This window comes from Mobula hypostoma, chromosome 8, assembly GCF_963921235.1.
Source record: "Mobula hypostoma chromosome 8, sMobHyp1.1, whole genome shotgun sequence".
Taxonomy (NCBI): Eukaryota; Metazoa; Chordata; class Chondrichthyes; order Myliobatiformes; family Myliobatidae; genus Mobula; species Mobula hypostoma.
Window position 1 is genome coordinate 109,448,261 of NC_086104.1, and position 142,074 is coordinate 109,590,334.

Consider the following 142,074-nt stretch of genomic DNA (forward strand, 5'->3'; position numbering starts at 1 on the left):
AGTGATTGTAGAGGAGAGCTTGTCCCCTGTTTTTACAGCCTGGGTCCTGTCTGTGAGGAAGTTGAAGATCCAGCTGCAGATCTGAGTGCTAAGGCCCAGGTTCCGGAGCTTAGGAATCAGTTTATTTGGAATGATGGTATTAAAGGCAGAGCTGTAGTCGATGAAAAGGAGCATTACATATGCGTCTTTATTCTCCGGGTGTTCTAAGGAGGAATGTAGGGCCGGAGAGATGGCATCTGCCGTTGACCTGCTGCTCCCGTAGGCGAATTGCAAAGCATCGAGGTTGACGGTCGGCTGTGGTTGATGTGTGCCATAACCAATCTCTCGAAGCACTTCATAGCAATTGATGTCAGAGCCACAGGTCGATAGTCATTCAGGCATACCACCTTGCTCTTCTTCGACACTGGGATTATCGTTGCCTTCTTAAAACACAAGGGGATCTTAGACTGAAGCAAGGAGCAGTTGAAGATGTCAGCAAACACTCCAGCTAGCTCGCTTGCACAGGCCTGGAGAACCCGTCCTGGGATGCCATCTGGGCCCGTCGCCTTCCTTAGATTTATCTTCGGGAAGGCCCTTCTAACGTCCTCCTCGGTGATGATGAATCTCGATGCCACCAGGTCCGGTTCATCCTGTGCCACCCCCGACTGTGCCATCCGACCAGAGGGATCCTCAATCCATCAGATGGACCACACGGTGACTTTGGGCAAGATGAGGGGAGGTGGTGTCTGCCTACTGATCAACACTGTGTGGTGCTCGGACACAGTGGCACTGACAAGCTCCTGCAGCCCGGCCCTGGAACACCCATCGGTGAAGTGTCGCCCCCTACTACCTGCCTCAGGAATTCACCTCCGTCATACTGACAGCGGTCTACATTCCCCCCAGGTGGACGTGGAGTGTGCTCTGAACATACTGTATGCCAACATCAGTGAACTTGAGACCAGGTATCTGGAGGCTTTGCTCATTACGGCTGGGGACTTTAACCAGGCCAACCTCAGAAAGGCACTAATAATAGTTTGGCATGGACTAAATGGGTCAAAGGGCCTGTTTCTATTCAGTCATAATCTATGACTCTATGTTCCAATAGGTCAGGCAGCATCTGCAAAGAGATAAACATGAGTTAATGTTTCATTTTTATGACCTTTTACCAAAAAACAGTCTATTCTGACCAGGGAACAGATTCGGAAAGGAAGCACATTCCTTTACAAACAGAGATGAAGAGGAATTTCTTTAGCCAGAGGGTGGTGAATCTGTGGAATTCATTGCTGTGGAGGCCAAGTCAGTGGTTATGTTTAAAGTGGGGGTTGATAAGTTCTTTAACAAGTGAATCAAAGGTTTTGGATAGATGTCAGGAGAATGGGATTGGGAGGGATAATAAATCTACCATGATGGAATGGCAGAGCAGACTTGATCAACTGAATGGCCTAATTCTGCTCCTATGTCTTATGGTCTATGGTCTAACTGAGGCAAGTATTCATAATGCATCACTGTACACTACTGATGGAGGGAGTAAATATTAACTACTGGATGGTCTGCCAGGCAGGAAGGCTGCATTTACCTGGATGGTGTCACACAGGAGCATTGTTTCACCACCATTCATCTATGCAGATGATGAATATCCCTTCACCCTCCAAGTTGTAGATGGTGGAAAGACTTTGGATATTAGGAGCTGAGAAGATATCCAAACTGACCTGCTCCAGAGGACATAATATTTTTGTGAGTTGAGCTTCTGTTCAATGGTGATCTCTAGAATATAGATGGTGAGGGACCAATAACACTGAATGTCAAGAGTAGGTGTGTAGACACTCTTCTCGGAAGTAGCCATTGCCTGACCTTTCTGTGATGCATATGTTACCTGCCATTTGTCAGCCTAGTCCTGATTGTTCTCTACATCTTCCTGTGCATTGGCATGGACTGCTTTATTAGCTGAGGAGTTGCAAATAGAATTGAATATTGTGTAGTCATCAGCTTACATCTCCATCTTATGACAGAAGAAACACCATTGATCAAGTTAGCTGAAGACCGTTGGACTTAGCATACTGCCCGATCAGTATAACTGAACTGGATCCTTAACTAGTGACAGTAGAGTAATGAATGTTGTTGGAGTTTTATGTTAAAACTTCTAGACTGTTATGGCAGTATTGGATAATTACAATCAATGCTTACTCCTAAAGTATAATCAACTTTCCATAAACAAAGTGATGGAATATACAAAGAAGAGAAAATCTGCCATTGCTGGAAATCAAAGTGTAATGCTCAGCTATGTCAGCTCATATTTATCCGGGGAAACCCCGTCCGCCGCCCAACCGTGTCTCCCGGTTGCGTCGGATGCTGTGCACTGCCACCTGGTTTGACCTCAAACATCTATCATCAGACCGCACACAATGTACACTTTACAGATTACACTTTGTAAATCTTACTGGGACTATGAGATTAATAGAGGTACAATATAAAAGAAAAAGAAAAAGGCTCCAGACTTATCAAAGTTCAACTTCTTGGTGCACACACAGTTGGAGCTCAAATACCCGGGGTCTTCTCTCTTCACTCTGCCATCCACTCCGACCTCGACTCGCAGCTCAGAACCACCCAAGGTGATCCACCAGAGCGCTTCCAGCACGACTGTCTTACTCCCGGTCTCTCCTCCCAAAAGCCCGCCAAACACACTGGTTCCCAGCCATATGAGACAGACTATCACCCCAAAAAAGAATAACATGGACACCCATTGGTTCGTTCTCTCCTTATCATTAGTGATAACCCAAACAAGCTGCTAGCTGCTAGAAAAAGAATCACTGTCTCAGCAGTTAACATCACAGAGAAACTATTTTAATTATAACTTAACAAAGAAACCATGTTGATTAACATACGCAGTAACATAAAAGAAGAAACCCCTTATAAAAGTAATAGACACAAAATGCTGGAGGAACTCAGCAGGCAAGGCTGCATCTATGGAAAAGAGTAAACAGTCGACATTTTGGCAGAGAACCTTTATCAGGACTCACGAACAGGTCCTAATGAAGGGTCTCAGCCTGAAACGTTCACTGTTTATTCTTTTCCATAGATGCTATCTGGCCTTCTGAGTTCCTCCAGCAGCTTGTGCGATGGAATATATCAATGGTTATCTGAGCAACACACATCAAAGTTGCTGGTGAACGCAGCAGGCCAGGCAGCATCTCTAGGAAGAGGTGCAGTCGACGTTTCAGGCCGAGACCCTTCGTCAGGACTAACTGAAAGAAGAGTTAGTAAGAGATTTGAAAGTGGGAGGGGGAGGGGGAGATCCAAAATGGTAGGAGAAGACAGGAGGGGGAGGGATGGAGCCAAGAGCTGGACAGATGATTGGCAAAAGGGATACAAGAGGATCATGGGACAGGAGGCCCAGGGAGAAGGAAAAGGGGGAGGGGGGGAAAAAACATCCCATTCCCATTCTGATATGTCTATCCACGGCCTCCTCTACTGTAAAGATGAAACCACACTCAGGTTGGAGGAACAACACCTTATATTCTGTCTGGGTAGCCTCCACCTGATGGCATGAACATTGACTTCTCAAACTTCCGCTAATGCCCCACCTCCCCCTTGTATCCCATCCGTTATTTATTTATATATACACATTCTTTCTCTCTCTGTCCTTTTTCTCCCTCTGTCCCTCTGACTATACCCCTTGCCCATCCTCTGGGTTTTCCCCCCTCCCCCTTTTCTTTCTCCCTGGGCCTCCTGTCCCATGATCCTCTCATATCCCTTTTGCCAATCACCTGTCCAGCTCTTGGCTCCATCCCTCCCCCTCCTGTCTTCTCCTATCATTTTGGATCTCCCCCTCCCCCTCCTGCTTTCAAATCTCTTAGTAACTCTTCTTTCAGTTAGTCCTGACGAAGGGTCTCGGTCTGAAACGTCGACTGTACCTTTTCCTAGAGATACTGCCTGGCCTGCTGCGTTCACCAGCAACTTTGATGTGTGTTGCTTGAATTTCCAGCATCTGCAGAATCCCTCGTGAATGGTTATCTGACCCGTTTTCTGATATCCACTTATGTTTTTCCAGAACCACTCAGCACCACACTTCATTCCAGCTTTCGCACCCCATGGCAGTCTCTGTAATTCCCTTCCTCCACTGTAACACTGATACATATGACTCTTGGAAGGCATTGATCATAATATGATAGAATTCACCCTGCAATTTGAAAGGGAGAGGATAAAGTGAGATGTATCAGTATACAGTCGAGTAAAAGGAATGACAGAGGCATGAGTGAGGAGCAGATCAGTGTGTATTGGAAGGCAACACTAGCAGGGATGACAGCAGAACAGCAAAGGCATAAGTTTCTGAGGGCAATTCAGAAGACAAGGACAAATATGTTCCAAAGATGAAGTAGTATTCTAATGGGAGTGTGAGGCAACCATGGCTGACAAGGGAAGTCAAAGACAGCGTAAAAGCAAAAGAGGGGGCATATAGTATAGCAAAACTTAGTGGAAAGTTAGAGGATTGGGAAGCTTTTAAAAACCAACAGAAGGCAACTAAAAAAAATTCAGGAGAGAAAAGATAAAAATGAAGGTAAACAAATGAATAATAGCAAAGAAAATACCAATTTTTAAAACAGTAAAAGAGAGGCAATAGTGGACATTGAACCACTGGAAAATGACACTGGAGACGTAGTAATGGGGAACAAGGAAATGGCAGAGGAACTTAAGTATTTTGTGCCAGTCTTCACTGTGGACTACACTAGCAGTGTGCCAGAAATTTGAGTGTCAGTCGGTAGAAGTGAGTGTAGTTGCTATTGCTGTTGCTAAGGAGAAGGTGCTTGGAGGCTGAAATGTCCAAAGATAGATCAGTCACCTGGACCAGATAGACTGCACCACAAGGTTCTGAAAGAGGAAGCTGAAGAGATTGTGGAGGCATTAGTAATGATCTTTCGAGAATCACTAGATTCTGGAATGGTTCTGGAGAAATGGAAAATTGCAAATATCACTCCAATCTTTAAGAAGGGAGGGAGGCAGAAGAGAGGAAATTATTGGCCAATTAACTGGACTTCAGCGGTTGGAAGATGTTGGAGTCCATCATTAAGGCTGAAGTTTTGGGGGACTTGGAGGCACACGATAAACTAGGCCAAAGTTAGCATGGTTTCCTTAAGGGGAAATATTTCCTGCAAAATCTGTTGGAATTCTTTGAAAAATAACAGGTAGGATAGACAGAGGAGAGTAAGTGGATGTTGCTTACTTGGATTTTCTAAAGGCCTTTGCCAAGGTGTCACACATGAGGCTGCTTAACAAGATAAGAGCCCTTGGTATTACTGGAAAGATACTAACATGGATAGAAGATTAGCAAACTGTCAGGAGGTGAAAAGTAGGAATAAAGGAGGCCTATTTTGGTTGGCTGCCAGTGACTAGTAATATTCTGCAGGAGTTGGTATTGGGGCTGCTTCTTTCTGTGTTATATGTCAATGATTTGGATGATGGAATAGATGGCTTTGTGGTCAAGTTTGCAGATGATGCATTGCAAAGGCATCACAGAGGTATCGGTGGCAGCAGAAAGCAGATGGAGTACTACCATATGTGGTGAGTTCTTCCTCCTTGTGTGTTTTTTTTCTTATTTTTTTAAACCATAAAAGAGAGATAGGATCTGGCAGAGTGGCCATCATTAGTCCAGCCATTGTCAGAGTGGCGGCTAGAGTCAGAATGGAAACTTAGAGGCTTTAACTCAAAAGGCTGAGGTCAAGGAAACAGTTAAGAAGGATAAGTTGTTCCTTTTGTTATTGGTTTGATTTGGCCTTGGTCGTCCATTGTACAGTGCAGACAGGATGGCGGATATGGAAGTGGAATGTGGGAATTTATGGAACCTGATGGTCTCTCTGATGATCACACCTGCAGGAAGTTCATACAACTCCAACTCCTGAAAGACCACATTAAGGAGCTGGAGCTGGAGCTGGATGAACTAAGGGTCATCTGGAAAGCAGAGTAATTGATAGATAAGACTTTTGAGCAGATGGCTACACCCCGAGTGCAGAATTCAGGGAGTAGATGGGTGAACACTAAGAAAGAAGTCAGAGCAGAATCCCCCTGTGGCCATTCCACTCAGCAACAGGTATATTGCTTTGGATTCTGCTGAGGGGGATGATCTATTTTGGCAAGGCAGCAGCAGCCAAACCAATGGCATTGTGGTCGGCTCTGAGCCTCAGAAGGGTAGGGTGAAGTCAGGCGGAGCAATAATAATAGGGAACTTGATAGATAAGGGGACAGATTAGAGATTCTGTGGCAGCAAAGGAGATGCCAGGATAGTGTGTTGTCTCTTGGGTGCTAAGGTCCAGGATGACTTTGAGCAGTTGCAGAATATGCTTGAAGGGGAGGGTGAGCAGCCGGAGGTTGTGGTACCTATTGGTACCAGTGACATTGGCAGGAGAAGAGTAAAGGCCCTGTGCAGTTAGTTTAGGGAGTTAGGAAGGAGTCTGAAGAGCGGGGGCTCCAAGGTGGTAATCTCCAGATTACTCCCAGTGCCACGAGCTAGTGAAGGTCACAACAGGAAGTTAGTGCAGATGAATGAGAGGCTGAGGAGATGGTGCAGGGGACAGGGCTTCAAGTTCTTCGATTATTGGAACCTTTTCTGGGGAAGGGGTGACCTCTACAAGTGGGACAGGTTGCACCTGAACTGGAGGGGAACCATTATCCTGGGAGAGAGATTTGCTAATGCCGTTGGGGAAGGTTTAAACTGGATTTGCAGAGGTTTGGGAACCAAAATGAAGAGGCAGATGATGGGCAGTTGGTGCTCAAGTAGAGACAGCTTGCAGGGAGTTTGTGAGGAAGGACAAGCAGATGATAGAGCAAAGATGCATTCAACTAGATGGTATGAGATGTGTCTATTTTAATGCATGGAGTATCATAAACAAGGCGGATGAACTTAGAGCGGGGATCAGTACATAGAACTACAATGTAGTAGCCATTACAGGGACTCAGATGTCTCAGGGGCAGGAATGGCTGCTGAGTGTGCTGGGCTTTAGATGTTTCAAAAAGGACGGGGAGGGAGGCAAAAAGAGGTGGGGTTGTGGCATTGCTAATCAGGGATAGTGTCAGGGCTGCAGAAAAGGATCGTTTACTGAGTCATTGTGGGTGGAAGTCAGAAACAAGAAGGGAGCAATAACTCTACTGGGTGTTTTTACAGACCCTCCAACAGTAACAGAGACATCAAGGAGCAGATAGGGAGGCAGATTCTGGAATGGTGCAATAATAATAGGGTTGTTGTGATTGGTGATTATAAATTTCCTAACATTGACTGGCATCTCCTTAGAGCAAGGGGCTTGGATGAGGTGGAGTTTGTTAGGTGTGTTCAAGAAGGCTTCCTGATGCAATATGTAGATAAGCCAACTAGAGAGAGGCTGTGCTTGATCTGGTATTGGGGAATGAACCCGGTCAGATGTCAGATCTCTCAGTGGGAGAGCATTTTGGAGGTAGTGATCACAACTCTATCTCTTTTACCAGAGCTCGGGAGAGGGATAGGAGCAGACAATTTGGGAAAACTTTTAATTGGGGTAGGGGATAAAATGATGCTATTAAGCAGGAACTTGGGAGAATAAACTGGGAGCAGATGTTCTTAGAGAAACATACGGCAGAAATGTGGCAAATGTTCAGGGAACATTTGCATGGCGTACTGCATAGATATGTTCCATTGAGACATGGAAAGGATGGTAGGGTACTGGAACAATGGTGGACAAAGGATGTAGAAAATCTAGTTAAGAAGAAAAGAAAAGCTTATGAAAGGTTCAAGAAACTAGGTACTGATAGAGCTCTAGAAAATTACAACGTTACCAGGAAGGAGCTTAAGAATTAAATTAGGAGAACTAGAAGGGGCCATGAGAAGGCCCTGGTGAGCAGGATTAAGGAAAACCCTTAGTTTCTACAAGTATGCGGAGAGCAAGAGGATGAGCCATCTGCGATTAGACCAATCAGGTGTGATAGTGGAAATGTGTGCATGGAGTCAGACGAGGTAGTGGAGGTACTTAATAAATACTTTGCTTCAATATTCACCAGGGAAAAAGACATTGGCAGTTGTGGGGATGACTTGCAGTAGACTGAAATGCTTGAGCAGATAGACATTGAGAAAGAGGATGTGCTGGAGCTTTTGAAAAGCATTAAGTTAGATAAGTCTCCGGGTCCAGATGAGATATACCACAATCTACTGTGGGAAGTGAAGGAGGAGATTGCTGAGCCTTTGGCAATGATTTTTGCATCAATAGGGACAGGAGAAGTACCAGAGGATTGAAGGGTTGCAAATGTAGATCCCTTGTTCAAGAAAGGGTGTAGAGATAACCCAAGGAAATTATAGATCAGTGAGTCTTACTTCGCTGGTGGGTAAGTTGTTGGAGAAGATGATAAGAGGCAGGATTTATGAGCATTTGGAGAGACAATCTGATTAGGGATTGTCAGGATGGCTTTGTCAAGGGCAGGTTGTGCCTTACCGGGCTAATTGAATTCTTTGAGGATGTAACAAATCACATTGATGAAGGTAGAGCAGTGGATGTAGTGTATATGGAATTCATTTAATAAGGTTTCCCATGCAAGTCTCACTCAGAAAGTAAGGAAGGCATGGGATCCAAGGAGACCTTGCTTTGTGGATTGAGAACTGGCTTGACCACAGAAGGCAAAGGGTGGCTGTAGATGGTTCATATTCTGCATGGAGGTCAGTAACCAGTGGTGTTCTGGGATCCTTCCTCTTTGTGATGTTTATAAATGATCTGGATGAGGAAGTAGAATGGTAAGTTTGTTGATGACACAAAAGTTGAGGGTGTTGTGGATAGTCTGGATGGTTATCAGAGGTTACAATGGGACATAGATAGGGTGTAGAACTGGGCTGAGAAGTGGTAGTTAGAGTTCAACCCAGATAAATGTGAAGTGGTTCATTTCGGTAGGTCAAATTTGAAGACAGAATATAATATTAATAGTAAGATTGTTCGTAGTATGGAGGATCAGAGAGAAAATGGGTTGTATACTCAGGACACTCAAAGCTGCTGCGCAGGTTGACAGTGTTGTTGAGAAGGTGTATTGTGTGTTGGCCTTCATCAACCGTGGGATTGAGTTCATGAGCCGTGAGGTAATGTTACAGCTATCTAAGACCTTAGTTAGACCCCACTTGGAGTACTGTGTTCAGTTCTGGTCACCTCACTACAGGAAGGATGTGGATATTATAGAGAGGAGATTTACAAGGCTGTTTCCTGGATTGGAGAGCATGCTATAGGTTGAGTGAACTTGGTCTTTTCTCCTTGGAGCGATGGAGGATGAAATGTGACCTGACAGGTGTTTAAGATGATGAGAGGCATTGATCGATAGTCAGAGGCTTTTTCCCAGGGCTGAAATGGCTAACATGAGGGTCCATAGTTTTAAGGTGCTTAGAAGGAGATATAGAGGGGATGTCAGAGGTAAGCTTTTCACACAGAGAGTGGTGGGTGCACGGAATGCACTGTCAGTGGTGGTAGAGGTGGATACAACAGGGTTTTTTTAAGAGATTCTTAGATAGGTACATGGAGCTTAGAAAAATAGAGGGCTATGCGGTAGGGAAATTCTGGGCAGTTTCTAGAGTAGGTTATATGGTGAGCACAGCATTGTGGGCTAAAGGGCCTGTAATGTGTTGTAGATTTCTGTGATCTATGTTCTATGTTTTATGATACAAAGATACATGGAGGGGTAGGTAGTGTTGGGGAAGAAGGAAGTCTGCAGAAGAACTTGAACAGATAGGGAAAATAGGCAAAGAAGAGGCAGGTGAATTATAGTGTAGGGAAGTGTATGGTCATGCACATTAGTAGAAGGAATAAAGACTTAGACTATTTCCTACCTGCGGAGAGGCGCAAAGGGACTTGGTAGTGCATGTACAGGATTTCCTTGCAGGTTGGGTTGGTGGTGAGGAAGGTAAATGCAACGTCAGCACTCATTTTCAGAGGACTGAAATATAAGAACAAGGATGTGATGTTGAGGCTTTATAAGGCATTGGTGAGGGTCCAGAGGAGGTTCATGAGAATGATTCAGGGAATGAAAGGGTTAACATATGAAGAGCATTGGATGGCTTGGGGCCAGTATTTGCTGGGGTTTAGAAGAATGTGAGGGAATCTCATTGAAATCCATTGAATATTGAAAGGAATATAGCATGTATATACTGTAGCTGAGACTTGATGTAGATTGGGAGACCACTTCGCAGAGCACCTACACTCCATCAGCCAGTGGCTTCTTCTATTGCCACAATGAAGCCACTCTCAGGTTAGAGAAACAACACTCTATATTCCGTCTGGGTATCCTCCAACATGATAGCATGAACATCGATTTCTTGAACTTGAAAGGCAACCCCCCCCCCACCTTTCACCATTCCCCATTCCTATTTCCCTCTCTCACCACGTCTCCTTACCTGTGCATCACTTCCCTCTATCGCTCCTCCCCATTTCTTTCTTCCAAAGCCTTCTGTCCTCTCCCATCAGATTCCCCCTTCTCCAGCCCTTTATTTGCTTCACCAATCAACTTCCCAGCTCTTTACTTCACACCTCCCCCTCCCCCAGTTTCACCTATCACCTACTACCTTGTATTTCTTCCTCCCCCTTCCTCCGTAGAGATTGTTAAGAGCATCAAATTTCTTGGTGTTCACTTGGCAGAGAATCTCACCTGGTCCCTCAACACCAGCTCCATAGCAAAGAAAGCCCAGCAGCGTCTCTACTTTCTGCGAAGGCTGAGAAAAGTCCATCTCCCACCCCCCCATCCTCACCACATTCTACATAATTTTAAGGTGATTGGAAGAAAAGATGGGGAGGATGTCAGAGTTAAGTTATTTTAACACTGAGAGCAGTGAGTATGTGGAACGTGCTTGCCGGGTTGGTGCTGGAGGCCGATAAATTAGGGATATTTAAGAAACTCTTAGTTAGGCACATGGGTGATAACAAATAGTGGGGTGTGTAGAGGGAAGGGTTAGATTGATCTTAGGGTAGGTTAAAATGTCAGCACAACATCGTGGGCAGAATGGCTTGTACTGTGCAGTAATGTTTTATATCTTGTTGCCATTGAATCTTTGTTACTATTGAGCACAAAACTCTGAGTCAGTCATGCTACTGAGTCAGTATATAGCTAATATATTAATGCATTTGAAGGTACTTAGAAACATAAAAACATAGAAAACCTACAGCACAATACAGGCCCTTCGGCCCACAAAGTTGTGCTGAACATGTCCTTATCTTAGAAATTACTAGGCTTACCTTTAGCCCTTTGTTTTTCTAAGCTCCATGTGCCTATCCAAAAGTCTCTTGAAAGACCCTATCATATCTGCCTCCACCACCATTGCCGGCAGCCCATTCCATGCGCTCACCACTCTCTAAGTAAAAAACTTACCCCTGACATCTCCTCTGTACCTACTCCCCAACACCTTAAATCCATGTCCTCTTGTGGCAACCATTTCAGCCCTGGGAAAAAGCCTCTGACTATCCACACGATCAATGCCTCTCATCATCTTATACACCTCTATCAGGTCACCTCTCATCCTCCGTCGCTCCAAGGAGAAAAGGCCGAGTTCAATCTCGTAAGGCATGCTCCCCAATCCAAGCAACATCCTTGTAAATCTCTTCTGCACCCTTTCTATGGCTTCCACATCCTTCCTGTAGTGAGGCAACCAGAACTGAACACAGTACTCCAAGTGGGGTCTGACCAGGGTCCTACATAGCTGCAACATTACCTCTTGGGTTCTAAACTCAATCCCATGACTGATGAAGGCCAATACACCATACACCTTCTTAACCACAGATTCAACCTGCGCAGCTACTTTGAGTGTCCCAGGACTCGGAACCCAAGATCCCTCTGATCCTCCACACTGCCAAGAGTCTTACCATTAATACTATATTCTGCCATCATATTTGACCTACCAAAATGAACCACTTCACACTTACCTGGGTTTAACTCCATCTGCCACTTCTCAGCTCAGTTTTGCATCCCATCAATGTCCCGCTGTAACCTCTGACAGCCCTCCACACTATCCACAACACCTTTGTATCATCAGCAAACTTACTAACCCATCCCTCCACTTCCTCATCCAGGTCATTTATAAAAATCACGAAGAGTAAGGGTCCGAGAACAGATCCCTGAGGCACTCCACCGGTGACTGACCTCCAGCAGAATATGAGCCATCTACAACTGCTCTTTGCCTTCTGTGGGCAAGCCAGTTCTGGATCCACAAAGCAATGTCCCCTTGGATTCCATGCCTCCTTACTTTCACAATCAGCCTTGCATGGGGTACCTTATCAAATGCCTTGCTGAAATCAATATACACTACACCTACTGCTCTGCCTTCATCAATGTGTTTAGTCACATCCTCAAAAAATTCAATCAGGCTCGTAAGGCACGACTGGCCTTTGACAAAGCCATGCTGACTTTTCCTAATCATATTATACCTCTACAAATGTTCATAAATCCTGCCTCTCAGGATCTTCTCCATCAACTTACCAACCACTGAAGTAAGACTCACTGGTCTATAATTTCCTGGGCTATCTCTACTCCCTTTCTTGAATAAAGGAACAGCATCTGCAACCCTCCAATCATCCGGAACCTCTCTCATCCCCATTGATGATGCAAAGATCATTGCCAGAGGCTGAGCAATCTCCTCCCTTGCCTTCCACAGTAGCCTGGGGTACATCCCATCCGGTCCCGGCGACTTATCCGGTTGATGCTTTCCAAAACTCCAGCACATCCTCTTTCTTAATATCGACATGCTCCATCTTTTCAGTCTGCTGCAAGTCATCACTACAATCACCAAGTTCCTTTTCCATAGTGAATTCTGAAGTGAAGTATTCATTCAGTACCTCTGCTGTTTCCTCCAGTTCCATACGCACTTTCCCACTGTCTCACTTGATAGGTCCTATTCTTTCATATCTTATCCTCTTGCTCTTCACATACCTGTAAAATGCCTTGGGGTTTTCCTTAATCCTGTCTGCCAAGGCCTTCTCATGGCCCCTTCTGGCTCTCCTAATTTCCTTCTTAAGCTCCTTCCTATTAGACTTATAATCTTCTAGATCTCTAACATTACCTATCTCTCTGAACCTTTTGTAAGCTTTTCTTTTCTTCTTGACTAGATTTATTACAGCCTTTGTACACCACAGTTCCTGTACCCTACCATAACTTCCCTGTCTCATTGGAACGTACCTATGCAGAACTCCACACAAATATCCCCTGAACATTTGCCACATTTCTTCCGTACTTTTTCCTGAGAATATCTGTTTCCAATTTAAGCTTCCAATTTCCTGCCTGATAGCCTCATAATTCCCCTTACTCCAATTAAACGCTTTGCTAACTTGTCTGTTCCTATCTCTCTCCAATGCTATTGTAAGGGAGATAGAATTATGATTACTATCTCCAAAATGCTCTCCCACTGAGAGATCTGACACCTGACCAGGTTCATTTCCCAATACCAAATCAAGTACAGCCTCTCCTCTTGTAGGCTTATCTACATATTGCATCAAGAAACCTTCCTGAACACACCTAACAAACTCCACCCCATCTAAACCCCTTGCTGTACGGAGATGCCCATCGATATTTGGGAAATTAAAATCTCCCATCACGACAACTCTCTTATTATTACACCTTTCCAGGATCTGTTTCCCTATCTGCTCCTCGATATCCCTGTTACTATTGGGTGGCCTATAAAATACACCCAGTAAAGTTATTGACCCCTTCCTGTTCCTAACCTCCACCCACAGAGACTCTGTAGACAATCCCTCCATGGCGTCCACCTTTTCTGCAGCCGTGACACTATCTCTGATCAACAGTGCCATGCCCCCACCTCTTTTGTCTCTCTCCCTGTCCTTTCTGAAACATCTAAAACCCAGCACTTGGAGTAACTATTCCTGTCCCTGAGCCATCCAAGTCTCTGTAATGGCCACCACATCATATCCCCACGTACTGATCCACGCTCTAAACTCATCCGCTTTGTTCACAACACTCCTTGCGTTAAAATAGATGCATCTCAAACCTTCAGTCTGAGCGCGTCTCTTCTCTATCACCTGCCTATCCTCCCTCTCGCACTGTCTACAAGCTTTCTCTATTTGTTAGCCAACCTCCTCTTCCCCAGTCTCTTCAGTGCGGTTCCCACCCCCCAACAATTCTAGTTTGAACTCTCCCCAGTAGCCTTAGCAAACCTCCCCATCAGGATGTTGGTCCCCCTGGAATTCAAGTGCAACCTTGTCCTTTTTGTACAGGTCACACCTGCCCCAAAAGAGGTCCCAATGATCCAGAAATCTGAATCCCTGCCCCCTGCTCCAATCCCTCAGCCACGCATTTATCCTCCACCTCATTCTATTCCTATTCTTACTGTCATGTGTCCCGAGATTACTACCTTTGCGGTCCTGCTTCTCAACTTCCTTCCTAACTCCCTGTAGTCTGTTTTCTGGACCTCCTCCCTTTCCCTACCTATGTCATTGGTACCAATATTTTCCATGACCTCTGACTGTTCTCCCTCCCACTGCAGGGTATCTCGGATGCCATCTGAAACATCCTGGGAGGCAAACTTGACGGTTTTATGTACTGACAGAATTAAATTGGCCTTCTATAGAATGTTCTGCAAAGCTGCAATTTTGATAACATGGAATGCTACTGAGTAGTGTTTCTACTTTGAACAACAGGGACAGACTCAGTGGGCTACAGCGTTAACATTTCTGTTGATGTTGATACGCAAACGTTCCTAAGATGTTGAAACCAAATATAATTATTCACAATGCTTAAGGTATTAACATAGTTTATTTATCAGCAGTTAAATTAGGGAAGATAATGTTAAAGTGTATATCTAATTTACAGTTAGAATTCCAATTGTCTTAAAGGTTTTGGGTTGCGTCACTTGAAGTAAACCAACAGAAACAGGTAAGGGACAAAGAGAACTTATTGTGCTTGTGATTGGAAGCATTTTCCCATATTTCTGTTTTGGGTAGATAGCTTGGCATGTTCAGATTAATATCAGATTAGGTATACAGTAAACAGAAGACTGACAGGTAAACCAGAAAGACAATGAATAAAAATATTATTATGGTCCCTCTACAGAGTACAATGGAATATTATAATTCTCAACGGTAACTACAAATACAGTACTGTAAATTGCATCCAATTCATTATAATCTTAGCATACATGATTCATATAGTGTCCGTGTCAAGCAGTTGAATAGAAAGCGACCTATGAAGGAAGTCCAGTGAGACCCTTTAACGTACATAAGCATCCTGCAAAACAGTGAATGAACTACACAGTTTTAAAAAGTCAACAATTCATATGAAAAGTGATTCCATAATACAGGCATTTTGAATATGAACATGAATTTTATTCAGTGATTACATTAATTTTTCACTATTTGCTGCAGTTGTGGAAAAGTAAAATGTATTAAACACAAATTAAATGCATATCTTTTATTAAAGTCAATTAATCACTCAGAGTCAGTGCTGAGGCAAGTGATCTGTCAAAGTTACATAACACAGTGAAAAAGATTTTAAAAGTTCATTATTTAAAGTTTCCTCCAGCATAGGATTTCAAGTACACTATAAAAAAATGTCCACAAACTATGTTGCATCATAACTCTGTAAAACAGCTGGTTTTATTAAGGTCACATCACTTCCTGGCCACGTGACTGCTATGCAGAACATAGTCTATTGTGCAAATGCAATCATTTCTTTGTTCCAATCACTGGCGAAAAATACTGCTGGAAGTGAAGTGAGTTTTGAATTGCTTGACAGTTGGCTCAAATAAATCAGACCAATAAATATTTATTTTCCATTTTTAAAAAAGACATAGGAAAATCTCCAAACTATAATCTATTTTTATTTGTACAGATGATGCATAGGATGCATAGGCACATCCTGGTATGTATCTCAGTATCCTAGAATTGACTCAACTAGAATAATGCATATGTTCAAATATTTAGTTTTCTGAGAAGTATTCACTGAGCAATGGAGGATTGCGTGGCCCCCACAACAAAGGGTCAAAGTACTCTCTTCTATTAAAGAAGTTTTCGGGATGGGGTTCAGACTTTTTTTTTGTAGTCTTTGTTTCCCTGAACATCTGTCTCTTCAGCAACTTCTGCAGTTCCTGTATTATTACCCTCATGTTTAAGGGATTCTGAGATGCCTTCAGAGTCACTTCATTAAATGGGAATGTCAAGATGAAGTCACCTATACGAGTTATGGGCTTCTTGTCATAATCTGAAATGCTGTACTGTGGGAAAGATGACAAATCATACTTCAACGTAAGGGTAGGGAGCCGTGGACTCATTTTAGGAAAATTCTGCTCAGTCAGTGCATTATGTGCTTCCAGCAGCCTTGTCCTGTCAATAGTATTTTGTGTACAAAGTGGGAAATTCAAACTTTTATTCAAATTTTCTCTCAACTGTGAGGTCAAGGTCTTCTTTGGCAGTTGTCTGGTGAACTTTCTGCTTTCCCTGGTTTCTGAACAATGGACAGATCCTCCACCCCTGGGACCATGCACCTTTTTGATGCATTCTTCAGAAGAGCGGTGCAGTTTGCTGCTCCGGGGGGATTTGTTTTCCACTTCTGGTTTTGTAGAGTCCATTAATGGGTCTTCACTGGCAGAACTTTCGTTGCACACAACAGACTGGCTACAACTTTTGCAGCAGAGTAGCAGTGAATGGTTGTGCATGCTGGAAGACCAAGTTTCTTTCAAAGGCCCTTTTCTTCTTTCAGACATGCTGGAATGAAGATTTCTGTGAGAGTTAATTATGCAAAAGGAAGGATAGCTACGAGACAAGGTATTATATTGCCATGATCTTGGGTAACCTCTCTGGCGCAATGTGTCTATCTCTTTGTAGTTCAGCAAATCAATGAGGTCGTATAATAGTTCCTTCTTCACTACCACATCAGCATTGCACTCTATCATTAGTGCTGGGCTATAATTTACTTCTAAAAGCCATGGCTTTATGTTATCGTCTATCAGGATATCAAAACCAAACAGTTCAAGACAGTTAGGAGGGGATGGAATCGAAGGACTAATTGTAAGCAATGTCATTGTTACAATATTGCTTATCCTCTGCCACATTAGTGGTTCATTTATATTCAGACTGTGTAAAAAAGCACGGAATTGGCTCATTGTCCATTTACAACCTGAACCAACACGTTCTTTATCCATTGTATAAGAGGGTCCAAATCTATTGATGCTAGTATTTGTTAAATGAGCATATATGTTGTCAAGCGATGAGAGATTATATTTTTCTGTCCCAAACCTCACCAAACCTTCTTGGTAAATATAAACTGTCAATGGCGAGAAACTGGTGACACAAACATAGATTCGCAAATCAAATTTATAACCAGAGATGAGAAGGGGATTCGTGATGTATTTCTGCACTATAACAGAACCACTGTATGTCAGGTCTTTGATATCTTGAAATATAAATATTCCTCTGCCACGCGAGAGATCCACAGGCTTGCAGATCCAGTATCCTGGCTTTCCTCCATTAGCCTTTTTGTCTTTTGTATATTCAGCAACAAATTTGGTGTAGTTATTGGGAAGGATGAAAGCTACAGGGCTGAAGTTATATATATTAGGTCCATAAATCCCTAACATACGCTTCAAATTACGAGCAAGGTTGTCCTTTCGAGTAATGCCCATGCTGTTAGGGTAGTGGACCAGTCTTTGCCAAGGCATGATGTTCTCATATTCGGCATTGGAAAAACCAGATCGCCAATATAGATTCCAGTCATCTTTATCTTGTACTTTTTCATCGAATTCCACCCAACCACGCTCAAGGAGGACATCCCGGATGATTTCAGGAGTGCCTTCATGCAGACGAAAAACTAATGACTTACTTAGATCTTCAGGTTCAGACCAATTTGCCATGGTTTCACAAAATCTTTGTCACACCTTAAGGAAGAGAGAAGAGTCAGAGCCAGACAGTATCAAAACAAGCAACCTACACCTTGAGGTTAACAGTTCTATCTTTCAGAGATAATCCACTGAGATTAAGTACATTTATATATAAGTAAATGTAAGGATTTTAGTCTTGCAATAAATAAATGACGTGATATGATAAGAATTCACCTAGCAATTTGAGAAAGAGATGCTAAAGTCAGATGTATCAGTACTACAATGGAATAAAGGGAATTACAGAGGCATGAGAGAGGAGCTGGCTAAAATTGATTAGAAAGGGACACTAGCAAGGATGATGGTAGAACAGCAATGGCTAGAACTTCTGAGAGCAATTCGGAAGGTGCAGGATAGATACATCCCAAAGAAGAAGTATTCTAAAGGCAGGATGATGCAACCATGGCTGATAAGAGAAATGATAACCAACATAAAAGCTAAGAAGAGGGCATATAATAGAGCAAAATTTAGTGGGAAGTTGGAGGATTGAGAAGCTTTTAACAACCAACAGAGGGCAACTAAGAAGTCATGAAGAAGCAAAAGATGGAATACGAAGGTAAGCTAGCCAATAATATTAAAGAGGATACCAAAAGTTTCTTCAGATATATAAAGTGTAAAAGAGAAGCAGGAGTAGATTTCGGACCAATGGAAATGGATGCTGGAGAGGTAGTAATGCGAGACAAGGAAATGGTGGACAAACTAAGTACAGGTTTCCTCCGCCATCCGAAGGTAGAGCGTTCCTATGAAACGGTTCGTAAGCCGAAATGTCGTAAAGCAAAGAAGCAATTACCATTTATTTATATGGGAAAATTTTGTGAGCGTTCGCAGACCCAAAAATAACCTACCAAATTATGCCAAATAACACATAAAACCTAAAATAACAGCAACACATAGTAAAAACAGGAATGATATGATAAATACACAGCATATATAAAGTAGAAATACTTTTCCACAATCATTACTGCACTGCTGTCCGTAGCGAAAATCTCACGCAAGTGCTGTTGGCAAAAACACGGCGCAAGCGCTCTCCAGTATCCTTTAAGCTATGAAGCTGCCAAATCATACCAAATAACACGTAAAAATACACAGCCGATATAAAGTAGAAATAATGTATGTACAGTGTAGTATCACTTACTGGAATTGGGAAGACAGCACCGAACACACGGATGATGGTGTGTTAGACTGAGTCGTCGCAGGTTGGGTGGTGCAATGACCCCCACCCTCCAGGCCGCTGAGCGATACATTGCCGCGAGGCATGCAGGGGTCCAGCGGTAGCCGGGAGGCATAGCACATCTTTAAGAAAAAAGCCGAAATAAACATGCTAATTAATTAGGTGCCGCCCGACACGTAATTGTCGGCCCAGATCAGTGCTGATTGCCGATTGCATCGCTTCTGATCTGGGCCAACATTTACGTGTGGGGTGGCACCTAATTAGTTAGCATGTTTATTTCAGCTTTTTTCTTAAAGATGTGCAGTGTGCCTCCTGGCTACTGCTGCATTCTCTGCGAATCGGTACAGTATCTGTCCGCGGCCTGGGTGTTGGGGTAGTGGGACACTGGGGTGTCATCTCATCGTCTGTTTCCATTACAGCAGGCAGCTCATCTTCTCCTATGACTGCCTGCCTCAATGACGAAGGTTGAGGTTCGTCACCTGCTATGGCTGATGTGGAAGGCTTGCTTGATTCCTGAGCCTCGTGCATTTTTCTATCATACAGTTCTTTGTAAGCACTCAAATCATCTTGCAAATATCCCCTAAACCTACGTACCCTTTCAAAATTAAAGTCATACTTTATCATTGCAGTGAAAATCTCACGTAGTTGCTTCACTTCCGCTACCGCATTCGGTTTCGATTGTTATCTTTTCCTCTTCCAATTGCATCAGCTCTTCATCTATCAGTTCTTGGTCATGGGATGCCAAAACCTCTTCAACATCATGTTCGTCAGCTTCCACAAGCCAAACTCACTTTGTCCTTGCTTCGTTCACCATGATCGAAACGCTTAATTATGTCTAGTTTTACGCTAAGTGTAACACCCTTACAAGCTTTTTCAGGCTTTTCCAATACCTTAGAACTCATCTTGCAAACAGCTGCTCACAGACATGTGTTTAAGCAATGCCGGCGAGAATGCAGTTCCGGATCCAGGGGAGAGCAGCTGCTTGGGGCGCGCGCTGAATTTTTTATTGTGCGTTGCTTTTTTTCATAATAGTGAAAACACCTTCTGAAAGCGAAAACAGGGTACTAATGTAGGTCTTTCATAACAGTGAGGTTTTGTAAAGCGAACATTCGAAAAGCGGGGGACACCTGTATTTTGCATCAATCTTTACTGTGGAAGACACTAGCAATTTGGTGGAAGTTCCAGGAGTCGGGGTCATAAGGTGTGTGAAGATACAGTACACTTACTAGAGAGAAAATTCTTGTAAACTGAAAGGTCTTTAGATAGATAAGTCACCTGATCAGAAGGTATAGATGCCGGGGTTCTGAAAGAGGTGGCTGAAGAGATTGTGGAGGCATCAGTAATGATCTTTCAATAATCACTAGATTCTGGAATGGTTCCAGAAGACTAGAAAATTGCAAATGTCACTCCACTCTTCAAGAAGGGAGAGAAAGTAAACTATAGGTTAACTAGTCTGGTCTCAGTGTTGATATTGGAGTTGATTGTTAAGGATGTGTATTTGGGGTACTTGGAGGCACATGATAAAATAGGCCATAGTTAGCAAGGTTTCCTAAAGTGAAAATCTTATCTCACAAATCTGTTGGAATTCTTTGAAGAAATAACACTCAGGATAGACAAAGGAGAATCAGTGGATGTTGTGTCCTTGCATTTTTAAAAGGTCATTGACGAGCTGCCACACAAGTTAAGAGCACATGGTATTACAGGAATGATACTGGCATGGATAGAGCTCTGGCTGATTAGCAGGTGGCAAAGAGTGGGAATAAAGGGAGCTTTTTCTCGTTGGTTGCCAATGACTAATGATGTTCCACAAGGGTCTGTGTTGGGACTGCTTCTCAATGATTTGGATAATGGAATTGATGGCTTTGTGGCCAATAGTAAAATAAGTGGAGGGCCAGATAGTGTTGAGGAAGCAGAGAGGCTACAGAAGGACTTAGACAAATTAGGAGAATGGGCAAAGTAGCAGATGGAATACACTGTGGGAAGTGTATGATCATGCACTTTGGTAGAAGAAATAAAAGTGTAGACTATTTTCTAAATGGAGAGAAAACTAAAACATCTTAGGTGGAAAGGGACTTGGGAGTCCTAAAGGTTAATTTGTAAGTTGAGTCAGTGGTGAGGAAGGCAAATGCAATGTTAGCATTCATTTCAAGGGGACTAGAATATCAGAATCAGAATCAGGTTTATTATCACCAGCATCTGACGTGAAATTTGTGATGTGAATATAAAAGCAAGGATGTAATGTTGATGCTTTATAAGGCACTGATGAAGCTTCACTTGGAGGTTTGTGAGTAGTTTTGGGACCCTTATCAAAGAAAGCATGTGCTGACATTTGAGAGGGTTCAAAGAAGGTTCATTAAAGTCTTATCATATGAGGTGCATTTGATGGCTCTGAGCCTGTATGCACTAGAAGTCAGGTTTCAATGAAGACACCCCTAATTCTTCTATCGAATTTTGAAAGGCCTCAATAGAGTGGATGTGGAGAGGATGTCTCCTATGGTGAGGGAGTCTAGGACCAGAGGACACAGCCACAGAGGGACATCCATTTAGAATGGAATAGAGGAGGAATTTCCTTAGCTGGAGAGTGGTGAATCTGTGGAATTTGTTGCCAAAGGTGGCTGTGGAGGCCAAGCCATTGGGTATATTTAAGGCAGAGGTTGATAGATTCTAGAGTAGTCAGGGCATGAAGGGATATGGGGACAATGGAGGAGATTGAGGCTGAGAGGCAAAGTGGATCAGCCATGATGAAATGGCAGAGCAGACTCAATGGGTGAAATGGCCTAATACCGTTCCTATACTTGATCATCTTAATGCTGATGCAACCAAAATAATTAATTTATCCAATAATCTAATCAATTCAGTTACACTGGAATGAGCTCTTAATTGTAATTGTTGAAATCCCATCTCAGAATCAGAACATGTAGGCATCAAACCCACTCCAGAATTTTCCATAGAACTGACTCCAAGCTCACCTCATAAGATCCTGGATATCTGCTGACTAGCTAACCTACCGGAATAGCACTGAATAGCCTAGAACAATTGTGTAGGCACACAAATTTGAATTTCACGTTGGCAGCTGGGGAATTAAACCAAAAAATTAATCTGTAATAATTAACAGTAATTAATGGACCAAGAAGTTACATGAAACTACTGGTGAAGGAATCTGTTCCCTATGTGATTCTAGACCCATCAAGATGGCTTACTAATTTTTTTCCCTTTTTCAGTAATCTAGGCATTGTCAGTGATGTCAACAGGATGTAAAATAATCTTTTAAGAATCATTACTGTCACAGTTGGTCAATCTTTCAATAAGCTGATGGAAAATTTCTCCTGCTACACACCATTCTCCAAGCACAGAAAATATGTAGTCTGAAAGGAAACCATATGGCCATTGTACTTTTAGAGTTACAAAAAAATGTCTCAGTTCTTTGAGTACATATCCAAGTCCTCTTTAAATGTTATGAGGGTTTCCATGTCTCCCATCAATTCAGACAGAGTCCCAGACCCATCTCTCTCTAGCATAAGAGTTTATCAAAACTCTTCCCCGTACATTTTGACCTCTCGCTCAACAGAAATGTAGTCTTCCTATTTACTCTGTCCAAGCCAATCATAACGCCTCAATTCAATTTTCCCTCAGACTTCATTGTTCTAAAGAAAATAATCCTACCTTACCCGCTCTTTCCTCACAGCTACAATTTTACTGTCCTGGTAAAATTGGTACCATCCTCTTTAATCACATCTGCACCCTCTCCAGTGTAATCACACCTTTCCATAATGTACAGACATCACATTAGCAAAGTGATAAGACCAAGCCTCAATGTCCAACCTTCATCTAATACTTTAATCTTACAACAGAAAAGAGACAGCCCTCTTGACATTGTGTTCTCTTCAATTTGAATTCTGTTCTAGCTGTGGAATAGTGCCACCACCAGATTAATAGGTGCAAACTCATTCAATCGTCATGGTTTCCCTATAAAGCAGTACATATCTGTAAATGTCCACGCCATTCATAGAGCACTAGATAGATAGACAGATATTTTATTGATCTCAAAGAAGTTAACAGTAGCAATACAAGTGCACAGATATACAAATACTAGAAGCAAAGTAGGATTTTTTTAAAAAAAAGTTACCTCAAACTGGCTAACAGGAGGGGGTCATCACTTCTCTGGCTATAGGTTGACTCATAACTGCCGAGGGTAAGAATGACTTCCTGTAGTGCTTTTTGGAGCAGCACTGTTGTCTTAGTCTACTATTAAAAGGGCTCCTCTGTTCAGCCAAGGTGGGATGCAGAAGGTGAGAAACATTGTCCAGAACAGCATAGAAGCAGGCCCTTTGGCCCATCTAGTCTGTGCCAAACTATTATTCTGCCTACACCCATTGATCTGCTCCTGGACCACACCCCTCCCATCCATGTACTTATCCAGGCTTCTCTTAAATGTTGAAATTGAAACGGCATCCACCACTTCGACTGGCAGTTCATGTTCTCTTTCCTTGCACATCCATTACAGGAACTGGGATCAAAGAGTAAGATGATCATGATATTGAGTGAAGAAAAGGGTGGGAGGAATAAGAGAGAAGATACTAGCTCCTCCTTACTGTTGGGCAGTACAGTGACCCAACAGTTTGTAGCTGCTGCTGCAGAACTCGCGTGAAGGGGTTCAATCTTGACCTTGAGTACATTTGCAATGAGCTTGTTTGTTCTCCGTGTGACCTCCCACATCCCAATGGCATGCTGATAAGTTAACTGGTCACAATTGCCCGGGGGTGGGGGGTGGGTAGATGTGTGCCCAGAGAGCTGGGAGTTGATCGATATGTTGAAAGGAATTGGTTACAGGGAAATGTGGGGGAAAGGGACTGATAGGACAGCTCTGAGAACCCATGTAGAAAGTTGTCTTTTTGCCCATCAAGACTATCTCCTAAGGAAATGAAAAGTTCAAGTATCATGGACTCTGGTTAACACAAACAACATGTTGGAGGAACTCAGCATCTATGGAAAAGAGTACTGTCGACATTTCAGGCTGAAACCCTTTGGCAAGACTGGAGAAAAACAGCAGAGAAGTAGGTTTAAAAGGTGGGGGAGGGGAGGGGATGGGAGAGAGAAACAAGGCGAGAGGTGAAACCTGAGGGGGGAGGGGTGAAGTAAAGAGCTGGGAAGTTGATAGGTGAAAGACACAGAAGACCATGGAAGAAAGAAAAGCGGAGAGCAGCACCAGAGGAAGTCGATGGGCAGGCAAGGAGATAGGCTGAGAGAGGGAAGAAGGGATGGGAAATGGTGAAGGCCAGGGGAGGTGGGGGGTCATTACCGGAAGCTCGAGAAATCAATGTTCATGCCATCAGGTTGGAGGTTACCAAAAAGGAATACAAGGTGTTGTTCCTCCAACCTAAGTGGCCTCATCATGACAGTGGAGACATATCAAAATGGGAATGGGAAGTGGAATTAAATTGGTTTGCCACTGGGAGATCCCACTTTTTCAGGCAGACAGAGCGTAGGTGAAGTAGTCTCCCATCTACGTTGGGTCTCCTCCACTGTCGTTATGAGGCTACACTTAGTTTGGAGGAACAACACCTTGTATTCCATTTGGGTAGCCTCCAACCTGATACATGAACATTGATTTCTCAAACCTCTGGTACTGCCTCCCCCCACCCCTGCTCCCTCTCCTTCACCATTTCCCTCTCTCAGCCTATCTCCTTGCCCACCTATTGCCTCCCTCTGGTACTCCTCCCTACTTTTCTTTCTTCCATGGTCTTCTGTCTTTTCACCAATCAACTTCCCAGCTCTTTACTTCACCCCTCCCCTTTCAGAGTTCACCTATCACCTGGTGTTTCTCTCTCCCCTACCCCCATCTTTTAAATCTACTCCTCAGTTTTTTTTATTCCTGTCTTGCTGAAGGATTTTGGCCCAAAATGTTGGTAATACTCTTTTCCATAGATGCTGCCTGATCTGCTGAGTTCCTCCAGCATTTTATGTGTGTTGCTTGAATTTTCAGCATCTGCAGACTTACTCCTGTTTGTGAATGGATTCTGGTTAACTGGGCCATCTGTTAATTGCGACAGCTGCTTATTTGGGATAACTCATAAAGAACAAAAAATGATTGAAAAAATTGCCAGATTCCATTTGTTTATTTGGGACACGTTGCCACTTAATTGGGACAGGAGTCTGTTGCCGAACAGTTTCTAACTAGTGTCAGTTGCGAGCAATTGTCTGGCCAATAGACACTACACCATGCTACAGTAAGCAGTAAGACAATTCAGAACTGTTTTGCTCACTGTAGTTTCAAGCATTCAGGCTTGGAGTTGCCAGAAATGGCCAGGAATGAAAATGCAACAATTACGCTACTTCAGCAAGTTATGAACAATGAAAATGAACATTTGGAGATGTAATTATCAAAAGGATTGTATAACGGCTGTTAATAATCTGCCGTAGGTGCTTGCATTGATTTTGTTCACTTGTAGTCAAAAGAACACGACAGTGTACACTGGATGAATTTCTCCATTAATGACTATTAAGAACTAATACACAGTTTTATGTACTGTAGTAATATTGGTAGTAATCTAATTTGTTCTGTATTTCATTTAAGTACATATTTTTTACTCCATTAAACAGTAGTTTATCTTTTTTAGACCTTTTTAACTATTTCTATGAAACTTCGGCTTATTGGGGCAGCTGCTTAATTGGGCCAAAATGTATTGGTCCCGATGTGTCCCAATTAACTAGAATCTGCTGTACTTGCTTTGCCGATCTAATCTTTAATGCATGCTCTGGAATAGAACCTATTGATGCATTCTCTGCTATCTGATACTATTTTGACGCCTTATGCTGCTTGTTGGTCCCTGTTCAGCCTTCTTTTCAGGTTTCCTTGCCATTATATAATCATCCCTGCTGACCTGGTTTTGAACATGTGCTCCCCTCAATGTTCTTGATTCAGTTACAGGTAGTTATGTTACGACGCTTGTTTCCATAACACAAATTGAATATAACACAACTGACGGATTAGGAAACATCATTTGTATTACATGGGCTGTATTGTTTATAGCACAATTGTGATCAGGTAAACCTGTTTAAATCTGAGCTTTAAAGGTAATTACAGCTTATTATTCTATAACAAGAAGTCCTATAATACGAGGTTTCTTAGGAACATACCATCACATTACCAGAACTTATCTGTACAGTAACATTCTGATATTCTGCTATTCAAATGCTTGGAATCCGAAATTTCCATCTTTGGTTTTGAATACATCCATCGGTTTGAATCGTCCTAAGATACTTACAGCCTCCCAGAAATCTGTTTTTACTATTATGGCCTCTTGAGCATCAACTGTCTACTGCTTCAATTCTGGATAATCCTCCCTAACATCTTCATAGCTCTCATTCTTCTTCTAAGATATTCTTTGAAACATATCTCCATATCCTGGCCTTTGGTCACTTGGCAACAGGTCTGACTGTGCTGCTGTGAAGAAGTATCCTAATAACATCAAAGTCCCACAGATGTAGTTACGTTTTTATTGTTGCAAGTTCTTTTTTATGGATTCTAAGGATACTTAATGCTAGGGAGGAGAACACATGGAACCCTTGTATATGACCCTGTCTCCTTGGTCTCACCATTGTGCTTCTTTCTATTTGACATTGAATTACATTGTATTCATAGTTAGGGATCATGCAAAAGGTTTCTGACCAAGTCACTTTCCCATCATATGCTTCAATTTCCTCTCAAAAAGTCTATCAATTACAATATTGAAGATATTCAGAGGTGGAGAATTCCAAAGATTCAGTCTTCTAAGTAGAGAAATTTCTTTTCCTAAATGGATGGACTTTACCTCTGTGATATTGCTCCCCGACTCTGTAAACTCCAGCCGAGGAAAGTGCCTCTCAGCATCTACTTTCTCAGAATTTAATGTGTTTCAGTGATATAAATCTTTTCTAATAGAAGAACCTCTGCATACCAAGAATAAGTCTAATGCTTTCTGGTTGCACCATTCCCAAGGTACATATATCCTTTATTAAAAGCAAAACTCTAATGGTATAATAAAAAAAAATGCTGGAAATACTAAGTAAGGCATGTGACATCTGACAAAAGGTTATTGATCAAAATGTTAACTCTGTTTCTGTCTACATAGATATCTCCTGACTTGCTGAGTATTCACAAAATTTCCCATATCCTTTCTTAGAGAAGAAACTAAAACTGTATATAATCTGTAAACACGAGGAATTCTGCAGATGCTGGAAATTCAAGCAACACTGTATATAGTCCCCCCAGTGTGGTTTCAAAAAAACTCGCACAGCTGCACTTCGTAATTCCTGCTTTGTACTCTACCCCTCTTGTAATAAAGGCATCATCTCATTTACCTGTTTAATTCCTTGCTGTATACAGCTATTTGTTTGCCATGAGCTAGAACACCATACCATGCATTTACTCTTTTCTGACCATCTACAAGATATTCACAATTCACCACACTCAAGATTTTCTATGGTTTCCCATGCCCTTGTCAGCCATTAATATAAGTAGCCAAGAACATAGTCAAGAATACAGTCACATCTACCAGTAACAACTCCAACTCTATTTATTATCTACTGAGATCAATTCCTATATATTATATAAACATATATAGTTATTTATATTTACTACAATATTTTGTGTTTCTCACACTCAATACCTGTTGTTTATTATGACTTTCACATTGACGGCACACAAATTAATTGCTAACATTTCTGCTGGTTTCTCATTCCCCACTATAATCCATTGTCTCTGCCTCAAAGGGGTATACATTGTCTTTTTTTTATCTTCCTTTTACATTCTTTTGCAGGATATTTCTTTTGTTTTTTCCTGGTTTACTCTCACCTGCTACTACCTGCATGCTCATCACTGATCATCCATTCCAACTTTAAACTTCAACTAAATTAATCCTCAGTCTTCATCCTCTTCTTAGCAACATGCAAATTCTTTCAGTATCATATACTATGTTTACCTCTTGAGTTAGACACTTTTCCAAGTTTTTCTACTAATGCTGCTAATAAATTAATTAATTTTAACCTTAGTGTAGGCATATCAGCTGGTTTCACATATCAATATCCCATAGATGACAATCATCTCATAACCCTACATTTAATGATTAAACATTGTAAAGATTAAAAGAAAAGCCACAGAAATTGATAAAGGATTTAAGCTTTTGGTGCAGTATTAAAGGCCCATGCCCAACAACAGACTCCTCAAACATTCTACTTCTAGCCATTGCAGGAAGAGATGACAGGTCGACAGAGGGAAACAGTCAAAGTTGTTTTAAAACTCCCTGAAAATATGCAGTATCTACCTGTCCCATGATCAATCAAAAATGGAGGGTAAAGAATGATGCCGAGGACTTTGAATCCATACAGAAGCCCTGTGTGTATGAAAGGAGCACACCAGCTCTCAAACAATCCATCCTGACAAGTACCTACTGCCCATCTGTGGATGAGTATCCAGTTACCACATTGGCCTTAGTCACTTTTGAACCCACAAAATCAGAGAGGCAGCATATTAGCCTAAATTTCAAGGATTTCTCAGGATGCTATCAAATGTATTCACATTTAAGCCTGAGCAAATGTTAGGAAAGTGTTTTAAGATGGAATGTACTACGCCTAATGCATTTCCATTTTCATCAGGTCCTTTTAGGCTTTCCACTGAAGTTTCTGTAATAATCAGGATCAGGCATGGATCCCAGAGGTGAACTAGCTAAGATCAATTAACCTTTGCAGTCTCAGGACTCAGTCAGAACCTGACGGCATTCAACCTGATGGCATGAACATCAAATTCTCTAACTTTCGGTTATTTCTCCCCCATCCCCCTCCTCTCTTACTCCATTTCCCATTCAGGCCCCCTTATCCTTTCTCAGAACTAGATTCAAGTTTAATATCACTGTCAAATATTGTGAAATTTGTTATTTTGCAGCAGTAGTACATTGCATTACATAGTAATAAAGAAAAACAAATTACAATAAGAAATGTATAACAAATTAATTAAATCAGTGCAAAAAGGAAGCAAAAAAAGAAGGAAAAAAGGTGAGGTAGTGTACATGGGTTCATTGTCCATTCTGAAATCTGATGGAGGAGACTATAGTCAGTGTGGATTGGAAATAACACCTTCTTCTTCTTCTTCGTCTTGTTTTATGGCAGTTGGCACCCAGTTTAATGGTGCATTACCGCCACCTTCTGCTCCGGAGTGTTCAATAGACTTACGTTCTAAATCCCTTCACACAATCCCACACACACACACACACCCTAACCTACACTTTATCCTCCCATCTTTGGCCATCCTAATACCCTATTCCTGCTTATCCATCATATCCTATAAAAAACCCCTGTACCCCTTAAGAAAGCTAAAAATACCCGGACTTGTGCTCTCTCACCCATGCCCAGCAACCCTTTTAATGTGAATTCTTGCACCCCCAGTTCCCTTAGATTAATTCTCACCATCTCTCTCTGTATCCCATACTTCCTGCAACACAAAACTACATGTTCTACTGACTCCTCTTCCTGACATTCCTCACACAATCCTGTCTGGTGTTTCCCTATTATTTTCAATGTTTTGTTTAATGCACAATGCCCCAGCCTTAACCTAGTCCACACAATTTCCTCTCTTCTGTATCCACTACCTACCCTAGTACCTGCAACACTTTTTTGTACTTGATATAAATGCCTCCCTTTCCCCTCCCTGTCCCATCTTTCTTGCCACATTTGGTTGATTTTTTTCCCAGATTACACACTTAACCTCTGCTTTATTGATACTAATGTGCATTTCTATATTTTCTTTCTTTAACATCCTCTTTGCCAACTCATCCACCCTCTCATTCCCCTTCACCCCTACATGTGCTGGAACCCATAGAAATTTTACTTGACCTCCCTGATTTGCAATTCTTGTGACTGACTGAAGGACTTCATAAAGTACATCTTGCCGACTGTTTGAGTGAAAAGACCTTAAACTTGCTAGAACTGAGGATGAATATCAACACTTTGACTTGTCTAGCTTTCTCCACCCATCGCAACGCAACCAACACTGCCAGCATCTCCACTGTATACACCCCGAACTTATTAGATGTTTTTCTGCTGATTCCAATGTCTTTTGCTGGTATAGCCACCCCAACCAAATAACACCTTCTTGCTGACAATTAACACTTCTCCTTACCTGCCTGTCACCTTCTTCTGATGCCTCTCCACCTTCCCTTTCTCCTACAGTCCTCCCTCGTCTCCTATCAGATTCCTTATTATTCTTTTGCCCTTTACCTTTTCCATCTGTCACCTCCCTCACCTGGTTTCACATACCATCTTCTAACCTGTACGCCTTCCCTTTCCCCCACCTTCTTATTCTGACCTCTTCCCCCTTCCTTTCCAGATCCAATGAAGGCGCTCGGCCCAAAACACTGGCAATTTATTCCTTTCTGTATATGCTGCCTGCTCCACTGAGTTCCTCTAGCATTTTGTATGTGTTACTCTAAATCAGAACCTTCCAGTCTGCTCACCCTTTTAATGGGAATTCCTGCACCCCCAGTTCCCTTAGGTTAATTCTCACCATCTTTGTCTGTATCCCATACTTCCTGCAACTCAGAACTACATGTTCTACTGACTCCTCTTCTGTTGAGTTATCATTGGTACAGGAGAGACAAACAGAAACAGAAGGCAAAATAGGGATTTATTTTTAAGCCAGAGTTTTGTTCTGCAATTAAAATCAATTAACCCATTTGAAGCTTCAACTGAAACAAAATGTGGCCGTTTTGCGTTGTGGTCCCAAATTGCGGTCATCTTACACCTCTTAACATTGAACAACCCAAAATGAACTTTGCTGTTTGCATTTGGATGAAATCCGACTAAATCCAACTTGTTGTTTGTGATGTTTAAAATAGAATCGCGAAAGAGTAATCGGTAACAAAAAACAACTGTCAGTGGTTAGAGTCGGGTGCTGAGAATGTTTGTGATTGGTCAACCGTAAAAGTGTGTTCAATTTCCACAATAAAGTTCCTCTGACTTTGCGGCTCTAACAAAACGCCGAACTTCGGCGCAGGCAGCAGAGAGGCTGCGAAGTGTCTATGCCGCATTCTTTAGCGGCTTTTCCCGGTTCCTGCCCCCTTCCACAGTATAATGCCACAGACAGCTGGCAGCGGTCCGGAGGCGAACCCCGCCGGCCTCGGCATACCGGCCGGGGGACGGCGACACGGTGAGATAAAGCACTCACCCTCCAGAATGCCAGACCGTAGGACCGACTCGCTGTAACGACACGTTCAAACACAATTGATTCAACCGGTTAACCATGGCGGTCTCGGCAAGCACGACCGCACCACGTAGCCCGGCGAAGGCCCGCGGGACCCGACCAGAGGCCTCGTCCGGTGCCATGGCATCACTAGAGTACCATGGTAACGCGTGGATGTCATAACAAATGTCCGGTCCGGTCACTAGGCGACGAGGCCATGCCCAGTGACGCCATGCTGCAGCTTGCGGTCACCTCTTCCGGGCGGGCCGGTGTTCGGTTGGGGATGGGCGCTCGGCCCGTCGTTTGGGTTTTGGCCGACGGGCGGGTAAGGCGACCGGACGATGGTGGGACGCAGAGGGACAGGCCGTCTTTGAATGGCGGTGCAAATCCCAAAGACCGATTGACATCCCGCTAGTCCTAATTCAAATAAGTAAAACCAAAAGCTGCTGGAAACACTCAGTGGATCGGGCAACATCGGCGGAAGATGAAACAGTAAATTATTAAGGTTGGAAACCGTTCTTTTTTTGTTGCGGAACAGGGAAAGAAGGAAAGTAGTGCCATGGCAGCCAATGACCAAAGGTATTGAAGATGTCCTTAACACGGCATCTCCCACCACAAATGCTGCCTGACCTGCTAAGCCTTCCTAACTTGCAGGTTGATCAACGACTTGGCAAAGATCCTTGACAATAGAAGCCAAGCAGACTTGATCATACTCGACTTCAGTAAGGCATTTGACACGGTCCCCCATCAGTGATTGCTACGTAAGCTTGAACATGTGGGCATTAACAACAGCCTTCTACATTGGTTAAACGTGTTCCTTACTAACAGACAGCAACATGTGCTTCTTGAGGGGGCAGAGTCCCCTGAATCTTCGGTAACATCCGGAGTGCCCCAGGGGACCGTTTTGGGACCCTTACTTTTTCTCATTTACATCAACGACTTGCCAAATATAGTCAAGTCCAAAGTCAGACTTTTTGCAGATGACTGCATAATCTACCGTGAGATAAAAAATGACCAAGATGCTCAGCTGCTGCAAAATGATATTGATTTATTATGTCAATGGGAGTCTCAATGGCAAATGTCCTTCAACTCCTCCAAATGTTATGCTATGCATGGCAGTCACAAAGTTAAACCAATCAACACGACATATAACATGAATGGACAGATTCTTGAAACAGTCACCCACCACCCATATCTTGGTGTTGAAGTTAGCAAGGATCTTAACTGGGCATGCCACATCAATCAGATTACAGCCAAAGCAAATAAAACGCTGGGTATCCTGAGAAGAAACCTCCACTCGTAGTAAATCCATCAAGGACATGGCATACCAGACACTCGTCCGTCCAAAGCTTGAGTATTGCGAGGCCATATGAGATCCCCATCAAGCTAACAATAAGAAGTCCATTGAAAAAATCCAACGCCGTGCTGCTCGCTTTGTGTTAAACGATTACAGCTGGAAATCCAGTGTCACCAACATGCTCTCTAACCTTCAGTGGGAACCACTTGAAAACTGACGTATTAAACTACGGTTAATTTTCATTTTCAAAGAAGTTCACAACATCACTCCATCAAACATCCAAATTCGTCACATGGTCAGTTCAACTCGACAGCAAACTGGACCTCACATATTGGAAACTCATTCATTCAATAAGATTTGCTACCAGTACTCCCTTTACCCAAGATCAACAAGAGAGTGGAATCTTCTGCCGCCAGACCTGCGCTGTATTTCTGAAATTAATACTTTTAAAGATAGTCTCAATCAAATCGATTTAGGGGATCTAGTCAAAAAAGCTTACTTTACAATTGAACTCCCACGCCGTTCACACCGACTGCGCGTTCTAACAGCCGTCCGGCAGTGCTTGTGCAGTACCAAGCAGAAGCTGAAACACTGTCTGGTTTTGTGTCTAACTTTATAGCATCTTAGAATCAGAGTCAGGCTTATTATCACTGGCTGGCATGTGTCGTCAAATTTGTTAACTTAGCAGCAGTTCATTGCAATACATAATATAGAAGAAAAAACTAAATCATTTACAGTATACATATATTGAATACATTAAAAATCATGCAAAAAAACAGAAATAAAATATACTTAAAAAGTGAGGTAGTGTCCAAGGGTTCAACGTCCATTTAGGAATCAGATGGCAGAGGGGAAGAAGCTGTTCCTGAATCGCTGAGTGTGTGCCTTCAGGCTTCTGTATCTCCTACCTGATGGTAACACCTGTATAGTTTTTTTGTTGATGTACAATCAGTCACAATTTTATCTTCATCTCATCTGCTGACTATTTTCGCCAGGGTGAGGGTTAAAACTGAGTCTGTAGTTTCTATGTGGAAAACCAAGTCCAGGAAAATTAGCTGACATTTTTAGAAGGTGGTCTGCTGTGGAGCATTCATCACCAATAGGGTGTTATCAAATAGACCCAGTTGTGGCCATATGCTTAGTTTCAACTTGAGGAATATGAGTATGGTAGGTTATATTGGTCCCCCCCCCCCCCCGGCCTGCTTTGCCCTTCAATTTGATTGTGGCTGAACTTCTACCTCAACATTACTTTCCTGCCTAATCCCTCCATCAATTGATTCTTATTGACCTCTGTTTTAAATGGGATTAATGCCAGAGTCACCACAGACCTCCAGAAATAAGAATTTTAAAGATTCACCGCCCTTTGAGTGAAGGAAATTCTCCCCATTTCAGTCTTAACTAGCCTTGTATTGAATTAGAGCTGTGCTTATATTAGGACCTCTGCTTCTAGATGTCTCCGTGTACCATGGTGAACCTTTTAGAATTATTGTGTGAGGTCACCTCCATTCTCTGAAGAATCGAGTCTTTCTTGGTGCAAAAGATCTATCATCCTAGGAATTGTTGAATTCTCTTTAAAGGAAATATATCTGTGTAAGTAAAAGGTATATTGTTCACAATGGTTCAGATTACTCCGGGGTAATTTCACTGTATAATTGTAATAAGTCATATTTACTCATACCCTCTTGCCAACATATCACATACCTTCCAAAATGCCTGGGGTACTTGCATGTTAGTTTCTAGTGAGTTGTGAACATAAATAATTCTAAATATCTTGCCGTTTTAGAAAAGATACTTGCATTCAGCTTTTTCTCTGGTACAGTGACAATCCTCACATTTTTTCCACCTTGTACTCCACTGTGGAGGGCAGCACAGTTGTGGTGCAGCTGTCTCTCTGCTCTGTTCCACTCTACCCTTGAGGAGGGTCTATGTGCAGGTTGCACATTCTTCCTACAATTGCATGGATTTCTCCTGGGTGCTCCTGTTTCCTCCTACATCCCAAAGATGTGTAGCTTTTGTTGGGGTTGACTACTGTAAATTCGCCCCTAGGGTAGATGTTTGTTGAATCGGTGAGGTGTAATTGAGAGATTAGTAACAGAGTGATCACTTGAGTCGAGGATAATGTTCTCCTAAGGCTTTATTCCCTTAATGGAGAACACCTGTGTGTAACTTTGTTTGATGTGGGAAGGGTGATGCACGGGCAGCCATCTCATGGCCCTTGACCTATCGGGGTCAGGGTTCATTGGCATGGAGTGCAAGACGACTGAGGGCCCTTCACTGCGGCAGCCTTCCTCCGCCTTCACTGCCGTTGTGATGCGTCATCATCTTCCGCCAACTCCTACGTTGAGGTTTAGATTGGATGGCCCTTTGTCTTGAACCTCCCCCTTGACCTTACCACCACAGGTGACCTTACCAGGTGCTAAGCACCAGGTGGCATTGCTTTTGGGATCTCAGGAACTCACAAGCCTCTCCACCATGACAAGGTGACAATTGTCGGAGAAGACAGAGAGGGTAGCTTGGAGGAAAATAAGTGGCAGAATGCTATTGCTAAGAGAGCCAGTGTAGACTCAATCAGCTGACTGGCCTCCCATTTCATAACAAAATATGATATGAAATCTGTTGTTCCGAACTTCATCGAAACTCTTCAGAAAATCCAAATGCACTTTATACACTGGTTAAACTCTATAAGTTATATCCTTAATGTTGTTAGTGGGACAGACAAACGTCATAAATCCATGTTGACTCTGTGCCATAATTAAATTATGAGGACACGCAGTCCTCTTTTATTGTCATTTAATAATGCATGCATTAAGAAATGATACAATGTTTCTCCAGAATGATATCACTGAAACACATGACAAATCGACTGAAAAACTGACAAAAACCACATAATTATAACATATAGTTACAACAGTGCAAAGCAATACCGTAATTTGATAAAGAACAGATCATGGCATGGTAAAAAGTCTCAAAGTCTCTCGAAAGTCCCATCATCTCACGCAGACGGTGAACCTCCAGCGCCGCCAAACTTGCTGATGCAGTATCCTGGAAGCATCGTCCGAAAATTCCGAGCCTCCGACCAGCTCTCCAACACCGAGCACCGAGCACCATCTCTGCCAAGCGCTTCAACCCCAGCCCTGGCAACAGGCGATAGGCAAAGCTGAGGATCTGGGGCCTTCGCCTCCGGAGATTCTCGATCGCACAGTAGCAGCAGCAGCGAAGCGGGCATTTCAGAAGTTTCCCCAGATGTTCCTCAGTGCTTCTCACGGCTGTCTCCATCAAATCAGGATTGTGCACGACCCCTAGTTAACACATACAATATGATTTGGAACGGCCGAGTGCGCTGCGTCGCGCCGCCATCTCCTCCTCCCTCCACAGGAGAAATACTATTACTATGTATAGTACCACTATAGATTCCAAGCACTTTTCCTACTATCAATGTCAAGCTACCAGTTCTGTGGTTCCCTTGTTTTATGTCTTTCCGCTTTCTTGGGTAGTGGGACACCACTTGCCACCTTCCATTTTGCAAGAACCTATCCACAACCTGTAGAATTCTGAAAACTGATAACCTATATTTCGGTAGTTACCTCCTTCAAAACTCTGCTGTATGAATAATTTGATGTTGGAAGTTTAGAAGTTTTGTTTTCTAGTTATTTTTAAGAACTGCCTCATTTGCAATAGACTCTGATTCTTCGGTATTTTGGGGAGCTTTTTGTGCTACCTGCTGTGAAAACAGACAAGTATTTATTTAAATCTTCTACCATTTCCTTATTTCCTATTTTAAATTCTCCTGTCACATTTGCCTCTTATCCTTTTCACATTTCTATAAAAGCCCTTCCATTTTAAGAAAGGCAATTGGATAATTGGATTCTATAAAGGAAATTATAGGATGGTGAGTCTCATGTCAGTGGTAGGGAGGCTTTTGGTGAGGATTCTTTGGGGCAAAATTTCTGCACATTGTAGTAAGGCATTTGACATGGGTTTAGAGTGAAAGATGAAATGTTTAAGGGGAACATGAGGGGGAACTTCTTCACTCAGAGGGTGGTAAGAGTGTGGAACGAGCTGCCAGAGGAAGTGGTGGATGCAGGTTTTATTTCAACATCTAAGAGAAATTTGAGTAAGTCCAGGTCCAGGTTGATTGGACTTGGCAAAATAATAGTTCAGCACAGAGTAGAAGGGCCAAATGGCCTTTTCTGTGACGTAGTGCGCTATGACTCTATGATCCTACAGTTGGCTGATCTAGAAGATTAAGATACATGGCCTACATGGGATTGGATTCAAAATTGGTTTGAACATAGAGGGCAGAGAGTAGTGATTGGGGGGGTTGTGGGGTGAGTATTATTCTGACTGGAGGTCTCTGATGGAAGGCAGAGAGTAGTGATTTGGGGGGTGTTACGTACCTCCTAACTGGGTTGCCAAACCAGCAGAAATGGACCACTTAGTTGGAGTTTGGTTTAACAGAAACTAAGAAAGTTTTATTAAAGAAATAAGTAACACAGTACTCTAATCGTAGGGATATAAATGCAACAGGTTAGCAATAATAAAACACACATCTACACAGAACTAGGGTAATAGGAATCAACCAAGCTCTATCGCAGTCTAGGGGTAAAATGATCAGTCTCAAGTGACGCAGAGTTCAGTTCAGCTTAGTACAGTTCGCAGTAATCGCTGTTGTGCCCTTAGAGAGAGAGAGAGAGAGAGAGAGAGAGAGAGAGAGAATGCAAATTTTGATTCAAACAGACCTTTAGTGTTCTTGCAGTTAGCTTTCGGGCAGACCCTTTTTTATGTCTTCTGTGGTCACCGACTGTGACCCCTCCGTTCCGGATACAACCGTTCTTCCATGGTGAACCTGGCACCCAGGCAAGGGCAGACACACACACCAGGTTCCCACTGATCGTACCCTTTTCACCCTGTGCGTCTATGGTCGGTTCCCATGACCAGACTTCCAAACTTCCACCAACTTGTGGGGGCACACCGCTCTTCCAGGGTCTCGTTATCTCGTGGTCTCGTGGTGTGTCTGTCGTGCCTTAGCGAACCTGTTCTTTTTATCCCCCTGCTGGGGTATCGCCTGTCCATCAAACTTCAAACAGTTCAGGTTCAAAGCAATCGGTCTGTCAATATCTGAAATGTGTTTCTTTCTCGTTAATCTCTCTCTTCTCTCTTATTAGCTTTTTGAATGTTTCTCCATTGTCTCCCTTATCTCTCTCATCAGCATCAATCTTCTGATAATTTGGTTTGTCGTCACACCCCTATCCTTCAAAGGATTTTTACCAGGGTAAAAGTTATGAGCATGAATACATTATTAGATACAAACTAATATACATGGTCATCAGCTATTCGGCTAATACAGAGGACTTAAGTTGTCAACACCTTGACAGACAGTCAGCAATCACATTTTCCGTTCCTTTCATATGTGTTGTTTTAATATCCTCTAAGACCAGGCTCCAACTTAGCAACCTTTTGTTTTTATCCTTCATAGTGTCCAAAATCACTAATGAGTTGTGATCAGTGTAAATTCTCAGTGGTTTCCGTCCCGGACAAATATAACAAAGGTCGTCCCACACAAACTTAGCATTCTTTGGCAAGAGCTTAGTAAGAGGGAGGGTAACACCCGCAAAGTTTTTGCAAAACTTCCGATAGTACCCCACCATCCCCAAGAACCTTCTAAGGGCTCTCTTGTCTGTCGGGGTGGGGACTTCAGAGATAGCCCGCACCTTAGCCTGCATCGGTGCCAGCTGCCCCTGTCCTACCACAAATCCCATATAAGTGACCTTCGCATGGCCGAATTCACTTTTTGCGAGGTTCACCGTCAGGTTGGCTTCTGACAGCCTCTTAAACAGCTCCTCTACTGCCACAATGTACCCCTCCCACGTGTTACTCCAGACCACTAAATCGTCAATATACGCTTCTGCATTCTTTAGCCCTTTTGTCACTGAATTAATCATCCTATAGGGATGTTGCTCACTAGACTGACCTGATGTGACAACAACACCAGGTACCGGCTCTTTGCATCGCCTCGGGACATCCGGACATACGTGTGCGTGCCAGTTAATTAGCTTTCTCAGCGGCTCACTCTGTTTGGGGGTTAAATGAGAGAACTCATCAGCAAAGTTGGCCAAAACAATAGAGTTCTCCCATCTGGTCGGCACCATACTTAATCTTTTCAAAATGGGTTTTCCTCTTATCAGGTGGCACCCTAGCCTCATTAATTTTCATGATAACACCAACTAGATCTGTTTTCTGATCGTGGTAAGCTTTTAACATGTTAATAGCCTGTAACTGTGTTAGCACATGTCTACAATAGTCTATAGCGTCCTTCCTCCTGTGCAGCCAGTAAAACTCTTTCATGATTCTATCGACTGCCTTCCTCACCCCAAAATGTCCACCAAGGGGTATCTTGTGGGCCAGGTTAAGAATCTCGCCCCTATAAATTTTCGGCACTACCACCTGGTGGACTGCCCCCCCATTCCTCATCTGCGGGCACGGTACGTGGTCTCCATTTCCTCATTAGTACTCCCTCCTTCACATAATAGCCCACTGACTCCCTTTTTAATTCTGCTTCAGAGAGCGCTGTCTCCGCCAATACCATCAGCTCCTCGTCTCGCTCCTGTGCCTCTATAAATTCCTTCCTTGCTAATGATAAGTCTACCTCAACTTCCGTTTCACTACGCCCCTTCTCACTTTCTAACCCCTCCTGGTACAAGGCTGGTAAAAACGTCTCGGCTATATCTATATTCGCTTCGGCAGCCTTTCTGGACATGCACCGAGTTACTGCGCAAATGGGATAAACCTGTGAGTCCACGGGCGGAGCCTCAATCCTGGCAGGCTGGCTTGTCAGCTTTATTGCTGGGTACACATTTCCGCTGGCGAGGTCATTACCTAGTAAGACCTCCACGTCTTCCATCGGTAGTTCGGGCCTCACCCTGATCGTGACCGGTCCGGAGACCAAGTCGCTTTTTAGGTGTATCTGGTGCAAAGGTACTGCTTCAGTCCCTTTCCCAATGCCTTTTATCACACTGACCTCCCCAGTCTGGGTCTCTGAACTAAAGTCTAACACACTCTTTAAGATCATTGACTGACAAGCTCCCGTGTCTCTCCAGATCCGTACTGGAACCGGGTTTAACCCCTTCTTCACTGACACCAATCTGGCCGAGATAAACTTCTTGCGCCCTTCCTGAACTTTATCAGACCTCTTCTCCCCAGTGGTTTGTTTGCCAGCTCAATACAGCCAGTGGGAACCGTCGTTTTTCCTTTCCCCGTCTCCTTCTTTGGGGCAAAGCACCTGGACGCAAAGTGACCGGCTTTCCCACAATTATAGCATACGACCCCAGTAGACTTCCTACCAAACTGCTCCCGGTCTTCCTTATCCTTCTCACTAGTCCCCGGCTTACTTTCTGACTTTTCTGGCGGACTCTCTCCACCCTCTTGACTACCCTTCTGGTAGCTTTTACTCGGGGTAAACTTCGCTTTGTGCGTTAACGTGTATTCATCAGCTAACTTAGCAGTTGCGGCTAAAGTTTCTGCCTCTCTCTCATCTAGGTAGGGTCTCATACCTTCAGGGACACAACCTTTAAACTGCTCAATCAGCATTAGCTGTAGCAGTCTGTCATAATCCCCATTGACCCCTTTTGAGGTGCACCAACGTTCACAATACATCTGCATCTCACGGGCAAACTCTAAATATGTGCAGCCACACTGCTTCCTCACATTCCGGAATCTCTGCCGGTATGCCTCCGGGACCAACTCATAAATCCTGAGGATGGCCTCTTTCACCACATCATACCTCTGGGCATCTTATGCGGACAAGGCCGAGTAAGCTTGCTGGGCTTTTCCTTTAAGTACGCTCTGAAGCAAAACATTTATCCCCCGGCTACTCCTGACTTGCAGCGACTTTTTCAAAATGTAGAAAGCACCGATCAACATCGGCCTCTTCAAATGGGGGAACCAGCCTTACCTCCTGGGTTGCACTGAACCCTCCACCTTGGTTCGGCATGGGCCCCAGCGTTAGCCTCATCCTTAACTTCTCCAGCTCAAATTCCCTTTCCCTCTGTTTTTCTCTCTCTTCTTGTTCTAACTGCCTGTCCCTCTCTTCTCGTTCCAGCTGTTTTACCCGGAACTTGTGCTCGAGTCTCAATTTTTCCATCTGCAGCTGTACTGCTTCTCCACCAGGTTTGCCCATAGGTACCACCTCCAGCTCCCATTGGGGAAACACACCTTTAGACACATAATGCTCAATGATAGCTCTGTGCATCTCAGCTCTCCTCATTGTTGACTTCCCCTTAAAAAGATTCAACCGTTTGGCTACAGTTGCTAATTCTGATTTCCTGGCATCCTCTAATGCCTCCAAGGTTGGTTCCTTTAGAAATTCCTCAATCTCCATTTCTACTGTTTGCCCTTCCTTTGTTTCAGGAATTTTAACCCAATCAATTTACCCAGTCCCAAATTTGGCATTCAAAATCCCGGACGAGCCCCCACTTATGTTACGTACCCCGTAACTGGGTTGCCAAACTAGCAGAAATAGACCATTTAGTTGGAGTCTGGTTTAACAGAAACTAAGAAAGTTTTATTAAAGAAATAAGTAACACAGTACTCTAATCGTAGGGATATAAATGCAACAGGTTAGCAATGCTAAAACACACATGTACACAGAACTAGGGTAATAGGAATCAACCAAGCTCTATCGCGGTCTAGGGGTAAAATGATCAGTCTCAAGTAACGAAGAGTTCAGTTCAGCTTAGTACAGTTCGCAGTAATCGCTGTTGTGCCCTTAGAGAGAGAGAGAGAGAGAGAGAGAATATAAATTTTGATTCAAACAGACCTTTGATGTTCTTCGCAGTTAGCTTTCGGGCGGACCCTTTTTTATGTCTTCTGTGGTCACCGACTGTGACCCCTCCATTCCGGATACGACTGTTCTTCCGCGGTGAACCTGGCACCCAGGCAAGGGCGGACACACACACCAGGTTCCCACCGATTGTACCCTTTTTACCCTGTGTGTCAATGGTCGGTTCCCATGACCAGACCTCCAAACTTCTACCAACTTGTGGGGGCACACCGCTCTTCCAGGGTCTCGTTATCTCGTGGTCTCGTGGTGTGTCTGTCGTGCCTTAGCGAACCTGTTCTTTTTATCCCCCTGCTGGGGTATCGCCTGTCCATCAAACTTCAAACAGTTCAGGTTCAAAGCAATCGGTCTGTCAATATCTGAGATGTGTTTCTTTCTCGTTAATCTCTCTCTTCTCTCTTATTAGAATTTTGAATGTTTCTCCATTGTCTCCCTTATCTCTCTCATCAGCATCAATCTTCTGATAACTTGGTTTGACGTCACAGGGGGTATTATTCTGACTAGAGGTCTGTGATGGAAGGCAGAGAGTAGTGATTGGGGGGGGTATTATTCTGTCTGGAGGTCTGTGATGGAAGGCAGAGAGTAGTGATTTGGGGAGGTATTATTCTGACTGGAGGTCTGTGATGGAAGGCCGAGAGTAGTGATTTGGGGGGTATTATTCTGACTAGAGAACTGTGATGGAAGAAGGCAGAAAGTAGTGATTGGGCGGGTATTATTCTGACTGGAGGTCTGTGATGGAAGGCAGAGAGTAGTGATTTGGGGGGGAGTATTATTCTGACTGCAGGTCTGTGATGGAAAGGAGAGAGTAGTGATTGGGCGGGTATTATTCTGACTGGAGGTCTGTGATGGAAGGCAGAGAGTAGTGATTGGGTGAGTATTATTCCTACTGAAGGTCTGTGATGGAAGAGAGAGAGTAGTGATTGGGGTGAGTATTATTCTGACTGGAGGTCTGTGATGGAAGGCAGAGAGTAGTGATTTGGGGAGGTATTATTCTGACTGCAGGTCTGTGATGGAAAGGAGAGAGTAGTGATTGGGCGGGTATTATTCTGACTGGAGGTCTGTGATGGAAGGCAGAGAGTAGTGATTGGGTGAGTATTATTCCTACTGAAGGTCTGTGATGGAAGAGAGAGAGTAGTGATTGGGGTGAGGTATTATTCTGACTGGAGGTCTGTGATGGAAGGCAGAGAGTAGTGATTTGGGGAGGTATTATTCTGACTGGAGGTCTGTGATGGAAGGCAGAGAGTAGTGATTGGGTGAGTATTATTCCTACTGAAGGTCTGTGATAGAAGAGAGAGAGTAGTGATTGGGGTGAGTATTATTCTGACTGGAGGTCTGTGATGGAAGGCAGAGAGTAGTGATTTGGGGAGGTATTATTCTGACTGGAGGTCTGTGATGGAAGGCAGAGAGTAGTGATTTGGGGGGGAGTATTATTCTGACTGCAGGTCTGTGATGGAAGGGAGAGAGTAGTGATTGGGGTGAGTATTATTCTGACTGGAGGTCTGTGACGGAAGTCAGAGAGTAGTGATTTGGGGAGGTATTATTCTGACTGGAGGTCTGTGATGGAAGGGAGAGAGTAGTGATTGGGGTGAGTATTATTCTGACTGGAGGTCTGTGACGGAAGTCAGAGAGTAGTGATTTGGGGAGGTATTATTCTGACTGGAGGTCTGTGATGGAAGGCAGAGAGTAGTGATTGGGTGAGTATTATTCCTACTGAAGGTCTGTGATGGAAGAGAGAGAGTAGTGATTTGGGGGGCATTATTCTGACTGGAAGTCTGTGATGGAAGGCAGAGAGTAGTGATTTGGGGTGAGTATTATTCTGATTGGAGGTCTGTGATGGAAGTCAGAGGGTAGTGATTGGGGGGGTGAGTTTTATTCTGACTGGAGGTCTGTGATGGAAGACAGAGAGTAGTGATTTGGGGGGGCTGAGTATTATTCTGACTGGAGGTCTGTGATGGAAGGCAGAGAGCAGTGATGGGGGGTGAGTATTATTCTGACTGGAGGTCTGTGATGGAAGGCAGAGAGCAGTGATGGGGGGTGAGTATTATTCTGACTGGAGGTCTGTGATGGAAGGCAGAGAGCAGTGATGGGGGGTGAGTATTATTCTGACTGGAGGTCTGTGATGGAAGGCGGAGAGTAGTGATTGGAGGGGGTGAGATTTGCGGGGGCTGAGTATTATTCTGACTGGAGGTCTGTGATGGAAGGCAGAGAGTAGTGATTTGGGGGGGTGAGTATTATTCTGACTGGAGGTCTGTGATGGAAGGCAGAGAGTAGTGATTTGGGGGGGTGAGTATTATTCTGACTGGAGGTCTGTGATGGAAGGCAGAGAGTAGTGATTGGAGGGGGTGAGATTTGGGGGGGCTGAGTATTATTCTGACTGGAGTTCTGTGACCAGTGGTGCTGTGCAGAGCTCAGTGCTGGGACTTCTGTTGTTTGTGATAGGTGTAATCAATGACTTGGATGGGCTGATTAGTAAGTTAGCTGATGGCATGAAAATTGGTGGAGTTATGGACAGTGAAGAAGGTTATTGAAGGATGCAGTAGAATATAACTAGTTGCAGATATAAGCAGATGGAGTTTAATCCAGGCTAGTGTGAGGTGTTATACTTTGGGAGGCCAAATACAAAGGAAACATGCAGAGTAAGTGGTAGGACCCTAAAATCAGGTCAAATTTGTTGTCATTTAACTATATACATGAATATAATCTATACTGAAGTGAGATAATGTTTCTTTGAACCAGGGTGTCAAGTACAGTAGTACACAAAACACACTATTACTTCAGAAGGTAAGGATAAAAGCTACAGATGAATCACACATAAAGAACAAGCAGAAGTGCATTAATATTAAATATTGAAAGGTACCGAAGAGATTTTCCAGTGACACTTTGAATTTGATGCAGCAGGGAGTTCAGAAGCCTAATGGCCTGGGGGAGGAAACTGTTTCTCATCCTGACCATTCTTGTTTTTATGTATCGGAGTCCCCTGCCTGATGGTAGAAAGTTAAAGAGGATGCTGGATGGATGGGTGGGATCCTTGATAATACTAAGGGCCCTGCATATGCAGCGCTCCTGATAAATGTCCCCGATGGATGGTAGGGAGACCCTATGATCCTCTCAGCTGTTCTCACAGTCCTTTGTAGGGACTTCCCTCGACTGCTCCCATCCCAGATGAAGATGCAACTTGTTAGGATGCTCTCAATGGTGCTCCTGTAAAATGCAGTTAAGATGGGGAGGGGTGCCTTGTTTGCTTCAATCTTCTTAGGAAGCAGAGGTGCTGCTGTGCCTTCTTGTTCAGGGAGATGATATTAAGGGACCGATGATGTGAACTCCCAGGGACTTGATGCACTTAACTCTATGGAGGAGCCATGTGTTCATAGAGGGGGGTGACTTGTCCATACCTTCCCGAAGTCCACAGTGATTTCCTTGGTCTTCGCTACATTCAGGCTTGGGTTGTTCTTCTCACACCAATCCACTGGCCATTCCACTCCTCTCATCTCCATCTTGCCATTGTTCTTGATGAGACCAACCTCTGTTGTGCCATCCGCACACTTGACGATGCAGTTTGAGATGGATCCTGTCACATAGTCATACATCAGCAGTGTGAACAGCAGCAGGCTGAGCACACAGCCTTGGGGTGTGCCAGTGCTCAGCGTAATGGGATGAGGGGCATTGCTGCCCACCTGGACCGCCTGTGGCCTTGCTGTTAACAAGTCCAGTATCCAATTGCAGAAGGAGATGTTAGACCCAGTGAAGACAGTTTCCCCACCAGTTTCTGGGGTATGATGGTGTTGAATGCTGAACTGAAGTCTATAAACAGCAGTCTGGCATATGAGACCCCATTTTCCAGGTGGGACAGGGCAGAAGCTATTGGATTGACAGTGGATTGATTTGAGTGATAAGTGAGCTGGAAAGGGCCCATTGTAGTCAGGAAAACAGCTTTAATATGCTCAATGACCAGCTGCTCAAAGAGCATTGGGATACAGAGGGATATTAGGGTTGAAGTTCAAAGTTCTCTGAAAGTGGCAACACAGTAGGTAGGTGGCAGATGGGCATGCTTGCTGTCATCAGTCAGGGTACTGAATATGAGGGTCAAGAAATCATGCCACAGTTGTACAAAACATTAGTTATGATGCATTTAGAGTCACCCCATTAAAGGAAGGATGTAGAAGCTTTGGAAAGGGTGCAGAGCAGATTGACCAAGGTCCCATGTGGATAAGAGAGTATGTATATACTTAAATAGTTTTCACTGGAACTTTAAAGGCTTAGGGGAAACCTGATAGATATTTATAAAATTATGAGAAGCACAGACAGGGCAGACAGTCTTTTTCCCAGGGGAGAAATGTCAAATATGAGAGGGTATAGATTTAAGGTGGGAGGTGGCAAGTTTAAAGGAGATGTGCAGGACAAGATTTTTGCAAAGGGAGTGGTGGGTGCCAGGAATGTACTGTAGGATAGTGGTGGAAATAGACACCGTAGAAGCATGTAGTCAGATGACTACAGCTTGGCATTCAATACTATCATCCACTTCAGACTTACCACCAAGTTCCAAGATCTTGGCTTCTGCAACTGCATCCTTGACTTCCTCATTGGCAGACCTTAATCAGTATAGATCGGTGAGTACTTTTTATACCCACAACTGTGTGGCTGAGCACAACTTCAATACCATCTCTAAATTCACTGACAACACGAGCGTTGGCCAAGTCACGAGTGTTGATGTCTCAGTGAACAATAAGGAGGCCAGTTCTCATTGGTGGGTTAGAGGTGAAGAGAATAAGCAGCTCCAAATTCGTGGGTGTTAACATCTCAGATGACCTGCCCTGAGCCCAACACATTGATATAATCATCAATAAGGTGCACTGGCAATTTTGCCTTCAGAAGCTTGATGATTTGCAATATCACAAATGCCACAACAAACTTGCACATATGCACTGTTGAAAGTATACTCACTGGTTGCATCATGGCCTAGTACAGCAGTTCCAATGCACAGGAACACGAGCGTTTCAGAGAGTTGTGGATACAGACACATGTCTCCAACCATTGGCAGCATCTGCAGGAGGTGCTGCCGCAAGAAGGTGACATCAGTCATCAAAGATCTCCCCCGCTATTTGGCCATGCCCCCTTCTTGCTGCCACCATTAGGCAGGAAGTACAGAAGTCCCACACCATTGGCCTCAGGAGTGGCTACTATCTTACAACCATCAGGTTCTTGAACTGATTTGCACAAAACTAATCTTCCCTCAGCAACGGACTATAGATCATGTCTTCCACTAATGTGAGCTTGACTGGTTTTTATGTATTGTCTTGTGTTTGCAGTCTTTTTATTAATCTCTGTTCACTTTCTTGTATAATTTATGGTACATGCAATTATTTTGTACTGTCTGTACTGATGTGGGTATATATAGAGATAGATACTTTATTGACCTCAAAAGAAATTACTTGTCACAGTAGCATTACAAGTGAGCAGATATAAATATTAGAAGAGAGGTAGAAAGAATAACAAATAAATTACCACAGTCTAACAGGAGGAGTCATCACTTCACTGGCTATAAATTGACTCATTATAGAGCCTAATGGCTGAGGGTAAGAATGACCTCATATAGCACTCTCTGGAGCAGCACAGTTGTCTTAGTCTATTACTAAAAGTTCTTCTCTGTTTAGTCAAGGCGGCATGTGGAGGGTGAGAAACATAGTCCAGAATTGCCAGGATTTTCTATAGGGTCCTTTGTTCTACCACAGCCTCCAGTGTGTCCAGTTTGACTCGTATAAGCTAAAGAACTAGGAGCACTTTTAGGATTAAATAAATTGATAAAGAAAGGGATTGTGAGAATTGACTAAAATAGAGCAATGAATAGTACAGTGCAGGATTTGTGCTGATCATGATGCCAAATAAGTCTAATGCCATCTGCCTGCACATGATGCATATCCATCCACCCCCTTGTGTTCTTGTGTCAAGTCAAGTGGAGTTACTACAACACATACAAAGTATTGGAAGAACTCACCAGATCAGGTAGCACCTATGAAGGGTAATAAACGATCAATGTTTAGCATCAAGAACCTTCGTCATGACTGAAAATTGAAGGGGGCAGAAGCCAGAATAAGAAGGCAGGGTAGGGGAGGAGTAAGTAGTGACGAGGGAGAAATTACCAGAAGTTTGAGAAATCGATGTTCATACCATCAGGTTGGAGGCTATCCAGATGGAATATGAGGTGTTGCTCCTCCAACCCAAGTGTGACCTCGTCGTGGCAGGAGAGGACATCGTGGACACACGAGAATGGGAATAGGAAATGGAACTGAAATGGGTAACACTAGGAGATTCAGCTTCTTGAGGTGGACAAAGCAAGGGTGCTTAACAAAGAGGTACCCTAATCAGCGTCAAATCTCACTGATGTCGAAGAGGCCACACGGGTCACTGGATATGATAGATGATCTCAAGACTTACAGGTGAGTGTTGCCTTGCTTGGAAATACTGTTTGGGGGCCTAATTGGTATTGATCGATGAGGTAAAGGGGTAGGTGTAGCACTTGTCACACTCACAGGGATAAGTCCCAGGAGGAAGATAAATTGGGATGGACCAGTGGACATGGGAGTCATGTAGAGAGTATTCCCTAAGTAAAGTGGGGAGGTGGGAAAGATGGACAGTTATAATCCTGTTGGAGATGGCGGAAGTTATGGAGAAAATGTGCTGGATATGGAGGCTTATAGGGTGGTACGTAAAGACAAAGGGAATCCTATCCCTGTTTTGACAGTGGGAGGATGGAGTGAGGGCAGGTGTGCAGGAAATGAGGGAGTTGTGGGGAGATACCAGCATCGATGGTGGTGGTTCACTCACAGCCTCTGCCAGACTCATTGCTCAGAACGGCCCTCACTCAATGTCAGCAAGACCAAGGAGATGATTATGAGCCAATCCTCATTGGGAGATCAGAGGCGGAGAGGATCAGCAACTTTAAATTTCTCAGTGTTATCATTTCAGAGGATCTGTTCTGGGCCCAGCACACAAGTGCCATAATGAAGAAAGCACGGTAGAGGAGTCTCAGGACTCGCACTGCAAGAATTAAGACAGTCATCAGGGCTCTTGAATAAAAGGGAATAATTATGCTCACTTGCCCCATCATTGAGATGTACCCACACCCAATAATCTCACTTTAAGGACTCTATCTCATTATGTCATGTTCTCATTATTTATTGCTATTTACTTATATCTGCATATGGACATTTTGTTGTCTTCTGCACTCTGGTTGATCTTTCATTGATGCTGTTATTGTTACTATTCTATAGTTTTGCTGAGTATGCCCACAGGAAAATGAATCTCAGGGTTGTATATACTGTATTGACATAAATGTACTTTGATAGTAACATTTACTTTAAACTTTGAAGAAGGAGAGGAGGTTATGGAAAGTATATACAGGTCCACAATCTCTTATCCGAAATCCTGGGGGGCAGTTGTATTTCGGATTTCAGACCTCCCCCCGCCCCCCCATACCAAAAAACACGTATGCTCAAGTCCCTTATTTAATCTGGCTCAGTGCGGTGGATTTTTAAGTCCCAGCGGCACACCAAACCTACGCATATCCTCCCGTATACTTTAAATCATCTCTAGATTACTTATAATACCTAATACAATGTAAATGCTATGTAAATAATTGTTAAACTGTATTGTTTAGGGAATAATGACAAGAAGAAATTTTATTTCCAATAAAAACATTCAATAAAACATAAAAATATACAGCTTCAAACAAACCGAATCAAACACATGGTAAATGACTTATTGGAATAAATGTAGGACGTCACTATCACTATAAAACTTCAGTAACTTGTCTTTCTGTTTATTTAAATCATATACAGTGGTAGTTCTGACACTATTTTCTTCAGTAAGACGCCGCACAGACACACCACTATCAAGCTACTGCAATAACTCCACTTTCTGCGTTATTGATAGAGAAGATTCCTTCTCTTTTTCTCATTGTTACCCACAGGGGTATCTGCAGCTCTTTTTGACATTTTCACAGTGAAATTAAACACAAAGTCAACAGTGAACACAAAATATCAGTGGACAGCAAATGCACGTGTAACCAGTACGAGCGCTGAGCCACAACTTACGTCTGGTGGCATGAAGTCGTCCAGGAACTGAACGTGAAGCAACTGCGTGTGATTTTCGCTGCAATTATTGCAGAAAAGTACGACTTTAATTTTGAAAGGGTATGTCGGTTTAAGGCATATTCGCAAGATGGTTTGAGTGCTTACAAAGAACTGTATGATAGAAAAATGCGCGAGGCCAGCAGTCAAGCATACTGTCGTTTTTCAAGCCTTCCACATCAGCCACAGCAGACGACAAACCTCGACCTTTGACATCGAGGCAGGCAGACATAGAAGAAGATGACCTGCCTGCCCTGATGGAAACAGATGACGAGATGATACCTCAGTGTTCCACCACCCCAACCCCCGGGCCGCGAACAGATACCGATTCGCAGAGATTGCAGCAGTAGCTGGGATGCATCCAGCACATCTTTAAGAAAAAAAGCCGGAATAAACAGGCTAATTAATTAGGTGATGCCCAGCACGTAATTAATTAGCTTGTTTATTTCGGCTTTTTTCTTAAAGACGTGCTGGGTGCGTCCCGGCTACCGCTGTACCCCTGCATTCTTCGCGGATCGGTATCAGTCGGCAGCCTGGAGGTTGGGGACCACTGCACCACCCCAACCTCCGACGACTCAGCCTAACACACCATCATCAGTGTGCTCGACGTCTTCCCAACTCCCGTAAGTGATACTACACTGTACATACATATAGGCTGTGTGTTTTTATGTGTTATTTGGTATGATTTGGCAGCTTCATAGCTTAAAGGATACTGGAGAGAATGTTTCTGCCGAAAGCGCTTGCGTGAGATTTTCGCTACGGAGAACAGTGCCGTCAATGATTGTAGAGAAGTGTTTCTACTTTATATAGGCTGTGTATTTATCATATCATTCCTGCTTTTACTATATGTTACTATTATTTTAGGTTTTATGTGTTATTTGGCATGATTTGGTAGGTTATTTTTGGGTCTGTGAACACTCACAAATTTCTCCCACATAAATTAATGGTAATTGCTTCTTTGCTTTATGACATTCCCGCTTACGAACCGTTTCATAGGAACACTCTACCTTCGGATGGCGGGGGAAACCTGTAACTTGTACTGAATTATTTAAACAAACAAGAATGCTTAATCAATAACACACATAAAAGTTGCTGGTGAACGCAGCAGGCCAGGCAGCATCTCTAGGAAGAGGTGCAGACGACGTTTCACGCCGAGACCCTTTGTCAGGACTTCGTTCACCAGCAACTTTTATGTGTGTTGCTTGAATTTCCAGCATCTGCAGAATTCCTGTTGTTTGTTGTTATGCTTAATCAATAGTATAATTATAATATTACTCAAATATTACTTAAATGTTAAATGTGCAACAGGTAAGTTTTAAAATTTATTTATTGAGAATATTGTTACCTGTGGTCATCATATAACTTATTGGCTGTTTGGTACAGCATTGAAGGTCCTCCATCTCTGTCTGTCTGTGCCCATCTTCTCGATTGTGCCTCAGGTGTGGTTCAGGGTTTCATTTCTGCCTCTACGGAACAGCACCAAGTTGTCTTTGGTCTCCCGCGTTTCTTCCACCCTTCAGAGATCCAGTGAAGTGCTATCTTGATGATAGAATTGGCCTCTCTTCTCATCACGTGCCCAATCCATCTCCAGCATTTCCTTGTGATTATTGTGACTATGTCCTCTTGATGATCCTGAGGAGTAGAGCGTGGTTGGAGACCTTTCTTGGCCAGAAGATACGAAAGATCTACCGCAGGGTCATGGCGCAAAATGATGACAACTTGGCAAGGTTGTTTTCTGTCATGCACCAGTATTCTGACTCATACTGAGTGTGGACACAACACATCTCTGGTACAGCTTCATCTTGGTGTGGGCACTGTACTTGGTTGTTCATTGTTCTGCAGATGTGTCTAACTTTGCTGCATCTCTGCACTGAATGTCATCTTTGGTCCCACCAAGCCGAATGATACTGCCCAGTTAGATGAATCTGCTGGTGCTGGGTAAGTCGTGCCATTTGCCTTGATGGGAGGAGGAGATTTTACATCGTGGGTCTTGGTCTCAGTCTTTCTCTAACTGACTCTGAGTCCAACTTGTTCACCAAAGGTACACGGGCACTGAGCTTTCTCTTGCATGTGCTGGTGTGTAAATGATAATAATGTGAGGTCATTGGCAAAGACAAGGTCTTTCAAAGTAGAGAATAGAGTCCACCTAATGCCTCTCTGCTTATCTTTCACTGTTTGCCTCATAACCCAGTCAAACACTAGGTTAAACAGTATTGCTGACATCACACAGCCTTGCATGAGTCTGTCTTGACTTCAAAGCTCAAGTTGCTGTCCCCAACTAAGCAGGTAAAATTAGCATAGAAACTCTGTATGTGCTGGACAATTTTGGAAGGGTTTCCATATGATCTGAGAATTTGCCAGAGGCTCTCCTTATCAAATATCTTTTCAAAGTCCACGAGATGTGCATATAGTTGTCTCTGCCACTGTGTACTGCTCTATGATACTACACAGTGTGATTATGTGGTCGACACAGCCTCTGTTCTTCCTGAAGCCAGCTTGCTCCTTCCTCAAGCACACATTGACAACATCTGTAATCTGTTGCACAATGAGTTGGCAAGAATCTTGCTGAGCATTGACAGAAGTGTGATGCCACATTAGTTGTTGCAGTCACTTAATGCCCCTTCTTGGGGATCCAAACAGTGACTCCCATTGCCCGGCCCTTGGATACTTGTCCTCATTCCCAGGTTATAGCAAACAGTAGTTGCAGGATGACTCCTGCAACTTTGGGTTCAGCTTTGAACAGTTCGGCGTTCAAATTGTCATGACCTGGAGCTTTGCTGTTCTTTAGTTATTTATTCACAGCACCAATATCTTCTTTCTTGGGTGGGTGGATCTGTGTTCATGTTGAGGTCCTCTGCTGCCTTTTGTATGTTAGGTTCTTCACCTGGTGGTGGTCTATTCAGTAATTCTGCAAACTACTCTCTCCATTGTACTTGTTACTCTTTCTCATTTGTCATCATATAAACATTTACAAAAACTATTTGAGTTAGTATGGAATTCAGGACAGATAACAGTCCCTACTTTAGACTCAATGTGAGTTGGCCTTTCAGTAAAAGTTCTCCTTTATTTACATTTTTGCTACAACTTTTCCACTTTCACTCAACTCATCCAAAAAGACCTCATGCACTTTGTAACATACACAAAATGCTGGAGGAACTCAGCAGGCCTGGCAGCATATATGGAAAAGAGTAAACAATTGACATTTCAGGCCGAGACCCTTCACCAGTCCTGATGATTTAAACCTCCGCTTTAAATATACCCAATGATGTGGCCTCCACAGTCACGTGTGGCAATTAATTCCACAGATTCACCACCTTACTCTTGTGTCTCCTCTAAAAACTGACCTTTTAATTATGCTTTTGGTTATCTTTCCTTTCTCCAGCTAGATATTACTGAGAAATGTACAAAACAAAATCTATAAAGATCTCAACAAAAAATATGGATATATCTTGTAAAAACCTTTTGATAAGAATATTAGACATCTATTGTCAACAAACTGCTTCATTTTAAACACAAACATTGATTAGACCTCTCACCGAGGAGTGTGTTTTTAGTCCAGAAACATTAAGGTTACCAATTAACCATAAGGAATTGAATGGTATATTTGGCTTCAGTTACATCACATGATGGGAATTTATTTAGGGAAGATCCATTTCTATTAATGCACCATAAAATATCCATAAAACTGAAATATTTTAACAATTGTTTGTATCAAGGAATCCCTCATCAAACTAATTGGATGTTGGACTTCAAAATACTTATACTGTAAGCTGCTGGAAAATCCTTGTTCCACAATTTCAACTTCTCATTAACACATTTATATCTGCAACCAGCTAGACAAGAGATTCCATTAATGGATCAAATCTATGAACAATAAACAGCCTTTTGTCTCTGCCACCTGGTGATCTGCTAACATTTTTAAATATAACAATGATTATTACAGTTGAATTACCTGATTCAGTTAAAGACTGAAGATTTCAAAAACCCATCTGGTTAATTTCAAGTCAATAAAATAGTTTTATTTTAAAATATTTTCAATTATGTAAATTATAAACAATACATATAAAATTATAAGGGTGATTTAAAAAAAAACTGATCTTCAGTCATTAACTGAAACATCTGTAAAAGTCAATACAAATCCTCAAAACTTTACTTCGGAGATTGTGGCGTGTATTTCAATGTCACTCTCAACAACAGGTTTTTCAATTTTAGTTTCTACTTCCAGCATCTTTTTGATTTTAGTCTTTTGAGGAAATATTTGTGAAGCAGCTCCACGCCCTGCTTTTGAGTATTCAATATATTCCACAACACCATATAAAGTCATGCCTGTTAACAGGACAATCAATAAAATAATCAGCTTGATCTTTATGCACAAAAAATTTGCATAAGCAAATGCAATCACAAATCCCACAGATTCCCACAATCGGTAGTTGGAAAATGCTGCTTCTTTGTGCTCCAGGAATAGAACTCCGTAGAGGGCTTGAAGGAAGAAAAATATCATTATCACTTTTCAAAATTCTTCTAATTTTTGAGTATCATCTGTCATTCAATTTATTTTCTTCCACATTTTTTTGCCCCACGTTCAGTCATATATAATCAGTGGCCATTTTATTAGGCATCTCCTGTACCTAATAAAGTGGACACTGAGTGTATGTTCATGGTCTTCTGATACTTCAAGTTTCGACATGTTGTGCATTCAGAGATGCTCTCCTGTCCACCATTGTTGTAATGTGTGGTTATTTGAGTTACTGTTGTCTATCTGTCAGCTTGAACCGATTTCAGGCATTCCCCTCAGTCCTCCCTCCCTCATTAATAAGGCATTTTCACCTATAGTACTGCTGCTGACTAGATGTTTATTGCACCATTCTCTGTAAAGTCTAGAGACTATTGCGTGTGAAATGCCCAGGAGATCAGCAGTTTATGAAATACTCAAACCACCCCCTCTAGCACCAATAATCATTCCACGGTCAAAGTCACTTAGATTACATTTCTTCCCCATTCTGGTGTTTGGTCTGAACAACAACTGAACCTTTTGACCATGTCTGCATGCTTTCATGCATTGAGATGCTGCTGTGTGATTGGCTGATTAGATATTTGTATTAACGAGCAGGTGTACAGGTGTAACTAATAAAGTGACCACTGAGTGTACTGTGCATACAACATGGAGGGTGATCCAATATAGAACACACATTAAATTGTTCACAATCCAGTTTCATGTTTGGAAGTAGAATTCAAAGGTTAAGGCAAGATGTCCAGGACAAGTTGGCAAATTGGATCTAATATTGGCTTGGTAATAGGAGGCTGAGGATGATAAAGTTTTAATGATCGGAAACCTGTAACCAGCGGTGTACCATTGGTATCAATGCTGGGAAAATTATATACTGTTTGTTGTCAATTTGGATGTGAATGTAGGAGGTATGATTAGTAAGCTTGGAAACAACAGAAAATGCTAGTGTAGTTGATTATGGGAAGGATTGTCATGGGATACAAGACAGCAATCAACTACATTGGATTGAATTTAAACTGGGTGTGTGGGATGATATATTTTACGGGGTCTAGTTAGGGTAGAACAGACATAAAGAATGGTAGGACCTTGAAGTGTATTGAGGAACAGAGGCACCTTGATGCACAAGCCCAAGTAGTCCTGAAGGTGGCAGTATAGTTAGGTAAGGTGGTGGAGAAGGTATGTGGGATACTGAGCCAGGTACAAAACATTAGAACAGGTTACAACTTTATAAATCAAAAATGGGATGAGTTTATAAAGCAGTGGTTAAAAAAAGCTAGACAAATGAATACACCACACTTAAGTGAGATGTGATTGCACAGGAGAGGGTGCAGAGGAGATCCAACATGTTGCCAGAAATAGAGCATTTCAGTTATGAGGAGAGGCTGAGTTTTCCTTTGAGTGGAGGCGGCTTCAGGGGACATGATCAATGTGTTCAAAATTAAGAAGGTCATAGATAGGATAGATAGTAAGAAATGTTTCTCTATAAGAGCTAGAGGGCATAGATTTAGGGAAAGGAGTGGAAATTGAGAGTGGATCTGAGGAAGTATGTTTCACCCAGAGTGGTTTTGAAATATGAAGAGCACTGCCCAAGTGGGTAGAGGAGATGGGTTCTTTGACCATTCAAGAAGCATCTAGATGAGTATTTGAATTACCAAGACATAGTGGGTTACAAGTCATGTGCTGATCAATAGAATTAATATAGATGGGTATTTGATGTTCCTAAGGACACATTGGACTGAAGAACTTCAGTGTGTCTATGCTGTAGCAATCTACGTGAATGAACCAAATGTTGGTTACCTGTCAATCTCAGATGAAGATCTGTAATTAATTTAGATTACTTTGTAGAGATCTGTTTTCACTTTGACACAAAAGGATCTTTTTTTTCTGCTGACCTGTTACCTGAATTATACTGACCACACAGTAAAGGCAGAACACATATTTATACCAAAAAATCTGACCTTAACTTAATCTTCCTTGCAATAACAGTTCTTTTTCAATATTAATCTTAATTTCATTTTTAATTTAATAATAATATTATCTTATTGCTTATTACTTTTCATCATACCATTAGTTTGTGTCTGCCAGATAGCATCAGCCATTCCCCAAAGAACGGGAAACACAAAAAACACCGGTAGTTGATTTGGATGTGGTTTCCATAAAAGCAATGAAATTATTGATGCCAGATTGACAAGAGTTGCTGTAACATGAAGCAAATGAAAGTGGTAAGATTATTGTACAGTAATATACATATAATAGACCTTTATATCTTAAAATCATCGAGTGGAATTACTGAAAGTTTGCACCAATTTTTGGTGTAATGTGCAACAAAACATAGTTTTCTGAAAGCTTTAGTCTGCTCCATGGGTGTTTATTTGATGAATTAATAATAATCATAGTTTCACTACCCCTTAACCTCCTCACCCATTCCTTTTAATATAATTGGTGAGATTGTTTATGGAACAAATATTACAGCTACTTAAACGATTAACAAATTGGAATTGGTTTATTGTCATATTATTCCCCACCCCCAGAAGTTTTCATGTTTTATTGCTTTACAAGATTGAATCACAGTGGATTTAATTAGGCTTTTTTGACACTGATCAACATGTCAAAATGGAAACAGATCACTACGAAGTGATCTAAATTAATTACAAATAATTGATTGCATAAGTATTTACCCCCTTTAATATGACACACCAACTCATCACTGGTGCAGCCAATTGGTTTTAGAAGTCACTTAATTAGTTAAGGTATCCTGTATGAACCTGTGTGCAGTCAAGGTGTTTCAATTGATTATAGTAAAAATACACCTGTATCTAGAAGGTCTAACTGCTGGTTAGTCAGTATCCTGGCAAAAACTACACCATGAAGACAAAAGAAAACTCAAAGCCACTCTGTAAAATAGTTTTTGAAAAGCACAAGTCAGGAGATGGTTACAAGAAAATTTCCAAGTCACTGAATATCCCTCGGAGTACAGTTAAGTTAATTATCAAGAAGTGGAAAGAATATGGCACAGCTGTAAATCTGACTAGAGCAGGCCGTCCTCAAAAACTGAGTGACAGTGCAAGAAGAGGACTAGTGGGGGAGGCTACCAAGAGACCGATGACAACTTTAGTGGCTGAAATGGAAGACACTATGCATACAACAATTGTTGCCTAGGTGTTTCACCAGTCACCGCTTTCTAGGAGAGTAGCAAAGAAAAAGCCACTATTGGAAAAAAAACACATAAAATCTCGGCTAGAGTTTGACAGAAGGCATGTGAGAGACTCTGAAGTCAGCTGGAAGGAGGTTCTAAGGTCTGATGAAACCAAAATTGAACTTTTTTGGCTAGCAGACTAAATGCTGTGTTTGGCATAAGCCAAACACCGCACATCAACAAAAACACACCATCCCTACCGTGAAGCATGATAGTGGCATCATGCTGTGGGGATGATTCACTATAGCAGGCCCTGGACTGTGGGGATGATTCACTACAGCAGACCCTGGACTGTGGGGATGATTCACTACAGCAGGCCCTGGACTGTGGGGATGATTCACTATAGCAGGCCCTGGACTGTGGGGATGATTCACTACAGTAGGCCCTGGACTGTGGGGATGTTTCACTACAGCAGGCCCTGGACTGTGGGGATGATTCCCTGGACTGTGGGGATGATTCACTACAGCAGGCCCTGGACTGTGGGGATGATTCCCTGGACTGTGGGGATGATTCACTACAGCAGGCCCTGGACTGTGGGGATGTTTCACTACAGCAGGCCCTGGACTGTGGGGATGATTCACTACAGCAGGCCCTGGACTGTGGGGATGATTCACTATAGCAGGCCCTGGACTGTGGGGATGTTTCACTACAGCAGGCCCTGGACTGTGGGGATGATTCACTACAGCAGGCCCTGGACTGTGGGGATGTTTCACTACAGCAGGCCCTGGACTGTGGGGATGATTCACTACAGCAGGCCCTGGACTGTGGGGATGATTCACTACAGCAGGCCCTGGACTGTGGGGATGATTCACTACAGCAGGCCCTGGACTGTGGGGATGATTCACTATAGCAGGCCCTGGACTGTGGGGATGATTCACTACAGCAGGCCCTGGACTGTGGGGATGATTCACTATAGCAGGCCCTGGACTGTGGGGATGATTCACTACAGCAGGCCCTGGACTGTGGGGATGTTTCACTACAGCAGGCCCTGGACTGTGGGGATGTTTCACTACAGCAGGCCCTGGACTGTGGGGATGATTCACTATAGCAGGCCCTGGACTGTGGGGATGATTCACTACAGCAGGCCCTGGACTGTGGGGATGATTCACTACAGCAGGCCCTGGACTGTGGGGATGATTCACTACAGCAGGCCCTGGACTGTGGGGATGATTCACTACAGCAGGCCCTGGACTGTGGGGATGATTCACTACAGCAGGCCCTGGACTGTGGGGATGTTTCACTACAGCAGGCCCTGGAAGGCTTGTGAAAGGAGAGGGTGAAATGAATGCAGCAAAATACAAGGAAATCCTGGAGGAAAACCTGATGCAGTCTGCAAAAGAACTGCGACTTGGGAGAAGATTTGCTTTCCAGCAAGACAATAACCCTAAGCATAAAGCCAAAGCTACACGGCAATGGCTTAAAAACAACAAAGTTAATGTCCTGGAATGGACAAGTTAGAGTCCAGACCTCAATCCAATTGAGTATTTGTGGCTGGATTTGAAAAGGGCTTCTTTCACTCACAATCCCCATTCAATCTAACAGAAACACGAGGAATTCTGCAGATGCTGGAAATTCAAGCAACACACATCAAAATTGCTGGTGAACGCAGCAGGCCAGGCAGCATCTCTAGGAAGAGGTACAGTCGACGTTTCAGGCTGAGACCCTTTGTCAGGACTAACTGAAAGAAGAGTTAGTAAGAGATTTGAAAGTGGGAGGGGGAGGGGGAGATCCAAAATGATAGGAGAAGACAGGAGAGGGAGGGATCTGACAGAGCTTGAGCAGTTTTGTAAAGAAGAAAGGAGAAAAATTGCAGTGTCCAGATGTGCAAAGCTGATAGAGACCTATCCACACAGACTCATGGCTGTAATTGCTACCAAAGGTGCATCTACTAAATATTGATTTGAAAGGGGTGAATACATACAGTGGGCAATCAATTATTTTGTTTTATATTTGTAATTAATTTAGATCACTTTGTAGAGATCTGTTTTCACTTCGAAACAAAAGAATCTTTTTTACTGCTGACCTGTGTAAAAAAAAATAACTCCACTGTGATTCAATGCTATAAAACAATAAAACATGAAAACTTCTGGGGGGGGGAGGAGTTGAATGCTTTTATAGACACTGTACATTTAACCAATTTGCCCTGAGATCAATAAAGTATGACTATGACTATGACTAACAGCTTGTCTTGCTTACTATTCATACTGATCAAATTAACAGTGCTTTGATGTAGAACTAGGTCAAACAATAACAGTGCAAAATAAAGTGTATAGCTACAGAGAAGGTGTAGTGCAGGTAAGCAATACGGTGCAAGATCTTAACGAAGTTGATTGTGAGATCAAGAGTCCATCTTATCATACTTAAATAGATTTTAGAAGTATGATATCTCTCCATGAAATTTTCCTTTCTGCTTGCTGTACCTGCATATTAACTTTCTGTGATTTCTATCCAAGTTCTATAACCTCCTCCATCCCTGCTCTAAACTGGCTTCAGTTAGTCCTGACGAAGGGGCTCGGCCTGAAACGTCGACTGCACCTCTTCCTATAGATGCTGCTTGGCCTGCTGCGTTCACCAGCAACTTTGATGTATGTTCCACTATTTCAGTTATTTTTGTTATTTCATTATTAATACCTGCATCTTTAACTGCCTATATCCTGCAGGTTCCCCCCTAAATCTTTATACTTCACCTTCACCTATTGAGCAGGTGAAAAGGGCTCTGGGGAAAATCAGACCTGGCAAAGCGTTGGGACCGGATGGTGTGAACCCCAAGGTCCGGAAGGAGTGTGCTGAGCAGCTGTGTGGAGTTCTCCAGTGCATTTATAATCTGAGTCTCAGCCTGGGAAGGGTCCTGACGGTGTGGAAAACATCGTGTGTGGTCCCAGTACCCAACAAGGACTGCCGGAAAGTCTCGAATGACTACCATCCAGTGGCCCTGACCTCACACATCATGAAGCCCCTAGAGTGGCCGGTCCTGGCTCATCTCCGTCCCCTGGTCAGATCAGCCATACATCCTCTGCAATTTGCCTACCAGGAGCACATTGGCATCGACGATGCTGTCATCTACCTGCTGAACAGAGCCTACTCCCATTTGGATAAGCAGGGCAGCTCTGTGAGGATCATGTTTTTTTGATTTCTCAATTGCCTCCAATACCACACAGCCCTCATTACTGGCAGAAAAGCTCTGTTCAATGCAGGTTGGCACTTCCATTGTATCCTGGATAAAGCACTACCTGACTGGCAGACCACAATCTGTGTGGCTTCAGGGCTGTGTGTCAGGCATGGCTATAGGCAGCACTGGGGCCCCACAGGGGACTGTATTGGCTCCCTTGCTGTTTATCCTGTATACCTTAGACTTTAGATACAACGCTGAATCATGTCATTTGAGAAATTCTCTGATGAGTGGGTGCATAATGTGACGAGAATACACATAAAATTAAGATGTTTGCTGGCCTGGGCTAGCATCAGTGGCATCAGCAGTTGGTCTGCCACCTGCCCTCAGGGGAAGGAGAGATAAGGAACAATGGGAGCAGCGTCTGGAGATGTGTAATGAAGGGACGTGGGAGAGAGAGCTGTCTGGAGCGGCTCCCCCTTTGAACCTTGAACTGTTTGAAGTGATGGACAGGCGATACCCCAGTAGGGGGATAAAAAGGGACCGGTTCGCTAAGACAGACACACACGCCACCCGAGGTAACGAGACCCTGGAAGCGGTACGCCTCTCACGAGTCGGTGGGAAGTATCAGACAACGGCCAGGGTGGAAAGGTACGATCAGCGGGAACCCGGTGTGTGTCCGCCCTTGCCTGGGTACCGGGTTCACTGCAGAGGATCGACCGCATCTGGAGGAGGGGTCACAGTCGGTGACCTCAGGTGACATCACCAAGGACCCGCCCAAAAGTTGCTTGTGAGCCTTATCGCCGGTCTGTGAGTGAAGCCGTTCTGAATGATCAGTTGTTCCTGTTCTATCTCTCTCTTCCCCCACGTTGTCCATCGCCATGGCAACGATTACTGCGAACTGAACTTTGAGTCACTTTGAAATTTGGTCATTTACCCCTAGACAACGATAGAGCTTGATTGATGCTGTTATCTTAATTCTGTGCACATGTGTGGTTAACATTGCTGAACTGTTGCATTTATTATCCTTTCGATTACTGTGTTGCTTGTTCCTTTAATAAAACTTTCTTAGTTCTAGTACTCCAGACTCCAACTGAGTGATCCATTTCTGCTGGTTTGGCAACCCAGTTACGGGGTACGTAACAATAAAGCAAGGACAGGAGGATGAATACAGGGCCCTGATGGAGGACTTTGTCAAATGGTGCAAGCTGAATCATCTGCAGCTCAATATCAGTAAGACAAAGGAGATGGTGATGGACTGTAGGAAGACTAAGCCTGCACTACTCCCCGTTACTATTGACAGTGAGGACATGGATGTGGTGAGGACCAGCAGGTACCTGGGGCTGCACCCAGATGACAGACTTGAGTGAAGCACCAACACAGAGGCTCTGTACAAGAAGGTCAGATTGGCCTCTGCTTCCTGAGGAGACTGAGGTCGTGTGGTAGTGTTGAGGAAGTAGTGAGTCTGCAGAAGGATTTGGACAGATTAGGATAATGAGCAACAAAGTGGTTTCGAATACAGATTGAATATACAGTGCAGGGAATTGTATTCCCATGAATGAGCGGGAGGGGAAATTTCACTGAAACCTATCAAATATTGAACGACAACTCACATAAAAGTTGCTGGTGAACGCAGCAGGCCAGGCAGCATCTCTAGGAAGAGGTACAGTCCACGATTTGGGCCGAGACCCTTCATCAGGACTAACTGAAAGAAGGAAGAGCTGAAGAAATTACAGATGGGGAGCCGTGAGAGATGGTTTCACTGAACTCCCGTCAAAGGTCCCGTTTAAAGACCTAGAAAGGGTGGACGTGGAGAGGATGTTTCCTGTAGTGGGGAAATCTAGGGTCAAAGGACAGTCCTTTAGAACTGGGCTAAGGAGGGACAACTTCAGCTAGAGTATTTGTGGAACCAGTTGAACAAGTCTCTGTGAGGCCCTGGAGAAAATGTTTTGACTTCAAGTTAAAAGATTTTTGGATTTAAAAGGAAAGTGAATCTTTGGAAAAATCATGTTGCAAGTGGAAATCGTGAAATATTTCCACTGTTGCTTAGTTTTGAGAGTGACGAAGGATCAGAAAGTCTCAAGTCCTATTGAAAATCACCTGGAAGAACTGCAGAACAAAAATGAACAGTATTTTTCCTCTCTTTCAACACGAGTGTATGACTGAGTGAGGGACTCTTTCTCTAAGTCTTATACACAGCCTCAGAACTTGACTTTGAGAGTAGAGGAGGAATTTTGTGATCGTGCAGGTTTACTGGCCTATCCCTGGACGAGTTCTGGATTTCTGTGAAAGAAGAGTATCCTGCCATTCATAGGAAAGCAGTGAACATTTTGCTGTCGTTTCACTTTCTTACACATATAAGCAAGCTTTCCCTTGTTCAGCAAGCATCAAGAGCAATGATAGAAATCATTTCATTCCAGTTGAAGGTGAAATCCACGTGAGCTTATCTCAAGTTCAACCCAGAATTGAGTATTTGTGGAGTAAAAACAAGCACAGGTTTCACATGCTAGGCCTGTATTTGAACCTGATTATGTCACTTAGTAAGAAAATGGTTTTTCAAAGTCTTGTATAAAACTATGTCTTTTTATTCATGTGGTTTTGACTTATGCCTTTTAGTAACTTTACTATTTAACATTGTCAATAAATTTTCATGTTGTAAATCACATTAATTAAAATCAATTTACAGCCTTTATTTAAAATAAATCCACTGAGCCTACCTTTAGAAATATTAAATCCCATTTTGGCTTAAGCCAGTTATTTAACAGATATTTATTATGCTTGCCTTATGAGTTTTTAAAATTTATGAAGGGGAAAGAAAGAAATTAATTTCAAGAAAGGCAAGCTAAGTTTAACTACCAGTTTTTTTTCAAGAAAGGTTGGCTAAAAATTCATTGACAGAGAGCATGGACAATTATTTTTGGATTACTATATCTACAACTTGATCATGCTAATGTACTGTGAGCTGAGATACAATAATTTTTATGCAGGGTTTCCCTGAGATCTGAAAATTAATTCAAGGGTTCCTCCAGGGCAAAAAGGTTGAGAAAGGCTGATCTAGATTGTCAGTCAAGACAATTCTGAAGATCCAGAGACCTATAAATCATTCCTAACAGTAGCCTGATAAATTAGAACTGAAATAAGACCATAAGATATAGGAGCTGAATTAGACCATTTGGCGCCTCAAGTTTGCTGTGTCATTTCATCATGGCTGATCCAATTCTCCTCTCAACCCCAGTCGCCTGCCTTCTCCCTTATCCCTTCATGCCCTGACCAATCAAGAACCTATCAACCTCAACCTTAAATATACAAAAAGACTTGGTCTCCACAGCTGCCTGTGGCAAAAAAATTCCACAGATTCACCACACTCTGGCTAAAAAAAATTCCTACTCATCTCTGTTCTGAAAGGACGCCTCTCTATTCTGAGGCTGTGTCCTCTGGTCTTAGACTATTCCACTGTAGGAAACACCCTCTATCAAGGCCTTTCACCATTCATTATAATCTATGGTTGGTGGTAAGAAAAAAACTTAAAAACAAAATCGGCCTCCACCTCCCCCTCCCACTTTCAAATCTCTTACTAGCTCTTCTTTCAGTTGGTCCTGACGAAGGGTCTCGGCCTGAAACGTCAACTGTACCTCTTTCCAGCTCTTGGCTCCATCCCTCCCCCTCCTGTCTTCTCCTATCATTTCGGATCTCCCACTCCCCCTCCCACTTTCAAATCTCTTACTAGCTCTTCCTTCAGTTAGTCCTGACGAAGGGTCTCGGCCCGAAACGTCGACTGTGCCTCTTCCTAGAGATGCTGCCTGGCCTGCTGCGTTCACCAGCAACTTTGATGTGTGTTGCCCAAAACAAAATCCGCAGAGTTTTTGATAAATAAATATATATCTTCCAGTAATTTTCCCAACTCCAAGTAGATTTTTGCCATTTGTTTATCTCCTCCATCTGTATTTTCCAATATGATTTTTTTTCACTGTGTTCCCTGTTTTCAGTTGCCTGCATGATCATTGAAGTACCTCCATGCCCAGACATATGACGGAGCAGAAACCCTTATCACATATAGGAAGTGTCTGGATGTACACTTCACCTGCAAAATTGGCAATCAGCTAATGGAAAGTGGGATGAGTTCTTTTTTGATCAGCATAGACTCAGTCAGCTACCCAGCTGTACTGAGCAGAACTTTCCTGAAATATGCTTCAGTCATTCTGAAGCTGCACACATCAATTGTTCCTCATGTTTTCCAAGTGAGCTGCAAATGAATATGAAATGTTATATATTATCTCAGATGTTGTTCCCAGGATTTGTTGGAGCCACTCTCTCACTCTAGGTGTTACAGTTCCAAGTGCTCCTATCAGCACCAGGATTATTCTGCTTTTAACTTTCTAAGTCTTTTCTATCTGCTCTTTCAAGCTTTGGTATTTTGCCAGCTTCTCATATTCTTTCTGCCCGATGTTACTGTCATTCGGGATTGCTACATCTACTACTACTGTTTTCTTCTGTTCCTTGTCCAGTATTACTATGTCTGGTTGGTTGGATATATCTTTTCCTTCATGGCCTACATCACAACATTCTCACCTGGGACACAACTTCCTTTGCTATCAGGAAGGAGATATAAGAGCCTTAGATCTCACACCACCAGTTTCACGAACAGTTATCAGGCTTCCAAACCATTGTGGATAACTTCACTCACCTAAAGTCTGGACTGAATCTACAAGAACTCTACAACTCAATATTATTTATTTATTATCATTATTATTATTAATTTATTTTTATATATGTACACTTTGTCTTCTTTTGCACGTTGGTTGTTTGTCCATTTTTGTATTTAGTTTTCAATGATTCTATTGTATTTCCTGGTTCTGCTGTGAATGTCCATAAGAAAATGAATCTCAGGGTGGTACATGATGACATATACCTACTTCGATAATTTACTTTGAACTTTTAACTTTTCCCAGACACGTGCAACCCTCTTCTTTCTGATGCTGCCTCTCCCCTCTTCTAAGCACTGTTTCTCTTCACCTCCCTTGTTTCTTTCCCTCATATCTTCACAGAAAAGTTTCCTTCATAAAGTCAATTAATATAGGAGATACAATCCAACTGAGTGGTTTCTTATCAGACAATGACAATGTATTAAATTTGGTAACTAGTATGAACAGTTTCTTGGTGGATTAGACCTCAGATGTTCTCTTGAGTCTTGTCAGTTTAAAAATAAAAACTACTTAACTCACCATAGAAGAACAATGGAATACGTCCAGTATATTTTGATAATTTTCCAAAAGTTAGAGAAAAAACAGAGTTAGAGGCACCAAAGCAGATCATGCAGTAACCAACGTATTGTATTCCAAGGGCACAGGTGATGTAGGCCTATCAACAGAATTTTTAAAAAGTACATCTGGTTAAAGAATCTGTATGTGAAGCTAAATATTTAAATGAAATTACATCAATGCTCCCGGGAATCTTGTAGAAAACCACAACTATTCTAAATGCCTACTACCTGCTTACCAAGTAAAAATATTAATTGTTGTAGCTATCAATTGCAATCAATCAGCTTCCCATAAATGTTATCACAATAATAAAGTGACAAATGAGTGTCGAGCTAGCATTAGACAACCTGTTACCAAAAATTTGCTCTTCAGTGCTCTGTCTACAATCATTTAGATGACTTTAAACTTGATTAAAATGGTCATTTAAAAGAAAAGCTTGATTCCTGAGGTATGAAAGTAAGTTATGTAAGTTACAATAGCCCAATGGTTACTTTCCCAGTAGTCCAGAAGTCTGGTCTAACAATTCATAGTCATGAGTTCAAATCCCAGCAGAAATTTAAATTCAATTGCATAAAAAAAGTTCTTATCATGGCGGCATGGTAGCGTAGAGGTCAGCACATCCATTGCTGTACAACGGCAACAATCACCGATCGGGGTTCAATTCCCATCGCTGTCTGTACATAGGTTGTGTCTGTGAACTTGGGTTTCCTTCAGGAGTTCCATTCTCCTCCCATGTTCCAATGAGAAACCATAGAAACCATAGAAACTACAGCACAGAAACAGGCCTTTTGGGCCTTCATGGCTGTGCCAAACCATTTTCTGCCTAGTCCCACTGACCTGCACACGGACCATATTCCTCCATACACCTCCCATCCATGTATCTGTCCAATTTATTCTTAAATGTTAAAAAAGAACCCGCATTTACCACCTCGTCTGGCAGCTCATTCCATACTCCCACCACTCTCTGTGTGAAGAAGCCCCCCGTAATGTTCCCTTTAAACTTTTCCCCCCTCACCCTAAACCCATGTCCTCTGGTTTTTTTCTCCCCTTGCCTCAGTGGAAAAAGCCTGCTTGCATTCACTCTATCTATACCCATCATAATTTTATATACCTCTATCAAATCTCTCTTCATTCTTCTACGCTCCAGGGAATAAAGTCCTAACCTATTCAACCTTTCTCTGTAACTGAGTTCCTCAAGTCCCGGCAACATCCTTGTAAACCTTCTCTGCACTCTTTCAACCTTATTTATATCCTTCCTGTAATTTGATGACCAAACCTGAACACAATACTCCAGATTTGGCCTCACCAATGCCTTATACAACCTCATCATAACATTCCAGCTCTTATACTCAATACTTTGATTAATAAAGGCCAATGTACCAAAAGCTCTCTTTACGACCCTATCTACCTGTGACGCCACTTTTAGGGAATTTTGTATCTGTATTCCCAGATTCCTCTGTTCCACTGCACTCCTCAGTGCCTTACCATTAACCCTGTATGTTCTACCTTGGTTTGTCCTTCCAACGTGCAATACCTCACACTTGTCAGTATTAAACTCCATCTGCCATTTTTCACCCCATTTTTCCAGCTGGTCCAAGTTCCTCTGCAGGCTCTGAAAACCTTTCTCACTGTCTACTACACCTCCAATCTTTGTATCATCAGCAAACTTGCTGATCCAATTTACCACATTATCATCCAGATCATTGATATAGATGACAAATAACAATGGACCCAGCACTGATCCCTGTGGCACACCACTAGTAACAGGCCTCCACTCAGAGAAGCAATTCTCTACCACCACTCTCTGGCTTCTTCAATCAAGCCAATGTCTAATCCAATTTACCACCTCTCCATGTATACCTAGCGACTGAATTTTCCTAACTAACCTCCCATGCGGGACCTTGTCAAAGGCCTTACTGAAGTCCATGTAGACAATATCCACTGCCTTCCCTTCATCCACTTTCCTGGTAACCTCCTCGAAAAACTCCAATAGATTGGTCAAACATGACCTACCACGCACAAAGCCATGTTGACTCTCCCTAATAAGTCCCTGTCTATCCAAATGCTTGTAGATTCTGTCTCTTAGTACTCCCTCCAGTAACTTACCTACTCCCGACGTTAAACTTACTGGCCTATAATTTCCCGGATTACTTTTTGATCCTTTTTTAAACAACGGAACAACATGAGCCACTCTCCAATCCTCCGGCACCTCAGCTATAGACAGCGACATTTTAAATATTTCAGCCAGGGCCCCTGCAATTTCAACACTAGTCTCCTTCAAGGTCCAAGGGAACACCCTGTCAGGTCCCGGGGATTTATCCACTTTAATTTTCCTCAAGACAGCAAGGACCTCCTCCTTTTCGATCTGTACAGTTTCCATGATCTCACTACTTGTTTTCCTTAATTCCACAGACTTCATGCCAGTTTCCTTAGTAAATACAGATGAAAAAAACCTATTTAAGATCTCCCCCATTTCCTTTGGTTCCGCACATAGCCGACCACTCTGATCTTCAAGAGGACCTGTAAAAGCTCTTTGGATTATCCTTCACTTTGATTGCCATGTCTTCTTTTAGCGCTCCTGATTTCTTTCTTAAATATTTTCTTGCACCTCTTATACTCTTCAAGCACCTTATTTACTCCCTGCTTCCTATACACGTCATACAACTCCCTCTTCTTCTTTATCAGAGTTGCAATATCCCTTGAGAACCAAGGTTCCTTATTCCTATTCACTTTGCCTTTAATCCTGACAGGAACATACAAATTCTGCACTCTCAAAATTTCTGCTTTGAAGGCTTCCCACGTACCGATCACATCCTTGCCAGAGAATGACCTGTCCCATTCCATGCTTTTTAGATCCTTTCTCATTTCTTCAAATTGGCCTTCTTCCAGTTAAGAACCTCAACCCTAGGACCAGATCTATCCTTGTCCATGATCAAGTTGAAACTAATGGTGTTATGATCACTGGAACCAAAGTGCTCCCCTACACAGACTTCTGTCACTTGTCCATAAAACCATAAGACAAAGGAGCAGAAGTAGGCCATTCGGCCCATCGAGTCTGCTCCGCCATTTTATCATGAGCTGATCCATTTTATCCTATTTAGTCCCACTGCCCCGCCTTCTCACCATAACCTTTGATGCCCTCGCTACTCAGATACCTATCAATCTCTGCCTTAAATACACCCAATGACTTGGCCTCCACTGCTGCCCTTGGCAACAAATTCCATAGATTCACCACCCTCTGGCTAAAAAAATTTCTTCGCATTTCTGTTCTGAAAGGGCGCCCTTCAATCCTGAAGTCATGCCCTCTCGTACTAACTCATTTCCTAACAGGAGATCCAATATTGCATCCCCTCTAGTTGGTCCCTCTATATATTGATTTAGAAAACTTTCCTGAACACATTTTACAAACTCTAAACCATCTAGACCCCTAACAGTATGGGAGACCCAATCAATGTATGGAAAATTAAAATCCCCTACCACCACAACTTCATGTTTCCTGCAGTTGCCTGCTATCTCTCTGCAGATTTGCTCCTCCAATTCTCGTTGACTATTGAAGTAGTCATGCTATCATAGTGCCGGAAGTGGGTTGACACTTGCAGCTTACACCAACACATCCTCAGACTGTTTCGGTTGCTGACGCAGAACTTAATGATTTGATATTTTCATGTACATATGAGAAATAAAGCTAATCTTCAAAAGTGCCTTTTACACCACCAGAGGACGATGTATTTTGATGATGGCAGGTTGGTAAGCTTATTTGCTTAGGAGAAGTTTAATTTGAGGTCCATTGTTGATGTTGATAGCTTTGACCAGCAGCCAATCTGGACATAGGATTTGGAGTGGAGGGGACTTCAATCAAGTCCACTGCCCGAGAATAAAAAGCAGGAGCAGGTCGCGGCAGCGTAATAGAGCTTTGACTAGCGACCGATCAGGGTATCGGAAATTTGGAGAGGAGGGGACTTCATCAGGTCCATTGCCTGAGGATAAAAGGGCTGTCTTCCGGGAAGTTGGGATCTATACAGAAGGGATGGTTTGCACCTGAACTAGAGAGGGACCAATATCTTAGTGGGAAGGTTTGTTAATTCTGCACGATGAGGTTTAAACTAGAGTTGCAGGGGAATGGGAACCAGAATGGCAGAACAGATAGTGGAGAGGTTGTGGAGGCAGATGTTGGTGAGACCTCAGACAAAGTCAGGAATCAAAAGGTTGAGCATGGTGTGACAAAATCTAAAAGGGTGAATACAGGACTGAAGGTATTGTATTTGAATGCATGCAGTATATGGAATAAGGTAGATGAACTTACAGCACAGTTGCAGATAGGCAGGTGTGACGTTGTTGGCATCACTGAATCATGGCTGAGAGATTATAGCTGGGAGCTTAATGTCCAAAGATACACATTGTACCGAAAGAATAGGCAGGAAGGGAGAGGGGGTGGTGTTGCTCTGTTGGTTAAAAAATGAAATCAAATCATTAAAAAGAGGTGATATAGGGTTGGAAGGTGTTGAATCATTGTGGATAGAGCTAAGGAACTGCAAGGGTAATAAGATCCTGATGTGAGTTGTATACAGACCCCCAACAATAGTAAGGATGTGGCTTACAAACTACAATGGGAGAGAGAAAATGCATGTCAAAAGGGCAATGTTATAATAGTTATAGGGGACTTCAGTATGCAGGTAGATTGGGAAAATTAGGTTGGCGTTGGTTTACAAGAGAAGATTTCTAGAGTGCCTACGAGACAGCTTTTTAGAGCAGCCTGTGGTTGAGCACACTAGAAGATCAGCTATTCTGGATTGTGTGTTGTGCAATGAACCAGAATTGATTAGATAGCTAAAGGTAAAAGAAGATAGCTTAAGGTAAAAGAACCCTTGGTGACTGTGATCATAATATTATTGAAAGGTTGGAGTCGATTGTTAAGGATGTGTTTTTGGGGTACTTTGAGGCACATGATAAAGTAGTCTGTAGTCAGCATGATTTCCTCAAGGGAAAGTCTTTCCTGACAAATCTGTTGGAATTCTTTGAAGAAATAACAAACAGGATAGAGAAAGGAGAATTGGTTGATATTGGGTACTTGGATTTTTAGAAGGTTTTTGACAAGGTGCCATATGTGAGACTATTAACAAGCTACGAGCCCATGGCATTATAGGAAAGATTGTAGCATGGATAAAGCAGCAGCTGATTGGCAGGAAGCAAAGAATGGGAATGAAGGGAGCCTTTTCTGGTGCAGGTGACTAGTGGTGTTCCACAGGGCTGTGTGGTGAGATCAATTTACATTGTATGTCAATGATGTGGATGATGGAATTGATGGCTTTGTTGCAAAGTTTGTAGACCATATGAAGATAGGTGGAGAGATAGGTAGTTTTTAGGAAGTATGGAGGCCACAGAAGGACTTAGACAGATTAGGAGAAAGGGCAAAGAAGTGGCAGATGGAATACAGTGTTGGGAGCTGTATGGTCATGCACTTTGATAGAAGAAATGAAAGGATTGATTATTTTCCAAATGGAGAGAAAACACTAAAAACAGAGGTGCAAAGGGACTTAAGAGTCCTTGTGCAGGATTCCATGAAGGTTAATTTGCAGGTTGAGTTTGTAGTGAGGAAGGCAAATGCAATGTTAGCATTCATTTCAAGAGGACTCAAATATAAAAGCAAGGATGTAAGATTGAGACTTTATAAAGCACTAGTGAGGCTTCACTTGGAGTATTGTGAGCAGTTTTGGGCCCCGTATCATAGAAAGGATGTGCTGAAACTGGAGAGGGTTCAAAGGAGATTCACAAAAATGATTCCAGGATTTAATGGCTTGTCATATGAAGAGAGTTTGGATCTGGGCTTGTATTCACTAGAATTCGGAAGAATGAGGGGTGACCTCATTGAAACCTATTGATGGTGAAAGGCTTTGATAGAGTGGATGTGCCTCAGAATAGAGGGGTGTCCTTTTAGGACGGAGATGAGGAGGAATTTCTTTAACAGGGAGTGGGGAATCGGTGGAATTCATTGCCACAGGCAGCTGTGGAGGCCGTCTTTATGTATATTTAAGGCAGAGGTTGATAGATTCTTGATTGGTCAGGGCATGAAGGTATATGGGGAGACTGGGGCTGAGAGGAAAATTGTTTCAGCCATGATGTAATGGCAGAACAGATGCGATGGGCCAAGTGGCCTAATTCTGCTCCTATATCTTATGGTCCTATTGAATGAGTTGACGATGACTCTGAATGTACACATACATGGAACCTGTCAGTGACTGAGTTTCAGTAGCCTTGGTTCTGAAGTGGGTGTGTTGCTGGTTAAACAGTTTCCTTTGTCCTGTAGGTTAACTCCATTCCAGGAGGAAGCTCATTGGAGGTAAGATGCAGCATTATAGCAAAAAGGATACATGATACATAAACCTTATGGGTTGAGTGAGGAACCATGGGATCTTGATATTCAGGTCCAAGGATACTTATAGGTGACAACGCAGTAAAGTGGGGCAGGGCTTAAAATATAAGGGCAGGGAGGCTATGGTAAAATGTTAGACTGCAGCAGAAGAACCGGGACTGCACTATGTGAAGGAAATTATTGGACTGATTTGGATGCAAGGGATGGTCATAAGGATGTTGTCTGGGATGGAGCTCTAAACAAAAACCTTCCTTTCAATAGACAATAGACAATAGGTGCAGAAGTAGACCATTCGGCCCTTCGAGCCTGCACCGCCATTCTGAGATCATGGCTGATCATCTACTATCAATACCCGGTTCCTGCCTTGTCCCCATAACCCTTGATTCCCCTATCCATAAGATACCTATCTAGCTCCTTCTTGAAAGCATCCAGAGAATTGGCCTCCACTGCCTTCTGAGGCAGCGCGTTCCACACCTCCACAACTCTCTGGGAGAAGAAGTTCCTCCTCATCTCTGTCCTAAATGACCTATCATTATTCTTAAACCATGCCCTCTGGTACTGGACTCTCCCAGCATCTGGAACATATTTCCTGCCTCTATCTTGTCCAATCCCTTAATAATTTTATATGTTTCAATCAGATTCCCCCTCAATCTCCTTAATTCCAGCGTGTACAAGCCCAGTCTCTTTAACCTCTCTGCGTAAGACAGTCCAGACTTCCCAGGAATTAATCTAGTGAACCTATGCTGCACCTCCTCCACAGCCAGGATGTCCTTCCTTAACCCTGGAGACCAAAACTGCACACAATACTCCAGGTGTGGTCTCACCAGGGCCCTGTACAAATGCAAAAGGATTTCCTTGCTCTTGTACTCAATACCCTTTGTAATAAAGGCCAACATTCCATTAGCCTTCTTCACTGCCCCCTGCACTTGCTCATTCACCTTCAGAGACTGATGAACAAGTACTCCTAGATCTCTTTGTACTTCACCCTTACCTAACTCCACACCGTTCAGATAATAATCTGCCTACCTGTTCTTGCTCCCAAAGTGTATAACCTCACACTTATCCACATTAAACACCATCTGCCAAGTTTCTGCCCACTCACCCAGCCTATCCAAGTCACCTTGAATTCTCCTAACATCCTCATCACATGTCACACTGCCACCCAGCTTAGTATCATCAGCAAACTTGCTGATGTTATTCACAATGCCTTCCTCTAAATCATTGACGTAAATCGTAAACAGCTGTGGTCCCAATACCGAGCCCTGTGGCACCCCACTAGTTACCACCTGCCATTCCGAGAAACGCCCATTCACTGCTACCCTTTGCTTTCTATCTGCCAACCAGTTTTCTATCCATTTCATTTTCATTTTCCAAGAGAATTAATACTAACTCCCTATTTAAAGTTCATGGAGATTTCCATGAAATTGACATACCTTCCTGAACCTGAGACCATAGTTGTTAAAAATGTGTACATCTTGTATGCTTTTCACTTGTTCATTTGATATTTATCTAATCATTTTAGCATTATGAAAACAAAATAAAACTCTGCCATGGATGGTCCCAAGCCCGGCTGCGAAACAAGGAGGGTTGGGCATGGGGCCAGCAACTCCATCCCATTTAAAAACCCAGAGCTACAGGAAAGCCAACAGGAGCTCCAAAGACCTCATCCCTGGGAGAGGAATGACCTTCAAAGATGGTTACACCTGGGGACAGCTTGAAAGTCTGGCCCAGGAGAGAGGGCACTGGTGTGCTGCTGTTGGTGCCCTATGCCCCACTAGGGTGATGGGCTTAAGTAAATAAGTAAGAAAACAAAATAAATTTTACAATATAATCTTTAAATACAGCTTCCATGTTTTGTTTGTTTTATAATTTTGTGTTTAGCATTAATCTTTAACAAGGACATTGTTGCCCTTCTTGAATTAAAGATCCATAACCTTTTATATACTTCTGCAGAGTTTAATCATTTGAATATCAAAAAAAGGTGAGTGATTTCAGAATTTTAAAAAGATTGCACCATTGCTGCACCAGATGAATTGAAAAGTCAAGGGGTCGGGACTGGAGCGAGAGTCAGGCTGGTTCTGCTCTGCGACTGTTACTTAGCTCTCTGTGGCACTGAGGCCAAGGCCGTGTCCTGTGTACTGCTCTGGTCACTCCAGGCTTCGTGTCTGTAAGCTTCCCGACGATCTGTCCTGCTGTGTGATGAACTGAGGCTAAGGGTGTGGGCCTGCCCAGGCTGCCCTGGGCTTCGTGTCTATGGACTCACTTTCCTTCTAAGTGTTGATTGGTTGCTTTTATTTTTTGCACGATTTGTGTTTTTTCCCCTCTCTGCACATTAGGTGTTGGTCTTTTTTTTTAATTGGGTTCTTTCAGGTTTCTTGTTTAGTGGCAGCCTGTAAGCAGATGAATCTCAAGGCTGTATAATTTAAACAGATTTTAATAATAACGCACTTTTTGATTTGGCAGAGCTGTGAAATGCATATTATGTGACCCATAAGCAACTATGAGATTCAAACAACATAACTTCTTTGGCCAATTTTTCACTGAATATTTTCTTTTCAAATTAAACCTGTAGTCCGCCCAAGATAGAAACTGTCCACATAGGTTATTGTTAAGGAGAGGACTAAATGGCCTGAGTCCGTACGACAAATTCAGTGTAGTTTTCCTTTGGCATATCTGCCATATGGTTTCCAGAACCTAGTGGGCCCGTTGGTGGTGAAGGTTCTTAACTAAGCACTAGAAACATCCAATGTTATTAACTTAAACCACCCCTCCCCATCCCATTTGTGAACAATAAAACTTAATTCTGGAAAATAAAGTTTCTTATCACAATAGAGAACAAAAACATGTTGGTGACATTTCAATAATTGTTCATTTTAAAGGCCAAAAAGAATCCTATTGCATTATATAGTACATTTAGAAACACTGTCAATGTAAGTGCTTTTGGAGCTCTTACCTTTGTGTAATCACCTGCAAGGAAACCCTGTTCTAACCCGCTATACATTGTCATGACAATAAGCAGAATCTGCCGTTTATCCTTTAGATGTGTAAATGTAGCCATCAAATGAGTACACACATCTATCTTCTGCTTTTTGAACTCATCCACATCTTGCTTATCGAGCTGATCCAAAAAAATAGCAACAAAGATCACTCCACTTAAACCGACACCTACCAGAAGGACAAGACAACACAAAGCAGCATTAGAAAAAGCTGGAGAAGGGGAAAGAAATGTAGGGGCATATCTTTGCATGTTTTATAAATTTAACTTGAGTTTTGTTTGAAGACCTCTGTCCTGTAGATTGTTCAGAGGGACACGTATGGAGTCCAACTTAGTGAGAGGCACTTTCTGGCCGGCCAGAAATTTACAGATATTTCAGTGCAAGGGTATTCCTTGTTTGCCACATTCTCTGATCCAGAGATACTAACTGAAACTTGATCAGAATCAGGTTTAATATCACTATGAAATTTGTTGTCTTTGTGCGACAGTACAGTGCAATACATAACTATAGAGTAAAAGACCTCTGAATTACAGTCTCAGATGTTGTTCCTGGAATTTGTTGGAGCCACTCTCCCAGTTCAGGTGCTCCTATCACCACCAGGATTACTCTGGTTTTAACCTTCCACATCATTTCTATCTGCTCTTTCAACCCCTGATAGTTCTCCAGCTTCTTGTATTCACCCAGTCCATTATGGTTGAAGGCTTTCCCACCACAGAGCACATCTACGCAGTGCTGAAAGCAGCATCCATCATCAGAGACCCCCAGCATCGAGGCCATGCTCTCTTCACACTGCTACCATAAGGAAGAAGGTACAAGAGCCTCAGGACTCACACCATCAGGTTCAGGAACAGTTATTACCCCTTAGCACCACACACAAAATGCTAGAGGAACTCAGCAAGCCTGGCAGCATCTATGGAAAAGAATAAACAGTCGACATTTTGGGCCGAGACCCTCCTCCAGGACCAAAAAATGGTTAGCTTTGATCAGAGCTCATGACATTGCAGGTAATATCTTGCCATAGACTAAGGATCAGTTAACAGAAAGAAGACAGCAAAAATAAAAATCACTTTTGAAGTGATGGTATGTAATAATGGAATGCTTCAGCTGCTTATAGTTTCAACCATCATTTCATCAGGTTGTAACGTACGCTTGCCTTTAAAATTTTACATTTCATCAGCTTGAAATTGTCCTTCCTTAAATCTAATGTAAGAAAACCAAGTCAACATGATCTTAGGAAAGGAAGAGTTTCTTCAAGAAGAGAAAGGAAACTTGATAGCGGGAAACCTATAGATGCACTGTGTTTAGATTTCCAAAAGGTATTCAGTAAGACATGACATAAAAAGCTGGTAAACAGTTTAAGAGCACATGATATTGGTGCAAGTCTGTTAATGTAGTTTGAAGATTAGTTATTACAGAGAAGTTCAGGTGTTAGAATAGGTCTTTTTCAGGATGGGAGCCTTTTTTTCCATACAGTATGAAATGAGACAATAAGAGATGAGGGTAGAATGAGGCCATTTGGCCCATTAAGCCTGCTCCACTATTTGATCATGGCTGATTTATTATCCCTCTCAATCCTATTCTCTTGTCTCTCCCCATAACCTTTGATACCCTTACCAGCCTCTGCTTTACCCACTGCCTCCACAGCCATATATAGCAATGAATTTCACAGATTCACCATCTTATGGCTGAAGAAATACCCTCTCATCTCAGTTCTAAAGGGACTTCCTTCTATTCTGAGTCTGTGCCCTCTGGTCTGAGACTCCCCCACTATTGGAAATATCCTCTCGCTGTCTACTCTGTCTGGGCCTTTCAATATACAATAGGTTTCGATGAGGTTCCCCCACTGTGATGAATGGATCTATTTTTATAGAGTAATCACTCTTCTTAGCACTACTTATGGACTGGTAACTTACTGACGCACATTGATCTATTCTCCCACTCTACACATCCCTTCTCTCACACACGCCCCCCATATCCTCCGTGCGCGCACACACACCCCCATACTGTCCGCGCGCACACGCCCCCATACCCTCTCTGTACAGCCTCAGCACTACGTCCTTGCTTTTATGTTCTTGTCCTCTTGAAATGAATGCCTCCCTTATCACCGACTCACATTTGCCTTCCTTAAGTTAAGGAAGTTAAGAAAGGAGGGGATCACGTTCCTAGATGTTGAAAAGTAAATAATAAGGAAACAAAAGAGATATTATGTGAAATAAGGCTCGGAGGAATTAGCAGGGTTGCGGAAGGGTAACATTTTAGCTTGGGCAGAGAAAAAATTACTGTATTTCCAAATGAATGTTTTTTTAAGATTGGCATACTGTTACTACTAGGATCAGCCCTGGATACTCAGCTATTTATAATTTACATGAATTATTTTGCATTAAAATGATCGTGTATGCCTGTTTGATGATCCAAAGGTGGGTGGAAAAGTGAGCTGTGCAGAAGGTGGAGATGTTTACAAAGGGATGTAGACAGCTTAGGTATGTAGCTATATGTTCTAGTTGTGCGTTGTAAGTCTTAGCACATGGTGGGAGAAACTAACGTTTTCACAACTTACTGATGCTCTATACTAATGGTAAAGATCTGGGATTAAAATATAAACAAGAACAAATACCTCCTGAGAAAACAAACCATACAGAAACAGACTTTTTCTTCTTGGATGTAAGTTTTACGTACCAGTATAAACTCCTGAGAGGAGGTAAATTGTGGATGCTGGATAGCTTGTTTGTGTTACATTTGTATTGAACATTGAATCATATGCTGGGCAATTAGCAGCTCCACAATATGATAAGTGCTCTTCAGTGATGTTAGCTGTAGGCCAAAGAACATGATTTGTCAGATGAGAAAAACACATGTTCAGATTTTTCTGTAACATTCTTTTGCTACCAAATCTTTACGTCATATTATACTGAGAGAGATTGAGGAACTTTGAATATGATTAATTATCATAATCACTATATTCTTGTTGCATAATTTAAGCTTGCAATCCAGATTTAGTCAGAGAACTTAAATTAATAAAGCAATGCAATTTTTTGCTGTATTTATTTAGAGGTTACTTTGTTTTATTGAATGGATAGTATAACAGCTGTATTATGCCTCTGCTATAGTTCAATGACAGTACACTAAAAATTGATTAGGAATTTAAAATTTAGTTAGTAATTTTGGCAAAAATTGTAGTCAAGAGTTAATTAATATATGTCATCATAATAATAAGCCGAGAAATGGAGTTGTTCCCAAAAAGTGGAATTAATGTCCGCGGTTTGTAACAAAATGTAAAATATGTAGTCTGTGGGGCCTACATTGTTCATTGGGTAAGTGCCTGTTTGTCTGTGTCTCTCACATGAAGATAGTCAATACTTCCTATGAAGGAGACATGCTGTGAAGATGAAAGTAACTGCTAGCCCTGTTGCCTTCCATGTTTTCCTACTGAAAAGCAAAAAAAATCAAGGCTGGAGAATCTGGAAATCTGAAATTGTAGAAAATGGGGTAAATACCCAACAAATCAGGCAGCAATTACTTCCTTTTGAAACTAAAGTCCAGGCAGAGGACAAGCTATTGAAAATTCCTAATCCCTTCAGAGTTTGGAGAAGAAAAACCTTCCTGGTGACACCTTTCAAAGGGACATAAACAATTTAGGTAAGTAAATATAGGTGCGTGTTCTAGTCTTGTGTTTTGAGTCTCAGCATATAGTACAGGAAACTGAAGTTGTTTTCACATCACAACTTACAGATGGTCTACTAATATTAAAGATCTGGGACTAGAATACAAACAACAAATACCTGTGGGGGAAAAATAAACCATGCAGTAGCAGAATTTGTGCAGTTGGACATACTGTCATTAAGTTTTACACAACAGTATAAACTCCCAAGAGGAGGTAAATTGTTGATGCTGGATACTTCATTTGCGTAACATTTCCATTGAGTGGGAGATTTACAGTAGTATGCGAAGAGCATAGCTCCCATGAACCACTCTCCTCAGTGGCTGCCTCCTTACGCCTGTAATCACATAGCTTACAACACTCCTTTTTAGCTCTATCTCACTGCACCTACTCTTCCTGCTGTCTCTACATTCCCCCACACCTTGCACACAATATTTGCAGTACTGAACCATTCTCAAACTAACGCACCGGCTCTCTCTAATATTTTGACCTTGCTTTGCAGGGGAGTCAGAATCAGGTTTACCATCATTGATGTATGTCATGAAATTTGTTGTTCTGCGGTAACAAGACAGTGCAATATTGTAACTAAGTTAAAATAAAAAATACATAAAAAAATAAGTATAGCAAAAAGAGCAAAATAGTAAGGTAGTGTTCATGGGTTCGGAACTTTTCAGGAATCTGATGGTGGAGGGGAAGAAGCTGTTCCTAGAATGTGGAGTGTGTGCCTTCAGGCTCCTGTACCTTCTCCTATTACCTTCAGTAATGAGAAGTAGGCATGTCCTGGGTGGTGGGGGTGCTTAATGATGGATACCACCTTTCTGAGGCACCACCTTCTGAAGATATCCTCGATTGTGTGTGAGCTAATGCCCATGATGGAGTTTGCAATCCTCTGCTCTGCAGTTTTGTCTGCTCCTGTGCATGGCCCTTCATACCAGATGGTGGTGTAACAAGTTAGAATTCTCCCCACAGTACACCTGTAGAAATTTGCTAGAGTCTTTGGTGACATACCAAATCCCCTCAGACTTCCTCAACAATTGCAAACAATATGGACCAGCAAGCTATAAAGCCCGAGGAACTGATCTGCATGTGAAGGCAAAATCATAGGGTGGGAATGAGCCTCTGCCGTGGTGACAGCTAATGCTGGAGTAGATACTGCATATAATTCCTCAAACAGTGCTCCAATTTATCCTCCCCTCCTGCTTTTCATCCCACAGACTGAATGACAATCTGCAACTGCTTTCACAAACTACTCGGGTTCCTCTGTTCTCTGTTCTCTACAAAAACTAATCCTTGCATTTTGATTGCTGAAAAGCTCCAAAGCCTTACACTGGCACCAGAAAAGTAGCTCTTCAAAGGATGCCATCTTGAACACAGTCGTGGCAAACACTACGTCAGAAACTGGCTCACATTATCCAATAAAGTACAAGTTAGAAACAGAAAGAGGGGGGCTTTAGAAGATGAAATAGGTGCCAAATTATCAGTACCCATGATCATGTGGTAGACTAGTTATACGGTATTCAGTGCTCAATAGACAATTCTTACAGAGTTTAATCAGGAAATGTGAGCAACGCAATGGCACATTGTCAGCTTCATGAACACGGTTATGGGTTTTAACATGAGGTAACGTCTGTTGACAACACTGCCAGTTTCCATGGAAGCATCAACTAGTGCCATTTTGACTTGGTATTTCTGGTGCCGACAGGACTCCTATCTATTGAATTGTAAAAGTACTCCTGAGGAGTGACACTGGAATCTGCACTTCTCTCTCAGGAAGACAGCATGTTTGTTTTTCTATCATCCATTCCTCCATTGGAGGCTAGTCCTTACTTAAGATGCATAGTATTTTCCCCTCAGCCATGGAGAGTACATGCATATGGGTTTTCCTGATCTACTAGCTTGCTGCTTCATTTAGTTTGCAACTTTCTCCTGCCGATATGTAGTCTACAGCACAGAACTCAAGATCCTATTGTTGTTCCTTATCGCGTCTTGCGGTGGGTGCATTGGGTGACATTTTTGCCATTTCCTTGGCATTTGTCTATTTTCTATGAGGCCAAGTTGCTAGCTCGACACTCACGGATGGAAAGTGTGCAAGGGGCCGGCCAGATTCAAACCATTCGACCATTTGCTTTGAAGTCCGGTGCTGGTGCCACTACACCACAAGCCAACTATAGTTGCCTCCAACTACTGTCCAAATAGTCCGCAATGGAAACCTCTGGCCTTACAATGTCCAACTGAGTGACTGGGGATTATCCCTCAAAAAGAATTTGGAGAAGTAATCATCCCAGGAGGCAGGCACCAATGGGATCATGTGAGAGCATTCTGTGACTAACGTTTGTTAGCCTTTTTTTCCCACATACAGATTTAATTGTGGACATTTACGGGGAAATGGAGAGGAAGCAGAAGCAGGGATCAGTAGCTGGGAATTCAACCCTTCCCAATTAATACGGTTACCTCATTTGCATATTTCTTTCCTGCTCTGTGTCTATCCAGATTGAGAAGCTGACTGGCAGCAAGCTACTGGGTAGAAAGGTCACCATAACGTAACTGCTGCTGCAGTAGAAAAAGGAAAGGGAGTTTAATGACTGTGGGGGAGTGAGAATGAAGTTACCAAGCAGGGAGATCACGGAGTAGCAGGAGAGAGATTAGGTCATAAGGAGTGAGACTTGCCTTCCCCCACCCCCTTCCAAACCAAACTCCACATCACCGCAATACAAAAGACAATTTAGGATTTGGTATTAATGTTTATGCTCATTTTCTGCTGAAGCCAAGGCCTAGTTGGCTGAATCATAAAAATAGAATAGAAAGAGCCAAGGTGATAAGAATTTTATGAATATTAATTTACACTTAGAACTCTTGACAGCCATAGGCAACTGGAGAGCAATGTTTCATCCTCCTAACATAAAAGGTCATTGATCTGAAGCATTAACTTCGTCTCTCCCTTTGTGACTGCTGCCTGACCTGCTGAGCATCTCCAGTATTTTCCACTTTTACTTCCAGTTTATTTTCATCATTCCATAATTTCCTTGTTGAAAAAGGTTTTGGCACTTAGGAAGGATCGAATTGTGTATTAACCCTAGGTTTATATGACGAGAACAGTGGGGGGGGGGAGCAATTTGTAGATTATGCCACTTAGGGAAAGTGTTAGCAATCCCTCAGAATTGATTTTTCTCTAATGTGCCCCCATCTCTGCAAGATGTAAACAATTAAATCCATCCTGGAACATAGCTCTCTGTTCACTAATATTTTGAATAAACATCAGTCTGACAGATCAATTAAATGATTTAATAAAGGATAAAGGTTTGAACTACAGTTAATATTAATTATGTAGCCTTTAAAATTTTTTCTCTTTGATCATTTAAGGCATTAACATTTTTTTCATCAGTAATGACCATGCAGCAAAGATTACGGTACTTCCAAAGAAGTATGTATTACTACCTTCAGTGGAAGTATATTGGAATATTAATGAAGACATTAGATTCCCCCAAACAGCAGATGATTGAAATATAAGGAAGAAAATTCCAAAGTAGTGATTTACTACATTTTCTGCAAGTTTATTGAACTTCTCTGCATAGCGGTTCCCACAAATGGTCAGGTAGGCACATTTAGCAGACCACAGTGGAGCTCCTCCCAGTCCAAGGATTACTGCAGTGGGAATAAGTGTGTACCTGTGGAAAACAATAATCTGATTATAATTGTTCATAATCCACACTTAAAATTTCCCAATTTATTTCACTTCTCAATTCTATTTGGATTTACAGGAAAACAGAGTCTGATTTGAAGTAATAGATTCCATTACAGACACCAGAGGTAACATATTTGTTACTTTATAGACATTGATTACTTTACATTACCTGTTTCATTGTGAGACCATGAGTGCTGATACCGGATGTATATCCAGTAATTTAGCCTTTCGTGTTCAATTTCAGGCCTACAATGGAATACACACCCCTAATGTAATGAACTAATACAACACAAATTTTCAGGTAAAACAGAAAAGGGGAAATGTGAGTAAACAATAAAACTACATTACTGCAAGCAACCTCCTTAATTATTTAAATTACTTTCTAAAACTATTATTGTTCTACACTTTAAAAAAATGTATTAGCATGGGCTCAGTCTTTCAATCCTCCTTCAAAGAGATTGGAAAGGCCAGGTCTGTTTCCCCTGGACAACGGAGACAGACAGAAGACGTGATAGAGGTATATATAATTCTGAAAGGCATAGATAGGGGAGATAACCAAACCTGACTTCCCATGGTAGGGATGTCTGAAATTAAAAAGCATAGGTTTAAGGTGAGCGGAATAAGGTTTGAAAGGGATCTGAGCAAGTCATGGAGGCAGGAATAATATTTAAGAGGTATCTGTACAGGTACGTGAATATGCAAGGCTTAGAAGAATGTGAAATTAATGCAGGTAACTGAAGTTAATATAGATCAGGGGTTCCCAGCCTTTTTTTATGCCATGGACAAATACCATTAAGTAAGTCTGTGGATCTGTGGATCCCAGGTTGGGAACTCCTGGTAGGGATAAACATGATAGTTGGCTTTGAAGTGACGGGCCAAAAGGGCCTATTCTATGCTGTACAAATCTTTAATTAATTTAATTACTTTCTATAACCACTAAGTTCAGATTACTACCATAGCAGTGCTTTCCCAAATAACTCCTTCCACCTGGGCATGCCAACATCTTCTTAAGAGGACTGAAAATTTGCACTCTTTAAGAAGGGATGGAGGTAGAAGAAAGTTGGTCTGACGTCAGTGGTTGGGAAGATGTTGCAGTCCATTATTAAGGATGAGGTTTCAGGGTACGAGGAGGTACATGAAAAAAATAGGCTGAATTCAACATGATTTCCTTGAGGGGAAATCTTGCCTGAAATTTCTGTTGGAATTCTTTGAGGAAATAACAGGTAGGATAGACAAAGGAGTTTTCAGAAGACCACTGACAAGGTGGATGCTTAGCAAGATAAGAGTCCGTGGTTTACAGAAAAGATACTAGCATGGATATAAGGTTGGCTGACTGGCAGGAGGCAAAGAGTGAGAATGAAGGGGGCCTATTCTGGTTCACTGCTGGTGTCTAGTAGTCAGTTTGGATAATGGAATTGTTGGCTTTGTGACCAAGTTTGCAGACAATACAAAGATAGTTGGAGGGCCAGGTAGTGTTGAGGAAGCAAGGAGTCTGCAGAAGGATATGGACAGATTGGGAGAATGGACAAAGAAGTAGCAAATGAAATATAATGTCGGGAAGTGTATGATCATGCACTTTGATAGGAGGAATAAAGGTGTAGACTACTTTTTAAACAGGGGGAAAAATTCAAAGATTTGAGATATGAAGGAATTTGGAGTTCTCATGCAGAATTCCCTAAAGACTAACTTGCAGATTGAGCTGATGGTAAGGAAGGCAAATGCAATGTTAGCATTCATTTTGAGAAGACTAGAATATAAAAGCAAGAACGTGATGCTGAGTCTTTATAAGGCATGGAAATGCATAGGAAATTTAGCAATATTACAGTGCAATAATGTCATTCAAACCACAAATAAAAGTTAAAATTTTATATTACCAGCTTGGATGAAAATTGCCAATTGAAAATGTAACGTAGCAGCACATGGACATAACTATGGTCCACTTACAGCCAAAATATTTTATCATTATAGGTGGAAGAAACATTGAAGAGGTGATAAGAGCTGCGTAGATGACACTTAATGAGGCCAGGCCAAGGCCTTCATCACTATTCAGACTGCTCTGTAAAACAGAAATAAAGTAAGGAGGGAAATAAGTTAAATCCATAATTGATACTTTACATAATACAAATTAAGTACATTTCAATTAAAGAAATGAGTAACATAGAGTCATAGAGCTCTACAACACAGAAACAGGCCTTTTGTCCTTCTAATTTGCACTGAACTTTTATTATGCCTTGTCCCATTGCTCTCCATACACCTCCCAACTATGTACTCACACAAACTTCTCTTAAATACTGCAATCAGACCTGCATTCACCACTTCCATTGGCAGCTCGTTCCACACTAATGCCATCCTCAAGTGAAGAAGCTCCCCCTCAGATTCCTCTTAAATATTTCACCTTTCACCCTTAACCCATAAATTCTAGTTCCAGTCTCAGCCTACCTCAGTGGACAAAGCCTGCTTGCATGTACTTTATCTATGTCTCTCATACTTTTGTATACCTCTATCAAATTTCCCCTCATGTAACATCCTAATTCCTGTCCACAGAACTCGGATTTATGAAGGCCAATATGCTGAAAGCTGTCTTTACCTGTGATGCCACTTTCAAGGAATTGTGGATCTGTATTCCCAGATCCCTTTGTTCTACCACACTCATCAGTGCCCTACTGTTCACTGTGTATGTTGTATTTTGGTTTGTCCTCCCAAGGCGAATGCCTCATACTCGTCTGCATTAATTCCATCAGCCATTTTCCAGCACATTTTTCCAGCTGGTCTAGGTCCTGCTGCAAGCTTTAATCACTATGACCCAAACTTGCTGATCCAATTTTCCACATTATCATCCAGATAGTTGTAGTAGATGACAAACAACAATGGATCCAGCATCGATCCCTGCAGCAAACCACCGGTCACAGGCCTCCCATCAGAGAGGTAGCAATCTACTGCTATTCTCTGGCTTCCACCACTAAGCCAATGTTGAATTCATTTTACTGCCTCATCCTGAATGCCAAGCAACTGAACCTTTCTGACCAACTTCCCATGCCGAACCTCATCAAAGACAATGTCCACCACCTTTCCTTCATCAACTTTTCTGGTAACCTCCTCAAAAAATCTGTAGGATTTGTTAGACACAACTTCCTACAAACAAAGCCATGTTGACCATCCCTATTCAGGTCCTATCTATCCAAATACCTGTATATCTGTTCCCTTAGAATACCTCTCAATAATTTACCCACTACTGATGTCAGGCTCACCAGTCTATAATTGCCCAGCTTATTCTTAGACTTTCATGAACAATAGAACAACATTATCCATCTGTAGTCCTCTGTCACCTCACCTGTGGCTTCAAAGATTTTAAACACCTCTGACATGGTCCCTGCAGTTTCTGCACTAACCTCCCACAAGGTCCAAGGACACACTTTGTCAGGCCCTGGGGAATTATCCATCTTAATTTTTTCATGATAGCAAGCTGAAGGCCACAATCGAGATCCAGTTCCGCACCGAAGTCCCTCGATCAAATTGCGCAAACAGTAAAGCACATTCGTTGCTGAGGACATTAAACATAAAACCCGCAGCCGAAGTTGAGTCCACATCCACAAGCCGCCGAGGCAGCTGAACAGGGGAACCAAGACTCATGCAGATTCCACCAGCAGCAGCAAGAGGGAGAGGTAGTACCTAACGTCCTGAACTTACTGTGCGGGACCTCGTCACCCTTCCTGTCTCGGTCATTAGTACCGAGTGGACCACACCTCTGGCTCCTCCACCCTCCCCCTTTACAACCATTGACTTGATCTGAGATGTGCCTGATCCTTGCACCCAGGAGGCAACATACATCTCGGAATCTTGTTCTCGCCACAGGATCTCCTGTCTGTTCCCCTAACCAATGAATTCCCTGTCACAACTGGTCACGTCTTCTCCTCTCCCCCCGCCCCCACACCTCCCTTCTGAACCACAGAGCCAGACTCGGGTAGCAGAGACCTGTCACTGCACTTTTCCCCTGGTAGGTTCCCCCCACCTCCCCAACTGTATCCAATAGAATCAATATTTTTAAATTATTTTATAATAATGAAAATACAGTTCTAGGAAAAATTCATACACATATCATGGCTGATCTCATCCACACTGCATGTGTCAGATCTGCCAAATCTGTGTTCAGTAACTGAACAGTTAAGTTCTGTTTACAGGCTGCTCTGAATTAATACACAACATTCTACTAGTTGGGGGTGCACATTCACAGAAAACTAGCAGGACATAACAAGCACTGGCAAACCAAATCATTTTTAATTCTTCCTTCTCAAAAGATCACAGCATGTTCAGAAAATTCTTTTGCGTCTTATGGATAGGTTCTATAGCGTTTTATATTGAAAAATAACTAATGCCTTTAGTCACAATTTTTTTCAGATTATACCAGCCATGTGGAAAAATATAGAGGCCATGTTGTCCTTTAAGTAAAGAAAGTGGGTTTTGGGTATCCTGACAAATATTTTTCAAGGATCAAGTTTTGGGTGCAGACAGAGCTAAGAGTTAAGTTGTACCACACAGAGGCAAAATTCATAAGGGATAGATGGTGGTGTGGCTCTGTTGGTAAGAGATGGAATTACATCTTTAGAAAGAGGTGACATAGGATTAGAGAATGTCAAAACTTGTGGGTGGAGTTCAGAAACTACAAGGATAATTAAAAACATTATGGGAATCACATATAGGCCTCCAAATAGTAGCCATGATGTGGGATAGAAATTGCAAAGCGAGCTGGAATTATTATTATTTAACTATTTATGGTTCTATTGCTACTTATTATTTATGGTGCAACTGTAACGAAAACCAATTTCCCCCGGGATCAATAAAGTATGACTATGACTATGACTATGGAAAGGGCATGTTTTAAGGGTAATGTCACAATTGTGATATGGGTCTTCAATATGCAAGGGGATTGGGAAAATCAGCTTAGTATCAGATCACAAGAGGTAATTTGTTGAATGCCTATGAGATGGCTTTTTAGAGCAGCTTGGGCTCAAGCTTATTTGGGGAAAGGCTATCTTAGGTTGGGTGTTGTGTAACAACCCAGATTTTATTAGTCAGCTTAACGTAAAGGAACCTTTAGGAGGCAGTGATTATAATATGATTGAATTTATACTGTAAATTAAGAGGAAGAGACATAAGTCACATGTATCAATATCACAATGGAATAAAGAGAATTACAGAGGCATGAGAGAGGAGCTTGCCCAGGTGGATTGGAGAGGGATACTGTTGAAGATAATGGCGGAGCAGAGAGGGATGAAGTTTCTGGGAATAGTTCACAAGGTACAGGATAGGTATCTCCTACAGAAGAAGTTGTTCTCAAATGGCAAGGATAGGCAACTGTGGCTGACAAGGGAAGTTAAGGACTGCATAAAAGCCAAGGAAAGGGCATATAAGTGAGTAGGACATAGGATGATTGGGAAGCTTTTAAAATCCAACAAAAGGCAACTAAAAAAGGCTATAAGAAGGGAAAAGATGAAAGATGAGGGTAAACTAGTCAAAAATATAAAGCAGGATATTAAAAGTTTTTTTTTCAATTATACAAAGAATAAAAGGAAGGTGAGAGTTGATGTTGGACTACTAAAAAATGATGCTGGTGACATAGTAATGGGGGAGGGGGAAGAAATGGTAGATGAACTTAGTAAGTACTTTGCTTCAGTCTCTACTGTGGTAGACACCAGTTGTATCCCAGATTCTATGTGTGTCAGGGAGCAGGAGTGAGTGCCATTGCTATTACAAAGGGAAAAAGTGTTTGCCAAGCTGAAAGGTCTTAAGGTGGATAAGTCACCTGGACCAGATGGACTACATCTCAGAGTCCTGAAAGAGGTTGTTGAAGAGATAATGGATGCATCGGTCACAATCTTTCAAGAATCACTGGATTCTGGCATGGTCCCGAAGGACTGGAAAATTGCAAATGTCACACCACTCTTTAAGAAGGAAGGAAGACAAAAGAGAGGATATTATAGGCCAGTTAGCCTAACTTCAATGGTTGGGAAAGTATTGGAGTCTATTATTAAGGATGAGATTTTGGGGTACTTAATGATAAAACAAGTCAAAGTCAGCATGGTTTCTGTAGAGGGAAATCTTGCCTTACAAATCTGTTGGAATTCTTCGACGAAGGAACAAGCAGGATGGACAAAGAAGAGACAGTGGATGACCTTTACTTAAATTTTCTGAAGGCATTTGATAAGGTGCCACACATGAGGCTGTTTAACAAGATAAAATCCTATGGTGTTACAAGAAATATACTGGCATGGATAGAGGAATGGTGAGAGGGCAGGTGTATGGGGTTGAATAGGATCCAGGATCAGCCATGATGAAATGGTAGAGTTTGATGGGCTGAATGGCCTAATTCTGCTCCTTTGTCTTATGGTTTTATCAAGATGGATATTTAATTGTTGAACTTTTCATTAAGAATCCATCCAGGAGGAGGATGTGTTTGCTATCCTGAGGCAAATCAGGGTGGAGAAATCCCCAGGTTCTGACAAGGTGTTCCCTTGGACCCCGAGGGAGGCAAGTGCAGAAATTGCCAGGGCCCTAACAGAGATAGATAAATCATTCTTAGCAACAGGAGAGGTACCAGAAGATTAGAGGATAGCCAATCTTGTTCCACTGTTTTAAAAGAAGCTCTAAACGTAAACCAGGAAATTATAGATTGGTGAGTCCGACATCAATTGTGGGAAAGTTATTGGAAGGTGTCCTAAGGGACCATATATATAAGTATTTGGATAGATGTGGGCTGATTAAGGATAATCAGCATGGTTTTGTGTGTGTTAGATCATGACTAACCAATTTTATAGAGTTTTTTAAGGAAGTTAACAGGACAGTTGAAGAAGATAAGGCAGTGGATGGGATCTGCATCAGATAGGAAAATGGGCTGAAAATGGCAGATGGAATTTAATGCAGACAAGTGGGAGAACCAACCAGAGTAGGTCTTATACAGTGAATGGCAGGGCACTAAGGAGTGTGGTAGAAAAAAGGAATCTGGGAAGAGAGGTCCACAATTCGTTGAAAGTGGCGTCACAGGTAGATAAGGTTGTTAAGAAATCTTTTGGCACATTGGCCTTCATAAATCAATGTATTGAGTACAGGAGGTGAGATGTTCTGTTGAAGTTGTATAAGATGTTGATGAGGCCTAATTTAGAGTATTCTGTGCAGTTTTGGTCACTATCTATAGGAAAGATGTAAATAAGGTTGAAAGAGTTCAGAGAAAACTTAGAAGGATGTTGTTGGGTCTGGAGGACCTGCGTTATAAGGAAAGATTGAATAGGTTAGGACTGTATTCCTTAGAACGTAAAAGACTGAGAGGATATTTGATAGTGGTATACGAAATTATGAGGTTATAGATAGGGTTAATGCAAGCAGATTTTTTTCCACTGAGGTCATGAGTTAAAGGTGAAAGGTTAAAGGTTCAGCGGGTGATGAGAGTGTGGAATGAGCTGCCAGCACAGGTGGTGCATGGGAGTTCAATTTCAAGGTTTAAGACAGGTTTGGATGGATACATGATGGTAGGGGTATGGAGGACTACGGTCCCGATGCAAGTTAATGGGAGTAAGCAATCTAAGTGGTTTTGGCATGGATTAGATGGTCTGGAGTGCCTTTTTCTGTACTGTACTTCTCTATGACTAGCTGACTGACTTCAGTCTGTTGAGTGAGTGACGTTTGTTAGAATTGTTAGAACTGATGAACTTCAATTGGGTTATCCATTAGCAGTATCTGTTGGGGGAGATAAGAATTGATATTTTCGGTTGATGAGCTTTCATCAGAATCAATGAAAGAGGTAAGAGGAGGGGGAGAAATTACTGGAAGTTAGAGAAAAAAATCATAACGCTGATAGGTTGGAGGCTACCCAGATGGAACATGAGATGTTGCTCCTCCAACCTGAGTTTGGCCTCGTCATGGCAGTAGAGGAGGCCATGAGCCAACATGCTAACTGCTAACTTAATCTTCCTAATAACTTGCAGGAACAATGACGTTGTCCCTCAAGGTTTTAGGTTAAAAGCCCCAACCATGCTCATTCGAGAGGGTACATAAGGAGGTGTCTCTAGGGGACCTGTCATTTGACTAACCAGTGCCTGAGGAAGACAGTTGGGTTTACCAATTGAAAGATCAAAGGATAGTATCGATAGGTTTGAAAACCAGTTACAAAGCTTCTGTAGTCAGTTATGAACCAATATGTCGGGATGGAAATGGGAAGTAGAATTAAAATAGTTGTCACCAGAAAATCATGCCTGTTGTACTGGATGAAGTGAAGGTGCTTGACGAAGTGATCCCCCAATCTATGTTGGGTCTCACCAATGTAGAAGAGGTGAAACCTGCAGCATCAGATACAAAAGATGACTCTGACAGACTCGCAGGTGAAGTGTCATCTCACCTGAAAGGACTGCAGTCCTGAATGTAGGTGAGAGAAGAAGCGAATTAGTAGGTTTAACACTTGTCCCACTTGCAGGAATAAGTGCCAGGAAGAAGATCAGTGGGGAGAAATGAGAGGACAGGGGAATCAAGTAGAGAGCAATCTCTGTAGAAAGCAGAGTTGTACGGAGGGGAAGATATGCTTAGTGCTAGGATCCAGTTGAAGTTGGCAGACATTACGGAGAATGATATGCTGAAAATGGAGGGCTTGTGTAGTGGTAGGTAAGGACAAGGGTAAAGTATTACCAATTACCATGCTTAATATGGCAGCATGGTTTGAAGAAACAGGTAGTTCCATAATGAACCTCTTTTATAAAAAAAAAGGCTCAAGTACTTAATGGAGATGAAAGAAGCAACCTTGGTTCTGTCCACTGCAAATTCTTCCCCAAAAGCCTTTAGAAATGTTGTGCTGAGGTTGTCACTGGAATGAACCTTTAAAATGCTAATAAACCTAAAATTCTATCATCAAATTTGCTTTGTATAATAATAGTCAAAGATCACAGAATCTATGAATTGGTGGACTCGTGGAATTACAACAGAATAAAAGATAGGCAAATTGCATGATTGGTTATATAGAAAAAATCACCCAATGTATTTTATAATACGAGGTGTAATTCTGGGAGTGTGATCTATTGAATTGTGTAAAGGTAAGTGTGAGGCAGTTACAAACAAGATGACAGGTATTCTTGATGCCTAGGATTCCCCTCCTGTGGGTCACATGGTGCAGTATGCACAATGGCTGCAAATTCATGAAAAGTTCAATTTCAAAGAAAGTTTATCATCAAATTACATCTGTATCACTATATACAACCCTGAGATTCATTTTCTTGTGGGCATACCCAGTAATTCCAAGAAACATAATAGAATCAATGAAATATCACACCCAGCAGGATGGACAAATGACCAATATGCAAAAGACAACAAACTGTGCAAATAGAGAATAAAAGTAATAATAATAATAATAATAATAATAAATAAATAAGCAATAAATTTTGAAAACATGAGATGAACGGCCCTTGAAAGTGCATCCATAGGTTGTGGGAACATTTCAACGAAGGAGCACATGAAGTTGAGTTAAATTATCCCTTTTGGCTCAAGATTGAGGGGTAATATTGGCGGGAGGAGAGAGAGCAGCGCGCTGCGCGTGCGCAGCCCTCCAGTGAAAAATGTTATTGTATCCGTTAAATAGGGGCCATGGACAATTCTGATTTGATGGAGACAGCCATGAAAGCAGAGAGAACATCTGGAGAAATTTCTGAAATGCCAGTTCGCTGCTGTCATTACTGCGCGGTCGGGAATCTTCCGGAGGGAAGGCCTCAAATCCCCGGCTTTGCCTGCTGTTTGCGACCGAGATTGAGGTCGAATCGTTCGGACAGAGATGGCGCTCAGTACTCGGTGTCGGAGAGCTGATTGGAGGCTCGAAGTTTTCGGATGACTCAGAGTCGGACTGTGGTTGGGCATGGCAGGGAGAGTTTTTCTTCCTTCTCCTGTCTGCATGAGATGTGGGACATTTGAGAGACTTTGAACTTTTTACTGTGCTCATGGACTTCTTCATCAAGTTATGGTATTGTTGCACTGTTGTAACTATATGTTATAATTATGTGGTTTTGTTAGTTGTTTTAGTCTTGGTCTGTCCTGTGTTTTGTGATATCACACCGGAGGAAATATTGTATCATTTCTTAATGCATGCATTATTAAATGACAATAAAAGAGGAATGCGTGTCTTCATAATCTAAAAAAATCTAAAGTCCAACCTCAGTCAGAACTGTAAAGAAGATGTTTGCGTATTTGGAGCACAGGAGAGAACTGGCCTCACATTAAAAGTCCACAAAACAAAGGTCCTCTCTCAACTTACAGATATCAGTTAATAATAACAATAAAGGCCGAACATCAGATCCCCGAAAACATTGAGAATTTCCGTATTTCAGAAGCTATCTCACAGCCAAAGCAGAGAGCAGTGAAATTCACTTCATTATATAACCTCTAAAGCCTATGCAAATCCTTCGAACATCTGATGAAAAGCGTGTTTGAAGAGCAAACCTCAAACCGGGCACCAAGCTTATGGTCTACTAACAGGGAGTGATCCCTACATCCCTCTATGCTTCTGAGACAAGAACTACCTACAGCAGACAGCTCAAGGAACTGGAGAAGTACCATTGAATGCATACTAACTGCTGGAGGAATGCAGCAGGCTAGGCAGCATCTATGGAGAGGAGCAACCAATTGATGTTTCAAGCGGAGACCCATCATCAGGACTGGAAAGGAAAGGGGAAGAAGCCAGAATAAGAAGGTGGGGAGGAGAGGAGGGAGCACAATCTAGAAGGTGATATGCGAAGGCTGGTGGGTGTGATAGTTGGAAAAGGTAAAGGACTGAAGAAGAAGGGCTCTGTTAGGATTCTATCTTCAACTAGCTTTGCCAATCACCTTCTAGCTTGTACTGTTTCCTGGTCTGAAATGTTGACTGTTTATTCCTCTCCATAGATGCTGCCTGACCTGAGTTCCTCCAGCATTTTGTATGTGTTACTCTGGACTTCCGTTATCTGCAGAATCTCCTGTGTTTGCCATTAAAATGCTACTCCTGCAGAATCCCCCAAATTCACTGCCAGGATCTGGAGGATTTGGATGGCACAGCAAACGGGTATTCCAGAGACCTTGAATGACATCCTGAGATTTGAGTTCAAACCCTTCCAAGGCATTTCTGGAACTTAACTTCAGTACATAATCTGAAATTTAAAGCAAATATGAACTTTAGTGGTGATAAAGACAGAACTGGATAGCCATTAAAAACCCAGCAGCTCTAACCAGATCAGGTTTGGGGTGGAGGCATGAGAGTGTAGCAGTTAGCATAACATTATTACAATGTCAGTGACCTGGGTTCAAAGTAAATTTTATTATCAAAGTACATATATGTCACGATGTACAAACCTGAGATTCATTTTCTTGTGGGTACACTCAGCAAATTGATAGAATAATAACTATAACAGGATCAATGAAAGTTCCCACAAATCTCCCTCCTGGCACTTATCCTTGCAAGCGGAACAAGTGCTACACCTCCTCCCTCACTACCATTCAGGGCCCCAAACAATTCTTCCAGGTGAGGCGACACTTCACCTGTGAGTCTGTTAGGGTCATCTACTGTATCCAGTGCTCCCCGTCCGGTCTCCTACATATCAATGAGACCCAATGCAGAGTGGGAGACTGCTTCACCAAGCATTTATGCTCTGTCTGCCAGAAAAATCAGGATCTCCCGGTGGCCACTCATCTTAATACCGCTTCCCAATCTCATCCTCCACTGTCACGATAAGGCCACACTCAGATTGAAGGAGCAACACCTCATATTCCGTCTGGGTAGCTTCCAACCTGATGGCATGAACATCGACTTCTCAAACTTCTGATAATATCCATGTACGTTTCCTATGTACGTTTTCAATCTTATTGATGTCGTTCCCAAAGGTAGGTGACCATAAATGCACTCAATGCTCCAAATTTGGTCTCACCAACATCTTATACAACTTCAACATAACATCCCAGCTCCTGCACTCAATATTCTGACTGACGAGGACCAGTATAATGAAAGCTCTCATTATGACTCTATCCACCCATGATGACACTTTCAAGGAATTAAGGATCAGTATTCCCAGATATCCCTGCTCTACCGCACTCCACGGTGGCCTACCATTCACTGTCTTGCCCTCCCCAAGTACACTTGTCTGCATTAAATTCCATCTGCCATTTTTCGGGTCATTTTTTCAGCAGTTCCAGCTCCCACTGCAAGCTTTGATAGCCTTTCTCATTGTTCACAATGCTCCCAATCTTGGTGTCAACCACAGATTGCTGATGCAGTTAACTTACAATATCATTCAAATCTTTAATGTTGATGACAAACAACAACAAACCGGGCACTGATCCCTGTGGCACACCACTAGTCACAGGTCTCTAGTCAGAAACCAACCCTCTATTACCACTCTGTGGCTTCTCCTGCTAAGCCAATTTTGAGACCAATTTACTACCTCACCCTGAATGCCAAGTGACAGAATTTTCTGGACTAGGACATGGTCAAAAGCCTTGCTAAAGACCACATCCACTGCCTTTCCTTCATCAACTTTCTCAGTAAACTCCTTGGAAAAGCTTTATAAGAATGGTTAGAAATCACCTACCATGCACAAAGCCAAGTCAACTAACCCTAATCAGGCCCTGTCTATCCAAATATTTATATATCCTGCCACTTAGAATACTTTTGAATAATCTACCCACTACTGACATCAACCTCACCGGCCTATAATTTTACAGCTTATTCTTGGAGCCTTTCTTAAACAATGGGACAACATTAGCTATCCTTTGATCATCTGGCACCTCACCTGTGGCTAAGGACATTTTAAATATCTGTCAGAGCCCCTGAAATTTCTTACTAATCTCCCATAAGGTTCAAGGGGTCACCTTGTCAGGACATGGGGTCTTATCCGCCCTAATTTACCTCAAGATAGCAAACACCTTCTTCTCTATAATCTAAATATGGTGTATGAGCTCACTGTTGTTTTGCCTCAGTTCTCTGTGTTAGTCTCCTGAGTAAATACAGATATGAAAGATCCATTAAGATCTCCCCCATTTCTTTTAGCACCATGCATAGATGACCATTCTGATCTTCAATATGACCAATTTTGCCCCCGCTATCGTTTTGCTCTTTATATATCTTTAGAGGCCTTTGGGATTCTCCTTCACCTTGTTTGTCAGAGCAAACACATAACTTCTTTTAGCCCTCCTGACTTTCCTCTTACATGTTCTCTTGCATTTCTTGTACTCGTCAAGCATCTCATTTGTTCCTTGTTGCCTATACCTCCTATACAGCCCCTTCTTCTTCTTCTTAACCAGAGCCATCAAAAACCAAGGTTCCCTAAACCTGTTAGCTTTACCTTTTATTCTAACGGTAACAAACAAACAAACTCTGCACCTGCAATATTTCATTTTGAAGGCCTCCCAATTACCAAGCATCCCCTTGCCATAAAAAAACAATCCACACCTGCCAGATCCTTTCTGATGCCATCAAAATGGGCTTATCTCCAACTTAGAATCTCAACTCAAGGACCCGTCCTATCCTCCATAGTTATCTTGAAACTAATAGAATTATGATCACCTCTGCCACTTCCCCTGTCTCGTTCCCTAATAGGAGATCCAGTACCGTGCTCTGTCTAGTTGAGACCTCCATGTACTGATTAAGGAAATTTTCCTGAACACATTTGACATCCTCTATCCCATCCAGCCCTTTTACAGTATGGGAGTCGTAGTCAAAAAGGAGTAAGTTAAAATCACCTACGATCGCAACCTTATTTTTCTTGCAACTGTCTGCGATCTATCTATAAACTTAATCCTCTAAATCCAGCTGACTACTGGGTGGTCCCAATAATCTGATCATCCCTTTCTTATTCCTCAGTTCCACCCATATGGCCTCAGTAGATGAGCCCTCCAGTCTGTCCTATCTGAGTACTGCTATGAAGTTTCTATTCTATATCTTTGTTCTCTATCTCCTAACATGATAACTGTTAATAAATATATTAATCTCAGTCTTCAGACTTTCAATTGACCCAGCCTTTTGTTCTGATTTCCCTACAAGGAAAGAATTTCTCTTATCAATTTTAAACGCCCATACTATTTTCATAGATTTATGGTTGCACAGCATGGAAACAGGCACTTTAATTCAACTTGTCCCTGAGGTGATTATCTATGCTTATCCCATTTGCCTACATTTGATGTATATTCTTAAATTTTCTTAACCATGCACCTATCCAAATGTCTTTTCAAACCAAATATTTTACCTGCCTCTGGCAACTCATCCATGTACCCAACACTCTCAGAGACCCCTGCGCCTCCAAATTCAAAGTAAATTTTGTTATCAAAGTACATTCGGTATACCAACTATCCTGAGATTCATCTTCTTGTGAGCATTCATATTAGATACGAAAAAGCCCAGTAGAATCAATGATAAAATACACAAAGTACAATGATAAAATACACAGGAGGTTGGTCAAGAAGGTTCAGTCGCTCGGCATTCAGGGTGAGGTAGTAAATTGGATTAGACATTGGCTTTGTGGGAGAAGCCAGAGAGTGGTACTGGATGGTTGCCTCTCTGACTGGAGGCCTGGGACTAGTGATTGTGCCACAGGGATTGGTGTTGGGTCCGTTATTGTTTGCCATCTATGTCAATGATCTGGATGATAATGTGATTGGATCAGCAAATTTGCAGATGACACCAAGATTGGGGTGTAGTGAACAGTGAGGATGGCCACCATGGCTTGCAGAGGGATCTGCATCAGCTGGGAAAATGGGCTGAAAAATGGCAGATGGAATTTAATGCAGACAATTGCAAGGTTTTGGACTTCGGTAGGGCCAACCAGGATAGGTCTTACACAGTGAACAGGAAGGTACTGAGGAATGTAACAGGACAAAGGGATCTGGGAATAGAGGACCATAATTCATTGAAAGTGGCGAAACAGGTAGATAGGGTCGTAAAGAAAGCTTTTGGCACCTTGGCCTTCGTAACTTAAAGTACTGAGTACAGGAGATGCAATGTTATATTGAAGTTGTATAGGATGTTAGTGAGGCCTAATTTGGAATTGATCACCTACCTACAGGAAAGGTGTAAACAAGGCTGAAAGAGTACAGAGAAAATTTACAAGGATGTTGCTAGGTCTGGAGGACCATAGTTATAAGGAAAGATTGAATAGGTTTGGACTGTGTTCCTTGGAACGTAAAAGATTGAGAGGAGATTTGATAGAGGGACACAAATTATGAGTGGTGGAGATTGGTTAGCATCCATCTGTCTCAAAGGACAATGGGTGATGATGATCATTATCACAAGCCTGGGTTGAATGTATGGAGATCCTGAGATTCCCATCATCAAGATACCCCTCTCAGCCTCATCAGTGTAGTTCAAAGGGAAGCTTATGAAACAATACATCTGGTTACACTCTGGATTTACTGTCTGGGTTTACTTCCATAGTCTTCGTCTCTCCCGAGGCAGCCATGAGGCAGTGAAGCTATTTACCCATAACTGGAGATCTGGTTCATGAGGGGTATAGACAGGTTAAATGCAAGCAGGCTTTTTCCACTGAGGTTGGATAGTACTCCAACCAGAAGTCATGGGTTAAGGGTGAAAGGTGAAAAGTTTAGGGGGAACATGAAGGGAAACTTCTTCACTCAGAAGGTTGTGAGGGTGTGGATGAAGCTGCCAGTGCAAGTGGTGCATGCGAGCTTGATTTCAATGTTTAAGATGAATGGTAAGGGTATGGAGGGCTATGGTCCTAGTGCAGGTCGCTGGGAACAGGCAGTTGAAATGGTTTCGGTATGGACTAGATGGGCCGATGGGCCTGTTCTGTGCTGTACTTCTCTACGACAAGGATGGACAAACAACCAATGTGTAAAAGACAACAAGTTGTGCAAATAGAAAAAGAAAAACAAAATAATGAAAAATATGTAATAAATAATATTGAGAACATGAGTTGCACAGTCCTTGAAAGTGAGTCCATAGGTTATGGAATCTCATTCATCTACACTGATTCAGGAGCCTGATGGTTGAGGAGTAATAACTGTTCCTGAACCTGGTGGTGTGGGATCTAAGGCTCCTGTACCTTCTTCCTGATGACAACAGTGAGAAAAGAGCATGGTTTGGATGGTGGGGGTCCTCCATGACGGATGCTGCTTTCCTGCAAACATCACTCTTTGTAGATGTGCTCAATGGTGGGGAGAGCTTGACTTGTGATGGACTGTGCTGCGTCCACTAACTTTTGTGGGCAGTTTAGTTCAAACCTGTTAAATCTTTCCCACTCTCACCTTAAAGCTATGGCCTCCAGTTTTTTTTTTACAGCTACAATATGGTAAATGCCCTTCTGGCCCCATTGAGACTGTGCTGCCCAATTTGAATGTGGGAGGAAACGGGAGCATCCTGAAGAAACACAAGTGATCATGGGGAGAACGTACCAATCCCTCGCAGGCAGTAACAGGAATTGAACCCAGCTTGATGGTGCTGTGATAGCGTTATGCTAACCGTTACACTACTGTTCCACCCCAACCTTTTAAACTCCCCAACCCTGTGAAAGTGACTGTAGCTACCTACTCTATCTATGCCCATTATAGTTTTATAAACCTCTTTAAGTTCACCCCTCATCCTCCTTCACTATCCCATTCTATCCAATCACTCCTTGTATCTCAAGCCCACCAGTGAAGGCAACTTTTCCATCACTGAGGGGTTCCCAACCTTTTTTTATGCCATGCACCAATGCCATTAAGCAAGGATTGGGAACCCCTTCTGTAAATCATTTCTGCACCTCCTCTAGCTTAATCATATTTTTCCTATAGCATGGCAACCAGAACTGCACAGGATTATCCACGTTTGAGCTGTTGAATGATTTACACAACTGTAGCATCACATTCCAAATCCCATTCCAAAATATGACTTCTTCACAACTTTGTGGAACTGTATCACCACTTTGATGGAACTATGTACTTGTACCCCAGGTCTTGCTATTCAATGAGATTCTCCAGAGCCCTGACATTCACTGCATGTCATGTCTTGATTTAACTTCCTCCAAAGCATCACTCCACACTTGGAGTTAATTTTTCACTTTTCCAATTGATCTAGGTCATGTTACAGCATTACACAACATACTTCATTTTTCACTATAGTGTTTCACCAATTTTGATATCACCTGAAAATTTACCAATCATAGCATATGCATTCTTTTCTAAATCATTAATATAGATAGATGACAAAAAAAAAGGAGCCAGCACTTGTCTCTGTGGGACTCCAACGGTTACAGATCTCCATCTGAAAAGTAACTCTCCACGACTACTCTCTGCCATCTTCCACCAAGCTAATTTTGATTCCAGTTTGCTATCGCATTCTGGATCCCATGGATTCTAACCTCCTGGAGCAGCCTACCTTGTGGGTCCTTTCTAAAGGCCTTGCTGAAGTCTATGTGGATCAAGTTAACAACCTTGCCCTCATCAATCATCTTGCCCACCTCCTCAAAACATTCAAGTTATATTTGTGAGATGTGATCTCCCATAACCAAAGCCATGCTGACTAACCCTAAAAAGTCCTTGCTTTTCCAATTAAAAATATATCCTGTACTTCTGAATCCCTCGCACTAACTTTCCCCCCACCGACGTGAGATTCACTGGCCTGTAGTTCCCCGTCCTGTCCTTGCTCTCTCGCAGGGTCCCAGCAACTCCCTCCCTTACTTCCCACAACATCCTAGATACACCTGATTTTGCACCAGGGATTTATCCACCTCTATGTACTTCAAAACCACTAACAACTGCTCCTCCATGACATTGATACATTTTAGGGTGCTACTGTTGTCTTTGCTTGAATTCACAAACTTTCATGGCCTTCTATACAGTAAATACTTAGGAGGTGTATTCATTTAGGACCTTGTCATTTCCTTTGGCTCTCCATACTAACTGAATGATCCACACCAGGGGTTTGCGAAAAGAGCTTTTTAATCAAGGCAGCAATTGAGATTTTGAAGGCCGAGTTTTGCGGCAGTTTTTCTGATTTGAGGAGTGACCAATCAGCAAGCGACAATGCGTAAAAGGCTCTTTTCAGTCAGGTCCATGTTCAAGATTTAAAAAGCAGAACTTCAAACTAGTTTTCTCTGAGTTGGACAATTCACACCAGGGGTGCGTGAAAAGAGCTACTTTTTAATCAATAAGAGGGATTCATTCGAAAGGGCCAGTAAGAACAATTCAAGTGCAAGCAGTGCAGTCATTCATTTGAGTGTGCCGGACTTTAGTGGCTTTGGCTCATCAGGCTTGAGTGAGGTAGATTGTCTTGTAAGTTACTCTCTCTGTTATTTGTTTAGTATAGTGAGAATGCCTCCAGTGGCAGTGCTTTGTACTTAGTGTGGGATGTGGGAAGTCTGGGATGCCTCCAGTCTCCCAGATAAACACATTTGCACAGGTGTACCGAGCTACAGGTCCTGAGGGAAGGTATTAAGGAACTGGAGCTGCAGCTCGATAACCTTCACCTCATGCAGGAGAATGAGGAGGGGATAGACAGGAGCTACAGAGAGGTAGTCACCCCTAGGTTGCAGGAGACAGGTAACTAGGTGGCTGTCAGGAGAAGGACGGGAAATGCACAGTCAGTGCAGAGTACACCTGTAGCCATTCCTTCAATAATAATTAAACAAATTTAGATACTATTGAGGGAGATGACCTACAGGGGTGGGGGGCACCACATTGACGGGGTCTGGCATTAAGTCTGGTGCTGTGGCTCAGAAGGGCAGAGAGGTGAAGAGGACTGCAGGTCGAAAGGAGATTCTATAGCCAGAGGGACAGAGACAATGTTCTTTGGGCACGACAGAGACACCTGGATGGTATGTTCCCTCCATGGTGCCAGGGTCACAGATGTCTCAGATCATGTTCAAGGCATTCTCAAGGGTGAGGGTGAGCAGCCAGCACTCCTGGTACATATTGGCACCAATGACATAGGTAGACAAGTTGAGGAGGTCCTGAAGAGAGATTTTAGGGAGCTAGGTAGAAAGCTGAGAAACAGGACCTCCAGGGTAGTAATGTCTGGATTGCTGCCTGTGTAATGTGCCAGTGAGGGTAAGAATAGGATGATTTGGTGGGTGAATGCGTGGCTGAGGAACTGGTGCAGGGGGCAGGGGTTCAGATTTATGGATCATTGGGATCTCTTCTGGGGAAGATATAACTGATACAAAAGGGATGGGTTACACCTGAACCCGAGGGGGTCTGATACCCCAGTGGCCAGTTGGCTACAGTAATTCAGGTCAGTTTAAACTAATTTGGCAGGGGGATAAGATAGTGATAGTGCTGAGGATGAGGTAGAGGTAATGTGTAGTGAGACTCCAAGCAAGTGACAGGCTGATGATGGGGCAAAGTTACTGTTAACAGGATGGGTTGCAGCATAAAAGGTGGACAAAATTGAGGAGAGTGAATGCAGGACTCTTACAGTGTTACATTTGAAAGCAAGCAGTATTTAGAATAACATTGATGAACTTGTAGCACAGTTACAGATTAGCATGTATGATGTTGCAGGTATCACTGAAACATGGCTGAACGAAGATTTTAGCTGGCAGCTTAACGTCCAAGGATACAATTTGTATCAAAAGGACAGGCTGGTAAAAAAAATGGAATCAAATCTTTAGAGAGAGGCAACATAGGGTCGGAAGATGCTGAATCATTGTGCATAGAGCCAAGGAACTGCAAATGTAAAAAGACCTTGATGGGAGTTGTATACAGACCCCCGAACAGTAGTAAGGAGGTGGTCTACAAGTTACAACAGGAGATAAAAAATGCACGCCAAAAGCGTAATGTAACAGTAGTCATGGGGGATTTTAATATGCAGGTACATTAGGAAAATCAAGTTGGTACTGGATTGCAAGAGGGGGAGATTTGTAGAATCCCTACAAGATGGCTTTTTAGAGCAGCTTGTGGTTGAACCCACTAGGGGATCAGTTACTCTGGATTGGATATTGTGCAATGAACCAGAATTGATTAGCGAGCTTAAGGTAAAAGAATCCTTAGGGGTAAGTGATCATAATATGATTGAATTCACCCTGAAATTTGATAAAGAGAAGCTAAAGTCAGTATTACAGCAGTATTACAGTAAATTTAAAGGAAATTACAGAGGCATGAGAGAGAAATTGGCCAAAATTGATTGGAAAAGAACACTGGCAGGGATAATGGCAGAGCAGCAGGAACCTGAAGGAGGGGAAGGGTTGACGAAGGGTTCCGGCCCGAAACGTCGACTCATCGTTTCCACGGATGCTGCCCGACCTGCTAAGTTCCTCCAGCATGTTGTGACTGTTGCTTCAATATAAAAGTAAGCTAGCCAATAATACTAAAGAGGATACCAAAAGTTTCTTCAGATATGTGAAGTGTAAGAGAGAGGTAAGAGTGGATATTGGACCACTGGAAAATTATGCTGGAGAGGTAGTAATGGGGGACAAAGAAATAGCAGAAGATCTGAATAAGTATTTTGCATCAGTCTTCACAGTGGAGGACACTTGCAATATGGTAAAAGTTCCAAGTGTCTGGGAACATGATGTGTGTGAAGCTACCATAACTGGGCAGAAGGTTTTGGGAAACTGAAAGGTCTGAAGGTAGATATGTCACCTGGCACAAATGGTGTACACCACAGGGTTCTGAAAGAGGCGGCTGGAGAGATTGTGGAGACATTAGTAATGATCTTTCAAGAATAACTAGATTCTGGAGTAGTTCCAGAAGACTGGAGGATCACAAATGTCACTCCACTCTTCAAGAAGGAAGGAAGGCAGAAGAAAGGAAACTATAGGCTAATTAGTCTTACCTCAGTTGTTGGGAAGATGTTGGAATCGATTGTTAAGGATGAGGTCTCAGGGTACTTGAAGGCACATAATAAAATATCCCATAGTCAGCATGGTTTCCTCAAGTGAAAATCTTGCCTGACAAATCCGGGAATTCCTTGAAGAAATGACAAGCAGGGTAGACAAAGGAGATTCGGTTGATGTTGTGCACTTGGATTTTCAGAAGGCCTTTGACAATGTGCCACACATGAGGCTGCTTAACAAGCTATGAGCCCATGGTGTTACAGGAAAGATTCTAGCATGGATAAAGCAGTGGCTGACTGGCAGGAGGTAAAGAGTGGGAATAAAGGGAGCCTTTTCTGGTTGGCTGCCAGTGACTAGTTATGTTCCAAGGTAGTCTGTGTTGCAACCAATTATTTTTACGTTATATGTCAATGATTTGGATGATAGAGTTGATGACTTTGTTGCAAAGTTTGCACATGATACAAAGATAGGTAGAGGGGCAGGTAGTTTTAAAGAAATAGAGACACTACAGAAGGGCTCAGACAGATTAGAAGAATGGGAAAAGAAATGGCAGATGGAATACAGTGTTGTGAAGTGTATGATCATGCACTTGGGTAGAAGAAATGAAAGGGTTGACTATTTTTTTAAATGGAGAGAAAGTACAAAAAAAAACAGATGCAAAGTGACTTGGGAGTCCTTGTGCAGGATTCCCTAAAGTTTAATTTGCAGGTTGAGTCTGTGATGAGGAAGGCAAATGCAATGTTAGCATTCATTTGAAGAGGAATAGAATATAAAAGCAAGGATGTCATGTTGAGACTTTATAAAGCGCTGGTGAGGCCTCACTTGGAGTATTGTCAGCAGTTTTGGGACACATCTTAGAAAGGATGTACCAAAACTAAAGCGGGTTCAAAGGAGGTTCACAAAAATGATTCCAAGATTAAATGGCTTGTCATATTAAGACTGTTTGATGGCTCTGGGCCTGTAATCACAGGAATTCAGAAGAAACCTATCGAATGGTGAAAGGCCTTGATAGAGTGGATGTGAAGAGGATGTTTCTTATGCTGGGAGTATGAAAGACTAGAGGACACAGCCCCAGAATAGAGGGGTGTCCTTTTAGAATAGAGATGAGGGGAATTTCTTTAGCTAGAGAGTAGTGAATCTGTGGAATTCATTGCCACATGCAGCTGTGGAGGCGAAGTCTTTATGTATGTTTAAGGCAGAGGTTGATAGATTCTTGATTGGTTAGGACATGAAGGAATATGGGGAGGGGGAAGGCAGGAGATTGGGGCTGAGAGGAAAAATGGATCAGCCATGATGAAATGGCAGAGCAGACTTGAAGGGGCAAATGGCCTAATTCTACTCCTGTTATCTTATGGTCTAATTTATCCCTTATCAAGGGCCCAAACCATCCAGACCATGCTCTCTTCTCACTGCTGTCAAGTGGAAGAAGGTACAGGAGCTTTAAGTCCCACACCACGAGGTTCAGGAACAATTATTACTTTCAACCATCAGGCTCCTGAACCTGCCTGGATAACTTCAGTCACCTCAACACTGAACCTATGGACTCAGTTTCAAGGAATCTACAACTCATGTTATCACTATTATTTACTACATTGTTATTATTATTATTATGAGTGGTTATTGTATTTGCAGTGTGTCTTATTTTGCACATTGGGTGATTATCAGTCTTTGTGTGTTTATTTTGTATTTCTTTGTTCTACTGTGAATACGTACAAGAAAATGAATCTCAGGGTGGTATATGGTGACATACATGTATTTTGATAACCCCATAACCACTCAAAGATGGGAAGGAGCTGACAACCCCCCAGTGTCTTCCTGGGGAGCAGGTGGAATCTGAGCAGATATGGCTGAAGGAGCATTCTTACTCCCATTGCACTGGTCTGTTTACCTATCTCCTGTCCCACGTGTGGCAGAGTCTGCTAATGCACAGTGGCCTAATCACCGAATTTGGTCACTTTCCAAAAAGGAACGTGTGTCTTCACATGCCCCCCTCCCCCATTTCAGTCAGGGAGCACCTTGGGTTGGCCCATCTCCTAGGTGACTGCTCCTTTCTCGTTGTCTCTCGCTTTCTTCCTTCTCCGGAGGATATGGTTAAATACACTAGACCAGCAGTCCCTAACCACCGGGCCACGGACCGGTACCAGGCAGCAAAGCATGTGCTACCAGGCCGCAAGGAAACGATATGATTTGGCGAGATGAGTCAGCTTCACCTTTCCTCATTCCCTGTCATGCCCAATGTTGAGCTCGAACACACGCGAGGTCATTACCCGCGCATCATCCATGTCAGCACGGGAAGATCAACTCCTTGAGCTTGCAAATGATGGCGGGCTGAAAAGTATGTTTGACATAACATCTCTGCTGGCATTCCGGATCAAAGTCAAGGCTAAATATCCTGAGATAGCCATGAAAGCACTGAAAGCATTGCTTCCATTTCCAACATTTTTCTGCGAAGCGGAGTTTTCTGCAAAGGAAACTAAACTGCGGAATAGAGTGGACATAAGGAACCCCCTTCGAGTATTGCTGTCTCCCATCACCCCTCGATAGGACCGTCTTGTTGCAGGGAAACAAGCTCAGGGCTCCCACTGATTCAGCGATATTGGTGTGTTGCAATGATTTTATATGTTCATACGGGGAAAATACGTGTGTTGTGTATTTAATATCCAAATGTTACTTAAAATGTTATGATGCTATTGACTTATAAGTGACATATAACCATATAACAATTACAGCATGGAAACAGGCCATCTCGGCCCTTCTAGTCCGTGCTGAACGCTACTGTCACCTAGTCCCACCGACCTGCACTCAGCCCATAACCCTCCGTTCCTTTCCTGTCCATATACCTATCTAATTTAACTTTAAATGACAACATCGAACCTGCCTCTACCACTTCTACTGGAAGTTCGTTCAACACTTACTTCAAGCTCTCCTGTCCTCCCCTGATAATTGAGTTATCACTATATTCACGCGTGGAAAATATGCGCTGTGTGTTTAATATTAAATTCATTAGATAAACCCTTTTAGAAATGAAAATGAGTGTATTAGCCACTTATCACCTATATTCCGGTCGTGATTAACAACCCCCCCCCCCCCCCCGCAACAGAATCACCAAAAACGATTTGCAGAAAAAAAATCAGCTGGTACACGCATGCGCAGGTTACGCATGTGCACTGGTGCCCGCGCAAGGCTTCGTGGTCATTGTAGTCTTTCTCTGGGTAAACACAACATACTTGACTGCTACTCTTGTCCGTTGGCAACCCTACCCCCCCACCGGGTCGGCCAGTCCACAAAAATATTGTCGATATTAAACTCGTCCGCAGTGCAAGAAAGGTTGGGGACCCCTGCACTAGACGGCCGACGTTTACAGCATTCCCTGTGAATGCGGAGCAGCGCATATCGGCCAGACGGGACGCATGGTGGAAAGCTATATTAAGGAGAACAGGAGGTGTATGCATTTGGGTTCCCCGGAAAAAATTGGCGGTAGCCATGGGATTGACTTAGGAGGCTTAAATCTACTGTGCCGCACCAATGGGTTTTTGGGACCGCCTGGTGAAGGAACCATTGAAATAAAACTAGAGGATAATAGCTTTAACAAAGATGAAGGTCTTGCCCTTAGTAAGTACTGGAATTCAATCATAAACAAGGTGGGACACCAGAAACCTGATTGGATGAGGGCTAACCAATCAGAAGGGATGGATGATGGGAGTATATATACCAGCGAGCTCTAAGTACCTCGGTATCATCCCTGATGAAGATGTTATTGAAACGTTGGTTAAAAGCGATATTTGTACCCATATAACCATAAAACAATTACAGCATGGAAACAGGCCATCTTGGCCCTTCTCGTCCGTGCTGAACTCTTACCCAATCCTAGTCCCACCGATCTGCACTCAGCCCATAACCCTCCATTCCTTTCCTGTCTATGCAATTTAACTTTAAACGACAACATCGAACCTGCCTCAACCACTTCTGCTGGAAGCTCGTTCCACACAGCTACCACTCTCTGAGTAAAGAAGTTCCCCCTTATGTTACCCCTAAACTTTTGTCCTCTAATTCTCAACCCATGTCCTCTTGTTTGAATCTTTCCCACTCTCAATGGAAAAAGTCTAACCACATCAACTCTATCAATCAACTCTATCAATCCCCCTCATAATTTTAAACATTTCTATCAAGTCCCCTCTCAACCTTCTACGCTCCAAAGAATAAAGACCTAACTTGTCAACCTTCCTCTGTAACTTAGGAGATGAAACCCAGGCAACATTTTAGTAAACCTCCTCTGTACTCTTTCAATTTTATTGACATCTTTCCTATAATTCGGTGACCAGAACTGTACACAATACTCCAGATTTGGCCTTACAAATGCCTTATACAAATTCAACATTACGTCCCAACTGCTATACTCAATACTCTGATTAATAAAGGCCAGCAAACCAAAAGCTTTCTTCACCACCCTATCCACATGAGATTCCTTCTTCAGGGAACTATGCACCATTATCCCTAGATCCCTCTGTTCTAAAGCATTCTTTAATGCCCTATCATTTACCATGTATGTCCTATTTTGATTAGTTCTACCAAAATGTAGCACCTCACATTTTTCAGCATTAAACTCCATCTGCCATCTTTCAGCCCACTCTTCAAACTGTCCTAAATCACTCTGCAAGTTTTGAAAACCTATCTCATCATCCACAACACCACCTATCTTAGTATCATCTGCATACTTACCAATCCAATTTACCATCCCATCATCCAGATCATTAATATATATTACAAACAACATTGAAGTCAGTACAGATCCCTGAGGCACACCACTGCACACCGTCCTCCAATCTGACACACAGTTATTCACCACCACTCTCTGGCATCTCCCATCTAGCCACTGCTGAACCTATTTTACTACTTCCATATTAATGCCTAACGATTGAACCTTCCTAACTAACCTTCTGTGTGGAACCTTATCAAAGGCCTTACTGAAGTCCATATAGACAACATCTACCGTTTTACCCTCGTCAACTTTCTTAGTAACCTCTTCAAAAAATTCAATAAGATTTGTCAAACATGACCTTCCACGCACAAATCCATGTTCCTAATCACACCCTGTCTATCCAGAAAATTACATATACCATCTCTAAGAATATTTTCCATCAACTTACCCACCACTGACGTCAAACTCACAGGCCGATAATTGCTAGGTTTACTCTTAGAACCCTTTTTAAACAATGGAACCACATGAGCAATACGCCAATCCTCCGGCACATCCCCGTTTCTAATAACATTTGAAATATTTCTATCAGAGCCCCTGCTATTTCTACACTAACTTCCTTCAAAGTCCTAGGGAATATCTTGTCCGGACCCGGAGACTTATCCACTTTTATATTCTTTAAAAGTACTTCTTCTTCTTTAATTGTCATACTTTCCATAACTACCCTTCTTGTTTCCTTTACCTTACACAGCTCAATATCCTTCTCCTTAGTGAGTACCGAAGAAAAGAAATTGTTCAAAATCTCCCCCGTCTCTTTTGGCTCCACACATAGCCGTCCACTCTGATTCTCCAAGGGACTAATTTTAACCCTCATTATCCTTTTGCCACTAACATAACTGTAGAAACCCTTTGGATTTATTTTCACCTTACTTGCCAAAGCAGCCTCATATCTTCTTTTAGCTTTTCTAATTTCTTTCTTAAGATTCTTCTTACATTCTTTATATTCCTTGAGTACCTCATTAACCCCAAGCGGCCTATATTTATTGAAGATTCCTCTCTTTTTCTGAACCAAGTTTCTAATATCTCTTGAAAACCATGGCTCTCTCAACTTTTAACCTTTCCTTTCAACCTAACAGGAACATAAAGATTCTGAACCTTCAAAATTTCACCTTTAAACGACCTCCATTTCTCTGTTACATCCTTCCCATAAAACAAATTTTCCCAATCCACTCCTTCTAAATCCTTTCGCATCTCCTCAAAGTTAGCCTTTCTCCAATCAAAAATCTCAACTGTGGGTCCAGTCCCATCCTTCTCCATAATTACACTGAAACTAATGGTATTGTGATCACTGGACCGGAACTGCTCCCCAACACATACCTCTGTCACCTGCCCTATCTCATTCCCTAACAGAAGATCCAACACTGCCCCTTCTCTAGTCAGTACCCCTATGTATTGCTTCAAAAAACTATCCTGCACACATTTTACAAACTCCAAACCATCCAGCCCTTTTACAGAATGGGCTTCCCAGTCTATGTGTGGAAAACTAAAATCTCCCACAATTACAACCTTGTGCTTACTACAAATATCTGCTATCTCCTTGCAAATTTGCTTCTCCAGTTCTCGGTCCCCATTAGGTGGTCTAAATACACCCCTATAAGCGTCACAACACCTTTCCCATTCCTCAATTCCACCCAGTTGGGAGAAAGAAGACTGAGATTCGGAGCGGGCGTGCGGAGGAAGCTTTTTCTAAATTTTTCGGGTTTTCCATCTGCGTCGAGAGAGGCTGGACTGTGCAGGCGTGTGACGTCGTGGAGGGAAACGAGGAAGATTTAAAAGGACTGAAATCCTGATTCGAGTTTAATTGCGAGAAAGAAGACTGAGATTCGGATCGGGAGTGTGGAGGAAGCCTTTTTCAAATTTTTCGGTTTTTTTTCATCGGCGTCGAGAGAGGATATTACCAGCTGGAAGCCCGAGAAGAGTTTATACGTCACATGCGCCGGGAATGCACGAGATCCCTTTTCACACTAAGTGTTAAAGTTTCCAACCTCCGCATCTCATCGCCCACTCTGACCACCTTCCTTCAGCCCTTCGCCTCCCTTCCTCTCCAGCACCGTCTGCCCACTTTACCGGCCACGTCCGCGCATCGGCCGGGAGCCCCGCCTTGCACTGGCCAGTAAGAGGGAACGAATGTCAGCCGCTGCGTGGGAATGGCGTCCCCAGCAATCCTGACTTAGAAAGGTTCCCTTGTCTTCCCTGGCTTGTTTTTAACACATTCACGCAGATGTCCTCTCCCCACCTCTCTGGTCTAAAAGCGCTAAACTAATTGTAGTGTTTCTACCGACGCCGGGAAAGGATTTGATCTGAAATTAACCTACACGTATTCATCAAGAATTCAATTCGCATATAGTGTTCTTTAACTTCTATAATTTTAAGATTGGAGTTGGTTGCCGGATGATCTATATCGCTATGGGTAACAGCTCCGTAGTGACAGGTTTCTGTTTGTGACGGATCATTTTAACTAGTAGCCATGGGATGTTAAAGGTCTGCACACTGCGAACCGAGCGCGTACTCACGTTGTTGTATACAACAGAAGCTTATCTCGGGGCAAAGCTATCAATACTTAAAAGAAAACACATTATATATTCCAAATTATAAATTTGCACCCCTCCTAAAATCGAAAATTGAAAGTCATATTGAAGTATTAAGTTTATTTTACTGGAAATAGATACCTGGACAGTTTGAAGCCCTCCGTAAGCAGTAAACAGCAGTAAAAACCCGAAGCTCACAACAATGGCATTCTTTGTTTCTCTTGTAATTTTCATCCTGCTGATTGGTTATTATCCGAGTGATTTCAATCCCGCTAGTTAAAACCGAGCGACTCCCGAGACCTTATAAACGTGCAAGGAACGGGGTGAAATAGTCCTACGGTGAACTGTTCTCCGGGTTCGCCTCCTTTCATATGCATGTCAGCTAGATGACCTTGTTTGGATGACAAAGTTCACATGTAAGCGATTGTGTATATTGTACTGGAACTTTATTATTTTTGTGACGAAATCAGTTAACTGGTATTGCAATAACCCTTGTAAGAGCGGAAGTATTTTCTTGCTCTGGTTCTGTCATGGGAACCACTGACTGGTTTCCTTACGTAAGGTGCACTAGTCCACTCACCAGCCGGCACGGTGTGGTCGCGGTCACCAATCGATTCACTCGTCTTCGTGCGTTGAAATCTGAATTGTGTCTCTTTACGTAATAGCATCGTAACTTTGCACAAATTAATCACAAGGGGTATTATTCCACCCTAAGGCAGACTATATGCACTTGAACACAATGTTCAAGTTTCAAGATTGTTTATTGCTATTCTTCAGCAAAGGAGAGCGAAATGATTTTTAAAATCGGGATAGAACGAGGGAGGATCTGAGCAGCAGGTTCTGTCGGGGAGGGGAGGTGGGGATGACCCAGCCGAGGAAACTGATTCTGACTCTGCGACGCAGACGGTCAGGAGGGGAGAAGTGGCGGGCTGTGGTGATAGCAGATTCGCTAGTTAGGGGGACAGAAAGGCGAGAACGAGATTCGCAGATGGTATGCTGCCAGTGTCCGGGACATCTCGGATCGAGTCCTCGCCGTTCTTAACTGGGAGGTTGAGCAGCCAGAGATCGTGGTCCAGGTAGGTACCAAGGACATGGGTAGGACGAGTGACGGGGTTCTGCAAAGTGAGTTAGGTGCTAAATTAAAGGGCAGGATCTCCAGGGTCGTGATCTCAGAACTGCTACTCGCGCCACGTGCTGGTGAGGCCAGATATGGGAAGATTATTCGGTTTAACACGTAGCTACGGATCTGATGTAGGAAGGAGGATGATTTTCGGATCATTGGGGCTCTCTTTCAGGGAAGTCGTGACTTGTACAGAAAATACGGTTTGCACCTGAACTGGAGGGGGAGGAGCTAATAGGTGGAGACAAAAGTTGTTAAGACCTGAGACAAAATCAGGAATCAAAAGGTTGAGCGACTAATGTGTTACTAGTCAGGGAAAACATCACAGCAGTGCAAAGTCAGGACAGACTGGAGAACTCGTCTAGAAAGGCTGAACGAACCTGAGGAATTAGAACGGTATAACCACGTTAATGCGGTTATATTATAGAATACCCAGCCGTCCGCGGGATTTATAGAAACACCTTTGTAGAAAGATTGCAGACTGTTGCAAGAAACAGGAATGTTATAGTAGGTGATTTAAACTTGCCACGTACTGACTGGGACTCCCATACTGTAAAGGGACTAGATGGGATAGAGTTTGTCATTTGTGTTCAGGAAAGTTTCCTTAATCAGCACGTAGAAGTCCAACTAGAGAGTGTGCGATACTTGATCTCCTATTAGGGAATAAGACAGGGCAGGTAACGTGTTTGGGTAGGAAAATACTTTGCATATCATGGTCATAATACCATTAGTTTCGAAGTAAATATGGAAAAAGATAGGTCCGGTCCGCGAGTTGAGGTTCTAAGTTGGAGAAAGCACAATCTCGATGGTATCAGAAAGGATCTGGTAAGTGTGGATTGGGATAGGCTGTTTTCTGCCTATACTGAAGGTGTACTTGGTGAGTGGGAGGCTTTCAAAAGGGAAATTTTGAGAGTACAAAGCTTGTATGTGCGTGTCAGAATAAAAGGTAAAGATAACAGGTTTAGGGAATCTTGGTTTTCAAGAGATAGTGAGGCTGTGGTTAAGAAAAAAGGGAAGTGCATGGCAGGTATAGGCAGGTAGGAACAAATGAGGTACTTATGGAGTATAAGAAACACAAGAGAACACTTAAGAAAGGAATCAGGAGGGATAAAAGGAGGCAGGAGGTTGCTCTAGCTGGCAAGGTGAAGGAGAATCCTAAGGGATTCTACAGTTATGTTAAGAGCAAAGGATTGCAAGGAACAAAATTAGACTTCTGGAAGATCAGAATGGTAATCTATGCGAGGAGCCAAAAGAGATGGGAGAGATCTTAAATGGATTTTTTGCATCTGTATTTGCTCAGGAAATGGACACAGAATCTATATGAGTGAGGTTCATTGCGGCCAAAAAGTTGTATTTTAACTTCAGCAGTCCACAGGACTGTTGTTCCTTTGAACCTTTTGAATAGAACTTTTTGGCCGCAATGAGCAAAGCTATGTTTGGAGAAAAAAGGGTACAGAATTTCATGAAAAGAACCCCTCTCCTACTGTTAAGTACGGGGGTGGATCGATCATGCTTTGGGCTTGTGTTGCAGCCAGTGGCACGGAGAACATTTACTGGTAGAGGGAAGAATGAATTCAATTCAATACCAGCAAATTCTGGAAGCAAACATTACACCATATAAAAAAGCTGAAGATGAAAAGAGGATGGCTTCTACAACAGGATAATGATCCTAAACACACCTCAAAATCCACAATGGACTACCTCAAGAGGCACAAGCTGAAGGTTTTGCCATGGTCCTCACAGTCCCCTGACCTAAACATCATCGAGAATCTGTGGATAGACCTCAAAAGAGCAGTGCATGCAAGACAGCCCAAGAATCTCACAGAACTAGAAGCCCTGTTCAAGGAAGAATGGGTGAAAAACCCGGAAACAAGAATTGAAAGACTCTTAGCTGGCTACAAAAAGCATTTACAAGCTGTGATACTTGCCAAAGGGGGTGTTACTAAGTACTGACCATGCAGGGTGCTCAAACTTTTGCTTCAGACCCTTTTCCTTTTTTGTTATTTTGAAACTGTAAAAGATGGGGGTGAAAAAGTTTTCTTGCTTAAAATATTAAAGAAATGTGTCATCTTTAACTTTATGCCTTTTAGAAATCAGTTCATCTTTTACTCGCTTAGCTATTCACAGTAACAGAAACTTTGACCAGGGGTGCCCAAACTTTTGCATGTCACTGTACTTTGTACATTATACTTTATATTTTATTGTCACCAAACAATTGATACTAGAATGTACAATCATCGCAGTGAGATTTGATTCTACGCTTCCAGCTCCCTGGATTACAAATCGAGAGTAAATATTAAAAATTTAAATTATAAATCATAAATAGAAAATAGAAAAATGGAAAGTAAGGTAGTGCAAAAAAAAAACGAGAGGCAGGTCTGGATATTTGGAGGTTACGGCCCAGATCCGGGTCAGGATCCGTTTAGCAATCTTACCACAGTTGGAAAGAAGCTGTTCCCAAATCTGGCCGTACGAGTCTTCAAGCTCCTGAGCCTTCTCCTGGAGGGAAGAGGGATGAAAAGTATATTGGCTGGGTGGGTCGTGTTCTTGATTATCCTGGCAGCACTGCTCCGACAGCGTGCAGTGTAAAGTGAGTCCAAGGACGGAAGATTGGTTTGTGTGATGTGCTGCGCCGTGTTCATGATCTTCTGCAGCTTCTTTCAGTCTTGGACAGGACAACTTCCATACCAGGTTGTGATGCACCCTAGAAGAATGCTTTCTACAGTGCATCTATAACAATTAGTAGGGTTTTAGGGGACAGGCCAAATTTCTTTAGTTTTCTCAGGAAGTAAAGGTGCTGGTGGGCCTTCTTGGCCGTGGACTCTGCTTGGTTGGACCAAGTCAGGTCATTTGTGATATTGACCCTGAGGAACTTAAAGCTTTTGACCTGTTCCACTTATGCACCACTGATGTAAATGGGTTCGTGCGGTCCGCTACTCCTTCTGAAGTCAACAACCAATTCCTTCGTCTTGCTGACATTGAGGGATAGGTTATTGTCTTCGCATCATGCCACCAGGTTCTTAATTTCCTCTCTGTACTCAAACTCATCATTACCCGAGATACGGCCTACAATTGTTGTGTCATCAGCAAACTTATATATTGAGTTTGATGGAAACTCGACTACACAATCATGGGTGTACAGTGAGTACAGCAGGGGGCTGAGTACACAGCCTTGTGGGGCACCGGTGCTCAGAGTGATTGTAGAGGAGAGCTTGTCCCCTATTTTTACAGCCTGGGTCCTGTCTGTGAGGAAGTTGAAGATCCAGCTGCAGATCTGAGTGCTAAGGCCCAGGTTCCAGAGCTTAGGAATCAGTTTATTTGGAATGATGGTATTAAAGACAGAGCTGTAGTCAATGAAAAGGAGCCTTACGTATGCGTCTTTATTCTCCAGGTGTTCTAAGGAGGAACGTAGGACAGAGAGATAGCATCTGCCGTTGACCTGTTGCTCCGGTAGGCGAATTGCAAAGCTTCGAGGTTGACTGGTAGGCTGTGGTTGATGTGTGCCATAACCAATCTCTCGAAGCACTTCACAGCAATTGATGTCAGAGCCACAGGTCGATAGTCATTCAGGCATGCCAACTTGCTCTCCTTCGGCACCGGGATTATCGTTGCCTTCTTAAAACATGAGAGGATCTTAGACTGAAGCAAGGAGCAGTTGAAGATGACAGCAAACACTTCTGCTAGCTCACTTGCACAGGCCCAGAGAACCCATCCTGGGACGCCATCTGGGCCTGTCGCCTTCCTTGGATTTATCTTCAGGAAGGCCCTTCTAACGTCCTCCTTGGTGACGATGAACCTCGATGCCACCAGGTCTGGTTCATCCGGAGGGAGCGGGACGCTCCTGTTCGAATCTTGCGTAGTATATGTTAAGTTTGTCAGGAAGAGAAGCATCACAGTTATTGATATTCCCAGCCTTTTCTTTGCTCCCAGTGTTCTCATTTAGACCCTGCCATAGTCTACTGGCATCCCTCTGGTTAGCCTGGGCTTCCAACTTGGCTAGATATTGCCTCTTGGCGCCCTTAATGGCTTTCCGGAGTTCACGCCTGGATTCCGTACGTCCTTGAGTAGTAAGGGTGTGAGCAGTTCTGAGGAAAAGGCAGGAGAATGGGGTTAAGAGGGATGATAATCAACCATGATGGAAAGGCGGGGCGGGTTTGATGGGTCAGATAGCCTAATTCTTCTTCTCTATCTAATGGTCTTATGGATCTGATACAGTGTTAAAAAAACAGAACTAGCATGAAAAAACACAATAAATATAAATATAAAAGCAATCCTATAAAACACATTGTAAGTTTGAGTGTGGCCATATATACATAAGATTAGTTTATACAGATAGACTGATCATATGTACATAGAGTGACACTAGGGCAGGAGTACCTCTACATTAGTTGACTCTTACAGGAAATGATTAAGTGACAAAGTGACTCTTGGCAAGAGGAACTCTTCTAGGCAGCAGCAGGACATATGGAAACACTGTAGGACAGTGACTGTGTCAGTGTAGGTATGAGGTGTGGAATGTAAGTGTGAACTGGCCGTGCATTGGCGAGGCGGGGGGAGATGAAGGGTGCTGAGGATCTGTGGAAAGGAGTGGCGATGTGTATTTAGTGGTGGTGGGGTGGGTTAAAGGGTGGAGATGTTGGTCATTCTGACAGCTTGGGGGAAGTAGCTGTTTGTGAATCTGATGAACCTGGTGTAGTTGCTGTGTAGCCATGAAGGCAGTGTGGACATGGACATGGTTGAAGCAGGTACAGAAGCATTTAACAGCTACTTGGACAGGTACATGAATAGGAAAGGTTTAGAATGCAGGGAAATGAGACTAATTTAAGTTGGAATTGAATTGTTGGCCCAAAGGGCCTGCTTCTGTGCTCTAGGGTGCTAAGAACACATGAAAATAAGTGTCTGAGTGGGTCACCTATTTCCTCAATAAGATAATGACTGATCTCTTTCCCAAAGCCCTCAGTTTCCAGCCTTTCAAAACAAAAATATCTGCTTCCTCCTTAAAAATTTGCACAACATTTGACAAACTATGACATGGCAAGCATGCAAGCACATCCTTCTTAAAGTTGCAATGTAAAGTTTGAATGGTTTCAAAGGTAAATTTAATGTCAGAGAAAGGTATACAATATACATCCTGAAATTCTTTTTCTTCGCAAACATCCACAAAAACAGAGGAGTGCCCCAAAGAATGAATGACAGTTAACCGTTTGAACCCCAAAGGAACACTCACAATGCACTGGAGGAACTCAGCAGGTCAGTCAGCATCAGTTGAAAAGATTAGTCGACGTTTCGGGCCGAAACCCTTCATCAGGACTGAAGGAAGAACTTTGGGGAGGGTTTGAAGAATGCTGGTAGTTGAAAAAAACAGTAATTTTTAAGACAAAGGGGTGGGGGAGGGGAAGCAGGGAGGTGATTGGCAGGAGAACAATAGTAGAAGGAGGCGGAACTATGAGGGAGGTGATGCAAAATAGGGATAGAGGAAGGGAGGGGGAGGAAATTACCAGAAGTTGGAGAATTCTATGTTCATACCAAGGGGCTGGAGACTACCTAGACGGTACATGAGGTGTTGCTCCTCCAACCTGAGTTTAGCCTCATCAATGGCAGTAGTGGAGGCCCTGTATGGACATATCTGAATGGTAGTGGGAAGCAGAGTTGAAGTGGGTGGCTACCGGGAGATCCTGTCAGTTGTGGCGGACGGAGTGGAGGTGCTCGACGAAGTGGTCCCCCAATCTGCGTCAGGTTTCACCGATGTAGAGGAGGCCGCACCGGGAGCACCGGATGCAATAGATGACCCCAACAGATTCGCAAGTGAAGTTTTGCCTCACCTGGAAGAACTGTTTGGGGCCCTGAATGGTGGCAAGAGAGGAGGTGTAGGGACAGGTGTAGCACTTACACTTACAGGGATAAGTGCCGGGTGGGAGATCCGTGGGGATGGACGTGCGGATAAGTGAGTCGCAGAGGGATCGATCCCCGTGGAAAGCGGAGAGGGGTGGAGAGGGAAAGGTGTGCTTAGTGGTGGGGTCCTGTTGAAGGTGGTGGAAGTTGCGGAGGAACTTTGAACCCCAAAGGCCTCCCCAACTCCCCCCTCCCACGCGTATGCAGCAGCAAGGCTCTGTGCCCCACCTGAGTGGGTCGAGACTTGGCACTTGTCCCCCGAAGCTCAAGACTGGCACCATCCACCTGCTGGCTCAGGCTGTCATAGGTCAGTAACCCTGATGTGCCCAGGGAGCTATTGAAATGAAATCTTTTGGCTAGAACCATGCTGCTGGGGTGCGGCTGCAGTTATCTGCTGTCCACAGACTCTAAGGAGAAGGTGGGGCCAGAAGCCATTTGGAAGTATGCACCACATAGAAAGCAGGAGTGTTCTCCCGCCCTGGCTCTTATTAATTGTGGCAAGGCAGTCTTTCTCCTGTACACAGATCTTCTTGCAAGACCCTCTCTCTCTGCCTCCCTTTCTCTCTCTCCCTCAAAGTCTTTCTCCCTCTCCCACTCTCTCCATCTCTCTCTCTACCTCTTTCACACTCTCCATTTCCCTCTCTCTTTCTCCCTCCTTCTCTCCCTCTCTACCTCTATCTGTCTATCACTCTTAAATATTCAGCAGCTTGTCTTCTACACCCCTTTCTGGTGGAGAAGTTCACCAGTGCCTGTGTGAAGAGATGTTTCCTCATTGCAGTGCTCAGTGCCTTGCTCCATAATCCTGATATTGGAGAAAGATCCACACTCTGTTAAAAATCTGTCAGAACGTTGCATATTTCAATGAAGATTTCAATCATTCTATGAAAAGTGATGAATATTGACATAGTTAACTCACAAAATGCTGGTGAACGCAGCAGGCTAGGCAGCATCTCTAGGAAGAGGTACAGTCGATGCTTCGGACCGAGACCCTTCGTCAGGACTAACTGAAAGAAGAGCTAGTAGAGATTTGAAAAGGGGAGGAGGAGGGGGAGATCCGAAATGATAGGAGAAGACAGGAGGGGGAGGGATGGAGCTAAGAGCTGGAAAGTTGATTGGCAAAAGGGATACAAGGCTGGAGAAGGGAGAGGATTATGGGACAGAAGGCCGAGGGAGAAAGAAAGGGGAGGGCAGCATCAGAGGAAGATATTGTGAGAGGGACAGAGGGCGAGAGAAGAGAGAGAAAGAAAGAAAGGGAAAAAAATAATAAATAATAAATGAATAAGGGATGGGGTAAGAAAGGGAGGTGGGGCATAAACGGAAGTTTGAGAAGTCAATGTTAATGCCATCAGGTTGGAGGCTACCCAGACAGAATGCAACCTGAGTGTGGCTTCATCTTTACAGTAGAGGAGGCCATGGGTGGACATATCAGAATGGGATTGGGACATGGAATTAAAATGTGTGGCCACTGCATCTCCCACATTTAATTCTACATTTCACATTGTGATTGACAACTCCCCGGTTCCATCCCTCACCCACAACATCATCGACACCCCCCCGGTTCCATACCCCACCCACATTGATATCGACAACTCCCCGGTTCCATCCCTCACCCACATCGTCATTGACACCTCCCCGGTTCCATCCCTCACCCACATCGTCATCGACACCTCCCTGGTTCCATCCCTCACCCACATCGTCATCGACACCTCCCCGGTTCCATCCCTCACCCACATCGTCATCGACACCTCCCTGGTTCCATCCCTCACCCACATCAATATCGACACCTCCCCGGTTCCACTCCTCATCGACATCGATATCGACACCGCCCCGGTTCCATCTCTCACCCACATCAATATCGACGCCCCCCCCCGGTTCCATCTCTCACCCACATCGTCATTGACACCTCCCTGGTTCCATCCCTCACCCACATCGGCATCGACACCCTCCCCCGGTTCCATCCCCCACCCACATGGATATCAACACCTCCCCGGTTCCATCCCTCACCCACATCGTCATCGACACCTCCCCGGTTCCACTCCTCATCCACATCGATATCGACACCTCCCCGGTTCCATCCCTCACCCACATCGGCATCGACACCCCCCCACCGGTTCCATCCCCCACCCACATGGATATCAACACCTCCCCGGTTCCATCCCTCACCCACATCGTCATCGACACCTCCCCGGTTCCATCCCTCACCCACATCGTCATCGACACCTCCCTGGTTCCATCCCTCACCCACATCGTCATCGACACCTCCCCAGTTCCATCCCTCACCCACATCGTCATCGACACCTCCCCAGTTCCATCCCTCACCCACATCGATATCGACACCTCCCCAGTTCCATCCCTCACCCACATTGATATCGACACCTCCCTGGTTCCATCCCTCACCCACATCGTCATCGACACCTCCCCAGTTCCATCCCTCACCCACATCGATATCGACACCTCCCCGGTTCCATCCCTCACCCACATTGATATCGACACCTCCCCGGTTCCATCCCTCACCCACATCGTCATCGACACCTCCCCGGTTCCATCCCTCACCCACATCGTCATCGACACCTCCCCAGTTCCATCCCTCACCCACATCGATATTGACACCTCCCCGGTTCCATCCCTCAACCACATTGATATCGACACCTCCCTGGTTCCATCCCTCACCCACATTGATATCGACACCTCCCTGGTTCCATCACTCACCCACATCGTCATCGACACCTCCCCAGTTCCATCCCTCACCCACATCAATATCGACACCTCCCTGGTTCCATCCCTCACCCACATCAATATCGACACCTCCCCGGTTCCACTCCTCATCGACATCGATATCGACACCCCCCCCCGGTTCCATCCCTCACCCACATCGGCATCGACACCCCCCCCGGTTCCATCTCTCACCCACATCGTCATTGACACCTCCCTGGTTCCATCCCTCACCCACATCGGCATCGACACCTCCCCGGTTCCATCCCTCACCCACATCGGCATCGAACCCCCCTCGGGTTCCATCCCCCACCCACATGGATATCAACACCCCCCCGGTTCCATCCCTTACCCACATCGGCATCGACACCTCCCCGGTTCCATCCCCCACCCACATCGGCATCGACACCTCCCCGGTTCCATCCCTCACCCACATCGTCATCGACACCTCCCTGGTTCCATCCCTCACCCACATCGGCATCGACACCTCCCTGGTTCCATCCCTCACCCACATCAATATCGACACCTCCCCGGTTCCACTTCTCATCGACATCGATATCGACACCCCCCCCGGTTCCATCCCTCACCCACATCGGCATCGACACCCCCCCCGGTTCCATCTCTCACCCACATCGTCATTGACACCTCCCTGGTTCCATCCCTCACCCACATCGGCATCGACACCCCCCGCCCCCGGTTCCATCCCCCACCCACATGGATATCAACACCTCCCTGGTTCCATCCCTTACCAACATCGTCATCGACACCTCCCCGGTTCCACTCCTCATCCACATCGATATTGACACCCCCCCGGTTCCATCCCTCACGCACATCGGCATCGACACCGCCCCCCCCGGTTCCACTCCTCATGCACATCGATATCGACACCCCCCCGGTTCCATCCCTCACCCACATCGTCATCGACACCTCCCCGGTTCCACTCCTCATCCACATCGATATCGACACCCCCCCGGTTCCATCCCTCACCCACGTCGTCATCGACACCTCCCCGGTTCCACTCCTCATCCACATCGATATCGACACCCCCGCGGTTCCATCCCTCACCCACATCGGCATCGACACCGCCCCCCCCCGGTTCCATCCCCCACCCACATGGATATCAACACCTCCCTGGTTCCATCCCTCACCCACATCGGCATCGACACCTCCCCGGTTCCAATCCCTCACCCACATCAATATCGACACCCCCCCCCCCCGGTTCCATCCCTCACCCACATCGTTATCGACACCTCCCTGGTTCCATCCCTCACCCACATCGGCATCGACACCTCCCTGGTTCCATCCCTCACCCACATCAATATCGACACCCCCCCCGGTTCCATCCCTCACCCACATCGTCATTGACACCTCCCTGGTTCCATCCCTCACCCACATCGGCATCGACACCCCCCCCCCGGTTCCATCCCCCACCCACATGAATATCAACACCTCCCCGGTTCCGTCCCTCACCCACATCGTCATCGACACCTCCCTGGTTCCATCCCTCACCCACATTGATATCGACACCTCCCTGGTTCCATCCCCCACCCACATCGTCATCGACACCTCCCTGGTTCCATCCCTCACCCACATTGATATCGACACCTCCCTGGTTCCATCCCTCACCCACATCGTCATCGACACCTCCCCGGTTCCATCCCTCACCCACATCGTCATCGACACCTCCCTGGTTCCATCCCTCACCCACATCGTCATCGACACCTCCCCAGTTCCATCCCTCACCCACATTGATATCGACACCTCCCTGGTTCCATCCTTCACCCACATCGTCATCGACACCTCCCCAGTTCCATCCCTCACCCACATCGATATCGACACCTCCCCGGTTCCATCCCTCACCCACATTGATATCGACACCTCCCTGGTTCCATCCCTCACCCACATTGATATCGACACCTCCCTGGTTCCATCCCTCACCCACATCGTCATCGACACCTCCCCGGTTCCATCCCTCACCCACATCGTCATCGACACCTCCCCAGTTCCATCCCTCACCCACATCGTCATCAACACCTCCCTGGTTCCATCCCTCACCCACATCGTCATCGACACCTCCCTGGTTCCATCCCTCACCCACATCAATATCGACACCTCCCTGGTTCCATCCCTCACCCACATCGTCATCGACACCTCCCCAGTTCCATCCCTCACCCACATCAATATCGACACCTCCCCGGTTCCACTCCACATCGACATCGATATCGACACCGCCCCCGGTTCCATCCCTCACCCACATCGGCATCGACACCCCCCCCGGTTCCATCCCCCACCCACATGGATATCAACACCTCCCCGGTTCCATCCCTCACCCACATCGTCATCGACACCTCCCCGGTTCCACTCCTCATCCACATCGATATCGACACCTCCCCAGTTCCATCCCTCACCCACATCAATATCGACACCTCCCTGGTTCCATCCCTCACCCACATCAATATCGACACCTCCCCGGTTCCACTCCTCATCGACATCGATATCGACACCCCCCCCGGTTCCATCCCTCACCCACATCGGCATCGACACCCCCCCCGGTTCCATCTCTCACCCACATCGTCATTGACACCTCCCTGGTTCCATCCCTCACCCACATCGGCATCAAACCCCCCTCGGGTTCCATCCCCCACCCACATGGATATCAACACCCCCCCGGTTCCATCCCCCACCCACATCGGCATCGACACCTCCCCGGTTCCATCCCTCACCCACATCGTCATTGACACCTCCCTGGTTCCATCCCTCACCCACATCGTCATCGACACCTCCCCGGTTCCATCCCTCACCCACATCGGCATCGACACCCCCCCCGGTTCCATCTCTCACCCACATCGTCATTGACACCTCCCTGGTTCCATCCCTCACCCACATCGGCATCAAACCCCCCTCGGGTTCCATCCCCCACCCACATGGATATCAACACCCCCCCGGTTCCATCCCCCACCCACATCGGCATCGACACCTCCCCGGTTCCATCCCTCACCCACATCGTCATTGACACCTCCCTGGTTCCATCCCTCACCCACATCGTCATCGACACCTCCCCGGTTCCATCCCTCACCCACATCGGCATCGACACCTCCCTGGTTCCATCCCTCACCCACATCGTCATCGACACCTCCCCGGTTCCATCCCTCACCCACATCGATATCGACACCCCCCGGTTCCATCCCGCACCCACATCGGCATCGACACCTCCCTGGTTCCATCCCTCACCCACATCGGCATCGACACCTCCCTGGTTCCATCCCTCACCCACATCAATATCGACACCTCCCTGGTTCCACTTCTCATCGACATCGATATCGACACCCCCCCCGGTTCCATCCCTCACCCACATCGGCATCGACACCCCCCCCGGTTCCATCTCTCACCCACATCGTCATTGACACCTCCCTGGTTCCATCCCTCACCCACATCGGCATCGACACCCCCCCCCGGTTCCATCCCCCACCCACATGGATATCAACACCTCCCTGGTTCCATCCCTTACCCACATCGTCATCGACACCTCCCCGGTTCCACTCCTCATCCACATCGATATCGACACCCCCCCGGTTCCATCCCTCACGCACATCGGCATCGACACCGCCCCCCCCGGTTCCACTCCTCATGCACATCGATATCGACACCACCCCGGTTCCATCCCTCACCCACATCGTCATCGACACCTCCCCGGTTCCACTCCTCATCCACATCGATATCGACACCCCCCCGGTTCCATCCCTCACCCACGTCGTCATCGACACCTCCCCGGTTCCACTCCTCATCCACATCGATATCGACACCCCCCCGGTTCCATCCCTCACCCACATCGGCATCGACACCGCCCCCCCCGGTTCCATCCCCCACCCACATGGATATCAACACCTCCCTGGTTCCATCCCTCACCCACATCGGCATCGACACCTCCCCGGTTCCAATCCCTCACCCACATCAATATCGACACCCCCCCCCCCGGTTCCATCCCTCACCCACATCGTTATCGACACCTCCCTGGTTCCATCCCTCACCCACATCGGCATCGACACCTCCCTGGTTCCATCCCTCACCCACATCAATATCGACACCTCCCCGGTTCCATCCCTCACCCACATCGTTATCGACACCTCCCCTGGTTCCATCCCTCACCCACATCGTCATCGACACCCCCCCCCCCGGTTCCATCCCCCACCCACATGGATATCAACACCTCCCCGGTTCCGTCCCTCACCCACATCGTCATCGACACCTCCCTGGTTCCATCCCTCACCCACATTGATATCGACACCTCCCTGGTTCCATCCCCCACCCACATCGTCATCGACACCTCCCTGGTTCCATCCCTCACCCACATTGATATCGACACCTCCCTGGTTCCATCCCTCACCCACATCGTCATCGACACCTCCCCGGTTCCATCCCTCACCCACATCGTCATCGACACCTCCCCGGTTCCATCCCTCACCCACATCGTCATCGACACCTCCCCAGTTCCATCCCTCACCCACATTGATATCGACACCTCCCTGGTTCCATCCCTCACCCACATCGTCATCGACACCTCCCCAGTTCCATCCCTCACCCACATCGATATCGACACCTCCCCGGTTCCATCCCTCACCCACATTGATATCGACACCTCCCTGGTTCCATCCCTCACCCACATTGATATCGACACCTCCCTGGTTCCATCCCTCACCCACATCGTCATCGACACCTCCCCAGTTCCATCCCTCACCCACATCGTCATCGACACCTCCCTGGTTCCATCCCTCACCCACATCAATATCGACACCTCCCTGGTTCCATCCCTCACCCACATCAATATCGACACCTCCCCGGTTCCACTCCTCATCGACATCGATATCGACACCGCCCCCGGTTCCATCCCTCACCCACATCGGCATCGACACCCCCCCCGGTCCATCTCTCACCCACATCGTCATTGACACCTCCCTGGTTCCATCCCTCACACACATCGGCAACGACACCCCCCCGCCCGGTTCCATCCCCCACCCACATGGATATCAACACATCCCCGGTTCCATCCCTCACCCACATCGTCATCGACACCTCCCCGGTTCCATCCCTCACCCACATCGTCATCGACACCTCCCCGGTTCCATCCCTCACCCACATCGTCATCGACACCTCCCCGGTTCCATCCCTCACCCACATCGGCATCGACACCTCCCTGGTTCCATCCCTCACCCACATCGTCATCGACACCTCCCCGGTTCCATCCCTCACCCACATCGATATCGACACCTCCCTGGTTCCATCCCTCACCCACATTGATATCGACACCTCCCTGGTTCCATCCCTCACCCACATCGTCATCGACACCTCCCCAGTTCCATCCCTCACCCACATCGGCATCGACACCTCCCTGGTTCCATCCCTCACCCACATCGTCATCGACACCTCCCTGGTTCCATCCCTCACCCACATCGGCATCGACACCCACCCCCCCGCCGGTTCCATCCCCCACCCACATGGATATAAACACCTCCCTGGTTCCATCCCTCACCCACATCAATATCGACACCTCCCAGGTTCCATCCCTCACCCACATCGGCATCGACACCTCCCTGGTTCCACTCCTCATCCACATCAATATCGACACCTCCCCTGGTTCCATCCCTCACCCACATCGGCATCGACACCTCCCTGGTTCCACTCCCTCACCCACCTCACCCACATCGTCATTACACTCCGGTTCCATCCCTCACCCACATAACCCCCCCCCGGACACCCCTCAACCCTCCCCGGTTCCATCCCTCACCCACATCGTCATCGACTCACCCTGGTTCCACTCCCTCACCCACAATCGATATCGACACCGCCCCCGGTTCCATCCCTCACCCACATCGGCATCGACACCCCCCCGGTCCATCTCTCACCCACATCGTCATTGACACCTCCCTGGTTCCATCCCTCACACACATCGGCAACGACACCCCCCCGCCCGGTTCCATCCCCCACCCACATGGATATCAACACATCCCCGGTTCCATCCCTCACCCACATCGTCATCGACACCTCCCCGGTTCCACTCCTCATCCACATCGATATCGACACCCCCCCGGTTCCATCCCTCACCCACATCGGCATCGACACCGCCCCCCCCGGTTCCACTCCTCATCCACATCGATATCGACACCCCCCCCGGTTCCATCCCTCACCCACATCGTCATCGACACCTCCCCGGTTCCACTCCTCATCCACATCGATATCGACACCTCCCCGGTTACATCCCTCACCCACATCGTCATCGACACCTCCCTGGTTCCATCCCTCACCCACATCGTCATCGATACCTCACCAGTTCCATCCCTCACCCACATTGATATCGACACCTCCCTGGTTCTATCCCTCACCCACATCGTCATCGACACCTCCCCAGTTCCATCCCTCACCCACATCGATATCGACACCTCCCCGGTTCCATCCCTCACCCACATCGTCATCGACACCTCCCCAGTTCCATCCCTCACCCACATCGGCATCGACACCTCCCCGGTTCCACTCCTCATCCACATCGATATCGACACCCCCCGGTTCCATCCCTCACCCACATCGGCATCGACACCTCCCTGGTTCCATCCCTCACCCACATCGTCATCGACACCTCCCTGGTTCCATCCCTCACCCACATCGGCATCGACACCCACCCCCCCGCCGGTTCCATCCCCCACCCACATGGATATAAACACCTCCCTGGTTCCATCCCTCACCCACATCAATATCGACACCCCCCCGGTTCCATCCCTCACCCACATCGTCATCGACACCTCCCCGGTTCCACTCCTCATCCACATCGATATCGACACCTCCCCGGTTCCATCCCTCACCCACATTGTCATCGACACCTCCCCGGTTCCACTCCTCATCCACATCGATATCGACACCCCCCCGGTTCCATCCCTCACCCACATCGGCATCGACACCTCCCTGGTTCCATCCCTCACCCACATCGTCATCGACACCTCCGTGGTTCCATCCCTCACCCACATCGGCATCACCCCCCCGCCGTTCCATCCCCCACCCACATGGATATAAACACCTCCCTGGTTCCATCCCTCACCCACATCAATTCGACACATCACCCACATATCGACACCTCCCTGGTTCCACTTCTCATCGACATCGATATCGACACCCCCCCCGGTTCCATCCCTCACCCACATCGGCATCGACACCTCCCCCCGGTTCCATCCCTCACCCACATCGTCATTGACACCTCCCTGGTTCCATCCCTCACCCACATCGGCATCGATACCCCCCCCCCGGTTCCATCCCCCACCCACATGGATATCAACACCTCCCTGGTTCCATCCCTCACCCACATCAATATCGACATCGACACCTCCCTGGTTCCATCCCTCCTCATCCACATCAATATCGACACCTCCCTGGTTCCATCCCTCACCCACATCGGCATCGACACCTCCCTGGTTCCATCCCTCACCCACATCAATATCGACACCCCCCCGGTTCCATCCCTCACCCACATCGTCATCGACACCTCCCCGGTTCCACTCCTCATCCACATCGATATCGACACCTCCCCGGTTCCATCCCTCACCCACATCGTCATCGACACCTCCCCGGTTCCACTCCTCATCCACATCGATATCGACACCCCCCCGGTTCCATCCCTCACCCACATCGGCATCGACACCTCCCTGGTTCCATCCCTCACCCACATCGTCATCGACACCCCCCGTGGTTCCATCCCTCACCCACATCGGCATCGACACCCACCCCCCCGCCGGTTCCATCCCCCACCCACATCGATATAAACACCTCCCTGGTTCCATCCCTCACCCACATCAATATCGACACCTCCCTGGTTCCATCCCTCACCCACATCGGCATCGACACCTCCCCTGGTTCCATCCCTCACCCACATCAATATCGACACCTCCCTGGTTCCATCCCTCACCCACATCGTCATCGACACCTCCCTGGTTCCATCCCTCACCCACATCGGCATCGACACCTCCCTGGTTCCATCCCTCACCCACATCAATATCGACACCTCCCTGGTTCCATCCCTCACCCACATCGGCATCGACACCTCCCCGGTTCCATCCCTCACCCACATGGATATCGACACCTCCCTGGTTCCATCCCTCACCCACATCAATATCGACACCTCCCTGGTTCCATCCCTCACCAACATCGGCATCGACACCTCCCTGGTTCCACTCCTCATCCACATCAATATCGACACCTCCCTGGTTCCATCCCTCACCCACATCGGCATCGACACCTCCCTGGTTCCATCCCTCACCCACATCGGCATCGACACCCCCCCCCCCCGCCGGTTCCATCCCCCACCCACATGGATATCGACACCTCCCTGGTTCCATCCCTCACCCACATCGATATCGACACCTCCCTGGATCCATCCCTCACCCACATCGGCATCGACACCTCCCTGGTTCCATCCCTCACCCACATCGTCATTGACACCTCCCTGGTTCCATCCCTCACCCACATCGTCATTGACACCTCCCTGGTTCCATCCCTCACCCACATCGGCATCGACACCCCCCCCCCCGGTTCCATCCCCCACCCACATGGATATCAACACCTCCCCGGTTCCATCCCTCACCCACATCGTCATCGACACCTCCCCGGTTCCATCCCTCACCCACATCGTCATCGACACCTCCCTGGTTCCATCCCTCACCCACATCGTCATCGACACCTCCCCAGTTCCATCCCTCACCCACATTGATATCGACACCTCCCTGGTTCCATCCCTCACCCACATCGTCATCGACACCTCCCTGGTTCCATCCCTCACCCACATCGGCATCGACACCCCCCCCCCCGTTCCATCCCCCACCCACATGGATATCAATCACTCCCCGGTTCCATCCCTCACCCACATCGTCATCGACACCTCCCTGGTTCCATCCCTCACCCACATCGCATCGACACCTCCCCTGGTTCCATCCCTCACCCACATTGATATCGACACCCCCGGTTCCATCCCTCACCCCTCCCTCCCCGGTTCCATCCCTCACCCACATCGTCATCGACACCTCCCCAGTTCCATCCCTCACCCACATCGAAATCGACACCTCCCTGGTTCCATCCCTCACCCACATCGTCATCGACACCTCCCCGGTTCCATCCCTCACCCACATCGATATCGACACCTCCCCGGTTCCATCCCTCACCCACATCGTCATCGACACCTCCCTGGTTCCATCCCTCACCCACATCAATATCGACACCTCCCTGGTTCCATCCCTCACCCACATCGTCATCGACACCTCCCCAGTTCCATCCCTCACCCACATCAATATCGACACCTCCCCGGTTCCATCCCTCACCCACATCAATATCGACACCTCCCCGGTTCCACCCCTCATCCACATCGATATCGACACCTCCCCGGTTCCATCCCTCACCCACATCGGCATCGACACCCCCCCCCCCAGTTCCATCCCTCACCCACATCGTCATTGACACCTCCCCAGTTCCATCCCTCACCCACATCGTCATCGACACCTCCCTGGTTCCATCCCTCACCCACATTGATATCGACACCTCCCTAGTTCCATCCCTCACCCACATCGTCATCGACACCTCCCTGGTTCCATCCCTCACCCACATCGATATCGACACCTCCCCAGTTCCATCCCTCACCCACATCGTCATCGACACCTCCCTGGTTCCATCCCTCACCCACATCGTCATCGGCACCTCCCCGGTTCCATCCCTCACCCACATCGATATCGACACCTCCCTAGTTCCATCCCTCACCCACATCGATATCGACACCTCCCTAGTTCCATCCCTCACCCACATCGTCATCGACACCTCCCTGGTTCCATCCCTCACCCACATCGTCATCGACACCTCCCCAGTTCCATCCCTCACCCACATCGATATCGACACCTCCCTAGTTCCATCCCTCACCCACATCAATATCGACACCTCCCCGGTTCCATCCCTCACCCACATCGATATCGACACCTCCCTGGTTCCATCCCTCACCCACATCGGCATCGACACCTCCCCGGTCCATATCTCACCAATACACGGAGTGACCCACGTTGTGATTGACGCCTCCCCTGTTCCATCTCTCACCAACATGTGGTATGATTCACAGTGGTCAGTCAATCTGGCGACCTACATTTCCCTGGGATGTGGGAGGACGTGCAAACTCCACATGGTGTCCTGCCCAGTTTCCCACATCCTTACCCCTATACTCAAAATCTCAAACCTCTTGCAATAAAAGCCAATGTTTCACTTGCTTTCTGAACTGCTTGTTGCACCCAATTGTTTGACTTTAGTTGCTGATGTTCAAGAACATCCAGGTACATTTATGTATGATCTTTTCCCAATGACATGTGAAGGTCTGCAGTCACAGGGTCCAGTACCAAATGTGATCCCACAACAAGTCAATCCCCAACAGACTCTGTCACATAAATCCCAGCACTGAACCTGACTGGCATCAGCCCCAACTCTTGCCGCTGAGTAACATAGTTTGTGCATAAACGTTAGAGATTCTGCAGATGCTACAAATTCAGAGTAATATGAAATTGCTGGAGGAACTCAACAGGCCAGGCAGTGTCTATGGAGAGGAATAAAGACCTGACATTTCGGGACTCTGCAGGATCCTCAGTCATGATGAAGAGTATTGCCCCAAAATGTTGACCATTTATTCCTCTCCATGGACGCTGCCTGGCCTGCTGAGTTCTTCCAGCTTTTTGTGTTGAGTGCCAGGCACTGCATTTGGAGCTCCTCTTAAGTTAGTTTTGGATGAGGCAGAATTGAAAAAAAAAAATGGTTTGGTTCGTTATGCAGAAAATATGCACTGCTAAAGATAGGAAAAAATAGCAAATTGCTGAATCTTGGAACTTCCCATGGCATGCCAGATTCTGTGCTTATGCAGAAAAATATATTTCCTTGTATAGTTCCCTAATTGCCCAATTATAAAATTGTACACCTTTGTTCTGTCTGACTCACCAGAAGAAATGGATCATCTGGCCTAGAATTTGCATAATATAGAGCAATTCTCATGTGGGCTGTGTGATTGCATTTTTCAGTTTTAGCGCAAACGTGAAATTGTAGTGTTTAATCAATCAAATGGTTTCTAAAGATTGTTATAGCCAGAGGTTGTATGGGGACAAGCTCCCACTACCTATTAATGGTGTGCACCTCAAATAGCCTCTGACAACCAGGTCCAGCTCCTGGCCTTGGCCTTCACGTGTGGCTGAGCTACCAAGCCCGGAGGAACTGTTCCTACTGAGAGGAGAAGGGGCAAAGATAGGTTACAGGCACCTTAAAACAAATCGCTTCGGACAGGTGGGGCTCGTCAGCAGTGGTTGGCAGCTCATCTTGGAGGAGGGAAACTCTGATCTCAAGCCTCTGCTATACCCACTCATGGAGAAGGGTTTGGGAGTAAACCCTGAGGGAAAAATCCAGAGCTGGTGTCCCTGAGGCAGTCCTGTGTTGAGTTCGACGCTGACTGGCAGCTCCTGCGACGCTGCTGGCACCAACTGTATCGGTCTCTGCCGTTCCTTTGGGTTCATCAGATGCATGAAGCTGGGGAGCTTGTACATGGACAACAGTTTCCTCTCCATATCGCACTGCTCAGGCTTGTGTATCTACACTACTAGGATGCAATATCTGTGGTTTTCTGACCGACGGAGACTCTTGACTTGAATCAGTCAAAATCCTTGTACACAATCATTCCCTGATGAATTACAATTGATTTATTGTTGTCAAATTTATTGAGGTACAGTAAAAAGCTTGCCTCGCTTACAGTCTGTACAGGTCAGATCATTACACAGTGCAATGAGGCGGAACAAGGTAAAACAATAACATTGCAGAATAAAGTGTAACAGCTACAGAGGAAGTGCAGTGCAGGTAAACAATAGGGTGTATGTCCCATAGCAAATGTTTCTGGCCACAGGTTTCTCATCGAATCGGGTGATCTTGTGCAACCTCTCAAAGCACTTCATCACTGTAGTTGTGAGTGTCACTGGCCGATGGTTGTTGAGGCCGCTCACCCTGCTCTCCTTGGGCACTGGTATAACTGTCACCCTTTTGAAGCAGGTGGGACCCTCTGTCCGCAGCAGTGAGACTGAAGATGTCCCTGAACACTCCCACTAGACGGTCACCACGGTTTTTCAGTACCCTGCCAGGTACACCATTGGGACCTGATGCCTTGTGAGGGTTCAGTCTCTTGAAAGGTATTTTAACATTGGCCTACGAGACAGAGGTCAGAGAGCCATTGTAGGTTGTAGGGATTCTCATAGATGTCATTTTATTCTCCCTTTCAAAGCATGCGTTAAAGGTGTTAAGGTCACCAGAAGGAAGCAGCGATGGAGAATGAAAACAGGCCCTTTGGCCCATCTTTTCCATGCTGTCCTCAATGCCCATACAAGCTCGTCCCAGTTGCCCACAACCCTTCAAATCCTCCCATCTGTGCACGTGTCTAACTACCCCTCAAAAATTTGTGTTGTACCTCCCTAAGCACCCACCCTTCCCCCAACAGTCCATCACACTCATAAAAGAAGTGCAAAAAAAATTTCCCTCCCCCCATATTCCTACCAAACCACCACTGTTGTAATGTGTGGTTATTTGAATTACTGTCACCTTCCTGTCAGCTTGAACCAGTCTGACCATTCTCCTCTGACCTCTCTCATTTACAAGGCATTTTCACCCACAGAACTGGATGATTTTTGTTTTCCATACCATTCTCTGTAAACTGTTTAGAGACTGTTGTGCATGAAAGTCCCAGGAGTTCAGCAGTTTCTGAGGTACTTAAAGTACTTGAGTGTGTTTACAAAGCAAACAGCATTATAAAAAGCAGTTTTAAGTGTTCACTGTGGGACGAGCGCAGTGATGAGGGTTATAGATAGAGGGGGATGGGGGACTAACTAGAATGGTTGATCAGATTAACTGCCTGGGGAATAAACTTTTAAAATGGTGTGAAGCTTTTGTTTTAGTAGCCCCATAGAGCTGTCCAGAAGGGAACTTCTGAGTTTGCTGGGTGGGTATTGTCCATAATGATTTTTCCTGCCTTCTTCTTTGCTTTGGACATATACAGTGCCTGGGGTGATGGCAGACTGCAGCCAAGCATATGAGTAGACCAAACACTGTTGTGCAAGCATGTTACAATCTGGCTGCAATCTTAGTGCTGACAACAAGACGTTCAGAAGGAGGCCGTCTGCCATTTCCATGAAAGTGACCACAAAATAATGATACAGCAAAAGTCTCACCATCAAGGAACCATTCTCGAGATTAGAAAAAAGAGCTGAGTGAATGTTGTTCTGTCCCTAAAGAGAAAATTGATTCACTGCATGAATTTTGCTCTTGTCCTGCAGAATAATGAGATAAGATAATTCAAGATTCAAGGTTGACTGCAGCCAAGCATATTGTCGTTCTTCAGTACACTAGTGTAAAGGAGAGTGAAATGATTGTTACTCTGGATTCAATGCCGATTAAGTATAAAGAGCACAATGAATATGTACATAAGATTAGCTTATACGTGGTTGCGGAGTGGTTAGCACAATACTTTACCGTACCAGTGACCTGGGTTCAATGCTCACTGCTGCCTGTAAGGATTCTGTACATTCTCTCTGTGTCCACTTGGGTTTCCTCCGGGTGCTCTGGTATCCTCCCACAGTTTAAAGACGTACCAGTTGGTAGTTAAATTGTCTTGTGATTAGGCTAGGGTTATATCGGGGATTGCTGGGTGGCATGGCTTGAAGGGCCAGAAAGGCCTATTCTGCACTGTGTGTGTATAAATAAATAAACAAACAAACAAACAAAAAGTAAACTGATTGTGTGTATATAAGGTGATGCTTAGGTACTGGAGAATCTGTACATAAGGTGACTTCATATCAGAATATAATGTGACATAAAGGTGCACAGGAAAAATGATAGGGGATATACTGTAGTTCAAGTGGATGGACAGAGACTATCAAAGGTGCAAATGGCTGATACCGGGGGCCATAACTTAAGGAGGAAAGTGGGAAGGAGTTTTCTCAGAAGTAAATTTTTTACACAGAGAGTGGCGAGTGTGTGAAACGCCCTGCCAGGTTTGGTGGTAGAGACAGATACATTTAAGGAACTCTTAGATAGGCACAGGGATGATAGGAAAATGGAGGGCTATATAAGAGGGAAGGGTTAGATTGATTTTAAAAGTAGATTAAATGAAATGTAGGCACAACATCGTGGGCTGTAACTTCAAAACATTAAACTCATTCAAAGGAAAAGATGGAGAGTCCAAAATGCAAGTCTTAGTTTCTTCTTTACATTAAGCGAGATGCACACGTATCATGTGGTAGCATGATGATGTATGTAATTCGTGTATTTATACATGTAACCCGTAATGAATTGTTTAAATGAACAAAGAATGCTTAATCAAACAATATGTACAAGATTACTGTAATATGTAATACACAACGAAGTGCCTGTACTATGCTATAGCATTCACATCTGAAATCCTGTCTGCCTGCTACTCTGGACCCCCATCAATTTTCCTATCGCACCAACAGGTCAACAGAGGACGCCATCTCCGCTGCACTTCACTCTGCCCTGACCCACCTGGACAGCCCCAACTCTTACGTCAGAATGCTATTCATTGACTTTAGTTCGGCATTCAATACTGTGATCCCCTCCAAGCTGATTGCCAAACTTCACCAGCTTGGTATCAGCTCATCCCTCTGCAATTGGACCTTGGACTTTCCGACTAACAGACCCCAATCTGTTAAGTTAGACAACCTCTCCTCCTTCACTATCACCCTGAATACCGGCGTGCCTCAAGGCTGTGTGCCGAGCCCTCTTCTGTACCCCCTTTTCACCTATGACTGCGTTCCTGTGCATGGCTCTAACTCCATAATCAAGTTCGCAGATGACACCATGGTGGTTGGCCTGATCAGAGGAGATGACGAAACGGCCTACAGGGACGGGGTCCAGCACCTGGCCGCGTGGTGTGCCGACAACAACCTGGCCCTTAACACCCAGAAGACCAAGGTTGTGGACTTCAGGCATGCTAGGAGCCACACTCATGTCCCCATCTACATCAACGGAGCTGTAGTGGAGCGTGTATCAAGCTTCAAATTCCTTGGTGTCCACATTTCCGAGGATCTCACCTGGTCCCTGAACTCCTCCATCCTGATCAAAAAGGCACAACAGCACCTTTATTTCCTGCGGAGCATGAAGAAAGCTCACCTCTGTCCCAGGATACCGATGGACTTTTACCGCTGTACCATTGAGAGCATACTCACCAACTGCATCTCAGTGTGGTATGCCAATTGTCCCGTATCGGACCGCAAAGCACTCCAGCGTGTGGTGAAAACTGTCCAGCAGATTATTGGCACCCAATTGCCCACCATTGAGAACATCTACCATAAACGCTGCCTGGGCAGGGCGAAAAGCATTATCAAGGATGCATCTCATCCTAACCATGGACTTTTTACTCTTCTCCCATCCAGTAGGCACTACAGGAGCCTCCGCTCCCACACCAGCAGGCACAGGAAGAGCTTCTTCCCTGAGGCTGTGACCCTGCTGAACCTCACATCACAGCACGAAGCAGTATTGCACTCATATTGTACTGTCTCAGTACTTCTATATTTGTGTGCTGTAGCACTTACTTTTTATTCACAGTTATTTTGTAAATAACACTATTCTTTGCATTTCTTGTCAGATGCTAACTGCATTTCATTGGCTTTGTATCTGTACTTGGCACAATGACAATAAAATTGAATCTAATCTAATCTAGTCTATGTACGATGTTCTAAAACCACCTCAAGTAGATTGAAAGCAATACGTTTGAAGTGTTCGTTATGACGGAAGGAGATGGCACTATCTTGCAGAGCTTGGCTATGACCAGGTCATCACCACCATCGCTCTCTCAGGCTGTTTATCATATCACAGCTCTCCAGCTGTCTGCACCATGACTCTGTGTTTTATAAACTGAAAGGTCTGGTAGAAAATTTTTTTTAAAACATGCAACGGAGTGTTGTTGAAACAGATCTCTCAATCTCACCATCTATAAATAAAACTATAACATCAATTAGTTCCAATCTGAAAGTATTTTCTAAATTGGTGCCATTGCTCATTATTCACTCTTGACTTTTTTTTATTGACCTTTATTTACTTTATTTATAGCACAGCACAGGCCCTTTCAGACCGATGACATGCTCCACCTGGCAGCCCACTAGTCTAATCTCAGGACAATTTACAATGACCAATTAACCTACTAACTGGTACATCTTTGGATGATGGGAGAAATCTGGAGGACCTGGCGGAAACACACGCCAGTGTGGTCAGGACGTACAAACTTTCTGGACTTCGACACCCCAAGCTGTAATAGCATCGCTCTAACCACTGCACTGTCATGGCAGCCGTGAGATTGTTTTCAAGCTGCTTTGAAAGTCTTACTCCTTCTAGAAGTTGCTTTCCAGCCCTCAGTCATAGTCATAGTCATAGTCATACTTTATTGATCCCAGGGGGAGATTGGTTGGTCAGACAGCTGCTCTGTGGCAGAGCCAATGTTAGCAGGAGCCTATCAAAGTTCTCTGCCATTAGCTGTTGCATAGAAAGATTTTCTTTCACATTTTAAACCCATCACCCTTACTGGAACGTAGGCCACCGACAGCAGCTCGCCAAAGTCCTCAGGCCTCAGCTGGTCTGGTGGTGGTCCTGGATGAAGAAATTTGATTGGCCTTGTGGTTCCACGAACCTACAGATTTAACAACACAAATTCCAGGCACGAGGTCTTTGGGGCTTCTGTAGCTCTGGGTTTTTATGGGATGGTGTTACTAGCCTCATATCCAATTCTCCTCCTTTCGTAGCCAGGCTTGGGACTGTCTATGGCGGAGTTTTGCATAGAAAGCCCAGGTGGGTAATTGTACCATCTGTGCATGGACTACCTCAGTCTGGGCAGTGGATGTAGAGCGAATGCAAGGGCATTGGTGAGGGTTCAGTGTTGAGAGTGCGAGCTCTGTCACCCTGCTGCTGGAGCCACTGGGCCTGATGGCATCCAGCAAGTGCCAGCGTTTCACATGAAACGGGCACCTCTGTGCTGCTTTCGGATGCCTTCATTTGCTGAATGGAAGGTCTGATTCTTTTAAAGAAGACAAAAGCTCTCTCACAGGTAGACAATGCAGTAACCCTCTGATAATTCGCTCTGTTATTGTTTGGATGTCCTGATGATTCAATATCTGGCCTGTTGGTTCAGTTTCTTATGCTCTGTTACACATTCCCTTTAAACTCAGCATGGCCCCATTTCCTGCACTCCCATTAAACTCACCAGCACCCTGTTTCCATTGCTACTTTTAAATTCCCTGTCCCCTGTTACCAATCTGCTTTGAAATTATCTGGAGCCCTTCTCCCACATTCCTTTTAAATTCATTAGGACTTTGTTCCCACGCTCCTCTAGCTCACCGGGGCTCCGTTTCCCGCAGTCCCTTTCAGCTCACAGGCTAGACTTCCTGAACTCCCTTTAAGCTCACTTGATTCACAGGAAAATCCATTAAGCAACCAATATAATCAAGTATCCCATCCACCCTGGATGGGGTCTTCTCCCCCAATGCCCACCCCTGTCAGGCAGAAGATGCAAAAGCCGTAAAGCATGTACCTCCAGGTTCAAATTCAGCATCTATCCCAGACAGTCCCTTACTATAAAATGGACTCCTAACCTCACAAACAACCTCGTTGGGGCCTTGCACCTTTTTGTCTGCCTGCACTGCACATTCTCTGTAACTGTGACACTTTACTCTGCATTACATTATTGTTTTCTCTTGCACTGTCATAATAAAATGAGATCGATGCAGTTTTTCACTGTTCTTCAGTACATTCCGCAAAAATAAGTCAATTTATCAATTTTATCCTATCGTTGTGTTAAAGAGTCATAGAGCACCACAGTATAGAAACAGGCCCTTCAGCCCATCTAGTCCATGCTGAAGTATTAATCTGCCATTAACTATTAATCAATTACTAATCAATCTCCCGCCATCTGGTAAGAGATACAGAAACATCTTTGCCAAGACAGCAGCAAAGACTGGACAGCAGCTTCTTCCTGAGGCCTGTTGTGCAGCTGAACAAATCTATGCCCCGGCTTGCCAATGGCCTTTGAGTGTTATGGACTATCAAAGTCACTTGTTGCATGTAAATTTAGTGTTTTTTTAATTAATCCGTCCCACATGCATTATAAATATTTGTTTTCTACGAACTGTAGTAGCTGTACAATCTTGTTGTCTTGAGCAATAACAATAAAGTTCTATTCTATTCTATTCTGCTCCCAGACCACAGCCCAACATACCATCCCATCCATGTACCCATCCAAATTTATCCTTAATATTGACATTGAACTCACATCCACCACTTGCATGGGTAGCCCGATCCACATTCTGACCACTGTCTGTGTGAAGCAGTTCTCTCTCACGTTCCCCTTTATTTCCCTTTCACCTTTAACCCATGATCTCTAGATGTAGTAACATTTAAAAAATGAAAACGGTGTTAGTGTATTAATAAGGGTACCGTATATCCAATAGGTCAATAAAACTGCTCGTCCAGCACCACCAAAGTCTTGAAGATACCGGATTATTGGAATTTTGCTAAATTAATAAAATTAGTGCAGTGGACTACACAACCACTAGCATCTGAGGAGGCAGAAGTAGTTAATATCTTGAAGGGCCCACTTTTCATAAGTATGCAGGAGCGGAGTGGCACAAATTGAGCTATAATTTACAAACTCCTTTACATGAAAGTCCGCTGACCTGAAATGTTGACTTTGTCTCTTTCTCTTCAGATAACTGTGTTTTCTTTCCAGTTTAAACATTAGCTCTTTAGTATGAAACTCTTCAAACTCCTCCTGAAATGTGGCCTGTGCATTCAATTCTTCAGTAATAACCTTTGCTCTCACCTTGTTCCCTCAGTTCTAAATCACACCAAGCCCCTCACCCGACTTCCCTGTACCTTCCAATTTCAGTTTTTCATCCCTTTTCGAATCCTTCCATGATTCTTTCAAATCAGGTCAAGTTTAATCATTTCACCACTGGCATACATACATTCAGTGGCTACTTTATAACGGACCTTCTGGACCTAATAAAGAGGCCGCGGAGTGTAAGTTCATGGTTTTCTGCTGCTGCCGTAGCCCATCCACTTCAAGGTTCAACACCTGTGTTCAGGGATGCTCGTCTGCACACCACTGTTGTAACACATGGGCGTTATTTGAGTTACTGTCAGCCTGAATCACTCTGGCCATTCTCCTCTGTCCTCTCTCATTAACAAGGTATTTTCACCCACAGAACCCTCGCTCACTGGGTATCTTTATTATTTCTCACATCATTCTCTGTAAACTCTAGAGACAGTTGTGTTGTGTGTGAAAATCCCAGTAGATCCAGAGTTTATGAGACAATCAACCCACCAACAGTCACTCTATGGTCAAAGTGACTTGGATCACATTTCTTCCACATTCTGATGTTTGATCCAAACAACAATTGAACTTCTTGACCATGTCTGCATGCTTTTAGGCATTGAGTTGCTGCCACGCAATTGGCTGATTAAATATCTGCATTAACGATCAAACGTACAGGTGTAGCTAATGAATTGGTCACTGAGTGCACCTTAAGCTATCAAAGCTTAAAGCTGCAGGAGTTCCAGAACAAGCCCATTTATTATAAAATGCTCTTAAGACCCTACTAAAATGACTAAGTCTTTGGACATTGCCTTGCTATCAATTTTTATTTCACATGATGCTCTCGCAAAGTGCCTTTTGAGAATTTTGCAACATTAATAGTGTTCAATAAATGGACATAGCTATCATATTATTGAAGTTCAGGAAAAATGAAGTAGCCAGCATAATGAAGTATTCCACCCACCCCAAACATTTTCTCTTCTCTTCCCCTCATTGTGGAGAAGGCAGAAAAGTCTAAAGGCGTATACCATCAAGCTCTATCCCACTGATTTAAGACTATTGAATGGTCCTTTAATATGATCAAATGAACCCTTGACCTCACAATTTATCTTGTTATGACCTTGCACCTTATTGCCTACCTGCACTGCACCTCCTCTGGAATGGGAGCCCTGATTCTGCATTCTGCTATTCTTTAACCTTGTACTATCTCGATGCACTGTTGTACTAAAATTATCTTATGGACGGTATGCAAGGTAAGTTTCTTACTGTACCTTGGTAACTGTGACAATAACAAACCAATCTACCAATGATGAAGGTAAGGCAAGAGGTGTTAGAGAGGAGGGAAGGCAGATTGCAAGGCAAAATTTTGAAGTTGCAATTATTACAACATTACATGGTTTCTCTGGCTCCATTTTACTTCAAACAGATTTAGATGTCAACAAATACTTCTATAGCTCTGCAAGTAATAGTTCAAGTGGCTTCAATCGAGTTCATTCTTACTTGGAAACATTGAACTCTACTTGAAGCTCTATTTGAAGTCTGTTAACCCCAGTTTCATGGGCACAATAGAAATTGGAAAACAGTTTCAAAATAATAGTTGCCTATTTCAGATGCAGATGGCGGGGGGAGAATCTATTCTGACAAATGATCTGGCCTATACAGAGTGGACTTGGAGAGGATGTTTCCATTAGTGAGGGAGTCTAGGACCAGAGGGCGTACCAGAATACCAGGGTGTCTCATTAGAACAGAGATGAGGAGGGATTTCTTTACCCAAATGACGGTGAAGCTGTGGAGTTCATCACCACAGAGAGCTGTGGAGGCCAAGTCATTGGGTAGATTAGTAAGAGTGTGAAAGGTTACAGAGAGAAGGGGGAGAATGGAGTTGAGAAAGAAAATGTCAGGCATGAAAGATGGGCTAAATGCCCTAATTCTGCTCTAATGTCTTATGGTCTTGTAACCCTTTAGTGTTTTGTATCCCAGAAAGCTGTGGAAACATGGCTTATTCCAGGCAGAGTTCGGCAGATGTTTGAAGTACAGGGGAATGGACAGGTGGGGATAAAGAGGGGGAAAGTGGTGCGGAAGCCCAGATGGGATCAGCTGTGATTTTACCGAATGGAGAACAGACCTAAGGGACTGTCCTATGTGGGAAAATGTCTTCTCAGCATCCATCCTGTCAATCTCTCTCAGAAGTTTGATATTTTAATAAGATCAGCTCCTGTTCTTCTACATTTCCATAATTACAAATTCAACCTGTTCAACCTTTCTTCATAAGACACCTCCTTCATTCCAAGAACACTCCTTGCACTGACTCTAATGCAAGCACATCCTTCCATCAATGTGGAAATTAAAACTGTTTACCGTATTTCCAGTTGTAGGCCCACTAGACTCTAACTGAGTTGCAAAATGAACGTTTTCAAGTAACATTGAATTTTCTTTAAAGTTACAATCCACTTACACATGCAGAACAATTAAACATGGTCACGCTACGAGCATTAGATTGACATTGGTCCCCTTTTAAAGAGATGTGGATAGCTGTAGTTTCTGATATCGTTATATTCACTATTTGTCATAGTAATTTTCCCATAGTTACTTATCATTTTTAATTCTTTTCAGAAATACAGCACAGTAACTGGCCCTTAATGCCCAGCAAGACCGTGCTGCCCAATCACGCCATGTCACCAAACTGGACATCGTTAGAATGTGTGGAGAAACTGGTGCGCCTGGAGGAAACGGAGTCACAGGGAAGACGTATACACTCCTAACAGACAGCGACGGGATTTGAATACCATCACTGGTGCTGTAATATTTACCTGAAGAAATACAGTAATTCTGGGAAGTTATTTTTTAAACGCAATCTTTATAATTAAAAAAAAACTAATGGGAACTTTCATAGTATAATTCGAGTTTTTAAAATTTATGTACAAAAATGCTAACAATTAAAATATTTTTTAATGAATTGTTTACAGTCTGTGTGGACTTCAGCATGACAAATAGCTTCGTCATGCAACACAGCAAATCCTACATTTAGCATCTGAATATTGGTATTAGCTTCTGTTAATAATAAACCTGGGCACTGATCTAGGAGGGACAATGTGCTATATTATCTCTGTTCGAGGGAAGGCTATGTTGTCAAACTCCCACTGTTAATTTTCAATATTTAAT

The 142,074-nt window shown here is 44.1% G+C and overlaps 2 protein-coding genes across 3 annotated transcripts; both read right to left on the reverse strand.

The window, feature by feature from the left end:
* Nucleotides 1–15,880: 15,880 nt before the first annotated feature.
* On the reverse strand, nt 15,881–33,324 carry ttll2 (tubulin tyrosine ligase-like family, member 2). The gene is made up of 2 exons (XM_063055188.1): nt 31,201–33,324; nt 15,881–17,833 (listed from the first exon to the last, which is right to left on the reverse strand). Exon 2 carries the CDS (start codon nt 17,807–17,809, stop codon nt 15,881–15,883), a length of 1,929 nt encoding a protein of 642 aa, XP_062911258.1. The 5' UTR covers nt 17,810–17,833; nt 31,201–33,324.
* Nucleotides 33,325–48,981: 15,657 nt separating this feature from the next.
* unc93a (unc-93 homolog A) lies at nt 48,982–110,666 on the reverse strand. 2 transcript variants are annotated; one of them, XM_063056596.1, is made up of 9 exons: nt 110,429–110,560; nt 103,003–103,136; nt 84,125–84,306; nt 82,004–82,233; nt 77,587–77,721; nt 74,868–75,079; nt 65,509–65,644; nt 56,047–56,178; nt 48,982–53,953 (listed from the first exon to the last, which is right to left on the reverse strand). In XM_063056596.1, exons 3-9 carry the CDS (start codon nt 84,229–84,231, stop codon nt 53,616–53,618), a joined length of 1,290 nt encoding a protein of 429 aa, XP_062912666.1. In that variant the 5' UTR covers nt 84,232–84,306; nt 103,003–103,136; nt 110,429–110,560; the 3' UTR covers nt 48,982–53,615. The 2 variants fall into 2 exon arrangements, with proteins under 2 accessions (XP_062912666.1, XP_062912665.1); XM_063056595.1 differs by lacking the exon at nt 103,003–103,136 and having other exon boundaries at nt 110,429–110,666.
* Between the last annotated feature and the right edge of the window lie 31,408 nt (nt 110,667–142,074).

Coding starts and splice junctions, on each gene's coding strand:
- ttll2 (XM_063055188.1), bottom strand. CDS start 17,809: ATGGCAAATTGGTCTGAACCTGAAGATCTAAGTAAGTCATTAGTTTTT.
- unc93a (XM_063056595.1), bottom strand. CDS start 110,521: ATGAAAATTACAAGAGAAACAAAGAATGCCATTGTTGTGAGCTTCGGG. Junction 65,645..74,867: donor TTGCAGGTGATTACACAAAG/GTAAGAGCTCCA, acceptor TTCTGTTGATAG/GCCTACATCACCTGTGCCCT. Junction 53,954..56,046: donor CTGGCAGACACAAACTAATG/GTATGATGAAAA, acceptor TCTTCCTTCAAG/CCCTCTACGGAGTTCTATTC.